This window comes from Dermacentor andersoni, chromosome 6 (genome assembly GCF_023375885.2).
Source record: "Dermacentor andersoni chromosome 6, qqDerAnde1_hic_scaffold, whole genome shotgun sequence".
Lineage (NCBI taxonomy): Eukaryota > Metazoa > Arthropoda > Arachnida > Ixodida > Ixodidae > Dermacentor > Dermacentor andersoni.
Window position 1 is genome coordinate 26,010,001 of NC_092819.1, and position 110,902 is coordinate 26,120,902.

The window sequence follows — 110,902 nt, forward strand, 5'->3', positions numbered from 1 at the left end:
TTAAGAAAAAAATTCCCTGTTACAGACAGATAACGTAATTCTAGTCCTTGAGCTGGATTGTTGATAGAGGCCGACATTGGCACGAGTAATCGAAACACATATTCAATTAATCAAAACATTCACGGATTAACTTTTTCATTAATTACTTTATGGCACATACTGAAATTTACTAATTGTAGCCGTTGATTCGCAAGGCATATTCACTTGGAATGAATTTGCAGAAATGACATGAGTTTGGAGATATGCGCCATCAAAGTTGTCGTTAAATATGCACCGTCGTTCCACTTACTTTCTTTAAGAAAATGCTCTTGTGCATTGAAGCACAGAAGCAAGTAGAACGCCCATGTGTTTTTCTCAAACTTTGGGAAATAATATATCGATACTGGCGCCATCCTGGATATTCATTTCAAGTGGGTAAGTCTTGCAAACTCACCGGCTACGATTCGTAAATTTCTATATGCGTCGTAATTTGCAAGCAAGTTAATTAGTGATTTTGGTTATTGAGTTCAACATGAGTTTCAGTTTTTCATGCTAATAATTAATGCACGCCTCTTCGAATAATTCAGCTCAATTGGACAAGAATTATGCTATCCGCCACAAGCAATTTTCACAAAAAGAATCCCGAAATCTCAAAATGATCACCCCGTACTGTGACGCGTATGGTGGACGGTTTAAGTGTGGCTGGTGGCCGAAAGTAAACTATTGTTAGAGATTAGCGCTGTGTGCCTGTATTTGCGTCTTCTTGTGCCATTTCTCCTGCTCGCGCTCCTATAAAACACCTTACGGTGCGTAAAGAGAGGAACAAGATTTTTACCGCTGAAGCCGCTTGGATGCTTTCGTCTTAAACACACCTATAATTAAGTACCCTGTAACTACTTAGCCTACTTCGTCCGAGTAGAAAGCAAAACGTTCCCTCCACGTTGATATTGTGAAGGTGCATGCACGTAGTTCAGCGTGCCCTTTAACTTCCTTCAGGTATAGTGGGGTGGCCGTGGTTTCGGAAGAGGTTTCAAAACTTGGGGTGAGTGCTTGTTAGAATTCAAAAATCACCGACCGAGCACTCCGTGCTGATGGTGAACCAACTAAGCTGAAATGTGGGGTCCCGTTGTTTGTCACTGGGTTGATTAATCGCGACGGTTCATTAAACGATGGCTCGGTAGGCTGCCGGATCCTCGGTATATATACCCAGTTGCTGCTTGCGCTCGGCTGCACGAGCCTGTTCTTGTGCCCGGGCTGCACATAGGCACGGCGTAGACGAGCTCGTTCCCGGTACTGCTTGCGACGTTGCTGGTCGAAAGCTGCCTGCTCCTCAGGTGTACGTATGACGCGTGGCTTACCCATTTTGGAGCCGCAGAGAAACGGCTGCCCGCGCGCTCGGCTGCGACGGTGAGAAGCGACGTCACTACTGGCGCAGCCAATCGCGCGCGTCTCTCTTTTTTTTTCGCGCATGCGCATGGGTTTGCGCCGGAGGAGCTTTCGGCGTACAGGCGACAGACAGGGTGGACGAAATGACTAGCCATATACAGCTTGGCTGTGAAAGTGTTGGGTGGACGCTTATCCAACCGCATGCACGTGCGCTTCTTCAGTATTTTACTACACGTGAGCGTCGAAATTTAGAGCCAGTATCATCCGCGTGCCGGCATCGCACACGGATCGGACTTCTTGAACGCCTATGTGTGTCACTCCCGTAAGGACGAACGCTTTTTGAATTATTCGCAAGCACTAGCTAAGAACACGGACTAGCATCAAAATGATGTTGACTGGCATATTTTGCACACGCTTTACGAGTAACGAACAGATGAGCGCTGAATCATACGAAGATGCGGGCGCAGACATGAACGTTCTGGTTCATATATCACCATTAAACTTTGTGCGGCCTTAAATAAAACTTCACATCATATAGTTTGTTGTCGCTGATTATCGTAAAGGAAGCTATGGCGGGGCGTCTGTATAACATTGAAAGTGACTGTTTAGAAGCAGTAGCCATTGAAACGGCGGTCGCCATTTGCGAATGTGATAGTCTGGACGCGATGTAGTTTTGAACAGCTGCGCTGTACGTCAATTTGCGTTGAGCCATCTGCGTCTAACTCGCAACGAGAAGGTGTCGCCACAGACGAAGGTCAGTGCCGAAAGGGCTTAGCGGGACGTGACCTTCTACATCGGCGACGCTGTCATCGGTGAAAGCAAAGGGTCCTTGAAAAAGAAAATGATTATCGGAAGAATCGCACAGCGTCCGCATATGTGTATTCTTGCTTCGCTAATAACAAACCAGCGTGCAGCGTCCAGTTGACGTATAGGCCAGCGGCCTAGGCTACGTGATGCATGAATCCAACGACCACTCACGCCTTTCGACTACTGACAGCTCATCGAGACTTGCGGTGAAGATCGCGCGTTTCGATAAGCTAGCCTCGGCAAGCAGTCGCATATTCAAATGAGCCGCGTGGTGCATACCTATTGTCGGAAGTGTATTGCCGCCGGCTCCCCTTTCGCAGTGCTCTGCATATCGCGCTCTGTGAGCCGGGTGAACGGCCCCGTGTCTGTGGCCGGCCGGTGCTCTCGGTCGCCGAAAGCTCAGCCGCTCTGCGCCCTTACGTATGCAGGATGCGCAGCCGGCTTTCAAGTTCTAGCGAACGCGCTTCTGAGGTCGCACCTGCGTAGCACGTATACGAATGGCTTCGTCGTTGAGACCTCGTCGCTTTTTCTCAGCGGAGGCGAACACGTACGTCTCCCGCGGAGTGTGGGTGACACACTTACACGGACATGATTGCACCCGGAAGCCATTTCTACCGCAATGGGCACAGTATCGAAGAAGCGAGATGGTCGCGCGCCTATACGGATCGCATGACGGCATGACCAAAGATCGGGGCGAATAAGTTTGACGCCTGTCGTGCGTAGGCACATCGCGGTGCCTGGCGTTTCATTATGGGTTGTCGCGGGTTTCCATCTAATGGGATGAGTGAAGAAGATGAGCTAAAGACGGCGGGGTAGAGGAAGCTGCAATCAAAATAAAAACACAGCGCACAAACGCTGATGAGGGATATTGCCGACGAGAGGCAAAGCTGCGCTTCAAACTCAGGCTTCTTCACGCTACTGACTCTTTTATGTCCACGGGCGAATGGCAGCAATCGGAACTGTTTGTGATGTGACTACAACCCGAGATGGACCCGCGACGTGCCAGCTGTGTTACGCTTCCGCCGCGTCAAACACTCGCCATATGTCACAGTAACGATGGCGACGGTTCATAACCTCGGAACTATGAACCAGCTGCTTTGGCAGGCACAATGTATATATATATATACCTCCGTACCTCTTGTACCGAGGTCAAGACATCCGTCTAGAACGCATGAGGTGCGCACTACGGACTGTACTGGCGACACTAGATAACATGTGGTACGAAACCAACTGATATGACATGTATGAGATGCCTTGATTTCCGTACATTATATCGCACGTTGCGTTCTATCCTTTACAATATTACCTCGCAAATGATCACGTAAAATATTCATCCAGGATGCGAACTGAAGTCAGATCCGCGTGAAGTGCATGAAAGTCGTTCAGTCGTATTCTTGCAGTCAGCTTTTGAGAAAATTGACACTAATTTGGCGTACCGGAGCGTCGTCACAGATCAGGAAAATCTCCCGTGAAGTGCGTGCGTTTGAAATACCTCAAAATGCTACGGAAATCCAAGATGCTGCGTCGATATTCCAACCAGCCGCAAGGCGTTACATCTTCGTTTCTGCGAGCAGCGGGCAGTGGACAGTGGTTTTCATCAACACAAACACGGGGAGACGGTTACATTGTCCACATATACGAATATGCTGCATTCGGCGTTTAATTGTAGTACAATCGACTCCCATTAATTCGGACTCAGTTAATTCGATTTTTCTCTTAATTAGGACGAACTGAAAGTCCCGGCGAGAAATCATACAGTGCAGGGGAAGGAAAACGCGTTTAGTTCGAGCGCGAAAACATGTCGCATCGGATAGTTCGACCTCCGCCCTCTCTCTCATGCAAACACGATCAGTTATCGGTAATTGTGTAACTGAAAGCTTGAAATGGAAACAGACTTTGCAGACGGTGCTATTGCTTCCCTATAAGAGTGAAGTTGTTTTATTTACATATGTTAGTGGCCGACGCTCCTTCAATCCCTGAAGCTATCCGTTCCCACTTGTTTCGTTTTGTATCACGCTGGGGCAGCGTTTAAACATGTCCGTGATCTCCTCCGCATGCTGGTTGAGTCTCGCTTCAATAGCGAGAAGCAAAAATACATTACAGACTACTTTAAGTGATGGAAGATACTTAAATTCGTTTATTTTCCCGACGCTTGTTAATTCGACCTTTCGGATAATTCGACCGAATTTGTGATATCGCATGGATCTAACTAACGGGAGTCGACTGCATTTAGAGAAAAATTGGGTTACCTATCAATCGGCAAAAAGCAGTGATTTGAAAACTGAGCTGCCTTCAGGTTTCAAGATGTGCTTTTTTCGCCCCCTCATGTGAAGCTCAATAACAGCGCAATTTGTGACATGATGCCTCAATGAAATGAAACGACCACCATTGACAGCGGCTTGTCTGCATTCGCAGGTGTGGCTGAGCACCCGTCGCGGCTCGTGGGTAATCGGCCGCGTGGGACCGAGGGGTCGGCCGTTCGACGCGTACTACCAGACGCGGCTGCTGAACGCCTTCATGCACCTGCTGCCTTACGAGCTGATCTGCCTCATCTGCGAGAGCGCCATCAACCAGCGTTTTGATCACGCCACCTACCGGCTGAGGCCCAAGCACCGCATTCTCGGCCAGCATCCAATGGTCAACGACGCCCTGCCCAACCGCATACTGTCAGGCACCGTGTGCATAAAAGGTACGCACGGCTCCGGTCAGAATGCGGCCACCGCGGCTGCGGCCCGAAACCACAACCTCGTTCTCGGCTGCTGAATGCCGTAGTCACCAACGCTCTGTAGCCGCAGAGCAGGTCCCTTGATTCGAACAACTGTTTCCGCGAATATCGAATTTGACGGCGTTCTCAACGGCGAATAGCTTATAATGCGTCAGCTGCGTGGTCATATTTCTGAGGGGAGAAAAGGGGGTTGGTGTGTGTGTGTGTGGGGGGGGGGGGGGATATGTGGTAACGTGCTACACCTCGCGCCGCTAAGAAAAACACTTCGCACTGACCGAGACTCGAGTCTGGGTCCACCCCAAAAGAGACAAGCGCTCTACCGTGAAGCCAATCTCACTGTTCACGAAGCGCTGCACAAATTAATATAGCTAAACCATCAGCTCCGATATGCCCGGCGCGGCGCTCTGCATTCTTGTGATCTCGGAAGCGCGCGCCTGCATGCGTCACGAGCCGCAGCGCTTCCTATAGGTAGGATGACACAAAGACGCTACATTTCAAGAAGGCTGCGCAGAGAGGGGATGACTGTAATTTGCAAGCACTTTCAATGTAACCCGGGGGGTTTGCAAACTGGTTCGAATGGCTTATGCCACAGAAACCACCGTTCGCTAAGATCTGCAATTCTCAATATATGTTTGTGCAGACCAGGGGGAATCGGTCCAGCTTCGTCACCGACTTCCCAAAATAGCGGCGAATTCACGCTCTCGATGAGCGCCCTTCAATCGCCACGCATTCTCCCTGCAGGCCAAGTGAAGGAGTTCACGGCGGACGGCGTGCTCCTCGAGGACGATCCCCCGGGCGCCGAGCCCCTTCGCGTGGACGACGTCATCCTCGCGACCGGCTACCGCGTCTCGTTCCCGTGCCTGGCGCCCGGCGTGCTCGACGTGTCCCAGGACAACCAGGTCGGCGTGTACCGGCTGGTCTTCCCGCCGGAACGACCGGGGCTCGCGCTGATCGGACTGGCGCAGCCCATCGGCGCCCTGCTGCCCATATCCGAGCTGCAGAGCCGCTGGGCGGCCAGGGTGTTCGCCGGCAAGGCGGCGCTGCCCAGCGCGAAGGACATGTGGCGGCAGGTGAGCGCGGCCGCCCCGCCGCCCCGCCGCCCCACCGCCCTTTGTGTACTATCTCGCTATCGCTGCGCAGCAAGATGTTGGCTTAGTCTAGGTAAGGTACGGTCCCCTTAGCCAGAGACAATAACCAGAGGGAGCTCGTGACGCGTTCGTCAGAAGCTATAGCTCCTAGGCTAGCGGACCATTTGTCCCCGACCCGTTTCCAAGGGAATGCCAATACGCCATCATCATCATCCTTATTTTTGTCCCTCTCTCTGCGCGCACTACAATATGTGTGCGCCGTGTATATGTACGTAGTACAATGGTCGTCTAGCGTCCCGAAGCACTGTGCCCGTGAATGGAGCAGCCACGTTGAGCAGGAACCTCTGTGAAACTCGGCATGTTTTTCTTTCTTTCTCTTTTTTTTACGGCGAACTACTCTTTGCCTCTTACGAGACACTTAGCCTTTTAGGCCTCGGCCTATAGCCAATAAAAAAAGAAGATCACATGTCTGATGAAGGCGTTCGAACCATGGTCCTCCAGTGCCACAGTCCGACGCTCTACACATTAGGCTACAGATGCATTTTTTTTTTAATTCTGCGTCTTCCTTATCTTTCTTTAACATAGCAGGTACCATGCATACATGGTGCCAGAGAACAGGCGCATCAGCACACACCTTCCAACGTGCAAGTTAGCACTCTGAGACGGCTCTTGTGTGCCTCACGTCACGTAGCAGCAATTTGCGTCCCTCGTGCGAGCGCACACCAGTTTGTCCCACTCTTCTCTCGCGGCAGCTGGAGCTTTGAGACGCTATGTGACACTGCAAGTTTCAGCGTCTTCGGGATCGGCCCTGTTTGCCCACCTGCGCAATTGGGCGAGGAGTTAACGAAACAGGTCGTAACATTTCGTTGCCGGAGTAGAACAAATCGGCCGTCGTGCCATCCTCTTGTAGTTGTCGTCACACACGCGCAGCTGTTCACCCTTCACGAACGCGTTGCGTCATCTCGTAACACTTTGCGAAACCCTGAATGATGCTAGATAGCCAGCGACCTGCAAATTTAAATGCTTCCAATATACATATATCCCCACAGAACGTGGGAACTGCGCAACATTTTGCATTCAAGATCGCGATGCTCTAATACAGGAATGGGAGGGGAGAGGGTGATGGTTATATCTCCCAGTAGCAAGCACTGGCAAGGCCGAAAGGTATACAGTTACCACATACACTTTGAAAGGGAGTGTTAAACAAACCCACTTGGTTCGGTCACCGTGCCAAATGCACTGTTCGCTCTAACAACTGTTCTCAATTATTTATTTATTTATTTATTTATTTATTTATTTATTTATTTATTTATTTATTTATTTATTTACAAATAATGTCGGTCCGAAACAGGACTAACACAAGAGTAGGGGAAAAGAGCAATGATTGTTCAACATACAACACACAGTAATCACAATACGAAATGAAATCAATCTAACCATATATCCTACTGTTGCAAATATTCAAAAATCAGAGTAGAAAGCCGTTAGCGAGTGCTTGCGTTTACAGCATGTGTAGGAAAACAATTCAAATAACCTGCTGTTGAAAAAAAGAAAAAAGAGTAATTCTAACAATGTTTGTAAAAACGCTTTCTTAACGTGTCTATTATGATTATTACGTATTATTCGAGATTTTCTCTCATTTATTTACAGAAGCTTATTGACTATCGAACTAGTTCGTTCGTGATTGAATAGAAATGATAAAGCCTTTTCTTTTCTTTTCTCAACATCAAGACAATAAAGTTCTTTGTCAGTGAAGTTCTTTGTCTGTATGTCCGAACACCAAGTAGAGGCAGGTTCGCTTTCGCATATAGCAGTATTACTGCGTCTTGTCGCCTATACTGCGACAAAAATAAACCTCAGCTCACCATCTCTTCACTTTCTCCAGATTTTGCAACACCAAATCCTTTTTTTTTTTTTGACACGATATCCCACACTTCTCACGCATATATACACTCCAATAGTGCGCAACGCGTCATGGCTCTTGTTGTCGCCACACCCTGTTGTTGCATGAAATATCACGGCAAAAACTTTCTCGTGAGAAAGGAACCCAGCTTCCTTCGTTTCCCGAGGGAGCATTCGTTCACAAATGCGCAGTCGCTGACGCGCAACGCGTCGGCGGCGAGCTAATCGCGCGATAACAGCGAATCGCGTCCGCTTCCGAAACGCAGTCAAGAACGCGCGCGCGCGCGCGGTCAGCCGGAGATCTCGCCTTCAGACGTGACGACGTCCGGTTACCAACTTTCTCTCGGCCTGCAGCTCTCGGGCGTAGCTCAGACGAGAGACTAAAAAGAAAAGTAAACGCCTTCAGCTTACGTATAGGGCCCGTATCGGAACAAACTCGTTCCTTCTCACGCGCTCCATCGCATTCTCTCGTATCGCGAGTAATACGCAAAATGCGCTTGCCTTGAAAGCCAAGGCCCGCACGGGAACTTGGCACCGTTTTCTTGGGAACCTGCATCTGTGATGCGTCCGTGGTTTAAGCGTTGGATGCGTGAGCATGCACGGTCGTTTGTTTTACAATTTCTGTATGCATGTGGAACGTTCTGACGTCAACCCTACACAAACAACCACAACGCCTGGCTGGCAATAATAGCATGGGGCAGGCTATTTAAACGCGGGCCCTTTGAGAATTTCCCACGCTCATATTTGCGTTTTGGCCGTGGCAAACACACACACACACTGCTCAAAATAAACACACTCAACTCTTATAAACAATCGAACGCCACGGCCAAGTGAGAACGCGCGACGCACCGCGGCCCCTTAAGCGAGCGCCTTCAACAAATTCGGCGCGAACTTCATCTCACAATCATAGCAAGCACATCCAAGTACGTCTCCCAAGGCCTATTTATTTCACACCGTTGTCGTGCTGCCAAAGTACCCTACGAATGCGTTCCAACTCTCCCGTTTCTCACTCACTATATTATTTTGCATCGAGTACGAGTGTCACAAATCTAATTCGCCCATCCATCGTTCCTTATCAATTCAACTGCAGTTCGAAGTAATGAATGAACGGCAGCAACAAACCAAATAGGCTGATATTTTTTTCCCCGTGTTTTCCAACACATTCCGACTAAACTGCACAGAATGCTACTTGACTCCACCGTAGATAACTGACCTCCAGTAAGTTCTAGCAAGCACGCGACGACTTCTTTAAGCTCACTAAGACGCTCGTCTGTTGCCTTAAGAATTCCATCCATTTATCATGTGCGCTGGCAGCGTCGTTTACTTTAACGTTTGCCTGTAGCGAGCAGTAATTTATTTTTCACTAACCCGGCAGCATTCAAGAATGATGCGGTCGAAGCAAGAAAGTTTTTAGTGCTGTGGCTATTGCATCATCTTTAACGCTAGTTTGCCTTTATCTATGTTTAAAGAAAGTGCTAAACGTAATTGTGAAGCTCCGACTCCCAGCGAAAGTTTCAAAAAAAGAAAAGGTGGTAATGTGGTCGATGAGGCCAGTTGAACAAGTCTGGCGGCCGATCGGGACAAAGACGCACGCTGCGCAGGTGCGGTTTGTAGTCCGGCTTACGTCTGCGGATTGTGGTGCAAGTTTACCTCTTCCACTATATATGTAGCACACGGTAGAACGGGCAGTTCGAAGAGGCATCGGTACATATCCCCGTATTCCATACCGAATCGCTCAACTCTCATCGATTCTACAGTATAACCCCACTGTGCGCGTACGAATATAGTGCGAAAGCGGCCCTCACGCGAACTCTTCGGAGTGACGCCTCCTCTTGGCGGGCATGCGCGGCCACCCGCAGGAGGTGGGAATGTTTCTTCGAACAAATAGGCACATTCTTACAACTCCGTTATACGGATATAGTCGCCTCAGAGAAACATTCTGGTTTCACTGTCGCTTTAGAATGAACAGAAATTGCGGGACAGGCGAATATTGTATACGTTCTGCTATGCGAGGAAACGCAATGTTTAAAAACCTGCGGCGCTAACCACAGACGCTACGAGCGGGCGCAAGCAGACATAAGTATATGTACACCTTTGGCCGGCGTCGTCGTTCGCGCGGAAAGTTTAGTTTGGTGACGCGAGCGTTATGGACGCTTCACAGGAACTGTTAAAGAGGAAGTTCCAGACGCGCGCGTGCTGAAAGCAGACCACACGGTCTACGGACTTCCGTTAATCAATTTCTCTATCTTTCTTTCTCTCTCTCTCTCTCTCTCTCTCTCTCTCTCTTTCTCCCGGACGTCTGGGCACACGGAGCTCACAGGCCGCGGCTAACCAGGCCACACGCGCGCTCACCGGTGCCCTAATTACACGAAAAATTAAAAAAAAAAAAGGGAAAGGTGGCTCGTCGACGTGCAGACTAGAGCTGTCTCACTCGCCTCGCAAAGCTTCGCGGGTCCTGTAACGAGTTTTTCAGTCTCCGGTCCAACTGTTATCGTTGGCGGTTGAAAACTGAAAAATGGAAAATTTGCCGCCTCAAGAGCTTGTTGTCTAATTGTAGCCGAGAACAAAAGCTGGCTATAAAAAAAGATACTTTTCAGACTTGCTCAGTTCTATCAACCGTAAAACAACAATGCAAAATGTTTTGACTATACAGGTGCTATACACGCAACCAGGAACGAGAGCGTGAGCATGAAAACCATACTCAACTATAGCTAAGCTGGCATACATCAAAGCGCATAAAATGCTACAGGTGCCTGTGCATAGTGCGAAATGCAATTTGCATGATGGTTTTAACTCATGGTAAAGCCGTGATGTCTTTCACCCGATCTGTTAGCGCGGCGGTTGTTTCAGAATTAAACTGCATCGTCACTCCGGTGCTGGTGCTGAACGGTGGTTATTTGCATGTGTCGCTCTGGTCGAATGCTTCTGGCTCGTGTTACCGTGCGTAGTGACTCGTATGTTTTCATTTTGATGTTGGACGAAGTGTTGCTTTTGTTGGCGATACGTTTGGGACAGTGGGCGCCCTAATAAGTGGCCCACTTTCACAGTCTTTCTTCTTTTGTTGGTCTCTCTTTTTACTTGCTAATACGCATGAACAGCGCCCTGAAAGCACGCAAACCATGTTGGCGCGATTATTTTCCATCCACCGCTTGTTTCACTAAAGCGGCAGAAACAATTTTGAATTAAAGTTGACCGCGCGCCGCATGAATAAGGCGGACGCCTACAGCTCCAACAGAGATTTGTGCCGGTATAATGTCAATTATATGTCAATCTTACCGTTCACAGCCGGCCGATACCGTTGATAACGTGGACGGTGCGTCACTCTGACCTTTCGACGAAGCCTGAAAAACGCGAAAAAGAAGCGGCATCAGAAGAAGGCATCGCCACAAAATCGAGGTCATGCGGTCATGCTTTCGCCGTCGCGATCTGCTGGCGATCTGAGCAAGTGAGCTATAAAGTGTACGCCCAGCTGAGCAAGAGAGACTATAAGGCTCGCGAAAAGCTCGATTCGTTTGGCGCGAAGGAGAACGCCGGACTTATTTTGGCTCCGCGGTGTTTCGGTCGGCCGAGCTATATAGCCGTGATCTGCGCGCGTCCATGCATCAGGTGATTAATAAATGCGCGCTCTCAAGCTGGACAACGAATGAGTCACCGGTGTTATAAAGGAAGTCGATATAAGCAGCCGCTACAAAATGCAGCCGAAGCGCTGTGCGCATTTGTCGAGCATGAGTTACCCGAGTAAGGAAAAGTAAAAAGTACACACCGAGAGAAGTGTTCCGATTATTTATGCTAGGAAGAGCTTGATGGCTTTCGGGGAAAAAATATAGTAAAAGGCGGAAAGCCTATGTGTGTCACCGGACAACTTTGGTAAGTGTGATGCTAAAAGTGGCGCCTACCTCGGGATTACTGATATAAGGCGACCCGCCGTGGTTGCTTAGTGGATGTATATGGTGTTGGGCTGCTAAGCATGAGGTTGCGGGATCGAATCCCGGCCACGGCGACCGCATTTCGATGGGGGGCGAAATGCAAAAAAACACCCGTGCACTTAAATTTAAGTGCACGTTAAAGAACCCCAGGTGGCCCAAATTAATCCGGACTCATCCCCTCTACGGCGTGCCTCACGATGAGATCGTGAATTTGGCAACCCCGCGCGGGTAACAAACACCCCGTAATTCAGTATAAGCCTCGTGCATTGCACTTTGCAACTTCAGCTGCGTTCGATCTGTGGCACGTAGAAAGCCACTGCCATTCAACAAAAGCGGACCGCGCAAAGAGAGTACAGAAATCGAGGCTACACGCGCACCACGAGAGCTCGCCGCAACGTTAGAGGCTTCCGGTTTCCGGAAGACGCCTGCGCGTCATGGACGCGATCGAAAGGGGGAAGAAAAATTAGGGCGCCTGTTCGTCCCGTTTGACGAGCCGCCGACTATACGTTGCCCCCTCCTCGCACTGCGCAGGTGAACGAGTACCAGGAGCGCTGCAGGCAACGCTACTACCAGGAGCCCCGTCACACGCTGCAGGTCGACTGGATCGACTACCTGGACGAGGTGAGGACAGCGTCGTATACCATCCTTTTTTTTTTCGCTTTTGTTAATATTAGGTTAGAAAGATTCCATATCCAACACTACCATTATTATTAGTATTCTTACATTATTTTGCATGTCCGTTTCACCGCGTTACTATGACTATCCAGTACAGGAAAGTAATCACGAGTGTGACGTGGTAGCTACGTCATGCTCACGTTTCACGTTACGACCGATACGGCTCCTCATCCGCTTCCGCGCTGGTTAGCAAGTCAGACAGAGCTCCTTGCGTCTTCGGACATCCGGGAATGAAAAATACGGCCCCGCGTTGACGTCCCCTAAGATGGTCTCAACTCAATCGGTCAATCGTCTTTTTTTTTTTTTTTTTGCGAATTCGCCTTATCTTTGTGCTTGCCTCTTTGTCGGGCACAAAACTGGCGGCGAATGCTACCATTTCGTTTTCGCGCAGAAAGGGGGAAAAGGTGCCACTACGTCGATGATGATTATCGCATAGTTGCAACACCCACACACGAGGAAACACGGCTCTTCGTTTGGCGCCGTTCTTAAATTTAGTCTAACACAGAAGGACTGGAACGCAAGGCTTGCAAGCGGAAGGCTTCCTTATATTCCGACGTAGTAGCGCATCCATGACACATTTTATGTCTTATGGACAGACTCGGTAAAATGAAATAATTCTCAATGTAACTTTTTCTTTCCTTTCCTTTCCTTTTTTGCTATTGCGATAAACTGAGCACTAACCTGAATCTGAACCGGAACCTGAAGTTTGCATGCTTTTTCCGTTTGTGTGACTACACTTATTGTAAATAGTGTATGCTCCACACCTTTAGCGGGTTTCATTTATTATTTTTTATGGCAATGAAGAAAAAGAACATTCTGCGGTCACACTATAGATGTAACATCTCTGCCTGTCACGCCGCGGTCCGGGATTTGATTCCCCATCGGGACCTTTCCTCATTTTTTCCCCGCTCGGTTATTTTCTTTTTCCACCTCAATTATTCTTTTCGGTAGCCTCTTAGACGTGCCGGAAAAATATTTTCGTCACTTAGCTCTGACAACGGCAGAGACAGCAAGCGACGCGTCCTGACTGCCGCTCGCTGCAGCCACATCAAGTGCGCCGCCGGGTCATGCGCACAAATGGGCGCTTATTGCGCTGTTTCTGCAATGAATACATTCCGCTGTCCTTACACGTGCTCTGTAACGCATGTAAAAAAAAAACGGCGCAAGAAGCTTAGTGAAACGCGTGGCCGGAGCTGTCCGACGCGTAGCATGTCCGGCGCAGCAGTGATGACGACACGCTGCTTCGTGTCGTTTCGCGCCTTGTGAAATGCAAGTCGCGAAACGCGTAGAGTTTCTTGCAATTGCTACGTGTAACTGTGAGGCTGGTGTCTACGGGAACTAAGCAGGGCAGTTCAGCAAGCATGGGAATGACGGACATAGTGCGTAGATTTGCCTAAACCTCGTCCTCCTGGCTTTGCATAGCATCGCGACTTCGCAGAGTGATCATATTTAATAATGTACTGCGTTGTATTAACCAAATAAACATTATATCACAACTAGCCCACGGCAGGTTTCGAACACGGGACCGCTGGCGCCGAAGCTTGATATTGAAGCCACTACGCCACGGACGCATGGACAAGCGGAACCACTAAAATTGGCAGCGATTGCGCTTGCTGGCAGAGTGTTGTTACCTTCTGCGTTAAATAAAAAATATTAATTGTTTCGAAATTGAGTTCAAATTTAACCCAGATAAAGCGTAATAAACGAAGCCACAAGAGCGTTTGAAGCCCCAAGCACGAACATCAGACAAATCCATCTACTACCCATCATTCCCATGGTGAGTGAACGATCGCAGCGCCACAGTGTCATCCAGTCGTTGTAGGAAACTCTATGGCGAAAAGGATTTCGCCGCGACAGGCGAAGTGCCGCAGACGAGCGCAGCAATCGGAGATTTTAGTGCGACGCAGAACTGCCCGCGGCTTGCGATAGTTTCCGTACTTGTAATATTAACCGTGCACTGGCTGCAAACTGTTCAGCGTTCTGCCGCATGATTTTTTTGTTGTTGTTGATTTCGAAGTTTAAAAAAAAAAAACAATTTTTGTGCGATTCACTTACGTTCCACTCCAACCTTTAATCTATAACGTATCGAACACAGACACCACACTGCGTGTTTCGTTGAAAAAGCGAGCGCCATCAGCCCCGTTGGCTCGATACTTTAAGTACAGACGAAGCAACATCAAAGTAGAAGTGTGTATATTCTACAGAGACGCCGAAATTTCTATAAACACATGCAGAACTATATCATGTCTTAGACGACGACTCACCTGCACGCTACCACTTCGTAACATTTTTAGTAATGGTCTGCCTAGCGATATTAATTTAAGCAATCTCCCGAAGAAGCGTCAACAAAGAATTTCTTTGAGCGACTCAGCAACAAAGCAAGCCGCACGACAATACTCACTTGCGCCTGTTCGCGGACAAAAACTGTAGGAGATTTTTCGGATACATAGCGGTCAGTGGAGCTAACTGTATGGAGAAAAGTATAAAGCTTCCCTGCTTTCGCCATTTAGCGATTCTGTTAATTTGTGGATTTCAGTTTCGACCTATACTAGGACATAATAGTTTTGCGGAAACCCGCTAGGTGGAGAGAGGTAATTAATGAAGGGAAATGAGACATCCACCCAAGCGTATAGCTAAGTGCTACAAAGGAAACCCATACGGGTTCCTCGAAAGAAAAGCTTCGCAGTTGAAAAAGGGTTTCCTTTGTAGCACTTAGCTACGTTTGGCTGGATGTCTCATTTCCCTTTATTAACGAGCTATACTATGTACATCTCCGGAATTGCGAAATGCTGCAACACGAGCGTACTTCAACCGATTGCTTAGTGGATCGGCGGCGAAGGGTAATTGCATGCATTGTCATATAGCATCGCGTCGAGGAGCACACAAATTCAAGTGCACTTTCCTTGCGGTGAAAGCATGCAACGACGCCGCGGAAGCGGGTGCAGCAATTGTTGCAGCAATGATCAGCACACCGACCTGCGCGGGCTACGCCAAAACAGGCAGCCACAACAACAACAAAAAATTATGGGGCTTTACGAGCCAAGACCACTTTCTGATTATGAGGCACGCCGCAGTGGAGGACTCCGGAAATTTCGACCACCTGGGGTTCTTTAACGTGCACCTAAATCTAAGTACACGGGTATTCTCGCATTTCGCCCCCATCGATATGCGGCCGCCGTGGCCGGGATTCGATCCCGCGACCTCGTGCTCAGCAGCCCAACACCATAGCCGCTGAGCAACCACGGCGGGTCGCTAAACGACAGGACGAAGAGAGGGACACAGACCACAGCGCTCACTAACAATCTCTTTGTTCTTTCGGTCAGCACACACACATACTCTACCGCTATCTCAAAGCACAAAAGCAACAGAAATTCAACATGCGCAGGGGCAATAAACTGCAATCAATAAGATAGGAAGGCTGTCTCCTTCGGAAGGAGAGAAATGGAGGGGAGGCTTTCACGTGCTTCGCCGCTATTATGAATATGAAAGGCTTCGGAAATAAATCACGGTATTTTGACAAATAGGTCTCAACTCTAAAAGACGGCTTGCAGTCACATTCGTTGCAATGCAGTGACAACTGACTATCTCTAGCTTGTTTATGAACCTTGTTTGAGTGCTCGCGCTAGCGGTCATTGATGCACCACCCCGTTTGACCGATATAGAAACGCTTGCATGAAAGGGGAATCTTATAAACCACAGAGTCACAACAGTCAACGACAAACCTCTGCTTGTGCTGCTTTATACAACTTTTTTTTTTTTGTTCTCGGTCACCCGATTGGCTTGGTGGCACAGGCTAAGTAACTTATTTCCGGCAGTGAACAACAACCTAACGCCTGCCTTGGTGACAACCTTTTTCGAGATTATGGGCAACCTGGTGCAGATCTGATAACCGCAACCATTTACCGTGAGTGATTTTCAGATTGACCGGCTGCTGATTGCTTTCTTTTAAGGCTTGTTGCGAGGTTTTCAGCGATGCTAGTAGGCAGCCACAACAGACACGCACACAATAAGCGCAGCTGACGCGGAGGAATCGTGTATTTAGCTGTTCAGCTTGCTTATGCCGGCGTATGCTATAACGTGAAACGTGAGAAAAAAAAAACCAGCGAGAAAACGTCGTACGTGCTTCCATAAAAACACTGCCGGGTACGTCTGACGTACAGTCGTCCACAAAATATTATGGACCAAGGAATCTGAGAAAAAGCTTTATATCTTAGCAGCCTCACAACGGAGCCTGCATGGTGTTCGCGTTTCCAGCCGCTGCTACAGACGATGCGAACAATATAGTGATGTCCGGTTTTGCTGGCTACTTTTACAGGCTACTCGCAACTTCTCACTTTTGCTAGGACCCGTGGCCCGAAAACTTTTGTGGTTGACTGTATTTGCAAATAATGTTGAAGGGAGACGTCGGACATACGTTGAACAACAGCCATAATGCTATAAACGGCTACGATAACATCTATTGCTTAGCATGTGCGCAAATTTCTGAGAACACGCATTTGAATATTGCCACTTACGCCATCGAGCAAACATGAATACCAGGAGCAGAGCAAAGGTCTTGCCAGAAGGAAGTTACTAGTTGGCGTTCGGGCTGCCTCGCAGTTCAAATGTCAATTAACTTCCATCGCGCGCGCGTGCACACTCTCAACAACCGAGCATTCGGCATTTTTTCCTCAGTTGTGGTGGTCGGTGCAAGCGGCCGCGTCTGAAGCAGGAAAGCTCTAAATACGAAAGTTAGAATCGATATCAGCTAGGCAAAATGCTAGATAGCGATACGGGTAATAGAACGTAATTAAATCAAGCAGCCTAGGTGACTGTTTGTCCCCGCCCCGTTTCAAAGAGGATGCCAATACATATCATCATCATCATCATTGATATACCCAGAGCACGACCTTCGGAATTGGCTCAGGTCGTAAAGGAAAAACCAGCAGAAGCCATGTCACTACGACTGTCGACGGCAATGCATTTAGCATTGAATCCACACAGCGACGCAACGTATTGCCACCGTCGAAACGAGTTGTGCGTGAGGCGGGTACTGCAGCGCGACTCCTCTATCGCGCTTCCTCTAAGAACACTCGATGCCATCTGGCGCACCCCTGCCGCGAAGCCTGCGCGTGGCCCGCGAGATGCGTGGCGCGCCGGGGAACGAACCTCGAGGAACGCGTCATGCGGCAACCGGGCTCCTCCATCTCGCTTCTTTCTGGACACGCTGCGCCATCTGGTGGCACTGCCGAGAAGTGCACGCGTCGCCTCCGAGACGAGAAGCGTGGCGCGCCTGTGCCTGCGAGCGCTGAGAATTGTTCCCTCGCTTGCCGCACACTCAGTGGCACACATACTCGGTGACTCAAGCTGGCGAGACGTTCATTGAAGAGCGGCACATACCCAGTGCGTTCATGGCGCAGCTCGCTAAAGCGTCGGCGTCGAAGGCATTCATTGAAAAGCGGCATCTGCCCAGTGTATTTGCGGCACAGCCTGCTAATGCGTCCGGTTGCATGTCCTTGGGGAAACTTCGTGACGAGGGTTTGATTCGGCCCAGTATCGGATAAATCTAAGGGATCCTTTTCGTCATTGTAGGGTGGCACATGGCCAGTGGCGCAGACCTAGTTACCCAAGTTGGCGTCAAAGACGTTCACTGAAGAGCAGTAGACACGCCTACTTGCGCGTACCCAGCTACTCAAGCTGCCATCGAAGAGGCTCATTGAAGACAAGCGCAGACCGAGTGACACGCACCCAGTGCTCCAAGTCGACGTAAAAGAGTTTCTTCGAACAGTAGTGCCTACCCAGTCACGCATCTGACGTGATCCGTGTCGCAGTGAAAGGGATTCGTTGAAGAGCGGCACATGGTGTACCGTTGCCACATATTCAGTGACCCAAGTTGGTTCGACGGTTGATTTCGAACCCTGTTTCCTCACCACAGCAGCCCGATACGCTACCCATTTGACTACTGACTACTCAGGCGGGAAAATAGATAGATAGATAGATAGATAGATAGATAGATAGATAGATAGATAGATAGATAGATAGATAGATAGATAGATAGATAGATAGATAGATAGATAGATAGATAGATAGATAGATAGATAGATAGATAGATAGATAGATAGATAGATAGATAGATAGATAGATAGATAGATAGATAGATAGATAGATAGATAGATAGATAGATAGATAGATAGATAGATAGATAGATAGATAGATAGATAGATAGATAGATAGATAGATAGATAGATAGATAGATAGATAGATAGATAGATAGATAGATAGATAGATAGATAGATAGATAGATAGATAGATAGATAGATAGATAGATAGATAGATAGATAGATAGATAGATAGATAGATAGATAGATAGATAGATAGATAGCGCCCTAAAAGTGCGTGAAGTACCCTAAGAATGTTAACGCATAAAACAGTTTGTAATGTTCACATTTCCTTGCCAGAGCACAACAAATCAGTCGTCATGGATTTTTATTACACAATTTGTCATCAGGGACGAAGATACCCGAATGAGAATTCTTCCGCCATGCAGTCGATAGCAGATATCATAAGACGGCAGGCTCCTGAAATGAGATATCATTATCCTGCGCCGGGATACCGCATCCTCACGCCTTTTTCCTGCGGAAAAGCTTGCAATACAGCCAAGTTCGCTCATGGCCAAATGTCTCTATAGCGGAAGATTAGAGATAACAACGGTAATTACGGTAGAATTTAAGTAATACGGCTAACAGCACATGTACTGAAGGCGTTAGTCACCGGTTATCACACACCGGTGATGATAAACAGTGGCGATTTCGTCACAAATTAGTGGAACGCAAGCAATTAGCCCGCGCAGCGAGACCTATAAGGTGTAGTTTGGGCGCATGTACTGAAAAAGTAAGTAGTTATGTCGGAATATAAAAAAGGTGGCCTTCATAGTAATCCGTGACGCGGATGGCTGGCCTTCAAGAACATTTCCTGTATGTAGCAATTCCGTATTTCTCAAGGCCTCCTATACAGCTGTGCATACGTGGAACCAATATGAAAATTAATTGCTGTTGTACATGCAAGACTGCCTATCTTTCTTTCAGTGTTGAAATTATGAATATATAGTGGACGTTTTCCACCACGCAGATCAACAACCAGAACTCCACCGAAGTATAGCAGCAGTAGTGCGGATAATTAGGTTATAGTTGGCCCATCATTATTGAGAAAATAGGACGTGCGACGACGGAACACGAAGAAAATTAAAAATACAGCGCTTGTTTGAGTTCTTTTCCAATCTGTTCACGTTTCGCCCCGTCGCAACGCTCTACTTTTCGAAATAATAAGGTATAGTTAGGTGATACAAGTACACCGCGTGGTGAAGCATGCTCACGCCCTTGTTAGTTTATATAATTTGGGATTGAGAAGTTTACGACCTGGCAATTATGAACAGCTGGTGTCACAAATCCACGAAACCTGCCATTGCGCTTCTGAAAGAGGACATACTATCATATTTCAGTGGCTGCCGGGACATTGTGGCATCGTTGGTAATCACCTCGCCGATGACGCTGCCCGACGTGCCCAGGCTGGCTCACCGACACTCCTTATACCTTTATCCAGAGTCGACGCTGCAAGAGAGCTTCGCAGTCTCGCTCGTACAATCACGTTAGGTTGCTGGCATACACCTCAGAACTCTAAGTGTCGTTTACACAGCCTCGACCCATCACTGAAACTTACATTACCAGCGAACCTTCCACGACGTGACGCAACACTGCTGTGTCGGCTGTGGGTAGGAGTAGCATTCACCAACTCCTACAGCTATCGTATAGGAATGGCGGATTCACCAATGTGCGCTAAGTGCAAGTGTGAAGAGACCATCAGTCACCTTCTGTGCCACTGTTCTCGCTTCGATAATCAACGCGAGACTCTCCAGTGTGCCTTAAATAGACTGGATGACAGGCCATTTACGGAAGCGAAGATCTTGGGGGCCTGGCCTCATAGTTCATTGGCCCAGAAAGCAGTTCGAGCGCTTTTTCGCTACCTGAGGGCAACAGACTTGAGTGCCCGACTGTAGACATCCTACACCTAAGTTCTCTCTCTCCCTCTTTCACTCCCCATTCCCCTCCCCACGTGTAGGGTAGCAAACTGGACTCAGTCTACTTAACCTCCCTGCCTTTCTGTCTTCCCTTCTCTCTCTCTCTCTTGGGATGTAACGTCGATCGAAACTGCACGATGGATTATGAAGGACGCGGTTTAGCAGGGCAGCTGCGGATTAATTTTGACCACCTGCAGTTCTTTAACGCGTACCTTAACTTAAGTGCACAAACGTTTTTCGCGTTTAAAGTTTGTCTGCGTCGAAGTGCGGCCGGTTGGGATTCGAACCTGCCGCTACCTCAGCAGCAGAATTAACGCCATAGCCGCTGATCCATCGTGGCGGTGGCTATGTTAATGATAAGCGTGCGTAAAGCGATAAACTGCATACGCCCGTTCGCTTATAGATTAACAATTAAGTCATGATTCGAAGGAGCAATTTAATCGCTACACGACTAGTGTATTTAGAGATTCTGTAAATTTCTAACAACGTCCCCGATGCGCCTATACAACTTCGAAATTTGTCCCCGATGTCCCCTTCCCACAACGCACACACTATTACGTTTAACGTCGATGCGCATTGTATGTTCTCAAACTGCGAACAATTTCGTCCACCGACGAGCATAAGGAAACTGAATCAGCGCAAATTTGATAACCTCAAACGGCGTCCCCAGGTCGTACAACGTTGCAGTTTATTTAACGTGTTCTTCGCAAAGATACAAGATATGCCCGCTTCCTATGCCACGATCCGCTTAGGCATTACCAGAGTCCTTCAATAGCTTAATCATATCAATAGCTTCATCCATTAAAAGACTCCTCAATGACTAATATTTGTGAAACGGGGCACTGTTGAGTAACCCCGCAGATCTAGAGAAATTAACAGAACGTTGACATTCTCCCAAAGACGCCAGCAAATTACCACACACGCATCTAAACTTGCCGACGGATCAAGCTCGATACACGCCCAGCACCGTCTCCCAAGTTTATTTCGCCGGCTCCGATTGTTCTCCCGGGTGATTCCCGTCGACATCTCGCGACATCGCCACCGCACTAACAGCTGCAATAACAGCTGCATGCGGCTGTAAACGGGCGTCGTGGAGTTCTGGGCTCGAACGGGGGCCGGAACAAACAAGCGTACCCGCGAACAAGCCGGCGATTTCGAACGCCGACACGGCTCGCGAACGTCCCTGGGCAAGAAAGGCGTGATTCCGCGACCGGCATTGCCTGCCCGTGCAGGCCGCGGGGCTCGCCAGGTCGCCGCCGTCCCCTTGCAATGAGATACCGGGGCAACACCGAAACGCCGATGCTCTTTTTTTCCTTCTGTATACACAGCTGCAGTGTCTACATGCTGTAATATAAGAAAATTTTAAAAACTGCGGTGATTCTACTTGTCTTTCTTTCGTCACGTTCCGCTGAAGCGAGAAACGACTCGCAAGGACGGCGGAAATCCCGGAACGAGCGAACTTCGCAGCGGAAATCGCGCGCCTTCCTCGCGCGATTTTTGTCGCAGCGATTAGCGCGAGGAAGTAACATTACGCGAACTCGCTCGTCAAGTGATGTACCGGCGATATTCGGGACCACTGTAGATGTTTGCCATCCGTCGTCGTGGTTTTTTTCTTTCTTTTTTTTTTTTTCCCCCGCGAGGCGATCGAGACCATTTGCGAGCTGCGAGACACGGTGCAACGTATCCGCGGTTTAATCCAACGAGTCTCCTAACTGATCAAGTCGGAAACTCTAAGTAGACTTCTCTTTTTTATGTTTCTCGAGCGGAAGTTTCTCGTGATGACGACACTCACTTTATTTATCGCGGGGACACAGAGACAAAGAAACAACGCGAACACGCGCTACGGCGCACTTTGTATTCAACCGTGGTTTTATTTAGAACCGACAGCAGCTTTGTACAGTAAGTAAAGCTGCAGTTTTCGTCTTAGATATATATAGCTCAAACGAGCAAAACAACTCTCTTACTCGTGGTGTATACCCGAACCTGACATGCGACTATATCACAAATAGCTTGATTACTTGTTGAGCATTGAAGTCTCATGAAGAACATTTTTATGTTAGACGTATATGTTGAGTCGTCATATAGTGCATCTCCTGGGCACACACTTATGAGTCGTTTTACGTTACACGCGTTTCGATTGCTTTCATATTAACAACGAGAGATCCGCGACAACTAACGTTACATCAGGAGTACCCCAAGGAAGTGTCTTAGCCCCAGTATTATTCTTAATCTTTATTAATGACTTACCAGCATATGCTTCACAGAATGTCAAACTTTTTGCAGATTACTGCGTTCTTTTCCAGGAAATTAACGGCCTTGATGACCATAGAACTTTATATAACGCCATAACAGCAGTTTCCCAGTGGCGCAAGGACTGGCAGATGGATATAAATCTAAAAAAGTCCGTTCTATTATCTATAAGCAGAAAAAAACATACATCAGCCTTCCAGTACACCCTTAACAACATTCCTCTTGCATCTGTTCATGAGCATAAGTACCTTGGTGTGACACTAACATCTGACTTCAGGTGGGATTCTCACGTTAACAATATCACATCAACCGCAATAAGACAGCTATTCTTCGTTTACGGAGGCCTTAAACTAGCACCATCTGAAACAAAGTTACACGCATATAAAACACTTATAAGACCGGTTCTAGAGTACGCCAACACCGTTTGGTTCCCGTTTACTAACAAGCTGATTAAAAAACTTGAAGGGGTACAGCGAAAAGCGCTGAGATACATATATAATAAACACTCCATCACAGACTCACCAACAGCATTACTGAAACGGGCAGAACTTCTAACCATACATAACAGAGCCAAGCTTGCTAGACTAAAAATCATGTGTCAGTTAATACACAATCAACTTAAACTGCCTATTATGAAATACATATCAACGTCCTAACTCGTCATAAACACACACACACATTAAGCGAATTTTCATTCCGCACTGATCTTTTCAAATACTCATTTTTTCCAAGGGCGACACACGAACGGAATAATCTTAACACAAGTACCACTGACAGCTCATCCTTAGATACGTTTGGTACCCTGATTGCGGATCAACTATACGCATTGCAGCAATAATTCTTCACATTGTTTACGTAGTTCCTTGTTGCCTTGTTATTTTAACGGTGTTTGTGCTTGGCTATAATTACGGCAATGATGCAATACATTTCTTTTCTTGTTGGCATTATTGTAACCTTGATTGTTGCGTGACTGTTATTACCTTAATACTGACCCTGTAACTGGTTTCTGTAACTGCAATTATTGTTGTCATAACCTCTCCGTTCTATTTATTCTTTTGTATAATCACATAATCAAATTGTTATATGCCCAAGTTTTCTATTGTATAAGATTTAGTAACACCTTATAACATGTTCCTATGTATCACATACAGCCCTTCCTGTTACAATCCCTGATGGGATTCACAGTATCAATAAATGAAATGAAATGAAATACGGCCCGTAAACAAGTTTTAGATACTTCTAACTGCTCTCTTCAAAGACAAGGTAGCATACCTTTAAAAGGAGTCACGTAAACAATATATGATCTCCCTCCCCCCCCCCCCCAACCCGCCTTCACCTCCTGTTGATACCGATTATACACTGGATGTGCACTGGAAGAGCGTGAATAGATCAACATATGAAATGCGCTCTATGGTTTTGTACTGGTTCTAATTATTGATTAATAATAAATTCCTGACTACGATCACACAAAGGTCCTGTATATTCAAGCTTAGACTTTACAGGTGTTTTATATAATGTTAATTTATGAGAAGACGATACCCTTGAAAAGTTACGGCGTAAATAACTGAACGTACGATTAGCATTATTAATAGATAGTTGACATGACTTTGCCAAGAAATATTGGCAGTAATGTGAACTCCTAGATAATTATAAGAGGTTGCTTCGTCTAGCACAGAACAATTAACGCTATAGATAGGAGGGTTAAAAGTAGCCGATTTTCGGAGGATTCTCTTTACCACACACACACACACACACACACACACAAACACACACACACACACACACACACACACACACACACACACACACACACACACACACACACACACACACACACACACACACACACACACACACACACACACACACACACACACACACACACACACACACACACACACACACACACACACACACACACACACACACACACACACACACACACACACACACACACACACACACACACACACACACACACACACACACACACACACACACACACACACACACACACACACACACACACACACACACACACACACACACACACACACACACACACACACACACACACACACACACACACACACACACACACACACACACACACACACACACACACACACACACACACACACACACACACACACACACACACACACACACACACACACACACACACACACACACACACACACACACACACACACACACACACACACACACACACACACACACACACACACACACACACACACACACACACACACACACACACACACACACACACACACACACACACACACACACACACACACACACACACACACACACACACACACACACACACACACACACACACACACACACACACACACACACACACACACACACACACACACACACACACACACACACACACACACACACACACACACACACACACACACACACACACACACACACACACACACACACACACACGTATATATATATATATATATATATATATATATATATATGTATATATATATATTTATATATATATATATATATATATTGCATGCAAACACACTTGCCAAGCACGCCAGTTACTGATAGCGTAAAGGTCAGTCTAAAGCGTTGTAACGCCAGTGTAAGATGGCATTACGCGATAAATTACATAGTCATCTGCATATAGCCTAATAGATGACTGAACTAGATTAGTTAGGTCTCCAACATAAATTAAACATAGAAGGAGGCTGAGGTCAGAACCCTGCGGCACACCCGAAGTAAGTGAACAGGAAGTCGGATCGAAATCACTAGCTGTCACAAATTGATCCGATAATTCATTCTTAATTATCAAATTAGATACGACTCCTTTCCCCTTTCTTTGGTTGCGTTTTCATGTCACATATTTTAAAAGCTTGTGACTTTGACGTCGAAATGAACATTTGGAAGTAGCGCCTAATCGTGTTGTTTTCGTCTAAGTTGCACTGAAGCTATTGTGTCTTACAAATCGCACCAACTCGCCAAACAACGTGTACTACTGATTGTAGTTCCGATGCTCCATAGCCGTGTACCTGCCGGGCCGGCTGACGGCACCAACACACCCGAGACAACTGCCTACAATGCTGTCTTCTCCCGTTTCTACACGCAGTTGGCCGACGAGATCGGCGTCAAGCCGAACCTGGCACGCCTCGCCATCAAGGACCCGCAGCTCGCTTTCCGTCTGCTGGTTGGGCCCAGCCTGTCGTACCAGTATCGTCTGCAAGGGCCCCACACCTGGCCCGGGGCGCGGGACGCCATCTTGGGCTACGAACAGCGCGTGCGCAGAGCGCTCTGCACGGGACCCGACTTCACCGCCACGAAGGACGGAAAGGGGACGCTGCTTACCAAGCCCAGCGTCGAGTTCCTACTGTTCATCACTCTAGCTGTGCTGTTGTTTTCGTGGCTTCTGTCCAGCGGTCTCTTCTTCCCGCAATCCTGGTCGCCGCCCTTGCGTGTCTGACGAAGGCAGAGCGAAGTGCAACTGACTCTTCCAATATGCGCGACGTTCGCGACAAAAGGAGCGCGAGAGTTATTTTGTCCCTGTAAAGGGGATTGTAACATTATACACCTCAATCTGGTGCTGGAAACACCTTATTAAAAGAGACAGCGCATCCGAACGTGCTCTCTGGTGTTGCGTCTTGGACTTCGTGGTACAACTGACTTCGAAAGTTTACACAGAGGTACACACACAAGTACCATTGTTTTTCCTACGTCATAAAATCACGTGTGCTAACAAGGTGAGCTCAGTGACCGCAAGGTGTCGTTGGGGTGAAGAAAGCAACATCGCTTTAGAACAAAACATACGGCAGACGAGACACCGGTTGGGTGTCCCACGAATGTTATCAAGCCAAAGGGCTCTGCGAAATATTTTGATGTTGCCGCTGTTTTGCACGCCGTAATACGCGCCTGCCATCGAGTGCATAGCGCATGAATTGCAAAGCATGAGTCAAGGAACAGATTAAGAAACCAAAAGGCTCAAGACCGGCAAGGGCTTCCTTCTTCCTGCTCATACTTCCCCGATCCCGGGGCACAGAGGAACCGGAATTTATTAAGCAGTCTGGTAGGGCCACGGAACAAACGCGTCACCACCGTTGACGTTTGGTTGATGACGAACGAATCGACGGTACTCCTCGAACCGTGGACGCAATTCTGGGACGCTGTCAAACACGCCATCGTCTAAACTTTGATTGGCCGGCAAGGCTGCTAAAAGTTTTCTGATTGCTTCAAAGTACCAACATGGCGGTACCTGACAACACGGAGGAATTCAACAGCGTCGAGAATAGCGTCCCGGCTCGTGAGCTCCCGGTGCACAGAGCAATCGGATCGTGCAGTCCTCAGAATTGTCCCTGCGGCGATGAGAACAAGATGTTATACCAGGCCATTCACGACGTGGGATCGCGTGCTACACGCACAGGGCGTACTTGTACGTTCATCCAGCTGGCAATTTAAAGAGCAGCAGCGACTCCACCCAGAATTGTGCTCAATCGTAGCCTCGAACCACGCACGATGCTGGCCCCCCCGATTGTCCTTCCCAGGCTGCCCGCAACCTATAAGCAAATGACATTTAGGCAAACGCCAAATGCGCCTACGTATACTTGCTTCCAAGCACGTGTACTTTGCCGGTCGTTTTTCCTCCAATTTCCGGGTTAAAGCATTCGCGCTCATTTGCCTAATACGAGACTTCCGGTGTAGTTTTGTGCGCACAAATTCGCTCACATCGCACGCGCACGGTGTTCCAATCTCAAACAGTTCGGTGGGTCATGCAGACATTACTTCGTGGCGTTTCAGCTTATTTGTTGGATTCGCGCTTCTGGAAACGGGCCCGTGGCACGCGAGGTCTGCACGAGCTTAAGGCTAAATAGGGACCACGTAACCTACACAACCTGGCGGCAGGCAGTACGGCACATGTCTGCCTTTTACGGTCGGTTCGCTCGACCTTAATCGTGGGCGATTACAACCCGCGGAACGAGCCTGCACAAGTTTCGCGCGTAGTTCAACCTCGCAAGTTGCCTTGCGGCGCAAATCGGGAGCCTCTGGACAGTGCGAGCAAAACGCTTTCGCTTATTGCAGGTCCCTTGTGTGCTGGCGCCGTATCGTGGAGGTCGCTCGTGGCTCCTGCTTGCGTTTACGTCGGGACAGATATTTTTCTTGTCGTCATCGCAAATTCCCGTAAGGCCAGTGACTGTGGTGCGCTGCATGCTTTTTTAACGCAATACACCTCGAACCTATAGGGTGTGTACCCCTGAGTTTTCAGTAACTCACACAACAGGACATGCATGAGTAATCGGCTTGCTCTTTGAAGCGAGACGCTATACCGCCGCGATTGCGTGCACCGAATGTGCAAGATTCCGCGAGATGATCCCGGTAACTAAAACTCAAGAACTGTTTTGATAGAGCCTCAGCCGTCGAGGCAGGGAAAATGAATCAAATAAAGACAGGATGGGAGATATACTGCACAAGAGGAAGAAGATCGTTGAAGAGGACTAATGGACGGACCCAGGCGCAGCCCGTAAGTAAACAGTGTACACGCCAATTTTCCCGGAGCGCATTTTATCGCCGGTGCAATAGTAAATCGAGATGTCCCTATACGGTATTCCCCTTTCCTCAGAAACCATGAATGTTCCCCTCAAGGTGGGCGCCTGAAGCAGTCGACATTCTTTTGAAAGCCTGAAGTATTTGGCGACAGAAGAGCGAAGTAATCGGCGTTTGGTGTTTCCTGGTTGTCTTTTAGCCAAGAACTGACTGACGTCCCAGTACTTATATATTTCCGGTGATCTGACGAGAACCGGCATGTTCAGCATGACATGGCTAATGGTCATTCCATCGTATTCTGTAACGTTGCATTCCTCGATATATCGGGTGTCCCAGTTAACTTGGACCAAGATTTTAAAGAAAACCCAAGAGCTCTAGAGAAATCGTACCGATTACATAGTAGCCGTAGTCGTTTGTACTTACAACCAGTGTTTTTTTCATCACGATTTATTAATTAATTTATTACTTTTCATTAGTGACCTTCTTAATTATTGCTTGAGTCGCAAACATATCAATTAGAAAGTTGTAGAGCCCCTAAAATAACCTCCGAATCAAGCATTTCTTTCATGCTCAGCTTTGCCTCGTTGTTTTTTCAGAAAAATAACAAAAGCGCGCGAAACATCCAAAATATACGAAATAGACACGCGCTCGCGCGCCGCTACTCAACGCTCCCAAGCAAATAGCCACGGATACACGGCTTTACTAGCGGTGGCAGCTCGATACAGGGCTTCATGCTATGTTGTTGTCGCAGCATCATGAGAACACGCCGTCGATGCATTGATAAGCGTAGAGGAGCCGTAGCACTGTAAAATAATTTACAGCCTAAGAAGTGAAAAAGGGTGTAAATGTGTCTATAACACACACCCTTAGGGTGTCCGTTATATAGATAACACCCTAAGGGTGTGAGTGATAGACACATTTACACCCTTTTTCACTTTTATAAATTATTTCACAGTGAGTGGGGTATTGCGACGCCGGGAAACCATGACGGCGCACTTGGGACTGCAATGTTGCTCACTCATCTTGTTCTGCAGGTAGGCGCGCCCGGAAGGTATGTTCCTTTTATTGCCTTTAGCAATAGAAACAAATTTTGCGCAGGCCATGTACATCTTATGCGTTTTGGCGGATCTGTACGGCCAGCATATGCTGTTATCGAATACGTAAGTCATTTCTGCTTGACGTGTCAGTGCGTAGATAAATAACGGGATCTGAACGGTACGACGCCAGTGATCTGCTCTTGAAAAAGACAGTCATGCTTTTCACGAATGATCAGAAGGCTAAAATAATCCTGGCTCTGGGGGCGGCGCATGCCGACAAGAGTAAGGCAGCCAAGCTATTCCGGATGTGGCATTGTGGAGAACGGCCTAGTCTGTCAACAATGCTTAGAACGTACGAAGTCCTTTACGAGGTAGCTTCATAAGAAAGCGACACAGGACTGCGACGGTAGTTCAAGAAGCGGAAACGGATGTTTTGGCATTCTTTGCTGCTAACCCTCACGGTAGTGTGCGCGACGCCAGTGCGGAGGCCGGAACCTCAAGCTCATCAGAGTGGAAGACTTAAAAAAAGGTCATGTGCACCCGTACCATGTACATCTTCATCGGAAACTCGAAGACCGAGAGCTTTAAAACAGACTTGACTTTGCCAATTGGATTTTCACGAAATGTGTAGAAGAACTGGACTTTCTCACTCGCGTGCTCTGGACAGATGAGGCTAATTTGTCCAGAAACGCACAAGTTAAGCTTCACAACGCGCACTACACTCTAAAAACAGTTGCACCCTTCGGGGTGTATATTTGTCCCACAACAATAATCGTCATCTGTCTTGCCCGCGTTTCCTTTCTTTAACGCTGCGAGCCCGGTACTTCCCAGTCACGAACGGCACGCGCGTTATCAGTGTGACGCAGCATTCTCGACAGGAAAGTAGCGAGCGCCGAGTTTTCAAGAAAGGAAACGCAAGCAAGGCAGATGACGATTATTGTTGTGGGACAAATATACACCCCAAAAGGTGCAAACTGTTTTTAGAGTGTACAGGAGTGATAGGAATCCCCACTGGTCGGCAGAAACACGACAGAAATACCAGTGGTCGTTCAATGTGTGGTGCGGTATTTTTGGTGGCAACATCATCAGACCCATCTTTTTTGACAAGATACTAACGACGCAACGCTACCTCAACGTCATCCTTGAGGGCCCCGTGAACGACGTCTGCTGCAACGTTCCACTTGCGCACCTTCGGAACATCTGGTTTCAACACGATGGTACTCCTGCGCATAGTAGTCAATCTCGAGCGCGGCTCGACAAGCTTATCCCTGAACAGTGGATTGGCCGGCACGGACCTGCGCCCTGGCCTGCAAGGTCGCCGGACATGACACCACTGGACTTCTCCTTGTGGAGCTACGTGAAAAATCGCGTCATAGCAGCGAAACTACCACACCGCACGCATTATAAAGGCAAAAATAAGAGGAGCCTGCCGCAAGACTCCAACGTCGTTGGCCAAAGCTGCAACAGAACAAGTGTTGGAAAGAAGCAAGTACTGTATTGCTTCAGAGGGTGACCAGTTTGAGCCCGTGCTATAAGTGGCAGTGGAAAATAAATGCTCACAACTGGTGTAAAACGTGACTAACGCACCTTCATGATGTCACCCTATTCTTACACAAAAGAAGCTTGCGACAAAGATAGAAATAGGTAAAAAACTGCTTTGTTTTGCCCCTTTTCGGAAGTTCAAGAAACAGAAAGGGTAAATTGCTAAAGCAGTTGCACCTTTGGGTTTTTCTCTGTGGGCGGCTGTGACGCCTTGCGTGCTTTTCGTTTATTCTTTATTGAAATAAACTCCTGAGCACCTCTTTTCTGTTCTTCTGAGAGCTGCCTTATTTGATTTCTCGTGCTCTTTTGCGCAACTCTTTTTAACATTGATTGAATGTCTTTTGTAACTTTGTTTCATGATACGCGAAGGTTAAAGCTATCCCGCGTGCCTCAATATCGAGCACAACATTCTTGCGTCCGCAGGTGTTGACGCTTATCGCACCGCACTATTTAGGTCGCGAAACCTCTCGAGCCATCTTACATGACGAAGCCTTGTACGATGCGGCTATAAACGAATGCCGCCGTGTATCTTTCAAAGGTTGCTTGGAAGCGCTTGAGTAGCGGCGCGCGAGCGCGCATCTATACACTCTTCACTCTTAAAATTGTTGCACCCTTTGGGGTGTAAATTTGTCCCACAACGATAATCGTCATCCGCCTTGCTTGCGTTTCCTTTCTTGAAAACGCGGCGCCCGCTACTTTCTTGTCGGGAATGCTATGCCATGCTGATAACGCGCATGCCGTTCGTTACTGGGAAGTACCGGGCTCGCCGCGTTAAAGAAAGTAAATGCGGACCAGACAGGTGACGATTATCGTTGTGTGGCAAGATACGACCCAAAGGGTGTAATTTTTGTTTGAGAGTGTATTATACTTCGCGTATTTCGCGGGCTTTTCTTTTTCTTGGAAAAGACAGGCAGGCACACTTAATGACGAAATAAATGCTTCATTCGGAGGTTATTTAAGGTGTCCTACAACTTTGTAATTGACATGTTTGCCATTAAAGCAATAACTAAAAGGTTAACTAATTAAAAGCAACTATTGATGCTTCGCGATGAAAAATATACTGGCTGTAAGTACAAACGACTGTCGCTACTATGCAGTCGGTACGATTTCTCTAGGGCTCCTGTTTTTCTATTTTTTTTTTAAATCTTTGTCCAAGTTAACTGGGACACCGGTATAATTTCCCACGCGGACCGATAACGTTGCAACCTTTAGGATGAAATCTTGCCAGAACCTTGCGGGTTGCAAAGGTCTCACTAGGTGATGCAACTCAGAGTCGGTCAATTTATGCGCTGAAGCTTCGCGAGCACGTTAGCATAACTCGCAATAAAATGTACCCCGTTCGTCAAGACGCAGCGAACCAACAAAGCTGCCGAGAAAGCTCAAGCATCACGACGGGTTTAGGGAAAGGTACGGTATACACACTAGCTGCTGGCGTCTCAATCCTGAAATGTGTACTTTGTGCAACTCTCGTGAACATGGACAAACCAAACGTTGAAAAATCGTGCCCTCGAAAGGCACGAACGTACGCCCAGGAGATGCTTAAGCACTCCCTTTCCCTTTGCTCTTCAAGAGTCTTAGCCGTACACCTATTTCCTTTGCGATTGCTGCACCGCATTCAAGTTCGGCTGCACTAAAACAACGAAGCCTTATGATAGTGTCTGGTAATTACCTGTCCGAGCCGAGTTTCCACACTTATAGTCATTTATTCATTCATTCATTTGTTCGTTTATTTAGTTTATTTTATTTAACACAATAAGCATATAAATCATGCTCGCTGAACCCTTCGTGACATCGTGCTTTGCACTGACCAGCATAAGAGCACAGCCACTCATCCACACTGGCGCGTCCGTTCACACGGCGCACATTCACGTAGGTCAGGGCAATATGGTGATCGAGTGGACTAGACGAGCCGTTTGCAGGTCGGGCTCGCGCAAATACGCCAAGACTTAACGGGCCGGTTTCAGCGTTCGCGAAACCTTGGTAGCATTTCCTGTCGGCAATGCTATCATGCTGATAACGCGCGTGCCGTTCGTTACTGGAAAGTTCCGGGCTCGCAGCGTTAAAGAAAGGAAACGCATCAAGGCAGATGACGATTATCGTTGTGTGGCAGAAGGGGCACTCCAAAAGGTGTAAACTATTCTTAGAGTGTGGCAGCCGCTATAGAGGGGCTCTATGGCGATGTCCCTAACTCGAACACAACCTTACAGATGCACAGATAGATATGTTTAATGAACTGAAATAATATAAAGCAGACATAGGTAAGGTACTAGACGGTAATAGACGTAGTAAAAGCAAGACTCGATCCAGCAGGCTAGGTGACTATTTGTCGACGCCCCGTTTCAAATCGGATACCATTATAAATAATCGATCATCATCACCTTCGTTATGGACTTGAGAAACAAATGGACAAGGACATTTTCTTTTCTTCTTTTCCTTTTTTTTTTGATGCGGACTTGTCATATATATAGTAATGTTCGATATGTGATATTTGTGTGCGATAAGGTCTACGTTGGCTACAAATTCAAGCAATGCTTCCTGTTATCTGCGATATGTCGCGAACAAAGCGATCATGGCTACACTCTTACGCTAAAAAACGTTTACACCTTTTGGGGTGTATATTTGCCACACAACAATACACTCTCAGAAAAGTTTACACCCTTTGAGTCGTATCTTGCCACACAACAATAAACGTCATCTGTCTTGTACGCATTTCCTTTCTTTAACGCTGCGATCCCGGTACTTCACAGTATCGAACGGCATGAGCGTTATCAGCATGGCATAGCAATGCCGACAAGAAAGTAGCGGGCGCGGCGTTTTCAAGAAAGGAAACGCAAGCAAGGCAGATGACGATTATTGTTGTGTGGCAGATATACACCCCAAAGGGTGTACCTTTGTCAGAGAGTGTTGAAAATGCTGCGCTCGTTAATTTTCTGTCGATAATGCTCTGTCATGCTGATAATGCGCATGCCGTTCGTGACTTCGAAGTACCGCGATCGCAGCGTTAAACAAAAGAGACGCGGGCAAGACAGATGGCGATTATTGTTGTGTAGCAAATATACACCCAAAGGGTGCAACCGTATTTAGAGTATAAGCAAATTTACACATTTTAGGTGGTATCTTGCCGCACGACAATAATCGTCATCTGCACTCTTACACTCTTAAAAAAGTTTAAACCCTTTGGGGCGTATCTTGTCCCACAACAGCAATCGCCACCTGTCTTGCCCGCATTTTCTTTATTTTACGCTGCGAGCCCGGTACTTCCCAGTCATGAACGGCATACGCGTTATCAGCGTGACGTAGCGTTCTCGACAGGAAAGTAGCGAGCGCAGCATTTTCAAGAAAGGAAACGCAAGCAAGGCAGATGACGATTATTGCACTCTTAAAACGGTTGCACCCTTTGGGGTGTATATTTGTCCCACAACAATAATCGTCATAATTGTGTCAAGAACGTTATGTGACGCTCATAGCGCGCACGCCGTTCGTGACCTGAAAGTGCCGGGTGCATGGCGTTAAAGAAAGCAAAAGCGTGCAATATAGATGAAGGTTATTGTTTGGGGACAAGATAAACCCCAAAGGGCGCACTTCTTTTTTTTTTTAAAGTGTAAGAGTGCCTCACAGACCTACGTTGCCTTGTGAGCTTTCTTGAATCCTTGAATGACCGCTGAGATCTATGTGTCCGATTGTAGGCAGCTTATAGATAACAGCTTTTATGACGAACCTATTACGGTGTTTCAGTGGTCGGCGTATGTGTTTTCACACAACTGTGCCGTAATCAACCGCAATCAAATTAGCTTTCGTCAAGACCAGCTCACCAATCAATAAATCAATCAGTCAATCAAGCAAGGAAGGAAGCATTCACGGACTCGTCGAGCTCTGTGCGATCTGAGAAAAAGCTCCCGCTATTATTGCCGTGGCGAGGAAACGAGGAAATCAGCGACGAACAACTGCTTGCGCAAATGTAGGCTTTCTCCTCAAAGAAGAAGCTGCCTAACCCGTGCACGAGAAGTTCATGCAAACACTGCGTTCCCTCCGGCCGTCTCGGCATGAGTTATCGTGATATCTGAGGCTTGCACAATTCCGCTCATTTGCAGCACCGGATCATGCAAAGCAAATACTCTCGCCTGTCACTCTTAGAGAGCTCTTCCACTGTCGTACCATCGAGCGATCTTCGCAACTTGTTCCAAGCCATACCGTTTGCTCAGGTACGTTTGACGCAAGCACGTGATTTCTCGCCGATTTTCACCCCTCCAGGCGCACGTAAAAATGAAAAGAGAGAGAGAGAGAGAAAACTTTATACCGCGTGGTGTTTGTTGTTGCATTATTCGTGAATCCGTCAGGAACATCACCATTAACATTTCAGATTAACGACGATGAATCATATGCAATACGGCACTGTTCTCCCGCACTGTAAATATTTGATTCCATAGGACAAGGGGATCTTTACACCAGACCGTGCCTCTTTCGTCTTAAACGGAAGTGAGTCACATCGACGAGCTCTCAATTTGAACAGGTAGGTCTGCCCGTTTTTTATTAGAGTGGGCCGTGTTATTGTCAACCTTCCCACCACCGAGTTCCATCGAACCAGTAAATCAACCAATAAATAAATTAATCATACATTCCTGGAAAAAAAAATACAAGTCATCTGAGCAGAAGCGCGGGCTCGAGTAAACGAAGAGATCAGCGACGAACGACTTGCGCAACTAGTTGTTCTCTGCTCCAAAAGAGAAAAAAAAAGGATGATGACCTACGCGCGAGGAGTTCATGCAAATATTGCGTCGATCCCGCCCGTCTCGAGAGCTTTCGTGAAAACCGAGCGCTCATTCGCAGCCACACATAGCAGAAACGTGTGGTCGACATAGTCAAGCCGTAGACGCGCACGTTTCTCGGCGAATTCTTCGCTGAAAAGTCAGCGAGCGCACTTGTTCTCGCACATCGCGTAACCCCTTCCAAGCCATGCAGGCTCTTTATGCAGGTGCGCTGTACGCGAATGCACAATCTAGCTTCTCTCAGTTTCCTCTGCGCCACGCCACTCTGCTGGCCACATCGATATCATCAACATCATCATCACCAGGAGTATCCGACTTGAAACAAAGTGGTACACGCCACCAAGCTAGCTTTTAGTGCCTCTGGTCTAAATAAGTAAATTACAAGCTAGAGAATTAGAAACTGAAAGTTCGCTTCACTGCATATTTTTTGTATCGAGGCACCCTAATATGGGTGGATGGATGCGATGAGCGTTTCTTTGAAACAGGGCGATGGGTTGCGCCATCAAGCTCGTGTTTTTATTTTGTCTAATGCCCTACCTGTCTTTAAACACACACATACGCACACACACACACAAAGAATTCCCTCCATCAAACTTTCTGAACCACTATTCGGAACTTTGTTTCAGTACGCCTCCGTTGTTTGTGGTCTAACTACTTTTCGCCCTGCTAATCTCTGTTGCGGACATGTCTGTACTTTCTTCCTCTGCTATCTCTGAACCCAAGGGCTTCAAGGAGGCCAGAGCAGCCTAAACCGGCAGCAGGGTAGATATCTTTTCATTCGAATAAACCATTTTCCATCATTGCTATAGCTTTACCGCAACAAGCACATGCCTTCCTTGGTGTACATCGTTCTATAACAACGCGTTTAAGACGACACCCTGATGTCGCTTGGAAAAGTAAGGAACTTCCTTTTGAGTTATCATAAATTGCTTCTTTTCTGATTTCGTTTTTACCTCTTAGGTAGACACTAATAGCGAGTATTTTTTCCATTGCCGCCACCCAGAAGATTGCCTCAGCCTCTCCGACTTTGCGTTTGACGTTCTCGTTGCCATGTTGCTTAATATACCGGTCGCATACTTGTTGGTAAGCTTTCTAATTCTATTCCTCTACTGTGAGTCAATGTTCTTCCTGTACAAATACTTCGACACTCTCGCAACCCATTTACTTTCCTTCGTATTTCTCAATCGTTCCTCAAAATCGATTTTAGTCACAGCTTCCCTCACTTCAAAACTTCTCCAACACATATCATCCTGCGCACCTTCATTTGTAGTCTTCCCGTGAGCGCCCAATGCGAACCGTCCACTGACTTTTGCTTGCCATTGAGTCCTAATTGTACCTCTGACTTCAAGCGATAAACAACTGCATTTCCAAATGTAAGTCCTGGAACCGTTGGAACCGTTACACTTATCCACATACCCCGGAGCAGCTCGTACCGATTTATCCCCACAGCGCTCTGTGTTTCATTATGGCCGCGTTTCTCTTCCCCTTTGTTATTACTGTTTTAATGTGTTTCCATATATCTATTGTATTTGTTTATGCATACACAGAGGCATTTGTATTCTTTTATTCTTTTACCCGAGGTATTTCCTGGCCCTGTATTGACACTGTCTGTTGACTATTTTCATTGAATACCATAACACCCGGTTTTTTAACGCTAGATTTCAGACCTAGATTCACTCCTTCCTGTCCACAGATATTAGCCAGACGTTGCATATCACTTTGCTTGTTAGCTAGCAACACAATGTCGTCCGCATAAAACAAACCTAGAAGCTGCTGCTCTGGTACTGTACCCGTTTGTTTGTATCTGAGCCCGATATATATTACCTTCGTCTAGCGCCCTTTCCATCCTCACCATGTAAATCATAAACAGCAGCGGGGATAAAGGGCACCCCTCCTTCAGTTCCATGCTGATATATCAACTTTCTCTTCGCTCCTCATCCCTTCCCATTCAACGCAAACGGTATTTCCTCGGTAAATCTACCTCACAAGCTGTATACAGCAGTTGCCTAAGCGTTCCCCTTCCAGAATATCCCACAAAATGTCGCGGTCCACGCTGTCATACGCGTAATTGTGGGAGCGTGCCGCCCTCTCTATGCGGACTTCTGACTCAATGCAGGCGGTAGCGTCGCGCAGAGCGTGACCTCGAAGACTATCAACGTATTGTAATCAACGTAGGCCACCTTATTCGTGGCGGGTGATTTCAAAAACGGATGGACTCCGCAGTCACTTCAGGGGCACGTTTTTCTACAACTGTCATCTCCTATAAATATAAACTTCAAGCCTTCGTCCAATTCTTTGCGCTGTTTCCATTCGAAGCACCACATGTACCGAGTAGCCCAACAGTAAATTCTCTTCAAGGAGTTTGCTTCACCTAGTCGGTTATGCTCCTTTGTTCTAAGACTCTCTGTACACTAAATATTTTAGCCGGTACTTAATAACACCTTCAGTCGGCAGTCAGCGCTTGTGCCGTCTCCTCGTTGCAGTGGTGCGTGTATTTTTTTTTTTCGCTCTTTTCAGTATGGCACAATACACCACGCGCTCAAGGGTGCAAGCATGCAGGTATGTGACGTAGGCACCATTCAATTAGAGCTCCCTAACCAGATTCAAAAAATAAATTGTTAGTCCTCATCACGTGGCCTCTGCATACACCCACAGTCAAAAGTGCACAAGTTCGCAGAACAAGTTCATAAAACAAAACGTTGTCTGATTGTTAAGTATATATGCACTGGGCCGTTTTTACATTAACGTTTTCTTAGTGCTGTTTTGGAATCCCATACGCCTGCTTCACTTGGTGCCATTTAGCAATGCGTTTCTCTCGGGTACGATTTCCGCAAATACGAACTTCGCATTGCCGTCTCACTTGCATCGAGCGCGGCAGTGTCGCATTTGCGAGCACCTAGCCGAGGACTGGATTATTCTTGGCGACAGTTACCCCGCTTCGATGAAAACAAAGTAAAACAGCTGAGCAACTGTTTCCGTGAAAGCTTTCTGCGATTGCGTGTCGTTACTTCATCAAAACAAAAACTGACTAGGCAGAACACGGTCTACCGATCCGGTCTTCCTCGTCCTTGCAGCACGTGCGTTTTCGTAGAGAAATGCAGCACTCGAACATAGAAAAATATAATTATGGCACATTAGCGCAAATTAAACATGGGCGCAAAGAAGAAAGTGGACAAGGACGGCCGCTTCTTGTCCACTTGTTATTTGTGTCCGGCTATAGTTGGTCTAGCAGGACCACCTCGCCCAGCAGTCAGTCATCCTAAACATATATAGAAATATCGCAGCAACAAGGCTCCGACGACCCATTTGCCGCAACTGCGAAATCGCAAGTGTGAAAACGCAAGCGAATTCGCGCCATGTGAAACAGGCTTTGATTGTGTTTTCTGTTCTTGTGTTTCCTACTCTACACTATACAGGAGGAGTAGAAAGATCCTGTGTTTTTATTCCGCAATCTATGACAGAAGAGCTCTTGTACACTTGATAAACAGATTACACCCCTTGAGGCGAATAAAAATTCTACGCTCTACCTTCCTGTCAATAATGCCACGTCATATTGATATCGCGCGTGCCGTTTGTGGCCTGCAAGTACCGGGCGCTTAGAGAGAGAAAAGGCTCGCAAGACAGATAACAATTATTGCTGCGGGACAAAGATAAGCCACAAAAGGTCTAAATTGTTTTGTGAGTTTAGACTACTATTATATTAAGAGGAATAGAAAATCATCTTGCGTTTCCTACTCTACAACTTATAAGAGGAGTGTCCTTGTAGAGTGGAATACTATAGTACTATAGAAAACACGCTTGGGTGTTGTACTCTATACTCTACAGAAGGAGCACTCTTGAAGAGTGTCCTCTTTCGGAGAGTACTATATCTTTACCACAAGAGAAGTAGAAAACTCTCGGGTATTCTGCTCTACAAATTATAATAGAACTACTCTTTAGAGCAGAGTATAGGCTATTTGATGGTAAGTCGCGCAAAAAGTGAGGAGGAAAAGAAGGGCGAAATGACGTCTTATTAACATGTGAAGTTCTCGGCAGAGAGACACGGTTCCCTGATCTACGTTCCCCACCCATCCCCAAAGGACTGCAACTACCAGCGAAAAAGAAGAAAAAAATAAGCTGATTATCATCTAACAGACATTTCTCTCTCTCTCTCTCTCTCTCTCTCTCTCTCTCTCTCTCTCTCTCTCTCTCTCTCTCGCTCTATCTATCTATCTATCTATCTCTCTCTCTCTCTCTCTCACTCACTCACTCTCTATTCCCCCTGCAAAACAGCGGCGCACTGCTTTTTTTTATATACTACACCTTCGAGGAAAATTGTCTGCCCTCTACGTCCACCTGATCGGTTCAGACGCTGCGTGACCGATTCACGAGGGAATGGCCGAGTACCAGGGTTAAAGAAATAGAAACTCTGCGGTTAAAGTTGTTCGTGGTTCTGGAACGACCCAAGGTAGAGCTCCGCGTTGGTGTAGCTACTGCGTAGAGCGGGACACACACAGCGGGGGGAAACGGAAAGAGTAGCAGCACCGCAGACGGGTAATCGTCATTGGCTGTGTTGTCAACCGTGGCGAAACCGCCTAAGTATACAACGTGTACGCCTAATTTGTCATCTTTCTCGCGTTTACCCTGTCGTTCTTTGCCCTCGTGACCGAACGCACGAAGGAGGTACGTCTGTGGCCGTTTAGCTCGCCACTCCAGTTCAATGGGGCGCGTTTAGCGCTATCGGATCCAGAAAGAATGACCCTGCCAACCCCCCCCCCCCCCCTTCATAAGACATGCCAGAACTCCATCTGCGCTGACAAAGTGAAGCGTACGGCGAATCCCTTCTTCCCTTAATCCACAATATTTTTTTTTTTTTTTTTTGGGGGGGGGGGGGCGGAGAGCCCCTGCTTGGATACTCCACTGGCGTTTAACTTTACCCTTTTTACTCAAGAGTTCGACGAAAGCTCGCCTGGACACGTAGCATGTTGTACTAATGAAAAATTACGGTCACTAACCAAGTCAAAAATAAAAAAAATTGGCGTTTCGGTAGCTGTACAGGTTCCTTGTTCACAATGCGTGTTCACTTGCATTGTTCACTTGCATTGTTCTCTTGAGCATTTTTCACATGCAGTGTGAAAAAGGAACCTGTACAGGTTCCCAAACGTCAAAACTTCATTTTTGACTTGGTCAGTGACCGTAATCTTTCATTAGCACATGTTCATTCTCGTTATTGAGAATGCTCATTAGTCAACGCCATCTTTCGGTGGCGGGCTAGCAGGTGCACGAGCGTAAAATTTTATCCTTTCTGTCTAGCCTTGCACGTTCATGTGTTTCTGCAAATAAAAAATATTATTATTATTATTATTATTATTATTATTATTATTATTATTATTATTACGAAACGGTTTCCGAAACGTCAAAACTTTTCATTCTTGACTTGGTCAGTGGCCGTAAATTTTCATTAGTATACATAGTACAGCCTTACCTTGCCGCCCATTTACGTGCTTTTCATCCTTCTGTCTTCCTTTTCGTCTTGCAACAGCCGTCTTGCACGGCGACGGCAGAAATGCGCCTGGAGTGGTCATATAACTGCTATCGCAATAATAACAAATGGCCCCTAGATAAGCAAAGTCAGCTATGTCGTGAGTACAGGTTGAACAATGTGTTGGCATCGCAGCGCATCGGTATCGAATTTGTCGGCATCGCAGACCGCTTTCAAGGTGCAGTCGCTGCACCGTCACCGCATCGTAACGTACGGCGATACAATCAAAAAGGTGCTGTTCGCATACACTAAGACCAAACAAAGACAACGCCATGGAATGTATGACTCAGTCGACACAAAGCACGTGTGTTTGACGATGACTTGATTGAAGTCGGCCACGAAAGTTGCAAATAAACGCAGCGCGAACATGCGGCACTTAGGAGAGCGAAAAACTAACGAAGCCGCATAGAACAAGTGGTAGCACATGAGATTAGTGATAAGCGAAGAATCGCTCGCTTACCTTCACAGAGCCGGGACCATAGCGTTGGGTCAAAATCAGCCGGGCTGATTCTTTGAAGTCAGGCCTTCCTCTACGCCGCGTCTCGCTTCGCAGACTGAATCCGGAAAATTCGCCTGCTGTCAGTTTCACATGAGATGCATCCAAAGGCACAGCAACACGGTTTCGCGAACACAGAACTATATACTCGCGGTCAACTTTCTGTGGCAGTGAAGGGAAAGCTACCGAGGCAAAGCGCGCACAAGTGAGAGCGCTTCTGAAAAGAGTGCCGTGTTTTCATACACGTTAGTTGAAGCTGGGGAGGAGAAAACATAAACACCTCATTCATCATCGTCATCATCATCAGCCTGTTTTATGTCCACTGTAGGACGAAGGCCTCTCCCTGCGATCTCCAATTACCCCTGTCCTGCTGCAACCGATTCCAACTAGCGCCCGCGAATTTCCGAATTTCATCGCTCCATCTTGTCTTCTGCCGTCCTCGACTGTTCTCTTAACCCATTCTGTAATCCTAATGGTCCAACGGTTATCTAACTGGCGCATTAGATGACGTGCCCTGCTCCACTTTTTTCTCTTGATGTCAATTAGAATATCGACTATACACGTTTGCTCACTGATCCAAACCGCTCTCTTTCTGTCTCTTAACGTTATGCCTAGAAATCTTCGTTCCATCGTTCTCTGCGCGGTCCTTAACTTGTTCTCAAGCTTCTTTGTCAGTCTCCAAGTCACTGCCGCATATGTCAGCGCTAGTAAAATGCACTGATTGTACACCTTCCTTTTCAATGATACTGGTAAGCTTCCAGTCAGGAGCTGACAATGTCTGCCGTATGCGATCAAACCCATTTTTATTCTTCTATGGATTTCCTTCTTATGATCAGGGTTCCCTGTGATTAATTGACCTAGGTAAACGTACTCCTTCACAGACTCTAGAGGCTGACTGGCGATCTTGAACTGTTGTTGCCTTGCCCGGCTATCCATCATTATCTTTGTCTTCTGCATATTAATCTTCAACCCCACTCTAACACTTTCTCTGTTTAGGTCCTCAATAATTTGTTGTAACTCGTCTGCATTGTTGCTGAACAGAACAATGTCATCGGCAAACCGAACGTTGCTGATATATTCGCCGTTGATCCTAACTCCTAAGCCTTCCCAGTTTAATAGCTTAAATACTTCTTCCAAGCACGCAGTGAATAGCATTGGAGAGATTGTGTCTCCCTGTCTGACCCCTTTCCTTATAGGTATCTTCCTGCGCTTCTTGTGTAGAATTAAGGTAGCTGTGGAACCTCTGTAGATATTTTCCAAGGTATTTACGTAAGTGGGTCTGTACTCCTTGATTACGTAATACCTCCAAGACTTTTGGTATCTCTACTGAACCAAATGCTTTTCGTAATGAAAGTCATATAGAGAGGCTTATTGTACTCTGCGGATTCCTCGATAACCTGATTAATGACATGGATGCGATCCATTGTAGAGTATCCCTTCCTGAAGCCAGCCTGTTCCCTTGGTTGTCTAAAGTCCAGTATTTCCCTTATTCTATTTGAGATTATTTAGGAAAAAAATATTTTATATACTATACTGGGAGTAAGCTAATGGGCCTATAATTTTTTAATTATTTAGCGTCTCCCTTGTTGTGGTTTAGTATAATGGTCGCATTCTTCCAGTTTTCTGGGACCCTTGAAGTCGCGAGACAATTCGTATAAAGGGCCGCAAGCATTTCAAGCTTGATGTCTCCTGCATCATTGAATAAATCGACTGTTATTCCATCTTCACCTGCCGCCCTTCCTCGTTTCATGTCTTGCAAGGCCCTTCTGACCTCATCGCTAGTTATATGAGGAGTTTCTGTGCCCTGTTCATTACTGTTTCTAATAGAGGTATCCTCACTCCTCTGGGTACTGTACAGGCCAGTATACAATTCTTCCGCTGCTTTTACTATATCTTCGAGATTGCTGATGATATGTTACGTGGATGTTGGGAGCATAGACAATTATATTTACAATATATTGTCGCGTAGCTGTCTTTACGTTTTTTCGTTGCCTGTGCTGTGTGGCAGTGTTCCTTTCTTTCTTACCGCTTTTCTCTCAAAATGTCTTTTCGCCCACGAGTCGGGAGGCCGGTGGGGGGGGGGGGGGGGGGGGGGGGCAATCTCACGCGCGGCACCCACCGTTCCGCCTGACGTCCGGCCGGCCGACTGCGCTGTCGCCCCCCCCCCCCCCCCCCTCCCTTTGTACTGGCGACGGAAGCGGCGCCTCCTAATTGCTCAAACTGTTTGGGGATGCTTCTCGACTCTTTTGTGCGCTTTCTTTTTGTAGACGCCGCCAGTTCGTCTAAAGCCCAACGGATGTCTCTGTAGTTTTTTGTGCATCTTTACTTTTCTTTGGGTCATAATTCTTCAGGCAAGCGGCTGTCATCAAGTTCAAACTCGGCGAAGTCCGCCAACGATTGGCTGCGATGATTTGAATCTGTGCGGCCTGATTGGCCCTGGTCAACGAAGAGTTGGTATTGGTGATCTGTTTGCTCTCGGGCGGAATGTTGTGACGTTTCCCGAGGGTCCCAGTGCAGTTCGCGCCGGAGACACCGAGGGACAAGGTCGCAGCGAGTGCTGCTGAGATGTCGCAGTTATGAATTATACAAGTGCGTAAATGCTTATATTCGGTTAACCAAAGTTCAAATAAATCAAATCAGGAAATGTCAACGGATCTCCAATGTGCTCGCTTCGTCTCTCCGGCGCGGAACAAGTAGTGGACAACTTTGTACGCTACAATATATCCAAAATGAGTCTGAGTAGTTAAGATGGCTGACCACCAACAACCCGCAGCAGCCAGCGTCTCGCGATCTTCTTCCTCTCTTCGTTCATCCTTCCATAACAATATTACCCTCCTTATCTTGCAGTGCATACATCTTGGTTTGACCTATGCCAAGTTTCCTTCTCACTGATTTAATACTAATAAGTGCTAAGAAGGTGTATCAGTGAGAAACACCTTATTAGCAACTGTTAAATAAGATAAAACACACAACTGAATGTGAAAGTTCACTTACGGCTTTTCCCTTCCGCGTCTGGGCAAACGCGAAACCGTCGCACGTGAAGCTGCGTCGACTCAGCATCCGTTCCGAGCAACGAAAAGCACTGTCAAACGCTGGCGGACTACTTTTAACGCATGTGCAGCTGCCACGCGCCCGTAGCTTTCCCTTCATTGCCACAGAAAGCTGTACGGGAGTACACACTCTAAGAAAAGTTTACACCCTCTATTTTTTGGGGTGTATATATTTGCCACACAACGATAATCGTCATCTGCCTTGCTTGCGTTTCCTCTCTTGACAACTCGGCGCTCGCGACTTTCCTGTTGAGAATACTGTGTCTGTGGTGGCAGAAGCATCTCTATGGCAGAAGGCCATAGCTGTGTCAAGCTGATAACGAGCAAGCCGTTCGATCGTGACTAGGAAGTACCGGGCTCGCAACGTTTATGTAAGGAAATGCGGGCAAGATAGATGACGATTATCGTTGTGTGGCAAGATACGTCCCAAAGGGTGTAAACTTTTTTTTAGAGTGTACGCCTCAAAAGCACAAAGGAGGTGCGAAACGTCGCGTCTGCGTACGCCGCTCGCGATGTTTGGCACCGCTATGCCTGCGGAAGCAAAAAGAAGCAAGAAAGGAAGCGCGTGACGGCGTTTGGCCAATTAGTTGCGAGTCTCCCATAGTATAGACCTACGCGACGTGTACTTTGTTTATGTAAGCGGTACGTGGTCGTACTTGGGGCGCTTAATCGTACTGTACGCCAACAGGCTTGAAATCGAGGGCATGCAAGGCTGCGTGCGAAAACGTGATTACGAAACCTTTAGGATTCAGCGCATTCCTTTTGACTAAATTTGAGGCTCGAGCGTGAAAACTCATCTTGGGAAAGAAACTCTCTGCATTTTGTGGTTAGTAACTAGCCTTGTGTAGAGCGAATAGCTTTGTTTGCCTCTTTTGTTCGTGTTCGTCATGGCGGTCGCCCAGTGGATTTGCGTTACAAAGGAAAAGTGTGCGCGCTCTCCCGAAACCGCGTTCGTCACCGAACGACAGCATCATAAGGCTTTGAGACGTAGGTGTTCATTCGTGTCAGCTTGAAAGTGTCGGTAGGTTAAGATGCGGCGGTGGAGCACTCGCAAAGAAAACGTGTGGTTGCCCTCTCGTTCACTGGCTGGTTTAGTCGTCGTTCGTTTAGTCGTTCGCTTACTCGCTTGTTCAACTATTAGCTCGTTCTACCACTATGTCTCTGAGAGACACGTAATGAGACAATAAATGGTGCCTCAATGTGAACGACTGCATAATTTCACTTACCGCAACTTCAGCCACGTCATAGCGCGGCAATTCTTTGCGCGGTCATCACTTCACTAAAGTCATATCTCGCAAGTGTTACCTATTTAGGAACGAGCGCAACCGTCCTCAATGCACACACCTTAGTGCAACTCGGATCGCGACAAGTACGTCAGTTCGTGAACGGACGGGCTAACGGACAAGCTAACGCACGATGAAATGTTATTCGTGACGAGTCACTAATCTGAAAAAAATAATGAACTTGTTTGAGCCCGAATGAAGCGCTGTTAGCGCATTCCCGCTTCGCGAAAGAAAAAACTGATTTCATTTTCTATGTACCCAGAATCCCGACTCGATGATCGGCCGCGCGCATTTCTGTCGACTTTGAGGCGCGAGAACCATAAATAGCACAAGCGCCCACCTCTGAGTCTTTGCGCGTGCTTAGAAGATTGACAAGCACGCACGTTGGCGGCAGTGTCGCTCGTAATACTCTTTCGAACATTCGGAGCAGCGTTCGTTCGTGCCTTCTGCCAGCCCTCGTACGTCATAGCTGACACGCTCCGCGAATTCACATGGCAAGGACGGCGCGGAATATTTAGGCTACTGAGGGCTTGCTGGAGGTCAGGATGTTGGCATTAGATTGTACATGTGTTATTTACAACCATTCGCAACATGATCTTGCAACACGCGCTCGACAAATGTTGCGTACCTAATCGTAGCGCACGCGATACATTCGGAGTCGTCATGCCACAGCGTTAGCGCTCGTTCTGATACTTAAAAAAGAACAAAAGTTATTAAGAGGAAGCTTTAGCTCGGGCCCAACTCCGACGCGGCCTATTCAAATACATGTAAAACGCAAAAACGTTTTTCTGAGATAACCCCTGGACCGATTTTAATGAAATTTGTTGCATTCGAGAGAGAAAGTTAACTTATAGTGACTGTTGGTAGCGGAATGTCGATTTAGGTCCTGAATTTAGTTAAAGAGATCTTCAAAAATTTGAAAGCTTTAAAAACATAAAAGCACGAAGTTTACAGATTCATAGCTCGGTATAAAAAAACAGATATCGCGATTCTGTAAACGGATTTCATTAGATCATTGAAAGCGTACAAATTCGATACGTCATTTTATATCTTACGTGCATTTGTTACGTTGTTTACAAGGGTTTTTTCAAAAGCTGCATTTCCATATTATTAATTTTGGGGGGATTCATGTGTAACATATAAATTTTGTCCGCTTTAGATGTACTATTAGATGCAATTCACGCAATTGTATTTTCAGTTTTTGTTGCTTAGTTACAGGGTTGTAAACTTGATAGTTTCGTTTTCTGTGATTTTTCGAATTTTGGCAATTTTTAATCAAAATTTACAACCTAAATCAAAAATCCGAAGCCAACAGTCACTAGATCTTAAGTTTTTTTTTTAAATTCAACAAACCTCGTAAAATTTGGTGCAGTGGTTGCCGAGAAAAACGAATTCTCCTTTTACTTGTATTTAGATAGAAGCACCCGAGCTAAAGCTTCCTCTTAATACAAAAAGAAGCTGCCGTCACCGAATTTGTATAACCGTCCGTATATAGATTATATTGGTGTACACGAAGTTACTCGGAACTAGAAAGTCAACCGCGCCTTGCTATGCGTGCATTCACTCTGTGAAAGGTCGTCTGCTACGCTCGAGCGGTGTAGGCGGCGTCACGGTCGAGAAAGGAGAGTGAAAAGGATGATAAACGAAGAGGAGTGACGAAGTTTAAGCGGCGGCGGCGGGCGGCGAAAAGCCGTACTAGGGCTGACGGCCGGTTCCCTTTGTTCTTCTCTCCTTTTACCAGGCACAAAAAGATAGAGGAGGCGCTGCCCTAAATTAAGGTAGCACTCATAGGGAAAGTAAGTTATAATGGCAATAAATTTCTAAAAAGGAACTGAAAATAATTACCACCCGTCGAAATAGTTGTGTCACCATTTTGTCTGTTATTTGGCGCTGTCCTCATGCTGTCTGCTGTAGCATGGCTGTAGGCGTTGTAGCGTTACCGCCGCTCTAGTCGTTGTAATTGGCAGTATTCAGTGCTGTGACAATAGTTAAAAGTGTATCGTTTGCTCGTGCCTCGAACTTTGCGCAATCATGAACGGCACGACTGTTTTGACGCGATCCACAGCGATCAGGCAGCTGCGGTCGCTATTGTGTCCATGCGGCACAGGGGTGATGGACACCCATCGTGGGAACCGCACGAAAGCTCGCGATGCACCGACCTCTGATGATCAGATGCCGGTGTTTCAGTACACGGGCGAAAAAACCAAGCGTCGGAAACGGGTGTACGCCTGGGGCAGCTGTCTGACAGGCGCTCTGGGTCATGACAAGCTTGTGCGACCCAAGCTGGGACATGAGCCCAGGTCCAGCCATAACAAGCCGTACAAGCTGCCTTTCTCCGAGTTCTACACGGTAGTCTGCCCTTTCAATTATCATGCTCGTATGTTCATAAGCATGCCGCACACTTACTAAAATGTGACATCGTTAGATTGCATGTTACAGATACACCGGCGTTCGCGTCGGTGTCTATTTGATTTTCTAGCTGCGACCTGTACTTGGAATGTTCACCTGGAACCTATCGACTCCACGCAGATAGCGCCCCAGCCTCACTTTAAACCAGTTACAACCTCTAGATATTTGCAGCCACCGGCTGCTACCAGTTGGAAATGGGCTAATCCGATCAAACCAACTCATCATTCGATCGTTTAATCGGGTGTGATCTGCGTTTACTTAGTACTGTCAGTGCCTTTATATGTGTTTAATTGCTTACTCTCAAGGCCAGAGACGTTAAAGAGGGTGTTGTTTCGAGTGAAGCAAAGTAGTTTAAGAATGAAAAGTTCATCCGAGATTTACTGACCAGCATAAGAGTTGCACAGTTCGATGGTCTGCATAAAAGTTACACAGTGCTGTGCTAAACTATGCACATTATTAACGTACTATGACTTATAAGGCGTTTATGCAATCGGTACTAACGTATGTTGCCAGCTTACTCTCTTGGCACGTTTAGTATCTGACAAGTCTAGAAAATAGGCTGAAAGCATGAGCCCTCGTTTCTCCATTAGCTTACCTTAATCAATTTACATTGCATTCCTTATGAAAGAGGGCAAAGCCAGGTTCACGGCACGGTCAAACTGGATACCACATTCTGAGTGAATTCACAGTTCCCGCTTTGTGAACATGTTTCCCCAGCCACTGTGTTCCATATACTGTGTTAATCTCACATTTATTGTTTGTAGGTTGACGATGTGGCCTGTGGCTACGGATTCACTTTGCTCTCGGCGCAAGAAGACAAACTTAAGAGCCCGAGCAAAGTTTTTGGCACTGGCATCAACACTGACTTCCAGCTGGGCTATCAGTGTGTTCGCAGAGGCAAGGATTTGTTTTAAGCAGCCTTATAGTGATAGTAGTTTCTTTATTGCCGCCTATTAATGTGCATTTCTGCTGCTTGGGACTACTAGAATATGCTTCTTGGGTATTATGTGGTGTGTGCTAACTATTGCCACCACCTCGAATGGGCCAAGAATTTGACTTCATGAATTAATTGATGTGGTTTAAAGCCCAAGAGATTTGGGCTACGTAGGGGGCTCTGAACTAAATTTGACCATCTGACATTTTTGACATCAAATGTAGGCTTGCTAACAACCTGCTGTGGTAGTTTAGTGGCCATGGTGCTGTGCTGCTGAGCTCAAGGTCGTGGGTTTAATTTCAGCTGTCGCAACCACATTGTGACGGGGGTAGAGTACCAAAACGCTCATGTACCTAGATTTAGGTGCACATTAAAAGACTCCAGGTGGTCAAAAATAATCTGGAGTGCTCCACTAGAGCGTGCCTTATAATCCTATCACGGTTTTGGCACGTAAAACCCCAGAATTTAATCTAATTAGGCAACACTGACAGACATGGCTTGCCCAGCAGACCTTACAGTGTTTTTGAAACAAGAAGTGATAAGTTAAGTCTTCAGCAGAAACTCGTAGTGCCAAATATAGCACAGCTGCAGTCTGATAAGTCAGTCTTTACATAGCTTCAGTCATATGTAGCACCTCCGTAGTTTGCTGTTTTTCACTCTCTGCTGCTGAGTGGGTTGTGCTTACCCGCTCTTCTGCTGCTCATTTTCCTTAGGGCACCCCCTGAAGGTGTTGACAGAGCCGGTGGGCATTCCACTTCCGTTAAGAAGCGAGTCAACACGCGTCTTGCGTGTTGCTTGTGGCCGTTCACACAGCATAGTGCTTACTGACAAGGAAGGTGGTAAGTTTGTTGATAAAATGATACTGTACGTTTTTCTGTGCAATCTTTAAGAACGCTATCAAGAAATTTTGCCCTTTACAATGCATCATTGCTTCGGTATTTCACTCTAAACGCACCAAAGTGTGTGACTCTGCTTTCTGATCCTCACAGACATCATGTGAGGTCATTTGATTATTTATGCATATTTTTCCACTTCATACAGGGTAAGTTCGATAATACAGTCTGCTGGGTGTGAATTATGGCCTATTTACTGTGTGTGACCAGTACTGTGCCCTAACGCTTCTTCCTTCAAAGATGGGAGGTGGCCGGTTCAAACACCTTGTAGTGTATATTGTGAACCGACTACCGGTGAAATGGTGATTACGTGCAGCTGTACTTGGCGTCTCATCATGGAGAACACAATTAGCTGCATAGCGAACTAGCCATGGATGTGGTTGATAATTGGGGAGGCTGTTCGACGCGGCGTCCCTTTAATTCCGGCTGCAGAGTTCTACTTTAGTCTTTAGATTTGTCCTGTTGCAGTGTTCTCCTTTAGTCTTTAGATTTGTCCTGTTGCTCTTCCTTTCCTTTTTCCTCCCCTCCTTCCTATCTTCCATTTTTGTGTTGATGTCACCTCCCTTCAGAAGAGTAGGCAGGCGTTGTGCCCCTTCCGGTGGCAGTTGCCAGCCTGCTCCTTGCTTTCCTTTTCCTGTTAACTGTGTATATGTGTATATGTGTTCAAAACAAATAATAATAATTTGAATACTTTTACAAGGGGACTGTGATTATTGTCATGTTATGTCATCTGGCTTTCTAAAAAGAGCTAATGCTTTTTCTATTTTGAGACTGTGCACCTCTGTGACTAACACGGTTAGCTGTCTTCTGTTGCAGGGTTTACATACTTTAACACGTGCTTCGTGCATGAGAAAAAGATGGCACACACCCACTTGAGCTGCTTCGAACAGTTTAAGTTGAAGATGCACTGTGGCTAGGCCAGAATTGAAAGTGTACTGTGTATGTGAACAAAAAAATGTAGGACTGTATGCACTGCTTGTGTATTTCTGCATTGCATTGTGTGATGAGTGGCATGATTCATGCTTTATCATTTAAGGCCATGTGTAACATGCATTCAAGAACTGTCTGCACATTGATGTCTCAAGTAATGGCATATAAAGGGTGCTTGCATTTTGTTCTGCCTGTGCACGTTTAGTTCTGGTGAAATATAACCTGTTTATGTGTTAGTCTAAACTATCATGAAGAAACTTAGAAGCAATTTTCCATTGTATTTTGGCCACAGTGCACTGATGTGACCTTCATCACAATTTATCAATTATAACATCTGCTTTGACAGCATTTTCATTTGGGAACAACTCATTCGGACAGTGTGGTCGACCAGTTGTGCCAGACGAGAGCCCTGAAAGCTATGCCACCCCTCGCCAGGTTCAAGGCATTCCTGGAAAAATTATTGATGTATGTTCTTTAATCTTGCGTCTCTCATTTTTTCATGTACAATTTTCTGCACTGGTTCGAGAGGCATTTCTTTTTCATTTCCTGTTCTGCAAAAATGCTTAATACAACAAACATGGTGCAAGCAAAAGCTATTTAAGAAGAATGAAAGATGCTTAGACATTTGAGAAACTTGAATATTGTTCTTAAATGGGACACTAAAGCAAAACACCGAATCAATTATTTTATGCAGGTAGAATCTCTATGATCTGGAGTCTGAAGCCCTGCAAAGTGCTGGGATAAGCACTTAAGTCTATAGGGGAATCACAAAAAGTAACAATGTTTTGTTCAAATCTAAATATGTTCTTTCATTCTAAAAACTCTGAAGTTACAATTTGACATGTGTCACTTCCACGATAGCCTGCCCGCCAAACTCCTGCATAGCAACAATGGACGTTACAGTAGTGTTTAGCTCAGGGTGCAGGATAGTTGCCTTACAACTGATATGGAAGCTGAAGATTAGAGTTAACAGGAGTACTTTCAATAAAGGGATCAATGACAGCATTTTCAAACACACAATTTGTGCATTCCTAAGGACCAGCAATAGTACTAACAGCAATCAACAGTTAAGAAAGCAGGCAGACACAACACTTCTTTCTTGTTTTTTGTCTTGTTAGTGCTCAAAAAGGGCTCTTAAACAACCTCTGACATTTTGAACTCATTTTAACTGAGCACCTACATCATGTACAGAATACTATGACAATCTTGTTTGGCAAACATGACAACACTATGCACTGCAGGGAAACCACAAATTAAAAAAAAAAAAATCCCATGCTTCTCTCTGGGCTTTTCCAGTCCCTTTCTCACATGTTGTGATGGCAGCAGGGTCACACATTTGACATCCTCAGGGTAAAAGTTGTTGAACGGTTGATCAACAAGGGACAAAAGCACAAACTTGACAGGAGCCAGCTGTGTGTTATGAGTAGGGGTGAGGGCTTGTCCTTTGTGTGCCTTTGATCTATTTGTGAATGTCCCACTAAGTCGGCATTGCGCAGGAAGTGATCAGAGGTAGATAATTAAGTCCTTCTGTTTCTCTATTCTGGTTGGGTAACTTGACTCGTTGCTTTTGCTGTACGGTACAGAATTGGCGAGACGGAATAAAGAGAAGCACATACCAAGGAGGAGAGTGCACCGGTCGGGGGGGGGCAGTAAGGGCAAATGAGAAACCGCAGTGGCTTCGTAATCATTCATCAAATGCCTGCAACTTTTTTGTCACAACATCACTTCAAAAAGTTCTTGCCATCATGTGTAAAAAGATGTTGAGTTCAGAATGGTTTAGGGACCCTTTAAGATGAGTCCCAACCAACTAGCCATATTTGTTGCCTTGCCACAACACAACCTCTACATGTGCACACACATGCATTCACAGACGAACCTTAGGTTGCAGATAAGGCAGACCAAACTACAGCTCAATTGCAATGCATTCTCCTCTTCCATGAAGGTGGTTTGTGGGCAGGACCACACTCTCTTCCTCACGGTTGAAGGCGCAGTGTACAGCTGTGGATGGAGTGCTGACGGGCAGACTGGGCTGGGCATTCAGGGCAGCCAAGGCACGCCGCAGCGTGTCAACGGGGACCTCAGTGGAGTTCGTATTGTCCGGATAGCTGGCACCGTAGACTGCATCCTAGCCGTGTCTGGTGAGTTGCACCTGTGGGAGATGTACAGCACAGTTTGCTATTAATGGGATCACCAATTTAGTATTTGGTTTCACATAACTTTGAGGAGTCTTCTCATATTTAAGAAGATTGGTGGCTCATAATATCCATTAGATAAATGTTGATTGATAAAACATGATTGCGGACACCTTCTTGTCTAATATGAGCAATAGTTAGTGCTGGCATTTCTTTAAGGCGTTCTGTTTAACAGCGAGCCATGCTGTACATTAACATGATGCCGTCAAATGACTTTTTTATCCTACAACCAAACTTTATCATAGCGAAGTAGTGTATGAAGCCAAAATGTTCCCATCATATCCAGTATCAGAAAGTTGGATTCACAAATTGGCACAAGCTGATTTGCAGTGAGGTTCCTGCAGAAGCCCTCCACTCATGAGCATAAGTGCATAATAAGCATAACGTACAACTAGAATAAATGTTTGCCCAGTGAACAGATAAAGTGCCATTTTTCACAAATTTGATGCATAGCCATGAGAGTTCCTGGGCCATTGCATGCATGACTGCAATTGATGCTGCATCATCTTATCAAGGTGATGAGATCCCTGTGCATTCCTAGTGCTCCGGAGCTATGAAGTGGCAAGAGGAGGGGTTTCTTTCTGTTCTTTTTTTCCTGCAGAGCTTTAGAGTGCTACAATGAGAGCCACAGTACTCAGCTTCAAGCCAGTTCTGGTTGTACAGGGGCATGTAATATGAGAGAGAACACTGAATGCATCATTAAGCAATGATTACTCATTTTGTGTGGACTGGAAACTGACATGTCAATCTGTGACAAGCAGGTTTCTTGAACATTTAGTCCCATTAATTACTTTCATGAGAAACACTTACATTCAGCCTCTATGGCTTCTTGAAAGCAATTTGTGTGTTCCCTCTCATACTGCTCAAGAGAGTACATACTGGCCTTCAAATTTTTGTTGAAGGCCTGCATTGTTGCTTTTTTCACTATTGCTACCAAGTGTAACCTGGTGTTCTTGTAAAGTGAGGGTAACTCTGCTAGCCCTATGGTCCAGGCACCTTCACCTAAGTTCTTGGTTGACTACTAGTTACAGCGTTAGCCTTGTCTTCTAGTACTTTAATATCACTAATGAAGGTACTGTAAAGCTTATACATATGATTGTCTTGCAGACTCTGGTGACCTATTTGGCTGGGGTAATTCTGAGTACGGTCAGTTTGGACGGCAGACAGACGACAAGCAGGTGTGTTACAGCATTGATTTCGTGATCACAGTGCCTTTTATGGTGCTGTTAAAGTCATGTTCATGGCCTCATTTCATCAGAGAAAGAAAGTTTCAGACTAATCACAAAGAATTAAAACAGACACTTGATAACACAGTGGCTGTGCATGCTGCACAACATCGTATATCATGCCATAGTATGGGGTTGAAGTCCACGTGATTTATCAGACATATTTGCGGAATTCTTTCACTAATCAAGACTGTGTCGGTTTTTATTGCCATCTCGCAAGAACCATAAGTAACGACTGTCTGGATCCACTCTTAGTGCAAGTTCTTTCTCTTACTTCTGGAACACAATATGGCTTTGTGGCAGACATCGTTCGCTTGGTACCTTCATAAGAAAGCTCTCAACATGTTTAGAGTAAATATACAAAAATTTGTTACTTGGACCGTCATGCAAGTTAACATTCACCAGCATGCCTCAATTCAAAGCTTCTTCTGAATTCCATGAAGTGGCGGACAGCACCACTCTCAGAAACTAGAACTGCCCTTTAGTCAAGCATCTCGGCAATCCCCAAGATTTAGTTTTGTAATCGCGCGTTTTTGGGCCTACTTGAATGCACTGGTCCACATATGTGTTCCTCAAGCAACTCCTCATTGCATGAATTATCGATAAGCATTACTGAAGGATACTGAGCACTTCAATCAAAAGGTGACACTGCACTCCTCTTGGCAAAAGAGATCATACATTTTTACAAAGGCAGCAAACAAGAAACATGGAAAGAAAATTTGTATGATAACATAAAGGGCCTTGCTTCTTGAGGCCCGTGCTGGCCAAGATCAGGACAAGATCATACAGGAGCAAATATTTGCAACAGATGAGACATGCATTTGCTGCAGGAAAGAAAAATTCATAGATGACTCGCCACTTTGTAATGGAATTCTATGAGATTAATCCAGCCAGAACCATAGGGAACATCCACTTTCCAGAAGTGCTGAGGTTCAAAGCCAATGGGAGTGTTAACTGATCAGTGTTTGAGGTATACAAGAGATATTTAGAGTGTTGGTGGAAAAAATCAGGGGAGAGATGATAACGAAATCATAACAGGCATAGGTAATTTTTACATGATAGAGCAGGGATAATAGATAGAATGCTAGATTACAATATGGTGACATTTAGCAGCTCACACTAGCTAGGCACTTATTTTTCGCCACACCTGTTCAGAGGAAATGCCATTAATGATCATCATCAGAGTCGAGCAGGGACTTTGAGTGAAGGCATGTTGGCAAGTACAGTGGTTAACCCGTCTGGTACAGAAGGCATCCAGGTGGCACGGAGAGTGTGGTAGTGCTGACGTCTATGTTGCTGCTGCATGTAAAGCTGTAAAATGTGTTTTTGCAGATGTGCTTTGCAAGGAACCTAAACTTCCCCTTTGGAAAAGTGAAGGCTGTTGCCAGTGGGGGAACAATGTGTGGAGTAGTCACAGGTAGGTTGTTGTGTTTGTTATTTCATAATGTCAATGACCAGTAGGCACATCCATACAATGTTAATGCACATCGATTTATATTACATTGTTGTTCAATACTGCCAAGCCTTCTATGTGACTGGTAGATGTCTGAAAGGTTTATCAAATGTGTCACTTATGTGTGCTGACAGGTAATCATGTAGGCATCAATTTGAGAATGTATCTAGATCTTAGTTGTGTGTGCCAATTAACGGCATTTGTTTCAGTAAATATTAATCCTTTCTGCTTGCCTGTGTCCTCACAGTGTTTCTGTGTGTGTGCCAAGCAAAGAATGCCATAGAACAGTAGACCACAGGCAAGCACGTCAACACCGGATGTGAGGAGAGCTGTATCACTTGGAAAATCCTAACGAGATATTTTCATTGTTATCTGCTACGAATGCGTAGTTTGGCAGATCAATCAAGCCATGAATGCATCAGTGAGGTTGTACTGTAATTAGTTGCATGCCCACAAAAGTGTGCTGTAACTGAGTCACTCGGAAATGCGCACCCTGCAGAATGCAAGGTGAATCTTGTGTGTGCAAAATTCCTTCACCTCATGTTCGGATAATTGCTGCCAGCCTTAATAGTACTCACACTAAAATCATTACCAACCCATTTCATGACAAGATGCAACATTTAACAAGATTACTTAACAATGGCCTTGAAACCACTTTTCATATGGCCTTCTGCTGTTGAAGCCTCGTACAGAAAGTATTCAAATGTCCTTGGACCACTCTTGACCATTCTGCAATTAAATGTAGGTTTCATCTGTTTCTTGTTGGCATGTTGCAGTACTTTGTTTCCTTCTCTCTTGCCTTGTTTGTGTGGGCAGATCTTGTGATATTTTCAAATGTCAGTTCTTAATCTTATCTTCTTTCTGTCGTTTAAGTTAAATTGTCGTCGTCATATTAGAGTAGTTATATTAACACAAGGCCAACAATGTACTGAGAAACCATAATAGGACAATATCGCAGGCACATTTCTTTTAGCTGTCTCAATTATCATATTTCCTCGCAGAATTCTTGCACTCGCATAATACTTGCACCCCCCCGCCACATTGGCCATCAAAAATTAGGCTTCTTTCTTTCCTTGAGTAATCATCACACCGTCGAAAATTGCTGCAGCGACTGTCATTGGCTTGTTCCTGCCAGTGATAATGATAGCACATGGCAGCTGAGCACACTGTCGGTGTGCCAACCACAGTGCAATCAAATCCAATCGAAACCGAAAGTGGCGTGGTTTTGTGCTTTCGTGAAGTTTTTGAGTTGCACGTAGACAGCTAACGCAAACATTGCTTGTCTTCGTAGGGCGATATGGAAGCTAAATGGCTTGTTTCAAGTTGAACGCCTGCGTCAGTATCGACAATGGTGACGTGGCTGGCGATGCGGAAGCTATAAGTGACGTCAGTGCTGACGCTGACTCTGAATAGGTCGGCCTGGAATCATGTTACTTATTCATTTAGTGATTCCAGGTTCAGCTACTGTCTCCAAATAGACGGCCTTTGTAATTACTGCTAGTGTCGACCCTGTGCTCTTAATACAAAGGTAAATTTTGCTGGGTAGTAATATTTTGTTTGAGCTTACAGTGGCTGCAGCAAGAACAGCACCTTACAACCACTCCACTTTCGATTTTTCTCTTTAGCACCCAGGACCTCCCCTCACAAAACTTTCCCCTCATGATTATTGCAGCCCCCAACTTCGAATTAATTTACTGCGAAAAAAAGTGATACATTATATGAGTAAATACATTAGTGTGAGCAGATGCACCAAGAGAAAAATATAACTGATGCAATGCTTTTATGATACCACACTTTTGAAGAGTTGCTTGAATTTTCTCTAAACATTGAATCACTTTGTCTAAACATGAAATGATGGTGTTGGAGAAGCCATGATTAATTGAAAGCACACTAAAGAGCTGCTAATAAACGACTTTATATACATAAACAAGGCCTAGTTAAACATAGCTTTAATAGTGTGTGTGTGTGTGTGTAATTTGTTGTGTCGCCAGAAGACGACAACGATGAAGTGCGCGTGCAAAGGCACTGGCGGTTTTGGCACGAGCGCACCTCATGGAACAAACGCCTCACCAGTGCTGTGCTGGCTCCTACGTGTGAACTACCATGTACCTGTTTCCTTGAGTTAGTAAAATCTTCGGCAACCAACTATGGCTGTAGAGACATAACAATTTGATAATGAGTGCCAGCATCTGCTGTTGACCTCTTACAACGTTGTGTATCGCTGTGTTTTTTGCTATCTTTCCTACAAAGTGATGAGCACAACTGTTGTTGGAGAGGCTTCAGCTTAGAAACACAATTTCTTTTTAGTGGATGTTTATGGCAGGACAGAAAGGCAGGCTTAATCAATTGCGCTGTCTAGTGAACAAACAACTCAAGCAAATATAAACACAGTAAAAGTAACAGCTGATTATGTGTATTGTTTCTTTCTCATACTCTGTATGTTTTCATGGTCACACACACACTCAAGATGTGACAGTTGCACTGGGTGTTGCAAAGATTTCTGCTTTATTTTTTTATCTTCTTTTTTCTAAGTGTAGTCCTTGAGCTGGATTACTTAAAGAGGCAGACATCACTTGTGCAAGAAATTGAAATGCATAATCAAGCTAAGGTGTTCCGTCTCCGTCAAACTGATCACATACAGTTTAATCAGACCTTCGCCACCAAAGAAACTCCGTATAATCTCAGACATGACCCAATCTCTATACCACTTACTCGCACGAACTACGAGAAACAGGCATTACACTTTCAAATATCGACGTTACTAAACAATAATCCCACAATCCTGGAACAATTACAAACTTCGAAATGAAGCTTGAGGTTCAAGAAATCTGTTAAAACGTATTTTCTTCGCTGCTTTATTGTATAACTTCCTTATGTACCTCAGTGTTATTGTTTTGTTTTCCTTTTTTAACATGTTCTGATTAAGATTCGAATTCTTTATTGTTTTGATATGTTATCATATTTTGAAAATTGTAACACTTGTTGTGCTGTTGTTTGCTGCAGAGTGTCAACATGCCTTGGGTGCTGTAGCCTTTGTCAGGCAAGAATACTGCCTTTTGCTGCAGCACCTGAGACAGCTGTATGTCTCAAACAACAAACAAATGAAAATGAAAGGTATTTCAAGCCATCTTACAGTTTTTTCTCATCCTCCTCTGTTGTTAAATCAGAAATAAAGATTAATGTAGTAACTAATTAACAGAATTTTGTTAATTAAGCTTTTAGCTAGTTACCTTACGGCACATATTGCAGTTTACGAATTGTAACCGACGAGTTCACAAGGTGTATCCACTTAAAACGAATTTTGAATACACCAACTTTGAGAATATTCATTCCCAAAGTATTCAACAAAATATATTGGTGTTCCAGTTATTTTTGTGCTTCAGTGCATAAAATGCCGTTTCGTAAAAATAAAAAAGTAAGCGGGACAACAGTGCATTTCGGCCACAAATTTGATGCTGCATATTTTGAAACTGGTGTCATCCTCAAAATTTGTTCCAAGTGGACATGCCTTGTGGTCTCGCCAGCTACAATTCGTAGCCTGCGGTGTGTGCTGTAAAGCAGTCAGTTGGAGACCTAATTAGATACATCCTGTTAATTAGCCGATGCTGCATTTTAATTTCTTGTCCAAGAATTATCTACCTCTTCGAGTAATCCAGCTCAAGTACTAGAACTGTGCCATCTGCCACAGCTGATCTTAAAATTGTTCAGCAGTCTTGCAAGAGCACTCGGTTTAGTGTTGAAAAGTACTGATAACTGCTTGTCTTGCAGAGGGTGGTGATGTCTATGTGTGGGGATATGGCCTCCTTGGTCTGGGGCCCGAAGTGTCTTTCAAGGCCATTCCTACTCTGCTGCCAAGGCCACTGTTTGGAGCAAATCATTTTACCCCTGACACCCATGTTGTTGACCTGTTCTGTGGTCTGAACCATTTTGCAGCCTTAAACAGTGAGTCATCACGTGGCTTTTTGTTTTTTGCTATTGTTGATTTGGAAATGCAATGACCCTGGTGGCATAGTTTCTGCTACAGGAATTCTGCTTACATACCAGTCTATTAATGCGCTAGCATTCTTTGGGTACTTCGTGCACTTTCCGGGGGCTATGTTTGTACCTATGTTTCTATCTAACCGTTTCTTCTGCCTACCTAAGTCACTAGGTGGTTAGAATTGGTAGTGCATTGGGCTGCTGTGCTGAGAGAATAGGGTCCGAAACCAACCATCGGACCAACTTGTATCACTGAATGTGTGGTAATGTGTACGTACGTGCCATTCTTCAACGAACCTCTTTCACAGAGACATGAGTCACTGTAGATGCAGGACTGGGTAGATACCGCTGTTCGAAGAAACTCTTTCATGTCGACTTGGAGCACTGGCTATATGGCACTGGCACTCGGTCTGTGCGTCTTCAGTGAACCTCTTTGCTGGCAACTTGGGTAACTAGGTATACGCCACTGGGAATGTGTCTCTCTACAATGACGAAAGGGATCCTTTAAATTTATCCAATGCTGAACGGTATCGAGTCCACATCACAGGGGTTGCTCCAGGACAACAACTCGATGCTTTAGCAGGCTGTGCCACTAATGCACTGGGTAGGTGGCACTTTCCAATGAGCGCCTTTCACACCAATGCTTTAGCGAGCTGCGCCATGAATGCGCTGGGTATATGGGCTGCTATTCAATTAACTTCACACCAACTTGAATCGCTGAGTATGTGCCGCTGACTGTGTGGCAAGCAAGGTAACAATTCTCAGCGTTTGTGAGAAACCGGCGCACGACGCTTCCCGTCTTGGAGGCCACGTGTGGAGTTCTCGGCAGTGCCAGTAGATGGCGCAGCAGGTACAGAAAGAAGCGCAAGAGAGAAGCCCAGTTGCTGCATGGCACATTTCTAAGTGTTGGCATGCACTGGCACCCCGTCCATATCAGGTGCAACGCGCAGGCTTCGCAACGGTTCCTCTACATGATGCCGAGTGTCCTTAGGGACGCCCAAAAGAGGAGTCTCGCTGCAGTACAGGCCTCATACATAATTCCTTTCAACGGTGGAAACACATTGTGTTGCTTTATTGAGCCAATGCTGAACAATTGATCTTCATGCTTATAACCCCCCTTTGAAGTTTCTTGTTGTTGTTATCCCCCCCTATGTAAAGCCTGATTCTAGGCCCTTGGGGTAAATAAGTGAAAAAAAAAAAAAGAAAAATATTACCATCAACAGTCATCGTGAAATTGTTTCTGCAACAATTATTTTTTCTTTTGAATACTTCATTAGCTCATAGCTGGTTTTTCGAAGTGGGACAACACAAGAACGTTGAAGTAGGTAATTGACCGGGCTTGTGCTGATCTCACAACTGAATTTTTTACTGATAACTAAATACTTCAAGTACAAAGGAAACTGGAAACAACAAATAAATTGTCAAAACCAAGTGAAAACTATGAATGTGTGATCATGTGGCAAAAAGTAACAGCAGGGTTTCCTTTTTTGAATTTCGTGCCTAAACCCCAGCGCCAGTGTGTCATTGTGACGTCATGAATCTTGAAGTATTTTTCCATACTTTAGCCATTGTGGCCCAGCAAAAGCTCTTGCTACTTGCCAAGTTCAATCTTCAGGCCATATAGAATACAATGTGGTCCGTTCTTGCTGATAAAATTTCAATGGTGATTTAGCGGTAAATGCAAGAGAAAGCTGTTAGGCGTTATGTCGCACCTCTTTGAGGTCCCGGATTCATGGTTTAGACTATGTTACCACATTCCAAAGTGTTGTTCAGGAGCTCACTTGACACACGTCCAGCGTCCAGCTCTCCCATCTCCTCTCTACCTCTACCAGGTAGCCAGCTCCCCACACTTCACACGTATACACTTTGTTCCGCTTTGACGCTCCTAATGCTGATGCATAAGAAAATTAGCTAGGCCCAAGCAGACACCTTTAAAATTCCTGATGCCACAGCTAGCTGGTGTGGTAACTTCAAGACAGCATCACCATCTGTTTATCATCTTTTGTGTGTTTTTTTTTTTTACTTAGCAAGCCTCTTCTCACACTAGGAGTGGCATTATTGATATTATAGATGGGTAATTTACTAATGAAACTCGAATTATTCTTTTCTTTAGTGTCTCTTTAACATGAAAGGCTTCTGTCACTTCCCTTCATTGTCACTTGGTTTTGATCATTAGATAGTTTTAGCTTGTCCATAAACTTTTTACCTTTTATGGATTACCAGATTACCGGAGCCTTGGATGGCAATAGTAAAGCTGGTAACAACATCTCTGGGCACTTTGTCCAACTACAACACGTTAGAAAGAGTTTTGTATCACTTCAGTGTTTTCATCGAAGGAAAACCATAAAAGGATGGCTTGTTAATAATTTTGTCGCTACTGAAGCTTCACACCAGCAGTTATGCAGAACGTGGTAAGTTACTGCATTATAATATAGCTCTGTGTGCTCTCTGGTTAAACTCTCCGTCACAAGATGTCACTACCAGCATTGCTGTTGCCATGCGCCTCTCCGGTGACCCAGTATTCCACAAACGACAATATGATTACGCACAAGCTAAAGCTGTCCATTATGCTTTTACCAGATTCCTTTGCATCTAAATATTTGGTTAATATAAAAAATTAAGTTGTGATAACAGTGCCTGTCTAGTCAGTTGAGTGCTTCTTTGTCCTCATGTTGTAGCGCTACCAAAAACCAGCTTCGAATGCCCTCCAACTTGCCTCTGTGTACATCCTTTTGCTTGACTTAGTTACGTAACTGTGCAGTAAGGGCGAGAAGTTGCATTTTCAATGTTTCTATCATCGCCTCAATTTCTGTGCACACAAGCTGTGCTGTAGCCTTCCATTTTGCATTTGTTGCTAGATGTGACGTTTACATAGGTGACCCACTACTGAGATGCTTGCCTGCTCTGTTAACTTGTAAGAGAAATGGGAAGAATGGAATAGCATGCTCATCGTGCATTTCTGTGGCGAAGCTGCCACCTGATAAGTTTTCAGCCTCAATTCTCTATGTTGCCTTGCCCTTCAAATCCAGCTTTAGAGGCACTACTCATTTCAGCATTGCCGGGAGAGATAGTGGTTTGGGTTGTGACACTAATTCTATTTTTACAGACAGAGGAGAGCTGTACACCTGGGGAAAGAATAGAAATGGCTGCCTTGGCCTGGGTCACTCATCAGATCAACATTTTCCATTCAGGGTAAGTTCTTGAGCTCCTTGAGCTCCTTGATTTAATTGAGATAAAGAATGGAGTAATCACAGTGCCTTTTCTCAAATAATTTCTGTAGTGTCTGTGGCTGCATTTTCTTTGCAATAACCACTGAATCAGCATTTTGTAACAGGGAGTGAGGTACTTATTGGTTTCGATCCTGTTAAGTTGTTATAATATCAGTATTAAAAGAGAAAAAAAATTGTGGTCACCTTTCTCTTTACTGTTGAACCAGTGTTCACAGAATAGTCACAATCTACCCTTTCTGTACCGGGTCTTCTTGAAGACCCGGTACAGACGGCTGATGACGGCGCGTTCTTCGGCGACAGGCGCGAGCAGCTGCTGACGAATCGCTTTTTCGGAGCGCCGTCGCCAGCCGCTGCCGGTAATGTTAGAGCCAAGCAAAGGTTGAAGCCCTTTCTCGTAAGTGAAGGGAAGGCGCAGCGCTGGCAATGTTTTTACAAATCACTCATGAGAGCGCTGTAATCGCGGCGCATTTGGGCGCATAGAGCGCACCCTCACATGGTATTTTTAAACTCCGCGGGCTTTCGTTTTTCCCAAATAAAAATGGCCACGCTAAGTCTATCTCGTTGGAAGTACCTGGTTTGGGCAATATTTGTGAAGCTCCACAACTTTCATATTGACGCCTGAACGTTTCAAGTTATATTTACAATGTTAATTAATATATCTCGGCTAATTACTAAAAAAAAACATGAGCAAAAAAAATGCTGCTGTAAGTTTAGATAAACGCTAACAACATTCACGTGTGTCTGTTCTGAAGAATACATAGGTCTTTTCAAAATCGTGATCCAAGTTAGCTGGGACACCCTATATATATATATATATATATATATATATATGTATACACATGGGGGGGGGGGAGCGGGGGGGGTTCAGAAGCTGGTCGGGCCCAGCTTTTGGAAAAATTAAAGTTGGAAAAAGCCCTGGAAAAATGAAAGCTTTCCGCGTATGGATCAGGCTATAATTTTCTGTATCACAGTATATGTTGTCGCTACTACATCTTGAAAAAAATGTGAAAGCGTAAAAGCACCGAAAATGAGCACATTTCTAGCATTAATGGAAGAGTTAATCCTTACACAAGTGATTGAGTTGAGTTTATTTCGAGTTTATTGAATTCCATCTTTATATACAACATCACACAACATACATTGCCACTTCAGGGGGGGGAGCTAAAAACTCATTATTACCTGACGAGGCCCACCCTCCTTGAAACAAACATTGAATTTGGCACATTGGAATGAAGGTGCTTTACAAAGTTGCCATAAATGCAATGTTAATCATATTGTATGACACGTAATTATTCCCAACTAATGGCCTGCTCCTCACCCCCCCCTCTTTTTTTTTAACAGTAACATTTCAACAACACGGAATAAGCACAGTAAACACTACAAGAATGAAATAAGTCATAATGTTACATTATAGCATAAGTAGGTAGTTCAGAAACTTTTCTTGTACAATGTTTTACTCTGGAATTAATGTCTTAATTTTTCCATTTCTCTGTTTTTGTTCAAGAACAATATTGTAATGTGTTCAAAAGTCTGAAGTCCATAACTGGCTATTACCCATAGTGTCCTGCAAGAAATATTGGAGATCATAAACACCATCAGGTTGTGAAAACAAAGGCTAAGGTTAGGTTTGTTGTGGATCAAACACTGTCGATATTATATTACCTATTGGATAGTTATTGATATATATTCAAAAGTTCTAGCAAGCACTTTGCTGTACTCGAACTATAAGGTGTGTTAATGGTTGCCCTAATTGATTTTTTTTTGTTTTCGCTAATAATTTATATCTCGGCAATTGCATAGTAAAGCATGTATTTTTCTTTCACAGGTTAGCCTCACAGCGAATATTCTGAAGGTCAGCTGTGGTGTGGACCACACGGCCGTGCTGAGCCAATCCTTGTGCTGACAAGAGCCTTGTGGCTTCTAGACGTGGCAAATAGTCATTTGACATCAGTGATAGGCAACGCAGACATGTGTCGTTGATGGAAAAGTGCACTGATGCCCTGTTTTTATTTTGATGCACTCTGAGAATAAATTTGTGCTGGTAGTCACGTATGTGATATTCTCTGTACTGTACATCATTGATTTCGACCTTTCGGTTTGACTAAAAGTTTGGTTGAATGGTCCAGGAGTCTAAAAGGATACTCGGGCATTGTGCCAGAGCCTTTGTGTGTGTGAACACCTACATAGAAATGATTGGGATTAACTACTAAAAGTTTGTTACACAATAGTTCTACAAGCACCAAGAATGTGATGTGCATTACGAATGTGGACGTTTTAATTGTTTACTTCTGCACTATCTCCATTTACGCTTTTTTCACTTCTATTCCACAAACCTCCTCTATAGGAGTGATAAGCAATTGACCAATTGACAGCAAGCTCCTTTGGCAGATGTGTTGCACGTTTCCCCATCATCTTAATCATTCATCCAACAGCTAGACGAACTTCAGATCAGAAACAAAAATACAAAATTTGTTACTTCTATTCGTATGTGGTCATAGTCGCAGCCTAGCGCGTGATGGCAGCTTTGACAACTTCGCGCTGGATCACCCGTCACTATGAATTATATATGTTTGCTGCCACTAAAGGCTGGCTGACCATTCCCATTATCATTTTCTTTTCATCACTTGTGCGTTTGATTACCTCTTTTTTTTTTTTATCAACGCTGCTGTCTTTCAATTACCCACTTCCATGGCGAGGGATCTCGCGCGATGACCAACTTTGTCTCGTTTATCTGTTCTGCTCCTCGCTTTTGAACCACCAGCCACACAAGGTGGCCCGCGAAACTTGAGGTGGTGTGTGACAAATACTCTGCACCAGAATTTTCCTGGTAACAAAAATGCTTTTCCGCGCGACCAAAACGTGCGCTGTACTTTCGGTTGCTATGACTACGCTGCTTGCGCCTGTTACGGCTTCGCTGCTGGCTATGTGCTGGCTATGAAGCCCGTCCCAGAAACAAGTCTCGCTGTTGGTCTCGCATTTTCTCGCGCGAAGCGACCTGGACGCGCGTTGCGGCTGTGGGCAGCAACTCGGCAGTGGGCAAAAAATAGTACGCATCGAGAAGGCAGCGGCGCCGAAGAAGAACTACCGCGCAGGCTTCGTCAACTCCTTTTTCCTTTGGCGTCGGTGACGTAAAGGTAAGCGTTAGGCCTGCTCAGTGCTTGCTGGCGTTCTTTGTGGTGCCGTTGATGTTACTGTCGGAAAATAAACGGCTGCACAGCGTGCCGCGAGTTGTTCGGCACTTTTGAATAAGTCGGCAACGCCATGCAAGTCGGGTCTTCACGATCCGTGACGTGCTTGTGCAACTTGCCCGCTCTTCCTGCCACGCTGTCTCTGACGCGAATTTGTGTTCTCTCATTGTCTTGGGTGGCGTAGGTATTGCGAGTATGGCACGCGGGCAGCAGAAAATTCAATCGCAGCAGAAGGCACAGAAGAAGCAGGAGCAGCTGAAGAAACAGCAAAATCATGACCAGAAGGCCGCTGCTGCCAAGGCCCTTAACCACACATGCACTGTGTGCAAGGTACGTAACAAAGAAAAAGGTCGTCGACTTTTAGTTTTGAGTCATGTGGGTTAGCGGGTCACGGCGAGATGAGCCACTGAGCGACGCCGGCCTGTTGCGCGGCGCTAGTGACCGCTTCCGCGACGCTCCTTTCGGATGCGCACGCGGTGCTTCTTTGACCCCGTAGCGCACCCGCTTGCTGTGTTGCTGCTTGAGGACAGTTTGGGTTTAAGTGACCAGAAGGTTATTTAGACAATCGTGCCAACAGTGGACTCCTACCTGCTCGTGCCTACAGAAAGCGAAGGTGTGCGCTGGTTGATACATGGCGATGAAACTTGCGGCCTTGTGCGGATTTGGCAGTGCTTCAAACTGGTTGATTTCTGATCTCGCCATGAGGGTTGTCCGAGAGCTTTAACGTCAATTGCTCACTGTAGCCTTAGGATCACTACTGAATGGCCTTGCAAAGCTATGTTGACGGGCTCTTTGCTTATTTAAGATTCATTCATAAACTGCGACGTCATTTCATCGGCTTTCAGTTGTGCGAATTCAATACAGTTTTATCATTGTAAAGCCTAGTGTCTCGAGTGTGTGAGGTTGCTAGAATTTCACTGGAACCTAACGGTCTGACAGGATTGCCACATTTTCATATGTAACTAGTTACAACTACTAAAAGCCAGCTGAGAATCATTCAGTAATCCAGCCTAACTGGGCAGTCGTACTCAGCTGGGGTTCCATTGCTTCACCTGTTCAAATGTTGACTGTGCCTTAACACGCATATTCATTTGACCTTTTTCATTAGACTCAGATGCCGGATCCGAAAACCTACAAGCAGCACTTCCAGAACAAGCATCCAAAATGTGAGCTGCCAGATGACCTGAAGGAAATTTAAATATCAACGGATTCTCCCAGAACCAGACATGGTGGTGGCAGCCCGAAGGTTAATGTGTGCTGAAGACCACCTTTGTGGACTTGCCGCTGCTTTTTTACACATCAGCATCCTTCTTGTACAGCCTTATCCTTCCCCAAAGAATGAAAAAAAAGAAAAAAAAGGGAAACTGGAAGAGCAGTCTGAATTGAAAAGAAATGACAAGGGGTCCAGATGCCATTTTGGTGAAGGCAGCCTGGCTTTTCAGTGCACTTCGAGATAATCAGATGTGATAAAGTTTTTGCTACTCAATCTACTGTGTGTGTGTGTGTGTGTGTCTATGTTGTCCATAAAGGATAACTGGCGTGAACTGGTTGTGCGTTATGGGTACTGTTGAGCTGCAGCAGATTCTTGGAGTGTAGTTTGTTTCCTTGTAACAAGCAGCACCACATTGGAGCACTAGTGGGCTGGTGTAATGGGGCGATTCTTTTAGCACAAACGGTTTCCAGCAGACAGTAGTGACACGGACAGAAAAGGACGGCGGCACACTGCGTGTCATCGTCCCTTTCTGTCCTTGTAAGTATATTCTGCTAGAAACCATTTGTACTAGTTTGTGCAACCAACAAGCTCAGGCAAACGCTATTCTGGCGATTCTTTTAATTCTGCTCCTTTATTGTCAACTGTTCATGGTGGCCAATCCTGTTGGGCAGAGTGCCGCTCAAACCACTGATAAAGCAAAACAATTGAAATAGAATAGTTACATTATCCCGATCTTGTTTTTACCACATTGCTGGAGATGAGCAGGTTAGATGAAGGCACAGATTTTCATCATGTTATTGGCCTTGCAACATACCGACTGTGGCTCTAGTGTTGTAATGCAAGAGGCTAAATTGAAACGTGGGAAGCATTGTTTAACCTGCTTGCTACAAAGGCTAAGAGCAGCGCAACACTGGATCCCAGCTTCAGCTCGTCTTGCAATTCAGACTTCCTCCATGATGCTGCGGACCTGCTGGTGTCGCAGTCTGCTACTGAGCATGGAATTGTGGTTTCGATTCCCAGCTGCATGCCGAGGCAATGTGCAAAGTGTTCATTTGCTGTGCCTTGGGTGGGCTTCAAAGGAACCAAAGTGGTCAAAATAAACTGGTAGCCCACCACTGACATGTCTGGAACATTTAGTTGTGATTCTATTCAGCTCATATGATGCAGTGCGATTCATATTCCATTAGTACGAGAAAGCAGTGCCATATTTGGTGCAGTCGTTAATCCTATTGTGTAATCCTGCTCCTGACTTGATCCCAATTTGGACAGCCAGCATTTGTAAATAATAAAAAGAAAAGCAAAGCTTCATAATGCATACTGAGCAGAACAGTTAACTGTGCGAATTGGTAGAAGTTCATGGTTGCAGGGTGATGTATAAAATGTCTTTCACTAGCAAATGCAGGGCCACCGAAAGTAAGGATTTTGGTTGCCAATGTTTCATGATTTGTCAGCACCTTATTTTTAACCATGACATGCGTTTAGGCGTAAAGTGTATTGAGAGCACTTGTATGACATCTTGTACTTGTCTTATCCTTTTTAGATGAACATTGAACTCTAGAAAATTCATTAGCAAGCGTTGGATCACCGTACATTATTTTGCAATACTTCTTTTTCCAAACTGGTCTCTCTGACATCATTGGCTTGCTGTGTTTCCTACAATTGCTGGGGTTACCACACACAGCACAGCTAGTATAAACGCGTGCAGAGCTCTTGTTTAATATTAAAGCGAAGCGTTCTTTACCCACCTTCACGGAATTTCCCATTTTATCTGTCTGCATGTAGAAGCTGTTGCTCAATAAAAAATATTGCATTCCGATAATGGGTTTCGAACCCAAATCCTGCAGCACAGCAGCCTGATGCTCTGTCCATTAGGTCACCATGTATACATAGAAGGAATTGCGTATTTTCCAGCTTCCCTTCTGCAAGCCAGCACTTTGAGATTTGGTGTGCGAGGCATGTCGCATAAAAACAGTTTACTTATAAAAGTGAGAGCGCACACTTAGCTAGCTGACAATGAAGATAGAAGTTCATGCAACCACACCTTAAGTAATTTGCAAACATATTTGCTGAACACTGATTCCACAGTTTCAGTTGGACAAAACTGGCTGCAGTTGGAAGGCCATGCTTAATGAAGCTTTCTTTGTGATGTTTGAAGGTTTCGACCCCATGGTCAGTAGTGGCAGTGTCTTGCATTTGCGCAGCCATGGCCAAGTACGATTGTGGGATGTGTTCATTGCCTAAATCCACTGCACATCTCTTGTCGTGCTGTGCCATTTTGTCTTGCCAGGTCACCGAAGCTTCATTTACACTAATTTTGCATGGGATCTGCATGTTTTGCCAGACAGCTTGTTTCCAGATTTTTTATGACCAGTGTCATACCTAATCTTACTGCTACACAATTGCACATTTAGCTCTGTGCCATGACGTCGTGATAATGGGCTTCTTCGACTTTACACTTCTGGCTACCCGCCGGCTGCCAGAGCCAGCCAGAGCGTCTTCGTTTTTCTCGGGTTGCTCCGCCCACCACGTTACGCACTTCCGCTGGGCGTTCGCTTTGCTCGCGCCGGACGGTTCTGGCTACCCGCGGGCTGCCAGAACGATTTTGGTCTGGCTGCTCTCTGGAAGTTCTATGGCTAGCAGATCACTAAAAGAGGAGATGGGCGCTCGCCGCCATCCTTGCGGGGACTTCACGGATTGCAACGAGGGCGCTTGAGGACTTAAATTTACCTCGCTCAGCCAACTGTCTGCGGTGATCTTCGGATTTCCTTACTTCTAGAGTTATCTTTTTTTAGGTGATTACGCTCTGTTCCGCATTGCGTAGCGGTGTGATACGAGCAGTGGTGAACCGTTTGAAGCTTTTGTGCGTGTGTCCCCTGAAGTCTTCACGGCGGTGATCAGCGTGCTGCGCTCTCATGCGTGCATGTTATCTGCATCGTTTTCCACGCAAGTTGTAGACACTCATTCAGACATTGTGGTACATTTTGGGTTCGTCTTTCTCTGGTGGCCTTCCTTTTCACATATCTGGCGTATGTATATATATCCTTTTTCTGCAGTTGGCGAAGGCTTGGCAGCTAGCCCGTGTTCACTCCGTCTCTCCGTCGTATGCTTAGGTGGCAGCTCGAAACCGATATGTGTTTGACTGCGGACCGTTGATCTAAGAATGCACTGATTGCACTCGATACATTAGGCACACATACATTGGCTGATTGCTCTCATGATCGCAACCAATGTGTGAAACGTTTCGCTGGTCACAGGCGGCATGCATTTTCATGTGCCAGCCACGTCCCCAGCTCCTTAGGGTCAAAATGAGAAGCACAATCAGGCACAACAAACTTTCTGAAATCGAAGCCCAAGCAGGTCGGCACGAAATTTTATGCGTGTGAGACGTACCCTATAACCTGCTTTTTCATGTTTTGTGATTACACAATGCCAACTCATCAATGTCACCGGTGGGCGACGTGATCGCTGCGAGCAGGGATCCTCGAGATATCGCTTTCGAGAATACAATCACTTACACGCGATTTTGTGTCTTGTCATCCGCCGCGTCGGAGGCCATCTGTTGCGCTGCGCAAGGTGAGGTTGCCCCAGTGCGCGTCCTGCACCAAGTCGCGCGAAAGTGATCATATCTCTGAATGCAACTATGTGTCCAAGCTGGCAACGCATAAATGGGCCGACTACGCCGAGTGTGCGCCAGCCTCGCCGGGCACTGCAATGCTGGTAGCATGTTTAACATTTGGCTAGCTGTCCTGGCATTCGATTTTGCAAACTGCGGGCAGGTTCAGGTTGTCTTGGGATCCCAGCCCATGTGACTTCCTATCAGAACCAGAACTAGCTGGCTGCCATCTGGCTGCCAGAACTCCGAAAATCAAAGAGGCCCAATGTCGATGCCAGGTTGGCTGTTTTGAGAGCAACTTTAGTATCAAATTAAAATATGTCTTTTGCAACTTACATATTTGCAGAATGTCATCTTTTTATGTGTGAGAAGTGTGTGGAAGCTTTTCTGTAGCATCGAGAATATGTCAGTACATATAATATAAACCATGAATCATTGCCAGAAAACACTTGTGGCAAAACTGGAGCTGCGACTGACAAACAGCTAGTGTGAATCTTTCCTAACATCGAATTTTGCAAGTAAGCATGTCTGCATACCAAAAGCACACACTTTTAAAGGGGCCCTGAACCACTTTTTATCAAAGTGAGGCATTTGAAGTGAAAATAGGCTATTTCAGAAATACTTTGGCACAGAAGGTACTTCAATGCGTTCAGCAGAAAGGGGGTTATTGGCAATCAAACAGGGCCTCCACTGTGCTCCCGTTCCTTCAATGCCTTGCACTGTGAAGGCTACAACGGAGTGGGGCGTGCCCACAACACTCCACCTTCTAAATGTCACCGTGGCGCACAGTTCAAATTTAATTTTAAATCTTAACGTAGACGCCATGACTTATGATTTTGGTACCTATGATGTGCTAAACGTAAGCCAAATGCGGTTGTCCTCAGTGGACCACAGTGTACTTGATTGATTGATTGATTGATTCTTTATTGGGTTATCACATAGAGATGTGATGGGAGGCGAAGGGGAAAGCCATTCAAGGATGGCTTGAGGGAGTCCTTTGCCCTCGTACTGGTAAAGACAACAGCAGAGGCACACACATTTTGTTCACATGGTTGTACACTTTCACAAAACCATCATATTGAACACAACATTGTCATACATTTTGACAAAACCGTAAAATTAAACACATCATTAGTTACTGTCCTACGTGGGGCATCATGCGTTAACGTATGTCACTTCACCTCAGCGTCGAATGCCAGCACAACATTTCATAACATACCCGTAGTAATGGTGGCACTAAAACGATATAATTGAATACAAATCATCAACAGCTCTAGAGGTCAATGTTAGGATAGAAAGAACATGTACTAGTCAGATAATTTTATTTCGCAAATATCTATTTTTTTTGATGAAACTCATTTAGTAGACGTGGAAGTTTGTTTTGAAGCATTTGCCGACCATAGCCAGTGCGACAGTACAGAGCATTCCATATTTCTGTTGTTCTTGTGTTATAGGGTACTTCCTTTGGGTAAAGATTTACTAAACCGATGAAGAGGTAATTATGACAGTCATAGTTAAGGCGATATTCATGCAACATTTTATACTCGTGTTTTATGCTCTAATTATATTAAATTTTTTAAAGAGCTCCACAGTAGAATGCCGGAGTGGCACATTCTCAGTTATTCTCAAAACTCTTTCTTGCATTACTAATAGCCATGAGAAATTCGATTGTGTGCCAGACCAAATGACAATAGTTTAGATATGAAGCGAAGAGGACATTATAGATCAACAATTTTATTGACTTCGGAATTAAGTAGCAGTTTCGGTTCAGAATTCCTGTTATCGCACCTAACTTTTTTAATATTGCATTGATATTCTCATCCCACTGCAGTCATTCTGAAAAATGCACACCAAGTACTTTAATAGAGCTAACTAGCGCTATCTCTGAGCAGCGAAAAACTAGGTTACTTACTACTGAAACCTGCCTACCTATAGAATGAAACATCAGAGCCTTTGTTTTTTTGTTGTATTTATCTTTAATTGGTTATTAGCTGCCCACGTGCATAATTCCTCTAAAATGGCATTACCTTTATGAAAAAGATTGGCATCTGATGAAGACGAAACAAATACGCTAGTGTCGTCAGCGTAAATTATAAGTTTACCTTCTGAATATATATAGAATATGTCATTTATATATAAATTAAAGGTCAAAGGCTCAAGAATGCTACCTTGCGGTACTCCTGAGATTATTTGCTTTCTGTCGGATACTATTTCATTCATCGGCACAAACTGACGTCTTTCCGAAAGATAACTTTTCAGTAGCATCAGGGGAAACCCACGAATGCCATAGTGACTTAATTTGTCAAATAAGATTTTGATTTATGTAATCAAAGGCTTGTGTAAAATCAACAAGAACACCAAGAACAAGTTGTTTTTGTTCAAATTTCTCCAATATATATTCTTTCTGGTCGAGAAGAGCTAGTTCTGTTGATCGATTATTTATAAATCCATACTGGCAATTCGTCATCACGTGCTTGTTACAGAAAGGATATAGTCGATTATAGATTATTCTCTCAAGACCCTTAGAAAATATAGGCAGTACTGACACTGGTCTATAATTCGAGACGCCTTTTTTGTCTCCTTTCTTATATAAAGCCACTACACAAGCCACTTGCAATTTTGGATGGAAAAACGCCCGTTGAAATACATAAGTTATATATATATGCCAGCACAGGAGCAATATCATTTATTACATATTTGACTGGCCTTACTTGCAGCCCGTCAGCATCACAACTACAGCTGTTTTTTGAAGCCCAAGAAAACAGCTCAAACTTCATGTTCTGCTGTTGCTTCTAAAAAGAGCGTATTTACATTATGAGGATCAAGAGCTGTATAGGATGCACGTGGCCCAGTGTCAAAATCTCGCTGCACGAAATGGTTGTGCAGCGAGATCCACTGAAGTAGTTAACCAGTGGACTCATAGCGGCACCCCACAGCAGCCGTGGTATCTACTCTGCGTAGCCAACTGCAGCTACCAATAGCAGCCGCATATGGGAATCCTCTTTATTACGAGATAAAGCGTCCAGAAGTGAGTGAGGAGCAGGCTTCTGTTTGAAGAGAGAGCGTTTAAGAGAAAGGTGATCGCAGCTCCACGGAAAACTTGGTATGACAGCAAAACTTCGCTAAGATGTTCACAGCAGCGTATGCCTCCAGCAAACCATGTTATTTCGCCAAGGCTGAGGGGTGGTTCAGGGGCCCTTTAACACATGTAATTTCTAATCTTCTTGGACCGCTACATGTCAGTTTGCAATTTAATTTTCATATGTAGGCAATCTTTCATGCCATGATGGATAAATCTAGCTAATAGTGAGAATGACAACCTATTACAATAAGCGTGAACTCCATGTAGAACAGCAACTTTACATATCTGCAAGGAAGTTCAGACATCTTTCGAAAGGAAGAAATGGTGAAAATTAAAAATGTGGTTTACCTTACCACTGTACAGTGCAGCATTTCATTGGTAGGTTGGGCATGGTTAAATTTCTGTAACTAATTTTATTCCACTACAGTGTATTGCACAATGTTCGGTAGGAGGGCACAAACAAAATGTGATGCCTTTATTCTGAGCAAATTGGTACATTGGCTTTTACTAAACTTTCAAGTATAAAAATGAATATAAGTATCTATATGCAAATGCTCTATATTCCAGTGTTACTGCTGGTAACATCCTAGTGAGACCTCTTGAACATTATAATGCACATTGCACCCTCAATACTTTTGAAAGTTAACTCAAAACTGATTACATAAAATATTCATTCCGGGTATAAAGTCGGATGCATGCAGAATTGTATGGAAGTGCCTTAATCATATTCCTAGTTATAGAATTGTGCTTAGACAAAGATAACTTTTTTTACGACAAGAAATATGAGGATGTGATTACTTCCACCACGTACAGCATGTACAGCTCCTTACTTTGGTATTGGAACAAAAAATGAGTTCTTGAAGTTCCTAACCTACAAGTTGGTAATCAGAACATATTTATATAAAAAGCTATTGCATCTTTTAGCTTTCTTTTGCTCTTAGAAGGATATTTTCAGAGCTCCACGCGAGCGCTGTGACGACTCCGCTCCTGAATAGAAGCAAGTGAGCACAGAAGCTGTAGGTAATACATTCAATGGTCAAATCCTCTTGTGATCCCAAACAGTACACAACTCTTATGTGTGACGAACAGCTCCTTTTATCTACAGTTTTATGAACACGCTGCCGGCACAGTGTAATCACTGTGATGGCATTCTTTGCCCCAACCAGTCACCTTGTAGTAGGTCAGAAGGCGCAGAGTTTCTTACAAGATTTACTAGTGGGAACTTGGGTGCTGGAATCGTTCATCTATCATGAGAATCTTCATGCTTGTGGCTTTAAACATGCTTGTGACCTTGTTTGGTTATGATTTAACTTTCTAAATCTTCAAGCACTCATATTTTTCAAAACACACAAAGGCACTTTGTCTCCGTCCCCATCCATAATCATTGCACATTGTTGCATTTATAACACAATATTGCTACGGAACAATATGTGCGATCACGAAAAGGCGAGTAGTGCGAAGACGACGATGAGAAGCTAGCGCTGGCTGTTGCCTCTAGGCCAAGTGCAGCGTATTTTCTTGTAAATATACTTGTACATAGCTTTTCGTCTGCGTCTTCCTACGTAACATATCTGGTGGAGGTGCGGTGGAGGTGCTGTCTTCCTACGTAACAATATTATGTCAAAAATTAACAAATGGCATAGTGACGAAGCTGTATGAAGTTGCACTTCCATTTAATTATGCGAAACAGGCATCCCAATCTGTCATTTCCCGTTCATGTTTTAATTTTTGCTGATGGGAGTACATCGAAAGCGATACTGCCGGAGTTTGATTGAGAATGCAGCCCCAGGTGCAAGAACGTGAAAGGAAGAAAAACAGGCGAAAGGCTGCTAAGAAAATTTAGGCAGACGCAACAAGCTGTCAGCCGAACAGAGTTAAACTGCTTGGGTCCAGCTTTGGCAGGTGTTATTTTATACTATGGCAGCAGTTCAAAGCTCAGAAGTGGGTTTGCTGTGCCTGTTGGTCCTCTCCATTACACCACCATCATTGTGTCATCATCAAGCCATCTCCTTGAGAACACGCCCTAACCTACGCTCCTTATCCTCGGCTTTGCCCACACCCACCACTGCCACCGGGGCTCGTACCCTTGCGGCAATGTGCAGTTGGGTGTGAGACACGCTGGCCACTGGGCTATCGTGCAAAATTCGTGCTTCGCAATGTACAGGATTCTGTGCACCATGCTGACTCGGGAAGTAGTTACTGTCTGTGCATGCACTTCAGAAAACACAGCAAATGATACTGTAACAGATGAAGACGTCATTGTGCGCATACATCAGGAAGTTTTGAAAAGATAGTGTCATTATTTTAGAATTAAATAATTTGGATGGCAGTGCGCTCGGAGATCCTGATCCTGTAATGTGTCACATTCAATAGGTCGTTTATGTACGCTTTGGAGGTGCTACGAAAGTCGTGTAACATGGCTTTAAAGCTGTATTACAATGCCAAGTCTAGCAGCAATGACATGGCACTATTATTGCCTTTGAAGGTTCTTTATGGTTGCAGTGAAACTTAGTTGCTGTATCGCACCACCTTTGTAGTGATCTGAAACGACGATTTGAATGTGCCGATTTTTTCTAAAGGGTCATAAATAGAAACAGAATGTCAGTTTGTAAACTGATAAAGTATCCCTTCGAGACTCAATGTTTTTTTTAATTTCACGATAATAGATTGATTATCAGAAGAGAAAATTAAGGTCACAGTCCTGATCTAAAGTTTTTTGTTCTTTATTTTGTGCCAGAACTCCAGCAGTAGTACATCAGTGTAACGTCGTTCATTTAAAAGTATATATATATTTTCTTTGTAGTTGGGCCATTGTGGCTTAGTTAATGTTGCTGAAACTTGTTAAGTGCCACCGTTCGCTCCTTTATTATTAAATTTCATCCATCTTTACCATTAAAATTTTAAGTAAGCCTGAGCAGACATCATCAAAATCCATAATGTGATGGCGAGCTGGTGTGGGAACTTAAAGGTGGCATCGCCAGCTGTCCTTTGTTCTCATGTATTTTCTGGCTTACCAAGCTTCTTTCAATGGCAAGAGTGGCTTTTTTGTTGCTGTAGAAGGGCATTTTACTAATACAGCTCGCATAATTTTTCTGGTTACTGTCCTATTAAAGGTAAAGCACATTTGAATAAAGCTTGGGCTACACTTTATATGTGCGAATGGGGCCTTTGATGGGGCAATGATGATGGTAGCAAACTTCCAAATTGTCAGCGCCTGTCTTCTCGTCTAAGACTTTCACTGAAACTCAGTCTGTTTGCGTTGTAGCAGCCTTGGAACTCTGCTCTGGTCCATTGAGTTTTCCGTGTGCAGGCCGCAGCATGATTGAAGAGCTTCGTAGTACAGAAGGCCAAGGAAGCCAGTAAGGTGCTTGGAGTTGCAGCTGGCCAGGCCCCTGCAATATGAGATTTAGAAAAACAAAGGATTGGAGTGCTAATTTTGGAGCACAGCTCTTAGGTGCCCATTCCTGCATTCAGCATCAGCGTCCCTCAGCATAAATGAGCGGCCGCGGAGCACAGTGGGGGATGAAAGACAGCGAGAGCGAAGAGAGCACGATGAGGATGCAGCAGAAGCATCGGGAGAAAAGTGGAGGAGCATAGAGCAGCAAGAGGGTGAGGGGGAAAGTGGGTTGCCACGCAAGACATGCTCCACGGCGGCAACCAGGCATGCAGCAAGCGCTCCCACCGATACCATATATGGAAATAAAGTGCTGGCATGGGCTTCGGACCCATTGCACATGCACTACTTCGCCTGTGCCACTGCTGCTAGAGAATGCGCTCCGCGCAAGCCACGCGTTCCCGTGTTCACGCTTTCCTTCAGAATAATGAGGGACACAACCGGTGGAAATGCTTTCTCTGCCACTCCTGTTAAACGAGCTGCCCAAGCAGAGGCTCAGCGTCGCCGCCAAGAGGACGACCCTGTCATCAAGAATCGAATTCTTTACCACAGTTTATCGCAAATTCAAAACACCTTAACAGCTGTACTCAAAATTCACATTAGGGAGTATCGTAATTGTTTGTGAATTTTTTTTTTCACGATCTTTCACAAGTATATTTCGTGTATAAATCGCTTTTGAATGAATAGTGACTAGGTTGACATGTAAATTCTATGATTTACAGAACATGTAATTGGATTGGAACATGGATTAGCACTGCTAATCATTTGTAATATTAAGGTAGACTGTGTGATATCGGTACTTTCACAAAAATGTTTGTGAGTGCACATCTGAACTTCCACCCTGTGATCTGTGTTGAAGCGCAACATTTTCTTCATACAACATGTTGGTTTGTTCAGCTTTGGATGACTGATCAAATTTGTTAGCCACATGCCTCATCTGCATGTTGAGACTTATACCCAGACGTTGCACTGAAGGTTTGCTGCTTCCAAAATGCTTTGCTGGGCAGCTTTTTATATGCTCTGTCCCATTTTGCATAGGTGAGTGTGCTTGCATGCCTTAAAGGTCATCTCTTTTTACCACACTGATATAATGGCTAATCACGAAATGTGCGAAGTCACAACTTCATTTCGAAATTGTCATGCACTGCATTACACACAGCTAGCAGCACTTGTTTGCAAGGATTTACTGACGGCTCATAGACAGCGTTTTAAATGAAACTATGCACCTCATTGTTTGAAGACAATAGCAACTGGTTAATTGACAACTTGAGTACAGTTGAGCAGGACATGACTTATAATTGAAATATGATGTGCTTCGTAATACCAGCGTTTGCTTCATATACTCCTTTTACATTAATATGTAAAACTCTACAGTTTGCCGTCCTCAGTAACTACTTGTAGACAGTTGTGCACTCTGCACTGGAGGGTGAGCCAGAATCTAAATTATAGTTTAACCTGAATTATCTGAGGCCTGTTACCTGAAGGTAGTCCCCGTTAAGGCTGCTGCTGCCGCACTGGTTGTACCACCATGCCCCCTCGTGTTCTCTGGCACAGCTTCCGTCACCCCACTGGTCATTGTCGACATCCCACGTCGAGAAGGCCATTGCAGCATGCGCGCTCAGGCCATCCCCTTTATGTTACGTGACATACATTGACATTATAACTGATTTAGCCAAACAGAACAGATTACTGCATAACCTTGTTAATATATTTTTTTAGGACACTGTTGAAAAATAATGTAAGATCCAATAACGCCTGCCATAGCACTATTGATGAGACAAGTTAGTCTCATAAAACCTTATTTGGAGTTGAACATAAACCGAAGAAACTATTGAAAATCTACCTGTAATACTTGTTATCACTGCCTGGCAGTTCAGCTGAATGCTAAATATATTTTTGGAGTGGCCATAACCTTGAATCATACTAATGAAGTTGGCAATTTCCATCTGGTAGATGGGTCGAATCTTCAACAACAACAGAAGCTGTTTTCAAAAACTTGCTAGATTGGCTCTTCGGTTCCTCTAGAATGCAGTGTGATTCTTGCTTATTGAAAAACAATTTAGTCCTGAATTGTGTTTCAGAAGTGTAATTTACCAATCCAGCCTTTGTGCTCCTTCTTAGTTTCCTTTTACGGTTATGTGTATTGCTGTTGCAAAGCTATTATATATTGCTGATTATTTGTGGCTAGAGTAGTCTGGTCATCAGAGCACCGATGTCATTGTGAAAATTTAGCTTTGATTGGTTAACATTTGTTTCTCATACCAAACAGAACATTCAATATGTATAACAGGCAGTGTTTGACTCACCTGCATCTCCACCTTCGTATTTACCAAGTAGCTTGAGTGCAAACTTCTCACGTTCACTTCCTATGGCAAAGTAAGCATACAGGGCATGTGTGTGTTGTCCATCAAAGTCTTCTAGGTCGACCCTGACTTGGTACAGCCTCTGAGATGTCAAATGATGGATCTGGTTATTTCCTGCAACAGAAAATGGAGTAACACCCGCAGTGGTACCTCAGTGGCCATGGCCTGGGCACATCAGAATGCAAAATCACCTACGTGCCGTGCATTGGGTGCACAATAAGGAACCCCAGGTGGTCAAAATTAAGCTGGAATTCCTGGCTATAGTGTGCCTCATAACCAGATTGTAGTCTTAGCATGTAAAACCCCAGAATTAAATTTTAATGTTTAAAGGTAACTGCCAGCTTTCTTGGTTTCACTTTGAATTAATTTTGCAGTGGTGCATGAGCTTACCTAGCCAAAATTCACATGCTGTGTTGCCAAACCCATACTTGTAGTCGGTCCAACTTCTCTGGAAATCTGTGCTTCCATCGAACCTTCGTTGCACGACCTGCATTGTTGCAGTTGTGCTGTACTGCAGTGAATATCGGCCACCTCTGCATGAGAGCATGCTACTGTATTATATGTGATATAAGATTTTCTGTGCACAATGGCTTGTGTCATTGCGCCGATAACAAAACAGTGGTGCATTAAACAGTATTCCAGAACTGTTCCAGAAAGCATGCATCAGGGCACCAGTATTCTCACCTTAACAGCTTGCCCTCGCAGAATCTGCCTGGCACATGTCGCTCCCTCTTTCCTAGCGTTCTGTCATTTCAACTGCCCTTCATTGGTGTATTGTGCAAGGCTGTATCGTCAAAAATGCCATAATTTGAGACAAGCTTTAAATGGCAGGAAGTGGGTGGTCTCACTTTATGATGTGGATGCTAGCACTGCTTTTCTCTTTCTTTCATCATGGGCTGCAAGTGACTGAGACAGCACATGCGTGCACGTACACACACACACACACACACACACACACACACACACACACACATATATATATATATATACATACATATATATATATATATATATAGGTACGAGTATTTAATTTCAATAGTTTTCACCGGTGGACTGATCTTCATCAGGGTTTACAAGAAAATGGCACTTTGGCACTGATAGTGAAGACATCAGACTGCATGGCCGGTCGTTCTCAGATACATCAAACAAAAGCGACAGTTGTGACAGTGATTGACTCCTTCTAGGTGCTTTGGAAGATTCACAGCTGCCTTATTGGCAATGATGCAGGACAAAAGGAAGGTGGAGTCCTATCTATGTAGGGCAAGAAGGCCAGTGAGAAAAAAGGAAGAAAAAAAGGAAAAAGAGGAAGAGGGAGACATAAGTCGCGGAAGGGCACAGGAGGGAGAATAGCGGTATCTAGGTTTCCATTGACACGAGGCAAGAAGGGAGAAAGCGGTTACTGTGCAGCACCGGTACATGTGTCGCCGTTGTAGCGAGAGAGAGGGCAAGTTGAATAGGGCGATGGGGGGCAGAGTAGAGAAGGGGCCTGGAAGGGAGACAGAAAAGAGGCAACTTGTGTAAAGTAACACCGTCTCACATTACACGTGTACAAGGCACGGCCTGTTCCGGCGACTTTGTGGTCCAGCTGAGGTCCAGCAAAGCACCTAGAAAGAGTAAATCACTGTCACAACCGTAACTTTCGGTTGATGTATCTGAAAATGACTGGGCATGTAGCCTGCTGTCTTCCCTATCAGTGCCAAGGTGCCATTTTCTTGTAAACACTGATGATCAGTACACAGGTTGGAACTGTTGAAAATAAATATTTGTTCTGTTTACTTTATAGCATCGCTCACTATATATATATACACTTAAAATGAAGGCACAGTGAAGCATTGTCAAAGATATACTGCCTAATTCACGAAAATATTCAGAAGAAGCACTTTTATCAAGGGCATAGAAGCCTTCATTTTAAGTTTCAACTACAAGTTGACCCATTGAACGCCTCTTTGCACTATATATATGTACAGGGTGTCCCAGCTAACTTTAGGCAGAGTTTAAAAGTATGTGAATGCCATGTAGTTTGACAGAACCAAGGTAATTTTGTTTGTCATCGCTTGAAGATACTCAGATTATTTTTTTCATTCTACCTAATTACATAATTAGTCTTAATTAATTGATCAACTTCTCAAATATTATAATTCTATGAAAAGTGTCACTGAGAAAATTGTAGAGCGACATGAAAAACTCCCAATGCAGCTTTCTTTTACACGATACGCACTGCATAAAGGTGTTTTTTCGAGCATGAAAGAAGCCTGCGAATACACGCAACGTGCCTCAAGCAGCCAGTCACATGGCAATTTTGCATGCATTTGCGGGCTTCTTTCATGCTTGGAAAGACACCTTTACGTAGCAGGTATTGAGCAATAGAAAGCTGTATCCAGAGTTCTTCATGTCACTCTACAATTTTCTCCATGACACTTTGCATCTAATTATACTATTTGAGAAGTTGGTTAATCAATTAAGACTATTTAGGTGGAATTAAAGAAATGAGTTATCTCCAAGTGACAGCAAAAAACATCACCTTCGTTTTGTCCAGCTACACCGCATTTGCATATCTTTAAACTCTGGCTAAAGTTAGGCCACAATTAGTACATGACCGGGGTTGTTGGAGAAGTATGGGAGAGGCCTTTGCCCTGCAGTGGGCGTAACCAGGCTGATGATGATGATGATGAAAGTTAGCTGGGCCACCCTTTAAATATATATAAATGGGACATGACATAATTGCTTTAGGACAAGCTTTGTTGTCAGTGCTTACCGTCCACCCTCCACCATCACTGTCCATGTTGCAGTAAACCGTGATGGCTTCTGGAGAACCAGATGGCTGGATACGATAGACTCCCGATGAGTTGTGGCCATCTTGCAGCACATCCCAGCAATCTAGGGGTAGCTGCACACTCGTAGCTTGCACTGTACTCGTGCAGGACACTTGGAGGTGGCTAGACGACTGTTCCAAGTGGCTCACTGCGTCTAGCAGCTGCTTGTGTGTTGCTACCAGGAAGGTGTGATTGTGGATGTACCTGGGAACACAAGAACGGAAGCATTTTATCGTATGTGCTGTCGGAGAGTTTTAGCCTGAACAGATCTTGCAAACGTCTTTGTTTTCTCTGGATTACTATGGCTGACACAAGCAGCGGTGTTTAACATACCATTGCAAGATGCCCCTTGTGTTGAGCACATCTCGTGATTGTGTGTTACACCAGTATGCAGTGGCACATTTTCCTGCTACATGGCACTTCTTGGCAGATGAGGTGTACAATAATTAGGAAGTTTGCATCACTGCAGGAGCCTTTACACCAACTGGTACAAGAAAACAGCTACGCAAAATGTATGCAATAAAATGTTCACACAATTTGGTTCAGCAAAAGGTTTCAAGATGTCGCCAGCACCTCACTTTGTTCCTGTATTCTGGTAAAGCATGTTTAGTCTAAAATTTTCTAATTATTTTCAATGATTCTTGTGCATGTTTGAAAGCAAGCGTTACGTTTCATGCGACACAATATGCAATGGCATTGAGTGAGGAAGTGCTATGGCTCTGCTCTCGTTGCTAGAGTGCGTGTTGAAGTGGTGCCTTTTAATGCCATCAGTGGCTGGTTCTGATACTAAAGCAAAGTTGTGTGTGGAACAATGCTTGTGTTAGCACTGCAGTGTGTCTCTTGCAGTATAAGGTATGATATACCTCCTTTATATATGAAGCATTGCTTGACCTATCAGCAAATTGTGCAGTGCATATTAATGCATTAGCATTAGAAGCGTCAAAGTGGAGAAAAGTGTGTGTGTGTGAAGTGTGGGAAGCCAATCAGCTGGTAGAGGTAGAGAGGGGACGGGAGAGCTTAGAAGAGTGCATGTGTTTGTGTAAAAATGTGACATTACTTGAAGGGTGGCCATCAGAGGCTGACCAAAATAGCACAGTGTGAAAGCTTTATCGGATGCAAGATCAATGGAAAAATTGCTAGCGTTCTTGAAATTTCCATGCAGGTAGTGGTGTGTAACATCCTATATGCCTCTCAATCACTCAATGCTTCACATGCAACACTGGATTTTCTTCTTGCATTTTCTCATTTGCTGAGCACATGAGGCCATTTAGGCTTGCTGTGCACTAGTTGCCTCTTTGAACTGCTATCTAAAAGAACCAATGGGGCGCTAAGCCACAAACTACGTCATGTTGCATTAGTTGAGTTGTAAGGAGTCGAGTTTTGCATCCGACATAAAAAGCTTTTTATAAAAGTTTGTGTGCGCACTTTGTTGGCTCATTAAAAAAGGCAGCATCAGTTGTTTTAGAAATAGGAACATACCACAGGCTTTAAATGTCAGTCTGTTGATGGCACTGACAGTTAACCCTTTTTAAGAAGCTTAGATTAAAATAATTCTTGCCTTCTATATCATGTCATTTCAGTTTTCTTTCAACCTCAATAATGATGCAGTGGGTCTTTTTGATTTGTTGTTGATTGCCCAGGACTGTCCAAGAAGCTTCATATACCAATGCTCATTGGCTGAAAGTAGCACCTGAGGCAGTCCTAGGCAGTTTGGGACGACAAACCAAAGAGACATCTACATGTTTCTGTCTAAGCAATGTCTTTTTTGTTTAGCTTGGTGGACTGGAGTTTGTTGGTATTGCCAAATAAATAAAGATCAGCTGTTTTATACCCCACTTATAAATATGATATGTGCCTATCAACAGCTGCCAAATCTGTGTTGTAACGTATCACATACACCTTTGTGAATACATACTTGCCTGACATCCTTTAGTAGCTCGGTAATGTTTTGCTGCAGCTGTTGAAGGCTGGCATGCATGCTGGCGAGGCTACGACGTACACTTTGCTCACCGGAACACCTCTGCTGATGCTGATGACAGGCGGTTTGCTCACGCTGGAGCTGTTCAACATCTTCGCGGAGAAGTTCATTCAGTGCAAGGCCCTAGTTTTGAGAACGGTGCCACACTTTTTCGTTCAGTAACACATCATTCAGCAAAGTTGTACGTATGTCTTCAGGCATCTATTACAACTACAGTTAGGTTAGGCATGGCCAAACAGTCACTGAAATTAAAGCACAGCAGGGCTCATGTGAGGAGCAGCCTGAAAAATTAGTAACAGCACCCACAAGGTCACGTTACCTTTCTGTTTCTAAATTAATGCACCTTCTTTGAATGTAAACTGTAATGTGCTCTCAAACTCCACTGCTTCGTTGATGCTATGGTCTCAAAATTTTAGGTGCTGTTGCTGTATTTTCATGTCTTATTTCAAGTTAGTTCTTGTGCCTCTTTTGTATCAAAGTTATTTATTATCAGGCCAGCTGCTTCGTAAATGTCCTCACTCTAAGACACCACAAGAAACAATTTGAACAGTAACTTTAGCATCCCAAGCTTTCCGTAAGAATGTTGTGCAGAAACATAGGCCAAAATGTTTTGGTCTATTCAACTATTACAGGAAAGTGTATTGGTCACAAGCAAATCTTAAGGCCTTCTGCACATTTTTGTGTCCGTCATTTTGTGACATGTACTTCATTTTACTTTTTTTGCATATAGCAGTATTATTTATTCTAGTTAGTTCATTGCACCGTGGAAGCATCACCCTGGGACATCAGAGTAATAATGTGTTGGAGGTTCCTTCAACTTCACCAGCAATGCAAACGGGCCTTCATCATGTCCATTTCTCTCATGTGCCTGGCTTAAACTGGTGCCAAGTTTCAAGCATAAAATACAAGACAACATTTCACTAAAAGTGCAGCTGTCAAGAGCTGGTCTTCAGTATGAGCATCGGCAAAAGCCCTTGTTCCTTCACGACTCTCCTTTACAAAAAAGACACCGTATACTTTGTGTGAGAACATATTGCTTGCCTTTGCGACATCCCCTTTGAGACTCTCTAGGCGTAGGGCTAGACGCGCCTCCATGGCATCAAACTGCTGTTGTAGGCGCTGATCAACAGCCCGCCACCGCTCTTGGGAACGAGATTCCTGGTCTCTCAGGAGACGAGGCAGCTGCAGGAGCCCCTGTTCCAAGAGCATCTCCAACAGCGGAAACTCTCTGCCTGTGGTAATCAGTCCGCCTATTTTGTGGTGCTGCTTAGCACACATAATCAAGCCTCACATTACCTTTAACTAAAGCAAACAGAGTAGAGCCATCAGGTTAACTCAATTGACTCCAAAATGGCTCACTGAAGAAAGCACATACCATACTTGCCTGTGTAAGATCGGCACCCCCTCACTTTGGAAGTGTGCCAATGAGGGATCGTAAGCTGTAGTGACAACGTAAGTGAGATCGGTAATAGTAGCGGTGAATAGTGTAGTAGAACTTTATCAGTGGTGCCGAATCTTGAATAAATGTGTGTGCAGCATGTAGCCACTGTTCACACCTGTACATCATTTCGCGACTTCGTCCACAGTTTTAGTGGGTGGTCATATACACGACTCAAGCTAGGAGCAACACCCTGACAAGAATTTGAAAAAACGCTCTGTTTTATTCACACATAAACTACTGCAACCTGGTTTGGGCTACCACAACTAAAACTAATATAAGTAAGATTGTTACCATACAAAAAAGAATTATACGACAAATTTCAAATCTTGAACGCACAGATACCACAAAAGAAGCATTTCTAGAGCATAATTTACTTCGTGTGGATAAAATGTATGAATTTCGGTTATTGCAGTTGTTTAATTTTTCATCAACTAAAGTTGTTTATAACCTCTCTTCTCTGGCATCGTTACAACGTTACTCGTCGACTGTTAAAACGCGCTGCGCTGATATGTGGGCGACACCACATTTTCGTACGAATTACAAATTTCAGTCACTGGCTCACAATGTTCCCCTAACACTTAATAAGCACCAAAATACTGCTGGATATAGTAGAAGACAGCTTCGAACATATGTTGTGCAATTGTAACTAAATAAAAGATCCAGCGTATTGTGAGTGACCTTTCGGTTTGATACTGTGTTTCTGGCCTATTGTGTATTATTTATGCACAGAGTGTTTGCTATTGCTTATGTATCGTGTTGTAAGTCATATTGTTTTTTTTATTTCGTGTTTTCATGCCTACTGATTGCGTACAGTGCACTTGAAAATGAACTTCAACTTTGTGTCTTTTCGTTACCTGTTCTCAACTTTGTTTCTTTCTTTCAATACTTAATTTGCCGATCTTTGGCCTATATTGTAAAACTGATTTCTTAAACTGAAATCGTGTTTGTTTCCATTGCTTGCAATTATACCTGTTTTTTTATGTGTCTTGTGCACTATGCCTTGTAACAGCTTCCTGCGCCTTTTGTCAAGCTGCTCTAGCAGCTTTTAGCCAGGAAGCCGTCCAGATGCTTCTGGGAAATAAATTGAATTGAATAAGGTCTTACTCAAGTAAATATGGTAGGTGTCTGCCAATGTAGTTAATGATGAAACCAGTTGTTTATATGTCCAATTAACAAGTCCAGAACACGAGCACACTTGCAGGCTTTTCTCTGGTGTGCATGCACAAACTGTTCCAATCTGAAAATTTCTACATTTTACTATATGGCACGCCATCTTTCAGAGTGATAAAGTTTGTAATAAGTTATGTATGGCAACAACACCTGGTAATTTAGCAGCTTCAAAGCAGCAAAGCTCTTCCCTTTGCCCGTTTAAAGGCACGGTTCCACATGCATGGAATAATACATGTAATGCACGTAACATAATGCATGTAAAAAAATCACCACCCAAGCACTTCATACATATGGTTAACCAGCAAAGCTGAAACGTGCGGGCCTTGTATTTATCACTGGGTTAATCCCAACGGTTCATTAAACAACGGCTTGGTAGACTGCTGGATTCTCGGTATGCAGTTGCTGCTTGCGCTTGGCTGCATGAGCCTGTTCTTGTGCTCAGGCTGCAGCATCGGCACAATCCCAGTTCTGCTCGTGGCGTTGCTGATTGGAAGCCACCTGCTCCTCAGGAGTACGTATGACGCGTGACCTACCCATTTCAGAGCTGGGGAGAAACTGCTGCACACGTGCTCGGCTGCGACGGAGAGCAAAAATGTCACTACTCGCGCAGCCAATCGCGAGCCTCTCTTTCTCTTCTTTTTTGTGCATGCGCATGGAGTTGCACCGGAGGAGTTTTCGGCGTACAGGTGACAGATGGGCGGAGGAATCGGCTAACAATATACAGCTTCACTGTAAAATGAAAAGGCAGGGAGAATGACAAACAATAGTGCTGATGAGCTGTTTGATCATTTATTATTCATAGCCACTTTATATAGCTGTTGCATCCATATCTGAACCATGCCAGGTGCTTCAGCAAAAAACATTTTAAAGAAACTTTGCATTCTTCTGTAGTAGGCTGCGTATCCTTCTCACACCAGTGCTTCTTGGCCGCCACTTGTAGTTCAACCCATATGTCTTCAACAACTCAAGGAAACCAAGTCAAACACAAGCAACTCAAGTACCCTTGTAATTGCCAGTTTTTCTCAAGCCCCGTCAGAAAAGAACAGCTTTTTTTGTGCTTAAAGGCTGAATTATTGCACCTCTTATACAATTCCGCTGAACAAAATAAGACTCGATTCGAGAGGCAAGCAAAAGATGCATGATATTCGTGTCATGTGACTGCACCAAATATGTTAAAGTGGGTAGCGATGGGGACCCCACAGCACGGCAAGTGTTCAACTACATTTGAAAGAAACTAAATTCTAGCTAGAGCTTGTTATTTTCATATGGCAAGGAGCAGCTATTTCAACTCCTTCTCACATCAACCTTAGAGAGAAGTAATATACCATGCTGCACTTCAAAACCAGCATTGATGAACAGTTCCCTTCAACATCTATAGCAAGAGACTAGAAGCATGTCACCGCTCCTTACATCTACAGCAGACAATGTCATCAATAAAGCACTCTTACCCGACACATGGGAGCTGGTATTGTATGAACTGGGCATCGGAGTTGTACCATCGGAATGAACTACCAGGGTGTTTGTGAGTAATATCCATAATCCATTGAAAAGGCCAGCTTTTGAGCAAGCCAAGAGAGCCATGATGTCTCGAAACACGCCTGTTTTCATTCTGTGGGCTCTTCCCAGGCGGGCTTCTGCCAAGTAGCCATCTGGCTTTCATCTGGCCCTGCTGCCTAGATTCGTTTCTTTTCTGCATTTGCTTCCCTGAACTTGCCTCGGGTGTCCATTTCACCACTGTGGCAAGTGCATCTCGGCCCTGCACTTTCTTTTTGATTAGTAAGATCTTGATGAGGGCTAGTTGGTTCATATTTAGAACTGAGGTTAAACAGCGCGAATAAAACAAGGACACAAGGAAACAAACACCACAGGCAAGCGCTGACTGCCAACTGAAAGTTTACTTGAAATTCACCAGCCATTTATACCTTATTCAGCATAGGCATGCGCACACCCAGTCGCAAAAACATCTGCAATACACCAACATCATAATCGTTCATCCAAAAATGCTATTTCTTTTCCCGACAACGCAAGACTGAGTGCTTACACATTTATCTCCTTCCTTTCTAATGTGATAAGCCTCTACTATTTCCCTTTCCCTCTTACCTTTCCCTTTCCATGTGAATTTTGTTTTTTCAAATATGGGAGTGAAGTGACACTTGTTACAGTGTCCTGCTAAATGACTCCCACAGCCATTCTTTAGGTTACCGCTGTGCTGACGAGCTCTTTCATTGAAACACTGTCCCGTTTGACATATATAAGTTTTTCCACAGCTGAGCGGTATCTGATAGATAACGTTGCGCTCCGCACTCAGTGAAATGGGACTTGTGATTTGTGGTGCACAGGGGCCTTTCGCGCTTTTTTATATGATTGCATGTAGAGGACAGCTTACATGGGGCACTGAAAAGCAAATTAATGTGATATCTATTGGAAACTTTCTTTAGATTGTGTGACAACTTGTGTAAGTATGGCACCAAGTGCGCTTGTCTCTTGTCCTTATCTTTTTCTTTTTGGGAAGTTTCGAAACTTCTTTTCTCTTTCTGCAAGATGGCTTCGCATACTGAAGTGATCACAGAACTGGGAAAGCCTGCCTCTTTGTTATGCAACAAACACGAATTTCACTACAATGGTGTGTAATGTTGATGTCGTGAAATATGTGTGCAAGACTAAGAAACCAAAATTTAAAAAAACAGCACAGGGACTGGATTGTAAGATGATCACCTTCAGGAGTTCTTTTGCATGATGCAACATGCAGCATGGCATCTCATTGGACCGTTTCTGCTGGCTTATCCAACGAATGAACACTGAAAGTCTTCTTGGAAAGTGACTGATTGAATATATGGCATCAGTTGCAATCTAATTCGGGGTGATTATTTTTAAGTTTTCCAGAATTTTTAAATAATTCCTGTTGCAGATAACCTGATTCTAGTCCTTGAGCTGGATTATTCAGAGGTGGCCATTACTTGCATGAGAAATCTAAACAGATATTCAACTAACAAAATAATTCACTAATTAACTTCTTAATTATCTTACAACACATGGAAATTTACTAATTGTAGCCGGTCTGTTTGCAAGGCTTATCCACTAGAAATTAATTCCCAGAATGACAGCAGTTTGGAGATATGCGCCATCAAACTGGCTGTAAAAATGCACTGTTGTTCCACTTTCTCTTTCAATAAAATGCTTTCTTATGCATTTATTTTTATCCATGTATTTTGTCCCACACATTGGCAAAATCTCGAAACTGATGTCATCCTCGAGATTCATTTCGAGTAGATATATCTTTCAAACTCAACAGCTACAATTTGTAAATTGCAATATGTGACGTTTGTAATGAATTAATGTTTGCTAATTAGATGAATATGCATTTCGATTTGTCATATTAATAATGTCCTTCTCTTCAAGTAATCCAGCTCAAGGACAAGACTTATGCTACCTGCCAAAGGCAATCTTAAAACATTCTGAAAACTTAAAAATTATCACCCTGCATAATTGTCTTGTCGCTGTTTGCACACCCTTCTCGCAGCACAATTGCAAACAGTAGGCAGTGTTGGCAGAATACCTTTATTCAGAATTCTTTTGTTGATGCGACCTATCATACCTTGACTGACTGTAGATAAGAAATAGTCTTCAGGTGCAGCAGCAACAAAAACTGACTGATCAAGTGAATGCGCCTTGATAACACAACCTTAATATTGAGAAAGTTTTATCACTCCGTGTGTAGGTCTAAAAAATGTTAACACGATGTACATTTGGCCAAAAAAGTTTACGGAGCACTGCTTTCATGACAAATGTAGGCCGACTGCATTGAAATTACACTTTGACATAAATTCGTTAGAAATGAGTAGTAGGTGTACATGTAGTAATTGTGACAAACCTGCAGGGCTCGTTGTCTAATTTTTTTAGAAACAGCCTTTAATCAGCACCTTAGCAGATGATGCGTGCCCCTGGTGATTAGCAGACATGATGCGAATTCGAGCACATTGCGTTCAAAATCTTCAACCCACTGTGAACACTGCCTAATTTCAAAGGTCATGCTAAGTATTCGCTCATGTGTAATGTTCTAGGTTCGGCATCATTTCCGGCGATTCGCGGTGTTCTTTAGTTTTGGTATGAAAAACATTTTTGCAATCTCTTCGTGACGCATTAGTATTACTATTAGTATTTCGAACATAAAATTTTGCACACAGGCTGCTATATAGCTACACTATCAGAAACTAGCCTTTCTATGCAGTCAAAGTTTTCACTACAGTTGGCCTCTAAGGCGCAGTACTTTAATTTAATGGACCGCTGTGTAGATCGGTAAAACTACTACAGATTGAAACTTTGAATTCATACCGCATAGCCAACCATCGCTAGAATCAGAATTTTTCGCAGATCCATAGTGTCTCGTAAACTATTATGGCCAACCCTTACGTTTCTTACACTGCGTAGGCACCTGAAGGTCTCATGCTGACCCAGCAAACTCAACAAGGCCTTAAGCCTCACTCAAAAACATGCCAAATGGTCATGGTGGTATGGAAAAATACCATTTATCCATTGTGATAGAAGAGGGAGGCACCATGCCAGGTTACTATTTGGGCATTTGCTTGAGCATAGGAATGCATTCTTTTTAATACTTTACGAGAAACCCACACGTAAAAAACAGCCTCAACAGTGCCATTTGAAATGGTAATGGCTCATTGGTGCCTTCCGGTATGACATACATATAATTCATGGTGACATGCGTACAGTCTTTACCAGAAGTTCCAAATTCACTCTGCACATGACAAAAACTGGCACTGGGCCCAGTGGAATGGCTGCTTCTGAGCATAACTGGTATACTGCACAAAGCTGGTTCCAGTCACGCACAGTGGCTTTTAGAACTTTTTTTCGATGTTTTCTGGTTACTGTATATTTTGCCAGTGACAGCACAGCTGAATGCCCCACTGTAATGCCTTATATTTATACCTTCATTATTTGCATGCTTCAGTCAAATTAGCATCTACTGTGCAGAGAGGCAGTTGGTTACATAACTCGCCACAGATTCTCCTGAGCTGGCTCACATAATTTGAGGTATTGCTTCCTGACATGTTGTGGATATTTCTTTAGATAACTAGCACTTAGCTTTATAATATGCTAAAGATGATTCCTAAATATCTAAGTTTCATGCAGCTGAGCAAGACATGAAGGACACTAAATGCTCGCTGTATCATGCAGCAGCACTCTCGCATCAATTATGCATTCTCTTGGACTAAACCCTAGCGTGAAGCTCATTTGCTAGAGAAGCAGCATTTTATTTCTCACTATTGCACCGGAGTGCAAACCAGCCACCTATAAAAGAGCAATGTGGAATTTTGAACCACAAGAGGTCTCTTTGTGGTGCCACAAGCGCGAGGAGCCCCTCCTAGCAACCCACTTGGCTTCTGCAAGTCGCATCACCTGACAGAACCAGCACAGGGCATATCACCACCTAAAAAAGTCAAGTTTCTTTCCTTTTTTCAAGATTGACGACCGACAACTGGCACACTTGCAGCAATACTCAGTCAATTTCACTGCACAAGGCAGGCAGGCCATTCTGTCACCACCCACTCAAAGCAGCTGTTTCAGACAGTGGCCAAGCGCACCACGCACATGTTGACGATCACGAAGCACAAAGCGCATGTGACGACACAAGCACTTTCTGTCACGTTCGAGCCGCATTGCTGTGTCCTCGCCAATCACAAGAAAAAGACGCGCCGTATGAGCAGGCCCACAAAGGCACTGCCAACAAGCCATATCGCTGCATTGTATGCCAAGCGCAAATTGTCTCCTGAGCTCGCCCTTGTCGTGCGATTTGCTGTGCCTGTTTCCTCGGCAAGTGCAGTGAGCGGCTGTTGTTGCTGTGCCAGACGTTCGGCACGCTGGGCCAAGATCCGTGCTGCCGCGAGCCGGCGTTTCATTATGTCTGGCGTATCCTCGGTGGTGCTTCCAGTGGCCAAAGCTGACTGGGTGCCCTGAGCTGCAGCGGGCGTGTCGCTAGCGGCACTGCTGCTTGCACTTGCCGCTTTCTTCTCCGAGTTGGTTGATGGCTGCACTTTGCTGTTGGAGTCGCTTGACTGCGGTAGTGTCGCCGACATTGTCATCTGCTCGGTAGCCTTGCTTTCGGCAGTCCTGGGCACACCAGGCCTCTCGCTGGCATCCTAGAGCAGTAACAGTAATGGTAATGTCACAATATATGCCCAGCACGAGATATGCAGATTTGAAGGAAGCAATTTTCTCTGGCTTAGATATGTCATATGTCACTGCAACTCGACCTCTTGGAGCATAAATTTTTCTCGTGCAGTACATTAGTTTTGCGCAGCGAAAGCGACATCGAAAATCGCAGTATAGCCAGTGGAGAAAGCACCTTCGGCAGGGTGCTCTGCGCATTTGCAACACTGCCTACTGTTTCTTATCTTGAGGGAAGCATGTCTGCATTCTGTGAAAGTACAACTGGATTTGACTGAACACAATTTCACTCACGACATGGTGCCACTTGCACATTCCAACTCTGCTATTGACTGAGTAGAGATTAAAGGAGGTCAGAAACCCCACCACATATGCTAATCCACTGCTGCAGCTGCATCAGCATACACTGCACCTGCTGCATTTTGTCAGACGGAAAGGTTTACTGCATGGAAAGAAACAGGAAATGTTTTCTGAACTTTTTTCCCAACAGCTAATATCTAGTTATTAACTAATTGCACTCAGAATTAATGACATTGAAAGAGAGCAGGTTTGTGACTAATGTGTAGCTATTCATGGCATCGCTGTATATGTCATTGTGTGTGCAAAAAGGCTTGGTTAAAAACACTAACCTTAAAGTTTGATAACTCACTTTTAAGGGAGTTAATTGTGTCAGTGAAAAAAGTCCATGTCAGTAGTTAAATGTTATTACTCCTAATACTACTTCAACAAGATTCCACTATACTATTCTGCAGCAGTAAGAGGTCAAAACAAAGTGCGCTGTGCCACCACCTTGAACATGATCTGTGCAGCCTGCTCCCTTGCCTCCTTGTCAGCAGCTATGTCCTGTGGTTCTTGTGAGCGTTCCTTGAGCAGCTTAGCTACAGGGCCGCAATTGGGGCAGCTCCAAGTCTGAGATCTAGAACAAAACAAAAGAACATGAGGTTTCCCCAGACAAACCTTTGTTGAGTTCTTGGATTAACCTAGCTCAACCAGACTAACTAGTTCTTCACTTTAAAATTTTACACAGCTCACTCTGCCTCATAGAATAAACATTTTATGCAAGCTTATGCCAGAGTTTCTCAATTATAATAAATGGACAGAGAGTTCTGAAATAAAAAGACACAGCGAAGATGTGGTTGTGAAGTTCTTATTCCCACAGAAGGTTGCAAACAACACTGTCATCATTACCATCATCATTCTGCAGTGTTTTATGTTTGCATTAACATCACATTGACCACACTAAAAGCCGCTGCATCTCTATTAACCAGAGAGCATGTACTAAAATGATCAGTGTATTATTTTTTCTTTGGACAATAGAGTTTGAAAAACATGGAAGACAGGTTAAGCCCGCTCTTACTTTTTTGCGAGCTGCTTCCGTTCTTGGGGACTGTAATCCAGGGACCCAATCGCACCACTCCCATGAGTCGGCATAAAACCGATGATTGCCAGCAGAGCAGTGCGCACTGTAACGGTCACAGGATCAACAAAACAGAAGTTAGCAAGAAAATGGAGACTCGTAAGTGATCAACAGTGTTAGAACAAAGTATGTCTGAGATTCACACCTGCAGACCTGTGCACTTTAAACTTCATAAAAATGTCGCAGACATGACATGCCTTTTATTAAATATACCCTTCAGCGCACACATAATGTGTGATATACAAGTTATTAATGATGATTTACCTTTAGGCTTGACATGCAAGGAACAGCAAATTTGGAACAGCAAAGACGTCATGACAAGCAACACATTTTTTTTAGATCACAGTAATATTTTTCTGTCAGTTAGCTGTTGTTCACTTGACCTGCTTCAAGAGCTTGCCTGAATAAACTTGTTCAAATCAAGTACCCCTATAGCATATGACGTCCTATGCTGCCAGAGGAGGGGGGCACAAGTACCATAACAAATTTATTTCTTTATGCATATTTTTTTTGTAGACTTGCACTACCCTATCTTTCAACACCATTCTCATGAACAGAACTTATTATTCTTATTTTGATTCTAGCTGTGCTTTTCCCAAACAGCAATATTTGCCCAGTAATTTTTTGAATTCCTCGCAAGTAACTACAGCTTCAAGCTTCCGCATTTCCATTAAAAGCTCTCCATTACACCATATCACACAGCCCCTCTCTTACTTTGCAACATTTAAGCCCACCAATCTATCATATATCAAAGCGACATGGGAGCAAGCAGCATGATGAAAGCTTTTTCCATTAGCAAAGCATAATCACTTTATGTATAGATTAGGCATAAGCTAGAGGGTTTTACTGCAAAGTTTCCTCTATGTTTCTAGTGCTTTATATGGTAGTTTCAATGCTGCTGCAATTTAATATTTCCAAGAAACATTTTTGGTAAGAATTGTTAAACGAAACATGCACACAGAAATAATTATTATCAGTATTAACAACAAGGCAATTTAAGCATTTTAAGAAATAATGTTTCACTCTCAATATGGCAAGCGAATTTACGTTTTCCCAAATATACTTTTTGTTTCAGCAAAGAGTGAAAGGCAAATGTCAGGATGCACTCACAAGACCACGATGGCTGCCATGATTCAGGATGGTGGCCAGAGATGCTCAGGCAGATCTTCTTGTTGGTCTCAAAGCGTCCATTAGGCTGATTTGAAAAGCAAAGTTAATGTTAAACTGTCAGAACTATACTGGGAATTTGCTTAAAGCTCATATCCAGGATCACATCTAGTTTATCTACTAACAAGACAACATATGAATCGAGGGACTAGGAGAAGCCTGCAGTCGGACCGCAGCTGCACCAGCTGATCCAAAATCGCTGGTGGCCACATGAAATCGTATTTGTTTACGCAAATGAGAAATCCAATGTCAGTAATAAACAAATGAATAATAACCATTTGTTCTGACATGCTCCTTTCCAACGATTGCAGAGGTTCGTCCTTATTGGTACGGCATGCATTAACGATTACTTTCACAGCTGTTGCTGTCTGGCGATTTGGAATAAGCGCTAGCGGTAAGGAAACTGTCATGAGATTACGACGGCCGTCTCACCGTCAGAAGAATGATGCTCGGTGGCTTCATGGGATAGTCTGGGGGCAGAATTACGCGGCCATGGTAGATGCCTCCTTCAAATTCCGATTCCGGCGGCCCACGCACGGTGAAGTGCCACTCAAACAGATTATCCTGCAATCAACACGCGCACTTTCAGCATAAAGGCGTGCCTCGAAGCTGCCGCAAGCTGCACTTCCTTACGTCCAATGGTTGCGCAAAATATTCTTCCGTCGCTTCGTGGAGCTCCTGGGCCTCTCTCATAAGACGCTTCACGGCTGCAAAACGTCAGGGCACATCAAACATTCACTCGAACGGTCACAGTGGTGACACGATCAGAGGCGCAAAAATGCTCACCTGGGCTGCGGAGATTGTACTGCCCCTCCATAACAAGCGGCTGAGCGTAGCAATATTGGTAGCTAAAATTTGACGATCCTGAACCTTGAACGTGCTCTACGGGAAAAGCATTGTAAATTAGCACGGCACAAGGAACTACAAGCGAAAGTGACTGTGGCTGCGCGCAGTTGCCATGTAAACATGTAAACCTGACGTGGCTGGTACCGCCGACCACTGCCGACACGCAGCAGCTACAGTCAATCAAAATACCGCAGATCTAGAGAGATGATTGGCTCCTCACGAGCTTTGGACGCATACGTACAAATAGCTCGTTCGTAGCGGATCAAAGGCAGGTGGTGGCGGCTAGGACAGCGACCACGGCACGTGAAGTTGTGGCGGAAGTCCTTGCGCACCTTCCGTACAGACCGGTAGTAACAGCAGAGCACCTCAAACCCGAACAGCCCGAACCGCTGCCACAGCGGAGGCTGTGTTGAACGTTATCATCGCCAGAGGCGCCTCATGACAGCGGGTCTCAAGGAACCCACAACGCTCGTTGCTCTACATGGCCGAGACGCGGTGTTTTCAGGTTTTCAGGCCAACCAAGACAACCAAGGCATTCACCAATGCAAAGCAAGCTGTGGGTTAAACGTGGGTTGAAGCTATCGCCAGACCACCAAAACACGGCAGAAACGCACCCAGGAAAGGATAGTTGCTACTATATGCAAACGGTGACGTTGCAGGAATAAATAGCGCGCATGTGGCATTGTCGCGAGAAAACAAATGTGTGTTTTAATCAGAAACGCTCGGCCATAGAAGCACGTTCGTGTTGATCCCCGCTAACATTTGTGCACCCAAACGATATAAAACTACGCGCGAAAAAACCTACCGCCGTAGAGACATGCTAGACCGACGCTTCGTGGTCTTGTACGGGAGCCAGACGGGCACCGCTCAAGACGTCGCTGAAAGAATCGGTAGACAAGCGAGACGGTGCATGTTCGGCGTAACTGTCCTGCCCATGGACGATTATCCTCTAATAGAGCTAATCAAGGAAAAAATAGTTTTATTCGTCTGCGCTACCACAGGACAAGGCGAGGAACCCGATAATATGAAGCATTTTTGGTCGTTCCTACTGCGAAAAAGCCTGCCTCCGAATTCACTGAACACAATTTGTCATTCTGTGGTTGGCCTGGGAGACTCCTCTTACTTGAAGTTCAATTTCGCTGCAAAACGCCTGCATAGACGCCTGGTTCAGCTAGGCGCCCAGTGCCTGCTCAACCCCTTGTATGCTGATGAGCAGCATGAATTGGGAACAGACGGAATGCTCGATCCCTGGCTGGAAGAATTCTGGAAAATTGTTATAAGCTTGCGTCCCCTTCCTTCCGGGTGCTTGCCTATCAGTGAAGAGATCTTACCAGCACCAAAGTACAAACTTGCATGTGACATGACTTATGTAGATGAACACAGAAGTATCAGCTGCCATCCGGGCATTCTTCGTGAAAAGCTATTTGACGCCACTGTGGTCTCCAATCAGCGAGTCACCAGCGCCGAGCACTTTCAGGACGTGCGACTAATTAAGCTTGACATTCAAGGTTTGTTGTTTCTCTTTGACCACTTTCTCGCACAGTGTAACTTTGCATGTGAGGCCTTGAGAATGTGGTCTACGTGGCCCCCATACGTTCTTGCACAGGCCAAGTTCCCATCCCTTTGTAACAAGTATATTCTATGTCCTTGCCTATTAATTTTATTGGAATATACTGCTCAGCGAACACCACAGTTAAGTGAATGGTCACAATTTGAGCCAGGGGAGGAAAGTGCCGCAAAAGGTTGAAATTAAAGGAACAGGATATGTCAAGGCAGCACAATAAAGTTTAATTAAGGTCATGAAGTGTTGCTACTTCCATCTATGTTGTTAGGGAAGAATGTTTACAACACATCCCCACCACCAAAGTTAATGTCGCTCTTCAAGTTGTGTAGTTGTAATTCAAAATGGCAGTCTTGGGTGAGTATATGAGTGACAGGCTGACTCGCTCATAGACCTAGAAAATAACCTGACATGAGCTGTGCATGTCATTTGATGAAGGGTCCATTTGATTCCTACCTTCCTTTATGTTAACAGGTTCTCGTATTACATTCGAGCCTGGTGATGTGGTGGTAGTCTACCCCGAGAACTGTGAAGAGGACATCAATGAGTTTTTCAGACTATTCAGCAGCTACAAAGCTGACATGTATTTGACACTTGCACCTACTGAAAAGGGCACATTATTGCCACATTTTTTTTCAAGGCAAGTCTCATTTGGTGAATGCGTTCGGAAGTACTTTGACCTTACAAGCATCCCAAAAAGGTAACCACATTTACAAATTGCCTGCAACTACTATTCAGATGCTGTTGTTTTATGCATCATGTCATATGAAAAAAGTGGCATTTCTCGCTGAAAAGCTATAATGTGCTTCAGGCCTTTGAAGTGCTCAGTCAGTGACACATTTTGTGATTGCGCTTGTTTACTTGTCAGTTTAGGTGATCTATTGAGATATATCATAGCCTCTTGTGTTGCTTTTAATGATGTTCACATATCAAGCTTGGTAACTGAGTGTGGCTTCTAGAATTTCAGCTACTAAGCATGTGATTTTACAGAAGCTTTACTGAGAGGGCTTTAAAACATTGCCAGATAATCTGTAAGTTAAAGTCGCTTTGAGTAATTGTGCACAAAGTTTAGAAAAATTTGTCAAATGAGGGGTTTAAGGGGCTTCAAATCGAAATATTAAGCCCTCCTGGACTGTTTGAAGCCTTGGTAAGTGAAATATTACCGGAGATGTAGATAAGAGCAGTTGGATTTGCAGCACCATCTTGTGGTGCAAAGTTTAACCAGAGAGGACACGCTATTATTTTAGCGAGTAGCTATATTCTACTTAGCTGCTAGTGTAAAGCATTGGCAGTGACTTAATCGTCAACATGCAGCTCGTTTGTATTTTCCTTCAACAAGAACATCCATACAACACAAAAATGTTTTCTGATGCATCATGATTGGACAAAGCGTTACAAGATGTTGCTGCCATTGTTGCTGCTGCTGTCTACGTCTCCAGTACCTGTAACCTGTGCCAGGATAATGTAAAACTATTCTAATCTGTTTTTATTCCAAATTCGTCAGTAGCCTCCTTGATTGGGCAAAATGGTTCAGGCCCAGCCCATATAGGCACGGCATCCTGGCACTGGTCATCACCTCCTCTATATTTTTCTATGCCAGCCGGATGTGGCCGATGCAGCCATTCACCACCCTCTCCTATCGTCCTTTCCTACTCCCTCGACGGCTAGCGCTTGTGCCTGCTTTACGGTCGGGGGGAAGAGTACCATCTGGGTGGCATACGCTCAGACGCACGTGTGATGCAAGCAGTCATACCATCTGGGTAGCATCGCATCACGGCAACTCACTGAACTAATACGCACCAACGGCTTCTATTGAAGAGTAAGCGATTGCACTAGCATTGAAAAAATAGAGGAGGTGGTGCCTTCATGTTCTCTGATGGTTAGTTTACACACAAACTACAACAAACTTTACACACAAACTAAAACTTTCCTATGTCGGTCTCTCTGTTTATTAATAAGTTGTGTGCATACCCAAGCTTCTCAGCAAAAGTGACACCTTTACTGTTTGGAGTGATCATGAATCAGTTTATCTGAGCTTATTGTTTAGCTTTGTTGCCCTGTGTGCTGCTTGAATGAGACATTAGTTTTTGCACCATGAGATTCTTAGTCTTTGTACTCACTGTGAGGCAGCAGCAACAATCTGCTGCACCCGCATACAGTTTCTGCAGAAGCTCCAGAAGTCCCACCTCCAAAAAAACCATAACATGAGAGTTACTCCTACACATCTCTTTTCACTATGCAGGTCTTTCTTTGAGCTCTTTTGGCACTTTGGCGACGACACCCTCGAGAAGGAGCGCCTTTGGGAGTTCAGCACCGCCACTGGCCAAGAGGAGCTTGTGGACTATGCCATTCGGCCACGGCGAACTGTGCTGGAGGTGTTTGCTGACTTCCCTCACACCACAGCTAATGTGCCGCTGGCATACCTGTTTGATTTGATTCCACCCATCCGCCCACGCTCATTTTCCATTGCCAACTCGTTGCTTTGCCACCCAGGGCAGATCCACATTGTAGCAGCGATCGTAAACTTCCGCACCAAGCTGAAGAAGCCACGTAGGTATGGTAAATAGAAAGAGTTGTGTGTATTCTGATGCTCGCATTTGTGAAAACTAACTTAAGAGTATGGGCAGAAAGGAACCAGTTCACAATACACCTACATAAGCCTAGTACAGAAGACGTGCAACCAATGCAGAAGGGACTGAGCATAAGAATACAGCCTTTGTTATGTGATGCATGACAGTTCTGTGTTCAAGTGAAACACGTACATTGTTGTTAATGTGTTGCTTGCATAATCTATCAAATTAAGAGTACATTTACATGTTAGGTGCGGTGTAATTACTTGGCAGTGAGTCACGCCATGGTTTTTCTGCAGAATGAATACCTAAGAGATTCAATCCATTGTGTGAACCAGCTTTAATCGAACAAGATTGTCTGCTGTCACAAAGGCATTTTCTGTCCTCATCAGTATCGTCTTGTGTTGAACTTTTCAAGTGAACTCAGTGCAGTTAGATCGAGACGAGATGAATCATTCAAACAAGCATGCATGAAAATTACCGCATAGCAGCACCCATTCTGCACAAAGTTGGTCTGAATTGACTGAAGCATGATTGAAACCATGCTTGTGATGGCAGTATAAGTAAGTTAACTTATAAAGAAAGACTGTTAGTGCCTTTGGTGGCATGTCAACCAAAATGTTTTCAGTCATGAAAATTATAATTGCCATGCATTTAGCATTGTCATTAAGCAGCAGAAATGCCTGTCCTAGTTCCATAACATGATGTGTCCAGGGGAGCTTATACAAGCTGTTCAGTGCACAATGAGGTAAAGACATCCTAATAAGTTTTTGCTTGATATGTAATAGCGCAACAAAAAGACATAACACAAAGAAATGGACAGGGCAGATGATAAACTTCCGCTTACTTATTCAGGGGCCAAAGTATGATAGATATAGGTGCATATACATGGGCATGCACTCGTTTTGATTTATGGTGCTAATATGTCTCAAGTAAATTGTATCCTACTTGCACTGAACTTAGTGCCTCTTGCTTTCTTTTGTTATTAAAAAAAAAGAAAGAAAGACTCTATGCTAAATAGAATGCAAGGGTCTTGAAAATGCTCCCGAGTTTGTTTCCATCTGAGATATTGCTACCAAGTTGTTTCAGTTTACTGTGGGCAGACATGTGCATGATGCTATAACCTAAAAATATATGGTGTCTAGCTGGTGTTTTAATTTACTCTCTCAATAGAAGGAGAGAGAGAGAAAAGGAATAAAAGAAAGATAGATGAAGAGAGGAACAAATGTTCCTGTGTATTTGCTACAGGTGTAAGCATTTTATCCTTCCTTTCATCACCAAAAAAAGGTGTGCCAGCTCAGCTAACTTTCTGTCCTTTAATTAAAGTTAAAAGTCTTTGAACTTTTGTACCTTGTGCTACGTCCCTGCAACTGTTGCTGAATGCCACATTGTTATTCATTATTGTAGGTTTCATACTTGACGACACACAAACCGCCCTGTAAGAAACTGTTGCTACATAATATATTTCTCATTGGTAAAGTCTGCTGCAACTTGAGTCAACTGCAGGTATAGTAGTCTGCTAAGTAATAGTATGCGCCCAACATTTTGATGTTCATACACCTTTAATCCTTTCAAATACTGTGTGCACAATTGTGCGTGTCAAGATAGTGCATAAGAAGAAAGAGCACTGAGGAAAATTACATTTAAAATGCCTTCCGAACATTTTGATATACTTCCGATTGGACGAGTGCTACAAATTCGAATAATATGTGTAAGGTGTTTTAGTAAAATGAGTTGGAAGGTGTACATAAGAGTGTTCGCTCTCTGTATCAGTACGTCATCACATAGTGGAGTCACTTATTTCATTGTTCTCCATAATGCTCTACAGTCAGCATATATTTCAAGCGGTTTAATGGGTGCTTTTCTAGTGTGCTAGACATTAAATACAGTAGAACCCCGTTAATATGTTCTTGTTATGTACGCTTTCCCTGTACCAACGTTCGCAATCGAGAACACAAAAAATGACCCAATAGAGTTAGCTCATTTCTTACCGGTTTGTACGTTTCTGAAAAACACACATTTTTCGGCACCAACGTTCAGTACATTGCCAAACTGTGATTGTGTGATACGTTTTCTGGCCACTAGATACCATGTAAACAAAAAAAAAAAGAAAATGTGCGAAGTGCGCACGATCGAGAATGGTATATATATAGCTGCCCACTGCGGCAGCTATACTCGCCCACCCGTCTCACGTGGAAATGCCGGCGTGCACTCAGTTTCTCATTTCGGTACCAGCAAATCTTCTCCAGGGTCATTGCATGCAGAATTCACAGCTATTACCACCAATCCTATAGCGATAAGCATCTTCTCCTGTTTCACAGCGCGTGGTGTCGTCGTAAGTGTAGCGCACACTTTTAATAAGCGATAACCGAAACACGCCGCCGTTGCCTGCTGCAGGCTGCGATCGTATACATTTTCTTGCCGCTAGATCCCATGTGAACAAGAAAAGGCGTGAGGCACGCAAGGTCGATAACAGTATATAGTCGCCCGCCTCACATGAAAGCGACGAAGCGCACAGTTTCTTATTCTGGCACCAGTAAATCTCCGCCCAGGTCGTCGCACGCCTCATTCACAGCTATCACCGTCAAACCTATTGCGATAAGCAACTTCGCCTATCTGTTCCACAGCACATGGTGTGTAATCACATTGGTAGTGTATTTTAGTACGCTACCAATGCCTTTAGTAGGTGGTTATCAAAATGCGCCGCCTTTCCATGTGGGCATCACGTTTCGCTTCGGTGGCATCCGGTGTCGCCCACCAGCTTGGGTTTCATTTCAGTTTCCCGTCGCCCTCTTAAAACAACACGCTATAAGGAAAACGACAAAACGCGACTCGGGCCGCTGGAGCACCACCATCTGGACGCGCGTCGGCATCTCGTGCCGCAACGATCCGCACGACGCTTTGCATTATGTACGTAGATGTCAATAGTTGAGTCTGTCAAATTTTTTGTTACTTCGGATCATACGTTTTCCCTATTAGTACGTTTTTTTCTCGTAGTCTTTCCTGAAACCTGTGAACGAGGTTCTACTTAGTTTATGTTTTCATATCTCATGTTCCTGTAGAGTTCTCACATGAAGCCTGTGTTCTGCAAGTTTGACGAAATTCACTAAATATAAACTTTTCATCCATTCTGTAGAGTTCACTTTTCATGATTCTGAAGATGCGAAAAAATTAGGTGATACAATATTTTCTTAGCGGACAGAATTAATTGCCACCTGAAGAGGTCAATGTGAATCATTAGATATTGAGTGCTATCATCACGGGTTGCTTCCATCTCACCTCATCAACTTACTCATTTGTTCCTCAGCTTCTTGGTTTTACGATCTTCTTCAGAAGTGCCTTGCCACTTTTTGATGCACTAACATTGTTTCATCTTGCCACCTCTTTTGGCCTTCCATGGTCTCCTTTATCATGCACACAGCCTGTTGCAAAAGTGTAGGTTCCACTGCTCTCATTACCACAGCGCACCAACTTCTTGGTGCATTTGTACTGTGTTTGACAGCGCTCTCCTGCAGTGAATTGAGGTTTTACCAGGGCCCCCTGCAAATACTGCGGCATTGGCACATTTCAGCGAGGAGTGCAGTGGCCTTTACACATTTGTGACAGGCTATTGTGAACAAATTAAATGGAAATAGAAAAAGAAGCAAGTATAAACTTACTTCTAATATTAGCTCGAGAGCAGCAATTTCGTGCAGCTGTGAATTGTTTTGCTAAATATGGAGCGCACACCAATCCAAGCGCAGTCATCAAAATTAAGCTGCCATCACACAAAGTGATAAAAGCAGAAAAAATGCATTCTAGTTAGCCCAAACCTGTTTTCATTACATTTTTTAATAATGTTTCACAAATTTTATGTAACCAAGCCATTTCACTCTACCCTCCAAAACCTTGACTTTGACATCCGTAAACTTGGCTACATTTCAAAGCAGACATAGCTGAGTGGCACCTCATGTCACCATGCTCCTCTCTATTACAACTGCGAGGCCGATTTGGACTCATTACTTTGAATATATGTGTGTGACGAAATTTTCACTCCATCTCCACGCAGGTCTTGAGGCGACATCCTCAATACAGACATTTTTTTAAAGTTCATAGCTTTCTTTGGCTCTTTCAGATGTTTACATGCTTTGCCAGTAGTCGCTTGTTGGACTTTGCAAGAAAATGTTTGTTCTCTCTCTCGTTCGCTTGTTTGTTCTGTCTGTCGCTCCCATTCGCTCTTTTGTCTGCTCACGCTCTCATTTGTTCAGGCTATTAATTTACATTGACAATCATTGCCTGTAGTTTCTGCACAAATTCTAGAGCGCAGTTCTTAGGCACCCGTTCTTGCGGCGAACATCGGCGTTACTGAGCAAACGAGAACAGCAAAGGATGAATGAGCGAACGCGGAGCTCAGTGGAGGATGAAAAACGGTGATAGCGAAGGGAGTGTGAGAAGGAAAGCGGAGGAGGATGGTGCAGTGGAACCATGAGGCAGAAAGCGAAGGAGGAGGGTATGGCGAAAGCGTGAGAAGGAAAGCGTAGTGCCATGCAAGACGCGCACTGCAGCGACGATGGCTGCGAGATGGTGTACGTCATCTGAGAGGTTTTAGGGTAGCAGCTTGGGTGAGTTGGTTGTGGTCCATGACAGCAGTGTTTGCATAGCACATGAATGTAGGAAAGGAAGGACAGAGACGAGTAAAGAGCGCTCTTTACTCGTCTCTGCCCTTCCTTTCCTACATTCTTGTGGTACGCAAACACCGCTGAGAGGTCTGTCTGCACTGCTTCTGTGAATTGCGCCTATGCGTTACCCACACACTGCCTCTCGTGATCTCCTGGTTAACGAGGAAGTTGCGCCATACTTCACTCCATTTGCAATGTGCTGGACGAAATGGATTGTCTGCACCAACTAATATATCACGAAATGAAAAAACGTACAGAGCTGTGCTCAAATTTCGCATTAGGGAGTATCATAATCGTCAGTGAAATTTTTTTTTGCTGCTACTCAAAGATGACATATATTGAAGTTGTAATGCAATGGTGCAGGGGTCTCTGCACCACCTTCCTGGCCAGCCTTGATCCCTGCATTCGACCAACTCTAAAAATTGCAACGAAGAAGGGCAGCCTTCGGATGCCTCCTGATGGGGCGCCTGCTATTATGGTGGGACCAGGCACAGGTTGCGCGCCATTTCATGGAATGATCCAGGACCGTACCCATCGAGGCATCGGCCAAAACCTTCTCTTTTTTGGCTCTCGTAATGCAAGAGGGGACTTCTTTTTTGAGAGTGAATGGACCCAACTCGTGGAGGAAGGGCTGCTTGACTTGGTGACGGCTTTTTCTCGTGACCAGGAACACAAAATGTAAGTCAGTAATGCAGGTTCACACAAACTTATATGCAATAAAAGACAGCGGATGAGAAGAAACAGACATGATGGACTTCTAACTTCAGCTAGTTAACTTCTTGTCTATTGTCATTTAGTGTGCTCAACCCATTAATTTTTACTGTTGAAAATGCACCAACGAGCCTGGTTTTCTTCATTAACCCATTATTGCAGATGTTCAGTCACATTATTAAATACAACTGTATGTATTGGGTGCTCAGAATCTTGGCTCAGGGTCATCAAGTTTCTGCCAGAAACCAGGTGTTTCCAAGAAATTCCAGTTGCCTTTGAAGTTGTATTGGTATATATATATATATATATATATATATATATATATATATATATATATCCAAGAAATTCCAGTTGCCTTTGAAGTTGTATTGGTATATATATATATATATATATATATATATATATATATATATATATATATATATATATATATCTAGTAATGTTTAACAGTCTCAGAAGAGAACAGCAGTTTACAATAGGTAGTGAGGCACTGGAAGTGGTAAGGGAATACATCTACTTAGGACAGGTAGTGACTGCGGATCCGGATCATGAGACTGAAATAATCAGAAGAATAAGAATGGGCTGGGGTGCGTTTGGCAGGCATTCTCAGATCATGAACAGCAGGTTGCCATTATCCCTCAAGAGAAAAGTTTATAACAGCTGTGTCTTACCAGTACTCACGTACGGGGCAGAAACATGGAGGCTTACGAAAAGGGTTCTACTTAAATTGAGGACGACGCAACGAGCTATGGAAAGAAGAATGATGGGTGTAACGTTAAGGGATAAGAAAAGAGCAGATTGGGTGAGGGAACAAACGCGAGTTAATGATATCTTAGTTGAAATCAAGAAAAAGAAATGGGCATGGGCAGGACACGTAATGAGGTGGGAAGATAACCGATGGTCATTAAGAGTTACGGAATGGATTCCAAGGGAAGGAAAGCGTAGCAGAGGGTGGCAGAAAGTTAGGTGGGCGGATGAGATTAAGAAGTTTGCAGGGACAACATGGCCACAATTAGTACATGACCGGGGTAGTTGGAGAAGTATGGGAGAGGCCTTTGCCCTGCAGTGGGCATAACCAGGCTGATGATGATGATATATATATATATTTGTAAAGGGGTGGGATATATATATTTGGAAGGAGGGGTGCGATTTTTCAGGACAGCCTTGGTGTTCTAGCGTTATATCTAGTGAACCTTTTCGCCTTCTTTATGTGCAGCATCTTTCTAATGGAGGAAACAAATGTTTGTTGCATTGCTAACTTTATTTGCTGTTATAGAGCAAATATAAGGACTCTAAACCTTCTGTTTCTCATCACAGATGGAGCGGCTCAAACTGGAGGTAAATTTGTATGTTAGAGAGTGACAATATAGCTTTGTAGTCTGATGAAATGAATCTGGCTGTAAGTGATTGAATGTGCTCCACCTTTGCAACATCACTGAGGGTCCTACACCATAGCCACATACTCTAGGATCAAGTGTCTTGAACTGGGATTTTTTTATTATTTTTCAGTTACGTCCAGCATCGTATTGCCGAGCTTAAGGACAAGGTTAGAAAGCTGCTGCACAGTGGTGGAGTTGTGTACATCGCCGGCAATGCAAAGGACATGGTGCCCAGTGTGCGTGATGCCTTCAAGGCTGTGGTCAAGTCTGACTCTGCCAGTGACAGAAATGCTGAGGAACTACTGAAAGACCTTGAAAAATCAAGCCGACTCCAGATAGAAGCCTGGTCTTAGCATACTTTCAATTCACAGTGGCATGATTGTTGTAACAGGAGTGCCGAGTCAAACATCTGAAAATGTGTTTTCTTCGTGTCAAAAGGCCACGCTGATGTCATGAGCATAGTCTTGTTCATTTTATTCACCCCACCTTACCCCACCTTCTTGCATGTCGGCACTTTTGCAAGCAAGCGCTTCCCTTCCACTCACACTCCTGCCAACAGTTGAACATTCAGTGATGCACCAATTATTAATACCGACAAAAAGCACTCACGCAATGGTGATGTTGAAGCAATATTATGGCGAGATTCATAAGCACTTAGCTGTTTACTGTTGGCACATTGTCAGCTATAAAAAACAGGATCACTGCATGAGGAAGCCAGTGTCTAATCGAGCCAATGCTGATGTGCTTAAAGCATGAGCCTGGCACAATCTTTGCCTCGAAAGGAACATTTACTATGTATTTTAGCTTTGTCTTTAAACATAAGTAATAATTAAAAAATGAGCGATTGATGTAACATTTAGTTTCACTTGCAACAGTGTCCATGACAAACAAAATATCGCTTTATGCTTCCAGTCGTCTACAGATATAGAGTCAATGAGAATCTAAAAATGCAGTGGCAAGTAGACCACTCTCCCAAATCAAAGAGAATATGTATACATGTGGTAGCCATTTACATAAGCTAATTTCGATGACATCACAGTGGAGGCAAACTTTCAATATCTGCGTTTCTCGTCAACTATATTTTGGAGTGCAAAGGCGCATAGAGTGGTGCTCGGGCTGAATTCTTATTGTTGGCACAGAGTGAGATCTATTATAGTACTAAACTATGGCTTACGGTACGCTAGTAGACTCACTTAAGGTTTTATCATAGTCATCTTGTCCTTATGTTCTTTTTCTGTGCTGTTGATTGCGTTTACAGCTCAGCAGAATATTTTTGTATCATTGGTGAAAATGAGGTCTGCCTATTGACATCCAAATCTCTCATGAATTTCTTTGGCTGTCATATATGTATATGTATTGAATGTATATATTCATATGTGTTGTAGATATGTACAAAAATACATATTCCTTTATATGTTTCCAAAGAAGCTCCCAAGGTAATATTCTGGCATCAGTGCCAGTATGTGCACTTCATCATCATCATCATCATCAGCCTGGTTATGCCCACTGCAGGGCAAAGGCCTCTCCCATACTTCTCCAACTACCCCGGTCATGTACTAATTGTGGCCATGTTGTCCCTGCAAACTTCTTAATCTCATCCGCCCACCTAACTTTCTGCCACCCTCTGCTACGCTTTCCTTCCCTTGGAATCCATTCCGTAACTCTTAATGACCATCGGTTATCTTCCCTCCTCATTACGTGTCCTGCCCATGCCCATTTCTTTTTCTTGATTTCAACTAAGATATCATTAACTCGCGTTTGTTCCCTCACCCAATCTGCTCTTTTCTTATCCCTTAACGTTACACCCATCATTCTTCTTTCCATAGCTCGTTGCGTCGTCCTCAATTTAAGCAGAGCCCTTTTCGTAAGCCTCCAGGTTTCTGCCCCATACGTGAGTACTGGTAAGACACAGCTGTTATATACTTTTCGCTTGAGGGATAGTGGCAACCTGCTGTTCATGATTTGAGAATGCCTGCCAAACGCACCCCAGCCCATTCTTATTCTTCTGGTTATTTCAGTCTCGCGATCCGGATCCGTGGTCACTACCTGCCTTAAGTAGATGTATTCCCTTACCACTTCCAGTGCCTCGCTACCTATTGTAAACGGCTGTTCTCTTCCGAGACTGTTAAACATTACTTTAGTTTTCTGCAGATTAATTTTCAGACCCACCCTTCTGCTTTGCCTCTCTAGGTCAGTGAGCATGCATTGCAATTGGTCCCCTGAGTTACTAAGCAAGGCAATATCATCAGCGAATCGCAAGTTACTAAGGTATTCTCCATTAACTTTTATCCCCAATTCTTCCCAATCCAGGTCTCTGAATACATCCTGTAAACACGCTGTGAATAGCATTGGAGACATCGTATCTCCGTGCCTGACGCCTTTCTTTATTGGGATTTTGTTGCTTTCTTTATGGAGGACTACGGTGGCTGTGGAGCCGCTATAGATATCTTTCAGTATTTTTACATACGGCTCGTCTACACCCTGATTCCATAATGCCTCCATGCCTGCTGAGGTTTCGACAGAATCAAACGCTTTCTCGTAATCAATGAAAGCTATATGTAAGGGTTGGTTATATTCCGCACATTTCTCTATCACCTGATTGATAGTGTGAATATGGTCTATTGTTGAGTAGCCTTTACGGAATCCTGCCTGGTCCTTTGCTTGACAGAAGTCTAAGGTGTTCCTGATTCTATTTGCAATTACCTTAGTAAACACTTTGTAGGCAACGGACAGTAAACTGATCGGTCTATAATTTTTCAAGTCTTTGGCGTCCCCTTTCTTATGGATTAGGATTATGTTAGCGTTCTTCCAAGATTCCGGTACGCTCGAAGTCATGAGGCATTGCGTATCAGGGTGGCC

General features: G+C 44.6%; 6 protein-coding genes across 6 annotated transcripts in view; 4 read left to right on the forward strand and 2 right to left on the reverse strand.

Moving 5' to 3' along the window:
* LOC126521698 (flavin-containing monooxygenase 5-like) overlaps nucleotides 1-26,441 on the forward strand; it is an 83,193-nt gene extending 56,752 nt beyond the window's left edge. The window contains exons 2-5 of the mRNA XM_050170433.3: nucleotides 4,588-4,861; nucleotides 5,639-5,967; nucleotides 12,345-12,434; nucleotides 25,934-26,441. Of these exons, the coding sequence (XP_050026390.2) occupies nucleotides 4,588-4,861; nucleotides 5,639-5,967; nucleotides 12,345-12,434; nucleotides 25,934-26,284 (1,044 nt within the window). The 3' untranslated portion in view covers nucleotides 26,285-26,441. The remainder of the gene's footprint in view (nucleotides 1-4,587; nucleotides 4,862-5,638; nucleotides 5,968-12,344; nucleotides 12,435-25,933) is intronic.
* Nucleotides 26,442-47,926: 21,485 nt separating this feature from the next.
* Nucleotides 47,927-65,355, forward strand: LOC126521710 (RCC1-like G exchanging factor-like protein). Its single transcript, XM_050170446.2, has 10 exons — nucleotides 47,927-48,400; nucleotides 49,225-49,357; nucleotides 50,108-50,233; nucleotides 51,564-51,682; nucleotides 53,160-53,355; nucleotides 54,517-54,587; nucleotides 55,968-56,052; nucleotides 59,857-60,030; nucleotides 63,173-63,258; nucleotides 65,122-65,355. Exons 1-10 carry the CDS (start codon nucleotides 48,083-48,085, stop codon nucleotides 65,197-65,199), a joined length of 1,386 nt encoding a protein of 461 aa, XP_050026403.1. The 5' UTR covers nucleotides 47,927-48,082; the 3' UTR covers nucleotides 65,200-65,355.
* Nucleotides 65,356-66,322: 967 nt separating this feature from the next.
* On the forward strand, nucleotides 66,323-67,970 carry LOC126521745 (zinc finger protein 706-like). The gene is made up of 3 exons (XM_050170485.3): nucleotides 66,323-66,430; nucleotides 66,669-66,814; nucleotides 67,593-67,970. Exons 2-3 carry the CDS (start codon nucleotides 66,680-66,682, stop codon nucleotides 67,680-67,682), a joined length of 225 nt encoding a protein of 74 aa, XP_050026442.1. The 5' UTR covers nucleotides 66,323-66,430; nucleotides 66,669-66,679; the 3' UTR covers nucleotides 67,683-67,970.
* A 9,129-nt stretch (nucleotides 67,971-77,099) lies between these two features.
* Nucleotides 77,100-90,994, reverse strand: LOC126521572 (techylectin-5B-like). The gene is made up of 7 exons (XM_072288652.1): nucleotides 85,982-90,994; nucleotides 84,882-85,063; nucleotides 82,905-83,166; nucleotides 80,540-80,636; nucleotides 80,093-80,263; nucleotides 79,265-79,416; nucleotides 77,100-77,784 (listed from the first exon to the last, which is right to left on the reverse strand). The coding sequence occupies exons 1-7, from the start codon at nucleotides 86,216-86,218 to the stop codon at nucleotides 77,638-77,640; spliced, it is 1,248 nt and encodes a 415-aa protein (XP_072144753.1). The 5' UTR covers nucleotides 86,219-90,994; the 3' UTR covers nucleotides 77,100-77,637.
* A 101-nt stretch (nucleotides 90,995-91,095) lies between these two features.
* Nucleotides 91,096-97,497, reverse strand: LOC126521719 (ubiquitin-conjugating enzyme E2 J1-like). The gene is made up of 8 exons (XM_050170460.3): nucleotides 97,406-97,497; nucleotides 97,105-97,200; nucleotides 96,952-97,025; nucleotides 96,751-96,882; nucleotides 96,262-96,346; nucleotides 95,092-95,197; nucleotides 94,524-94,650; nucleotides 91,096-93,706 (listed from the first exon to the last, which is right to left on the reverse strand). The coding sequence occupies exons 2-8, from the start codon at nucleotides 97,133-97,135 to the stop codon at nucleotides 93,245-93,247; spliced, it is 1,017 nt and encodes a 338-aa protein (XP_050026417.1). The 5' UTR covers nucleotides 97,136-97,200; nucleotides 97,406-97,497; the 3' UTR covers nucleotides 91,096-93,244.
* A 132-nt stretch (nucleotides 97,498-97,629) lies between these two features.
* LOC126521705 (NADPH-dependent diflavin oxidoreductase 1-like) lies at nucleotides 97,630-109,535 on the forward strand. The gene is made up of 5 exons (XM_050170440.2): nucleotides 97,630-98,672; nucleotides 99,200-99,425; nucleotides 100,968-101,279; nucleotides 106,317-106,631; nucleotides 108,174-109,535. The coding sequence occupies exons 1-5, from the start codon at nucleotides 97,982-97,984 to the stop codon at nucleotides 108,394-108,396; spliced, it is 1,767 nt and encodes a 588-aa protein (XP_050026397.1). The 5' UTR covers nucleotides 97,630-97,981; the 3' UTR covers nucleotides 108,397-109,535.
* Nucleotides 109,536-110,902: the final 1,367 nt, after the last annotated feature.

Excerpts from the sequence above, each read along its gene's own strand:
- LOC126521710 (XM_050170446.2), top strand. The coding sequence starts at position 48,083 with ATGAACGGCACGACTGTTTTGACGCGATCCACAGCGATCAGGCAGCTG. Across the intron at positions 54,588-55,967 it reads GGCAGACAGACGACAAGCAG|ATGTGCTTTGCAAGGAACCT; the intron begins GTGTGTTACAGC and ends GTGTTTTTGCAG. Across the intron at positions 56,053-59,856 it reads AATGTGTGGAGTAGTCACAG|AGGGTGGTGATGTCTATGTG; the intron begins GTAGGTTGTTGT and ends CTTGTCTTGCAG.
- LOC126521705 (XM_050170440.2), top strand. The coding sequence starts at position 97,982 with ATGCTAGACCGACGCTTCGTGGTCTTGTACGGGAGCCAGACGGGCACC. Across the intron at positions 101,280-106,316 it reads AAGCTGAAGAAGCCACGTAG|GGGTCTCTGCACCACCTTCC; the intron begins GTATGGTAAATA and ends GCAATGGTGCAG. Across the intron at positions 106,632-108,173 it reads CGTGACCAGGAACACAAAAT|TTACGTCCAGCATCGTATTG; the intron begins GTAAGTCAGTAA and ends ATTATTTTTCAG.
- LOC126521572 (XM_072288652.1), bottom strand. The coding sequence starts at position 86,218 with ATGTGTGCTAAGCAGCACCACAAAATAGGCGGACTGATTACCACAGGC. Across the intron at positions 83,167-84,881 it reads GAGCTACTAAAGGATGTCAG|GTACATCCACAATCACACCT; the intron begins GCAAGTATGTAT and ends TTGTGTTCCCAG. Across the intron at positions 80,637-82,904 it reads GTGATGGTGGAGGGTGGACG|GTCGTGCAACGAAGGTTCGA; the intron begins GTAAGCACTGAC and ends GCAACAATGCAG.
- LOC126521745 (XM_050170485.3), top strand. The coding sequence starts at position 66,680 with ATGGCACGCGGGCAGCAGAAAATTCAATCGCAGCAGAAGGCACAGAAG. Across the intron at positions 66,815-67,592 it reads ACACATGCACTGTGTGCAAG|ACTCAGATGCCGGATCCGAA; the intron begins GTACGTAACAAA and ends CTTTTTCATTAG.
- LOC126521719 (XM_050170460.3), bottom strand. The coding sequence starts at position 97,135 with ATGGAGGGGCAGTACAATCTCCGCAGCCCAG. Across the intron at positions 96,883-96,951 it reads ATTTTGCGCAACCATTGGAC|GATAATCTGTTTGAGTGGCA; the intron begins GTAAGGAAGTGC and ends TGTTGATTGCAG. Across the intron at positions 95,198-96,261 it reads ATGGCAGCCATCGTGGTCTT|TGCGCACTGCTCTGCTGGCA; the intron begins GTGAGTGCATCC and ends TGACCGTTACAG.